Below are 144179 nucleotides of genomic sequence, written 5' to 3'. Positions count from 1 at the left end.
TCATTCTATCTTGTCTGAAAATGTTGTAGTTAGGGATGGAGATTTCAGAGTTTTGGCTTCCTAAGCCAGGATTCAGACACGGCTAGGACATCCGGGTGTACTAAAGCAGTGAATACAACAACCTTAGGGAGGAGGCTTCTAATGTTAACAGTCATGAAACCAAGTCTATAACGGTTACAGAAGTGATCAAAAGAGAGCGCCTGGGAAATAGAAGTGGAGCTCTACATCACCAGAGGAAGAGAGGAGGAGTAGGATAAGGGTACAGCTAAAAGCTATGAGAATTGGTTGTCTAGAATGTCTGGAACAGAGAGTAAAAGGAGCAAGTTTCTGGGGGCGATAAAATATCTTCAAGGTAAAATGTACAGACAATGGTATGGTAGGATGTGAATACAGTGCAGGTAAACCTAGGCATTGAGAGAGAGATTGTCTCTAGAAACATCATTGAAACCAGGTGATGTCATTGCATATGTGAGTGGTGGAACTGAAAGGTTGGATAAGGTATAATGAGCAGGGCTAGAGGCTCTACAGTGAAATAAGCCAATACACACTAACCAGAACAGCAATGGACAAGGCATATTGACATTAAGGAGAGACATGCTTAGCCGAGTGATCATAAGGGTCCAGTGAGTAGTGAGGTTGGTTGCGGTCACGACGATTCAGACAGTTGGGCATGGCTGCATGGCACACCCCCAATATCAAGCTGCACAAGGGCCTATTTATATAATGAATTTGGAGGGCAGAATTGATTAAATATTAAAGCATTCGAGTTAAGAATTGTGTATGTTCAGTTATTTGTGACATTGTGGCACTTAATTAAAGCATATTAAAGTCAGAAGCAATAGGATTTTAAGCAGTAGCCTACCCACATGTGGTCACCTATTTCAGCACTGTTTCACACTGCTCTGAGACAAGCATTGGGGAATATCTAATCTCCTTTTGGGTATTAGTTAGACTACAATTAGGGTGTGGATATATTATGCTCTTAGTATTGTAGCCTGCTCCCGACTGGTTACGTTGTACAGCGACATATTTTCCTAACGGAAACATTGAGGGTTTCGTTTTTCTTGAAATTAAAACAACATTATATTAATCAAATGAATTTAGCTTAATTTCTTTAAATCAATCCCATATACTTTGTTTTTACAAAAAAAGGTTTTCAATCCTCTAGTACAGCCAAAGTTGAAGACTGTCAAATGCTTCTCAAAGATGCTCTCTGGTGGTCAAACTAGCACTAACCAGCATTAATTGCAACAATGGCTGACAATTAAATAACGTACCATAGAATTCTGCGGCAGCCCGTGAGGTGATCTGCAGTATGACACAACTGTTACAGGAAGAACCACTGTAACTCATTTGGCTGAGAGGAAGGAAACTACTCAGGGATTTCACCATTAGGCCAATGGTGACTTTAAAACAGTAACAGCGTTTATGGCTCTGATAGGAGAAAACTGAGGATGGAACAACATTGCAGTTACTCCACGGTACTAACGTAATTGATAGAGTGAAAAGAAGGAAGCTTGTACAGAATAAAACATATTCCAAAACATTCATCCTGTTAGTAATTAGGCACTGCTAAAAATGTGGCAAAGAAATGTACTTTATGTCCTGAATACAAAATGTTATGTCCGTGGCAAATCCAGCACAACACATCACCGATTACCACTCTTCATATTTTCAAGCATGGTGGTGGCTGCATCATGTTATGGGTATGCTTGTCATCGGGAAGGACTAATGAGTTTTTATGATAAAAAGAAATGGAATAGAGCAAAGCAAAGTCAAAATACTAGAGCAAACCTGTTTGTCTGCTTTCCAACAAACACTGGGAGACAAATTAGGGGCTCTATAAAATACTAAGCTTTCTTGAATTTGTTCTGGACTTGGGGACTGTGAAAAGACCCCTAGTGGCATGTCTGGTGGGGTAAGTGTGTGTATCACAGCTTTGTGTAAGTTGACTATACAAACATTTAGGGATTTCCAGCACATTCATTTCTAATAAAAACGTGATGCAGTCAGTCTCTCCTCAACTCTTAGCCAAGAGAGACTGGCATGCATAGTATTTAAATCAGCCCTCTGATTACAATGAAGAGCAAGACGTGCCGCTCTGTTTTGGACCAGGTCCAGAACAAAGAAGGATTGACAGATTTTGGATGCTGTTCCCTTTTAACCCTTTGTGACCCAGGAGCGCCCAAGGCCATAGTTCACTGCCACAGTGCCCATGACCCTGCGGAAACCATGTGACGGGTACAGAGGAGCCTTATTTCTAAAAGTGACGCCGCTTCAACTACACCCTGACCGGCGGCATGGTCGTCATGATCATGGTAAGGATGGTAATCCTGGCCCTGGGGTCCCACAAGTGTGCACATTTTGTTCTAGTCTAGCACTATCACATATGACTAACAACTAATTAGCAAGCACTTAGATAGTCTAATAAGGTGTGCTGGGCTTAAACAAAAGTCTGCATACACCCTGGCCCTCCAGGATTGGAATTTTCCATCCCTGCTGTAAGAGATGACATGTGAGATAGGAAGTCATCTTATAATGACATTAATTAATGACTAATGAATTACATTATTAATCAAGAATCTCCTAAAATTCCTAACTTAATCATTGATGCATTTTTGTCTTTCACAGGTATCCGTAGTGCTGATGTTTGCGGTGGCAATCATCCTTTCCCGGGTGATTCTGAGCATCATAATCTACAAATCTCACAATGCCTTCTTGATATTTTCTGTGATTCCCCTTCTAGACCCACTATTAGAAACTATTTTTCTACCATTAACAGGACAATGATTAATACATTATGTTTGCTTGCTGTAATTACATGTAGTAACAAAGTTCTGAAGACGATTGCGCTCTCAGACAACATACTGGAGAAAAAAAAATATTTGATGCAACATTGCATTTGGCCTTTTTATTAGCCCATAGAAACACATTTATTAATAGATTCATACATAGAAACAGATAGTCCAAAAAATAAATCAAAAGGAAGTATGTTTTGTGTCTGTCACATATCTGAGAGATACAGTATACTGTAAGAAAATTAAAAGAAAAAATAAATGTCACTGTGGAATTATCTGTAACACTTTTGACATGAAAATGCTCCTTTCACTTTCATTCATTTTTCGGTCCAGTACTGGTGTTGTGTCTTGGACTATCATTAACGTGGAGACTGTTACATTATCAAATCAATTCTCGATGTGTAATTATTACGTGATTCAACTAATCATGTAAACATTAATTAACTAGGAAGTCGGGACACTGCGGGAAAATGTTGTTTAAAGAGTTACTATTTCCCAAATTTAACTCTCTTCAGATATTTTCATATCTTAAAACTTCTTGTGACTCTCAAACCCGGATCCGGGAGCGTAATCATCGCCTGACACGAATTAGCATAACGCAACAGACATAAATCTTTCTAGAAAATATTCCTATTCATGAAAATCACAAGTGAAATATATTGGAACACAGCTTAGCCTTTTGTTAATCACCCTGTCATCTCAAAATATGCTTTACAGCCAAAGCTAGACAAGCATTTGTGTACGTTTATCGATAGCCTAGCATAGAATTTTGTCCAGCTAGCAGCAGGTAACTTGGTCACGGAAATCAGAAAAGCAAACAAATTAAATCGTTTACCTTTGATGAGCTTTGGTTGTTTTCACTCACGAGACTCCCAGTTAGATAGCAAATGTTCCTTTTTTCCAAAAATATAATTTTTGTAGGCGAAATAGCTCCGTTTGTTCTTCACGTTTGGCTGAGAAATCGCCTGGAAATTGCAGTCACGAAAACCCCGAAAGATATTCCAAATTAGCTCCATAATATCGACAGAAACATGGCAAACGTTGTTTATAATCAATCCTCAAGGTGTTTTTCAAATATCTATTCGATAATATATCCACCGGGACAATTGGTTTTTCAGTAGGACCGATTGGAATAATGGCTACCTCTGTATTTTAGGCGAGAATCACTCTGGGAGCCATCAGCCATCATTCTTCCACATAAATGCGTAAAACTACGTCACAATGCTGTAGACACCTTGGGACATACGGAGAAAAAGTAATCTGGTTGATAGCCCATTCACTGCTCAATAGGGACGCATTGGAACGCAGAGCTTTCAAAAGATGAGTCACTTCCGCGAGAAATCTTTTGAAAGCTCTGCGTTCCAATGCGTCCCTATTGAGCAGTGAATGGGCTATCAACCAGATCAGTGTGTCAAATCGGAGACCCTGGTGTCCGGACCTCTGGCAATCTCTATTGGGGTACCACAGGGTTCAATTCTCGGGCAGACTATTTTCTCTGCATTCATGAATGATGTTGCTCTTGCTGCTTGTGATTCTCTCATCCACCTCTACATAGACGACACCATTCTGTATACTTCTGCCCTTGTTTGGACACTGTGTTGATAAACCTTCAGATGAGCATCTATATGGTCTCTTTCCGTGGCCTCCAACTACTCATAAATGCAAGTAAAACTAAAGGCATGCTCTTCAACCGATCGCTGCCCCCTCCCGCCCGTCTAGTATCATTACTCTGGACAGTTCTGACTTAGAATATGTGAACAACTACAAATACCTAGGTGTCTGGTTAGACTGTAAACTCTCCTTCCAGACTCACATTAAAACCTTTTAAGGATCGAATACTTTTTTTTCAATCTTTGATAAAATTACATAGCCACATCTAAATGCCTAAATCTGATTACATTCTGTTACTTTTAGATTCATTTCCCCTTAAGAGGCATTAGAAGAAGGCAGGAATGTATGTTACCAATTGAACAACATCTATTGCAGGATAAATCCATTTTAAAGTTTACATGGCATGTTACATTTTACTTTGTTGGTTATGCAGGCCTTTTCTAACCCGTCGCTTTCTACTACATATTAAATTATATCTTTACATATAAAACCAAAGTCTATCAGAATTCCAGTCATTCCAATACATGCTTGATCTTCAAGAATAGGACTTGGAAATATGGAAGTATAGATTAGCCAAATTGCTTTGAACCCAAATATAAGGATTTATTAGCCAGCCCTACTCTGTTGTTTATGATTTTGTTGTCTTGGAGGACTGATTGTGCTCATTGATTCGAGGTGAAAAATAAATGCTGTGCTCCTGGAATGGCATGCTTTGAGCACTACAGAAAAGTGCTACTTACATGTGAAAAATGAATGCCATGTGCTGCATTTGTTAGAGGATTATTGTTTACCTTTTTGTTGGTGACACTGATATCTTGATAATATGCAGCTGTTTAAAAGGACAAATCCACAGATGAAACAATAACAAAACGGCTACCCCACCTCTGTTTTGGTAAAAGGGATGGGCCTGGAGAAATGTAACCACTCTCAGATTAATAGACAGAGCTATGGATGCAAGGACTGACTTTCCATAATATCAAATGTATTATTTTAACCATATTTTGAGGCTGTACAGTGTTTACATTAACAATATTTACTATCAGGTATGAAGGTAAGACCCAGACGTAGACAACGTCGAATTAACAATGGTTTAATAATCCAACAGGGGCAGGCAATAGACAGGTCAAGGCAGGCAGGGGTCAGTAAACCATAGGTGGGGCAACGGTACCGGAAGGCAGGTAGGCTCAGGGTAGGCAGAGGTCAATAATCCAAGACGAACAAACAGAGAACACAGGTATAAATACACAGGGGATAATGGGGAAGATGGGCGACACCTGGAGGGGGGTGGAGACAATCACAAAGACAGGTGAAACAGATCAGGGTGTGACGGTACCCCCCCCATCTAGGTGCACCACCTGGTGTCCTACCTTGGCGCATACCTGGTTGACCAGGGTGCCGGCAGTGGAAGTCGGTGATGAGGGCTGGGTCCAGGATGTCTCCAGCGGGGACCCAGCACCTCTCCTCTGGGCCATAACCTTCCCAGTCAACCAGGTACTGGAAGCCCCTGCCCCATGGTCGAACACTCAGGAGGTGTCTCACCGTGTACTCCGGATGGCCATCGATGACATGGGGAGGAGGTGTGGGCTTGGATGCAGAAGACAAAGTGCTGTGAGACATCCTAGACACATGCAAGATCTCACCTCGTGGGGCATCAATGATCATGAGGAAGGTGAGGGATCATCCCAGAACTACACGGCAGGACCTGGTCAATGACCTGAAGAGAGCTGGGACCACAGTCTCAAAGAAACCATTAGTAACACACTACGCCGTCATGGATTAAAATCCTGCAGCGCAGTCCCCCTGTTCAAGCCAGCGCATGTCCAGGCCTGTCTGAAGTTTGTCAATGACCATCTGGATGATCCAGAGGAGGAATGGGAGAAGGTCATGTGGTCTGACGAGACAAAAATAGTGCATTTTGGTCTAAACTCCACTCACCGTGTTTGGAGGAAGAAGAAGAATGAGTACAACTCCAAACACACCATCCCAACCGTGAATCATGGAGATGGAAACATCATTCTTTGGGGACGCTTTTCTGCAAAGGGGACAGGACGACTGCACCGTATTGAGGGGAGGATGGATGGGACCATGTATCGCGGGATCTTGTCAACAACCTCCTTCCCTCAGTAAGGGCATTGAAGATGCTGGGTCTTCCAGCATGACAACGACCCGAAACACACAGCCAGGGCAACTAAGGAGTGGCTCCGTAAGAAGCATCTCAAGGTCCTGGAGTGGCTTAGCCAGTCTCCAGACCTGAACCCAATAGAAAACCTTTGGAGGGAGCTGAAAGTCCGTATTGCCCAGCGACAGCCCCGAAACCTGAAGGATATGGAGATGGTCTGTATGGAGGAGTGGACCAAAATCCCTGCTGCAGTGTGTGCAAACCTGGTCAAGAACTACAGGAAACGTATGACCTCTGTAATTGCAAACAAAGGTTTCTGTACCAAATATTAAGTTCTGATTTTCTGATGTACCAAATACTTATGTCATGCAATAAAATGCATATTAATTACTTAAAAATCATACAATGTGATTTTCTGGATTTTCGTTTTAGATTCCGTCTCTCACAGTTGAAGTGTACCTATGATAAAAAATGACAGACCTCTATATGCTTTGTAAGTAGGAAACACTGCCGATTTAGCAGGTTATCAAATACTTGTTCTCCCCACTGTATATATATGTGTGTGTGTGTGTGTGTGTGTGTGTGTGTGTGTGTGTGTGTGTGTGTATACACTGCTCAAAAAAATAAAGGGAACACTTAAACAAAACAATGTAACTCCAAGTCAATCACACTTCTTTGAAATCAAACTGTCCACTTATGAAGCAAAACTGATTGACAATCAATTTCACATGCTGTTTTGCAAATGGAATAGACAACAGGTGGAAATTATAGGCAATTAGCAAGACACCCCCAATAAAGGAGTGGTTCTGCCAGTGATAACCACAGACCACTTCTCAGTTCCTATGCTTTCTGGCTGATGTTTTGGTCACTTTTGAATGCTGGCGGTACTTTCACTCTAGTGGTAGCATGAGACGGAGTCTTCAACCCACACAAGTGGCTCAGGTAGTGCAGCTCATCCAGGATGGCACATCAATGCGAGCTGTGGCAAGAAGGTTTGCTGTGTCTGTCAGCGTAGTGTCCAGAGCATGGAGGCGCTACTAGGAGACAGGCCAGTACATCAGGAGACGTGGAGGAGGCCGTAGGAGGGCAACAACCCAGCAGCAGGACCGCTTCCTCCGCCTTTGTGCAAGGAGGAGCACGAGGAGCACTGCCAGAGCCCTGCAAAATGACCTCCAGAAGGCCACACTGCTCAAACGGTCAGAAACAGAATCGATGAGGGTGGTATGAGGGCCCGACGTCCACAGGTGGGGGTTGTGCTTACAGCCCAACACCGTGCAGGACGTTTGGCATTTGCCAGAGAACACCAAGATTGGCAAATTCGCCACTGGCACCCTGTGGTCTTCACAGATGAAAGCAGGTTCACACTGAGCATGTGACAGACGTGACAACATTATATTAATCAAATGAATTTAGCTTAATTTCTTTAAATCAATCCCATATACTTTGTTTTTACAAAAAAAGGTTTTCAATCCTCTAGTACAGCCAAAGTTGAAGACTGTCAAATGCTTCTCAAAGATGCTCTCTGGTGGTCAAACTAGCACTAACCAGCATTAATTGCAACAATGGCTGACAATTAAATAACGTACCATAGAATTCTGCGGCAGCCCGTGAGGTGATCTGCAGTATGACACAACTGTTACAGGAAGAACCACTGTAACTCATTTGGCTGAGAGGAAGGAAACTACTCAGGGATTTCACCATTAGGCCAATGGTGACTTTAAAACAGTAACAGCGTTTATGGCTCTGATAGGAGAAAACTGAGGATGGAACAACATTGCAGTTACTCCACGGTACTAACGTAATTGATAGAGTGAAAAGAAGGAAGCTTGTACAGAATAAAACATATTCCAAAACATTCATCCTGTTAGTAATTAGGCACTGCTAAAAATGTGGCAAAGAAATGTACTTTATGTCCTGAATACAAAATGTTATGTCCGTGGCAAATCCAGCACAACACATCACCGATTACCACTCTTCATATTTTCAAGCATGGTGGTGGCTGCATCATGTTATGGGTATGCTTGTCATCGGGAAGGACTAATGAGTTTTTATGATAAAAAGAAATGGAATAGAGCAAAGCAAAGTCAAAATACTAGAGCAAACCTGTTTGTCTGCTTTCCAACAAACACTGGGAGACAAATTAGGGGCTCTATAAAATACTAAGCTTTCTTGAATTTGTTCTGGACTTGGGGACTGTGAAAAGACCCCTAGTGGCATGTCTGGTGGGGTAAGTGTGTGTATCACAGCTTTGTGTAAGTTGACTATACAAACATTTTGGGATTTCCAGCACATTCATTTCTAATAAAAACGTGATGCAGTCAGTCTCTCCTCAACTCTTAGCCAAGAGAGACTGGCATGCATAGTATTTAAATCAGCCCTCTGATTACAATGAAGAGCAAGACGTGCCGCTCTGTTTTGGACCAGGTCCAGAACAAAGAAGGATTGACAGATTTTGGATGCTGTTCCCTTTTAACCCTTTGTGACCCAGGAGCGCCCAAGGCCATAGTTCACTGCCACAGTGCCCATGACCCTGCGGAAACCATGTGACGGGTACAGAGGAGCCTTATTTCTAAAAGTGACGCCGCTTCAACTACACCCTGACCGGCGGCATGGTCGTCATGATCATGGTAAGGATGGTAATCCTGGCCCTGGGGTCCCACAAGTGTGCACATTTTGTTCTAGTCTAGCACTATCACATATGACTAACAACTAATTAGCAAGCACTTAGTTAGTCTAATAAGGTGTGCTGGGCTTAAACAAAAGTCTGCATACACCCTGGCCCTCCAGGATTGGAATTTTCCATCCCTGCTGTAAGAGATGACATGTGAGATAGGAAGTCATCTTATAATGACATTAATTAATGACTAATGAATTACATTATTAATCAAGAATCTCCTAAAATTCCTAACTTTATCATTGATGCATTTTTGTCTTTCACAGGTATCCGTAGTGCTGATGTTTGCGGTGGCAATCATCCTTTCCCGGGTGATTCTGAGCATCATAATCTACAAATCTCACAATGCCTTCTTGATATTTTCTGTGATTCCCCTTCTAGACCCACTATTAGAAACTATTTTTCTACCATTAACAGGACAATGATTAATACATTATGTTTGCTTGCTGTAATTACATGTAGTAACAAAGTTCTGAAGACGATTGCGCTCTCAGACAACATACTGGAGAAAAAAAAATATTTGATGCAACATTGCATTTGGCCTTTTTATTAGCCCATAGAAACACATTTATTAATAGATTCATACATAGAAACAGATAGTCCAAAAAATAAATCAAAAGGAAGTATGTTTTGTGTCTGTCACATATCTGAGAGATACAGTATACTGTAAGAAAATTAAAAGAAAAAATAAATGTCACTGTGGAATTATCTGTAACACTTTTGACATGAAAATGCTCCTTTCACTTTCATTCATTTTTCGGTCCAGTACCGGTGTTGTGTCTTGGACTATCATTAACGTGGAGACTGTTACATTATCAAATCAATTCTCGATGTGTAATTATTACGTGATTCAACTAATCATGTAAACATTAATTAACTAGGAAGTCGGGACACTGCGGGAAAATGTTGTTTAAAGAGTTACTATTTCCCAAATTTAACTCTCTTCAGATATTTTCATATCTTAAAACTTCTTGTGACTCTCAAACCCGGATCCGGGAGCGTAATCATCGCCTGACACGAATTAGCATAACGCAACAGACATAAATCTTTCTAGAAAATATTCCTATTCATAAAAATCACAAGTGAAATATATTGGAACACAGCTTAGCCTTTTGTTAATCACCCTGTCATCTCAAAATATGCTTTACAGCCAAAGCTAGACAAGCATTTGTGTACGTTTATCGATAGCCTAGCATAGAATTTTGTCCAGCTAGTAGCAGGTAACTTGGTCACGGAAATCAGAAAAGCAAACAAATTAAATCGTTTACCTTTGATGAGCTTTGGTTGTTTTCACTCACGAGACTCCCAGTTAGATAGCAAATGTTCCTTTTTTCCAAAAATATAATTTTTGTAGGCGAAATAGCTCCGTTTGTTCTTCACGTTTGGCTGAGAAATCGCCTGGAAATTGCAGTCACGAAAACCCCGAAAGATATTCCAAATTAGCTCCATAATATCGACAGAAACATGGCAAACGTTGTTTATAATCAATCCTCAAGGTGTTTTTCAAATATCTATTCGATAATATATCCACCGGGACAATTGGTTTTTCAGTAGGACCGATTGGAATAATGGCTACCTCTGTATTTTAGGCGAGAATCACTCTGGGAGCCATCAGCCATCATTCTTCCACATAAATGCGTAAAACTACGTCACAATGCTGTAGACACCTTGGGACATACGGAGAAAAAGTAATCTGGTTGATAGCCCATTCACTGCTCAATAGGGACGCATTGGAACGCAGAGCTTTCAAAAGATGAGTCACTTCCGCGAGAAATCTTTTGAAAGCTCTGCGTTCCAATGCGTCCCTATTGAGCAGTGAATGGGCTATCAACCAGATCAGTGTGTCAAATCGGAGACCCTGGTGTCCGGACCTCTGGCAATCTCTATTGGGGTACCACAGGGTTCAATTCTCGGGCAGACTATTTTCTCTGCATTCATGAATGATGTTGCTCTTGCTGCTTGTGATTCTCTCATCCACCTCTACATAGACGACACCATTCTGTATACTTCTGCCCTTGTTTGGACACTGTGTTGATAAACCTTCAGATGAGCATCTATATGGTCTCTTTCCGTGGCCTCCAACTACTCATAAATGCAAGTAAAACTAAAGGCATGCTCTTCAACCGATCGCTGCCCCCTCCCGCCCGTCTAGTATCATTACTCTGGACAGTTCTGACTTAGAATATGTGAACAACTACAAATACCTAGGTGTCTGGTTAGACTGTAAACTCTCCTTCCAGACTCACATTAAAACCTTTTAAGGATCGAATACTTTTTTTTCAATCTTTGATAAAATTACATAGCCACATCTAAATGCCTAAATCTGATTACATTCTGTTACTTTTAGATTCATTTCCCCTTAAGAGGCATTAGAAGAAGGCAGGAATGTATGTTACCAATTGAACAACATCTATTGCAGGATAAATCCATTTTAAAGTTTACATGGCATGTTACATTTTACTTTGTTGGTTATGCAGGCCTTTTCTAACCCGTCGCTTTCTACTACATATTAAATTATATCTTTACATATAAAACCAAAGTCTATCAGAATTCCAGTCATTCCAATACATGCTTGATCTTCAAGAATAGGACTTGGAAATATGGAAGTATAGATTAGCCAAATTGCTTTGAACCCAAATATAAGGATTTATTAGCCAGCCTTACTCTGTTGTTTATGATTTTGTTGTCTTGGAGGACTGATTGAGCTCATTGATTCGAGGTGAAAAATAAATGCTGTGCTCCTGGAATGGCATGCTTTGAGCACTACAGAAAAGTGCTACTTACATGTGAAAAATGAATGCCATGTGCTGCATTTGTTAGAGGATTATTGTTTACCTTTTTGTTGGTGACACTGATATCTTGATAATATGCAGCTGTTTAAAAGGACAAATCCACAGATGAAACAATAACAAAACGGCTACCCCACCTCTGTTTTGGTAAAAGGGATGGGCCTGGAGAAATGTAACCACTCTCAGATTAATAGACAGAGCTATGGATGCAAGGACTGACTTTCCATAATATCAAATGTATTATTTTAACCATATTTTGAGGCTGTACAGTGTTTACATTAACAATATTTACTATCAGGTATGAAGGTAAGACCCAGACGTAGACAACGTCGAATTAACAATGGTTTAATAATCCAACAGGGGCAGGCAATAGACAGGTCAAGGCAGGCAGGGGTCAGTAAACCATAGGTGGGGCAACGGTACCGGAAGGCAGGTAGGCTCAGGGTAGGCAGAGGTCAATAATCCAAGACGAACAAACAGAGAACACAGGTATAAATACACAGGGGATAATGGGGAAGATGGGCGACACCTGGAGGGGGGTGGAGACAATCACAAAGACAGGTGAAACAGATCAGGGTGTGACGGTACCCCCCCCATCTAGGTGCACCACCTGGTGTCCTACCTTGGCGCATACCTGGTTGACCAGGGTGCCGGCAGTGGAAGTCGGTGATGAGGGCTGGGTCCAGGATGTCTCCAGCGGGGACCCAGCACCTCTCCTCTGGGCCATAACCTTCCCAGTCAACCAGGTACTGGAAGCCCCTGCCCCATGGTCGAACACTCAGGAGGTGTCTCACCGTGTACTCCGGATGGCCATCGATGACATGGGGAGGAGGTGTGGGCTTGGATGCAGAAGACAAAGTGCTGTGAGACATCCTAGACACATGCAAGATCTCACCTCGTGGGGCATCAATGATCATGAGGAAGGTGAGGGATCATCCCAGAACTACACGGCAGGACCTGGTCAATGACCTGAAGAGAGCTGGGACCACAGTCTCAAAGAAACCATTAGTAACACACTACGCCGTCATGGATTAAAATCCTGCAGCGCAGTCCCCCTGTTCAAGCCAGCGCATGTCCAGGCCTGTCTGAAGTTTGTCAATGACCATCTGGATGATCCAGAGGAGGAATGGGAGAAGGTCATGTGGTCTGACGAGACAAAAATAGTGCATTTTGGTCTAAACTCCACTCACCGTGTTTGGAGGAAGAAGAAGGATGAGTACAACTCCAAACACACCATCCCAACCGTGAATCATGGAGATGGAAACATCATTCTTTGGGGACGCTTTTCTGCAAAGGGGACAGGACGACTGCACCGTATTGAGGGGAGGATGGATGGGACCATGTATCGCGGGATCTTGTCAACAACCTCCTTCCCTCAGTAAGGGCATTGAAGATGCTGGGTCTTCCAGCATGACAACGACCCGAAACACACAGCCAGGGCAACTAAGGAGTGGCTCCGTAAGAAGCATCTCAAGGTCCTGGAGTGGCTTAGCCAGTCTCCAGACCTGAACCCAATAGAAAACCTTTGGAGGGAGCTGAAAGTCCGTATTGCCCAGCGACAGCCCCGAAACCTGAAGGATATGGAGATGGTCTGTATGGAGGAGTGGACCAAAATCCCTGCTGCAGTGTGTGCAAACCTGGTCAAGAACTACAGGAAACGTATGACCTCTGTAATTGCAAACAAAGGTTTCTGTACCAAATATTAAGTTCTGATTTTCTGATGTACCAAATACTTATGTCATGCAATAAAATGCATATTAATTACTTAAAAATCATACAATGTGATTTTCTGGATTTTCGTTTTAGATTCCGTCTCTCACAGTTGAAGTGTACCTATGATAAAAAATGACAGACCTCTATATGCTTTGTAAGTAGGAAACACTGCAGATTTAGCAGGTTATCAAATACTTGTTCTCCCCACTGTATATATATGTGTGTGTGTGTGTGTGTGTGTGTGTGTGTGTGTGTGTATACACTGCTCAAAAAAATAAAGGGAACACTTAAACAAAACAATGTAACTCCAAGTCAATCACACTTCTTTGAAATCAAACTGTCCACTTATGAAGCAAAACTGATTGACAATCAATTTCACATGCTGTTTTGCAAATGGAATAGACAACAGGTGGAAATTATAGGCAATTAGCAAGACACCCCCAATAAAGGAGTGGTTCTGCCAGTGATAACCACAGACCACTTCTCAGTTCCTATGCTTTCTGGCTGATGTTTTGGTCACTTTTGAATGCTGGCGGTACTTTCACTCTAGTGGTAGCATGAGACGGAGTCTTCAACCCACACAAGTGGCTCAGGTAGTGCAGCTCATCCAGGATGGCACATCAATGCGAGCTGTGGCAAGAAGGTTTGCTGTGTCTGTCAGCGTAGTGTCCAGAGCATGGAGGCGCTACTAGGAGACAGGCCAGTACATCAGGAGACGTGGAGGAGGCCGTAGGAGGGCAACAACCCAGCAGCAGGACCGCTTCCTCCGCCTTTGTGCAAGGAGGAGCACGAGGAGCACTGCCAGAGCCCTGCAAAATGACCTCCAGAAGGCCACACTGCTCAAACGGTCAGAAACAGAATCGATGAGGGTGGTATGAGGGCCCGACGTCCACAGGTGGGGGTTGTGCTTACAGCCCAACACCGTGCAGGACGTTTGGCATTTGCCAGAGAACACCAAGATTGGCAAATTCGCCACTGGCACCCTGTGGTCTTCACAGATGAAAGCAGGTTCACACTGAGCATGTGACAGACGTGACAGTCTGAGAGACGCCGTGGAGAACGTTCTGCTGCCTGCAACATCCTCCAGCATGACTGGTTTGGCGGTGGGTCAGTCATGGTGTGGGGTGGCATTTCTTTGGGGGGCCGCACAGCCCTCCATGTGCTCGCCAGAGGTAGCCTGACTGCCATTAGGTACCGAGATGAGATCCTCAGACCCCTTGTGAGACCATATGCTGGTGCGGTTGGCCCTGGGTTCCTCCTAATGCAAGACAATGCTAGACCTCATGTGGCTGGAGTGTGTCAGCAGTTCGTGCAAGAGGAAAGCATTGATGCTATGGACTGGCCCGTCTGTTCCCCAGACCTGAATCCAATTGAGCACATCTGGGACATCATGTCTTGCTCGCTTTAGTCCAGGTCTGGGAGGAGATCCCTCAGGAGACCATCCGCCACCTCATCAGGAGCATGTCCAGGCGTTGTAGGGAGGTCATACAGGCACGTGGAGGCCACACACACTACTGAGCCTCATTTTGACTTGTTTTAAGGACATTACATAAACGTTGGATCAGCCTGTAGTGTGGTTTTCCAATTTAATTTTGAGTGTGACTCCAAATCCAGACCTCCATGGGTTGATAAATTTGATTTCCATTGATAATTTGTTGTGATTTTGTAGTCAGCACATTCAACTATGTAAAGAAAAAAGTATTTAATAAGAATATTTAATTCATTCAGATCTAGGATGTGTTATTTTAGTGTTCCCTTTATTTTTTTGTCCACAAATGTCTTGTTAACAAACTATAGTTTTGGCAAGTCGGCTAGGAAATCTACTTTGTACATGAAACAAGTAATTTTTCCAACAATTGTTTTTCAGAAATATTATTTCACTTATAATTCACTATCACAATTCCAGTGTGTCAGAAGTTTACATACACTAAGTTCACTGTGCCTTTAAACAGCTTGGAAAATTATGTCATGGCTTTAGAAGCTTCTGGTAGTCTAATTTACATTGTTTGAGTCAGTTGGAGGTGTACCAAATGCCTGAAGGTAACATGTTCATCTGTATCAACAATAGTATGCAAGTTTAAACACAATGGGACCAAGCAGCCGTCATACCACTCAGGAACGAGACGCATTCTGTCTCCTAGAGTTAAATATATTTTGGTGCGACAAGTGCAAATCAATCCCAGAACAACAGCAAACGACCTTGTGAAGATGCTGGAGGAAACCGGTAGAAAAGTATCTATATTCACATTAAAATGAGTCCTATATCAACATAACCTGAATAAGCCACAGCAAGGAATAAGCCACTGCTCCAAAACTGCCATAGAAAAGCCAGACTACGGTTTGCGACTACACATGGGGACAAAGATCATATTTTTTTTTTCAAAAAAGGACCTCTGATGAATTAAAAATTTAACCATAATGACCATTGTTTTATTTGGAGGAAAAAATGGGAGGCTTGCAAACTGAAGAATACCATCCCAACCGTGAACCACGGGGTGGCAGAATCATGTTGTGGGGGGGTGCTTTGCTGCAGGAGGCACTGGTGCACTTCATAAAATAGATGGCATCATGAGACAGATAAATTATGTGGATATATTGAAGCAACATCTCAAGACATCTGTCAGGAAGTTAAAGCTTGGTCGCAAATGGGTCTTCCAAATGGACAATGACCCCAAGCAAACTTACAAAGTTGTGGCAAAATGGCTTAACTTCTTGAGTGCATGGGGCAGGATTTTTGTTTTTGGCAAAAAAAACATACCCATTTGAAACGGCCTATTTCTCAGGCCCAGAAACTAGAATATGCATATAATTCAGTCAGTAGGATAGAAAACACTCTAATGTTTCCAAAACTGTCTAAATATTGTCTGTGAGTAAAACAGAACTGATATTGCAGGCGAAAACCTGAGGGAAATCAAACCAGGAAGTGGCTTCTATTTGAAAGCTCCATGTTCTATAGCCTGCCTTCACTCCATTTTAACGGATATCAACCAGATTCCTTTTCCTATCGCTTCCTCAAGGTGTCAGCAGTTTTTAGACATAGTTTCAGGCTTTTATTTTGAAAAATGAGCGAGAAAGATAACATCGCGTCAGTGGATAGCTGGGTGTTCACATGAGTTTTGCTTGCGCAACAGAGTGGGGCAGCCATTGTCTCTCCCTTTCCTATCGAAAAAGCGACAGTCCCAGTTGATATATTATCGATTATATATTTTATATTTGATATATTTGTAATTTTCGTCTGCGATGTCGTGACCGCTCGAGCCTGTGGATATCTGAACATAACGCGCCAGACAAATGGAGGTATTTTGGATATCAACAAAAGGAACATTTATTGTGTAACTGGGAGTCTCGTGAGTGAAAACATCAGAAGATCATCAAAGGTAAGCGATTTAATCTATTGCTTTTCTGACTTTCGTGGCCAATCTACTTGGCTGCTAGGTGTTTGTAATATTTTGTCTACTGAGAGAGATGTTCTTACATAAACGCTTGTTATGCTTTCGCTGAAAAGCTGTATTAAAATCTGACACGCCAGGTGGATTAACAACAAGCTAAACTGTGTTTTGCTATATTGCACTTGTGATTTCATGAAAATTAAATATGTTTAGTAATTGAATTGGAATTTGGCGCACTGCAATTTAGCGGGTGTTGATGAAAATGATCCCGCTAAAGGGATAGGTGCGTCAAGATGAACCTCTCTGGGATATGTGGGGAGATAGCGCCTCACCTGGCCAGAGAAAATGCAGAGCGCCAAATTCAAATAAATTACTATAAAAATCTAACTTTCATGAAATCACACATGCAAGATAGCAAATTAAAGGTACACTTGTTGTGAATCCAGCCAACATGTCAGATTTCAAAAAGTATTTTCAAAGAAAGCAAACGATGCTATTATCTGAGCACCATAGTAAACAAAGAGAGAAAAGCATAATACCTTGCGAAAGTATTCGGCCCCCTTGAACTTTGCGACCTTTTGCCACATTTCAGGCTTCAAGCATAAAGATATAAAACTGTATTTTTTTGTGAAGAATCAACAACAAGTGGGACACAATCATGAAGTGGAACGACATTTATTGGATATTTCAAACTTTTTTAACAAATCAAAAACTGAAAAATTGGGCGTGCAAAATTATTCAGCCCCCTTAAGTTAATACTTTGTAGCGCCACCTTTTGCTGCGATTACAGCTGTAAGTCGCTTGGGGTATGTCTCTATCAGTTTTGCACATCGAGAGACTCAAATTTTTTCCCATTCCTCCTTGCAAAACAGCTCGAGCTCAGTGAGGTTGGATGAAGAGCATTTGTGAACAGCAGTTTTCAGTTCTTTCCACAGATTCTCGATTGGATTCAGGTCTGGACTTTGACTTGGCCATTCTAACACCTGGATATGTTTATTTTTGAACCATTCCATTGTAGATTTTGCTTTATGTTTTGGATCATTGTCTTGTTGGAAGACAAATCTCCGTCCCAGTCTCAGGTCTTTTGCAGACTCCATCAGGTTTTCTTCCAGAATGGTCCTGTATTTGGCTCCATCCATCTTCCCATCAATTTTAACCATCTTCCCTGTCCCTGCTGAAGAAAAGCAGGCCCAAACCATGATGCTGCCACCACCATGTTTGACAGTGGTTATGGTGTGTTCAGCTGTGTTGCTTTTACGCCAAAGATAACATTTTGCATTGTTGCCAAAAAGTTCAATTTTGGTTTCATCTGATCAGAGCACCTTCTTCCACATGTTTGGTGTGTCTCCCAGGTGGCTTGTGGCAAACTTTAAACGACACTTTTTATGGATATCTTTAAGAAATGGCTTTCTTCTTACCACTCTTCCATAAAGGCCAGATTTGTGCAATATACGACTGATTGTTGTCCTATGGACAGAGTCTCCCACCTCAGCTGTAGATCTCTGCAGTTCATCCAGAGTGATCATGGGCCTCTTGGCTGCATCTCTGATCAGTCTTCTCCTTGTATGAGCTGAAAGTTTAGAGGGACGGCCAGGTCTTGGTAGATTTGCAGTGGTCTGATACTCCTTCCATTTCAATATTATCGCTTGCACAGTGCTCCTTGGGATGTTTAAAGCTTGGGAAATCTTTTTGTATCCAAATCCGGCTTTAAACTTCTTCACAACAGTATCTCGGACCTGCCTGGTGTGTTCCTTGTTCTTCATGATGCTCTCTGCGCTTTTAACGGACCTCTGAGACTATCACAGTGCAGGTGCATTTATACGGAGAATAGATTACACACAGGTGGATTGTATTTATCATCATTAGTCATTTAGGTCAACATTGGATCATTCAGAGATCCTCACTAAACTTCTGGAGAGAGTTTGCTGCACTGAAAGTAAAGGGGCTGAATAATTTTGCACGCCCAATTTTTCAGTTTTTGATTTGTTAAAAAAGTTTGAAATATCCAATAAATGTCGTTCCACTTCATTATTGTGTCCCACTTGTTGTTGATTCTTCACAAAAAAATACAGTTTTATATCTTTATGTTTGAAGCCTGAAATGTGGCAAAAGGTCGCAAAGTTCAAGGGGGCCGAATACTTTCGCAAGGCATTGTACATATCTTTCCATAATTTACAGAAGAATGTAAACAAGCTTTGCTTGAATTACAATCTGATACGTCAGTTCTTACCCGCCCTGCTGATAAGGGTGGGTAGGATGTACTCATGGATAGGACAGTTTATGTAAATGAGTGTCATAGACAACTGTTTGACAACACCTTTTACAAGAAACTCAGAAATGACCCCTCCCCAATTTCAGAACACAATCTGTACTGTCCTAGATGGGTATATAAGTTCTGGTCAGATAGCCAAAAAATAATACAACCTTTTGGCTATTCAAAACTCTAAATTTGCCACTTTTTATACTTTGCCGAAATTACACAAGAATGTTTACAAACCTCCAGGACGCCCTATTGTAGTGGGCATTGATGCAGTCACGGGCCCTCTATCGACTTTTGTTCTTTTTTTATTGGACCACTTGCAGAACAGCTCCCCTCCTTTGTAAAGGACACCACCAGTATGATCTCTATTATTGAATATCTTGATCCCCTCCCTGAGGATACTTTGTTAGTTACTTTTGATGTTGAGTCATTATACACAAATATTCCACACGGGGAACATTTTCTTCTGCAATGTGACCCTAATGAACTACCTTCCAGTGCATGTATTATAACATTGGCTGAAATAGTACTCACACACAACTACTTCATGTTTCTAAATTATTTCTTTATTCAGAAGATGGGTACTGCTATGGGATCACCCATGGCTCATAACTATTCTAATTTGTATGTGGGTTACATGGAGAAACAGTCTATTTTCAATCCTCTCAAAAATGTTTTCTTGCCTAACATCATTATTTGGAAACAGTTTATTTATGATATTTTTGTTCTATGGAGGGGTGATACAGAACAGCTTCAGGCGTTCCATGCTTTTCTTAACTCCTGTTCTGAGCATCTGAGATTTATTATGCAATCTGATACACGTCAAATCAGTTTTCTTGATCTTCTGATATTGTGTGAAGATAATGTTCTATACACTGATCTTTACAGGAAACCTACTGACCATAACAGTTTGTTGAGGGCTGATAGATGTTCCCCACTTCCCTTGAAAAACAGTTTGCCCTATAGCCAATTCTGTTGAATCAAAAGAATTTGTAAAAAACGTTCAGATTTCGACAGAAATATGTCTGAGCCGCAAAGATAATTCAAGGAGAGGGGGTACAAACATGGTCAGATTAATACTGCCATTGAGAAAATTCTAAACAAAGCATGACCTTTTTCAAGGTCAGTCTCACAAAAATAAGCATTCTTGCATTCTAACTACCCGCTATTCAAAGTGCTCTGAACAAATGAAGGGAATCGTTCACAAACATTGGCACATTCTAAGATTTGATGATGAGTATCGGTCGGTAATGTGTTTTCGGACCATCCCTTGGTCGTAATCTCACGGGGCAGAAACCTCAGAGATCAATAGGTAAACTCTGATTTTCCACCCCAGGATATTCCTGCACAATGTGTATTTGCACCCCTACTGGATGGAAACTACAAATTAATGGCCATGCTCAATGCAATGGTACTTATAAATGTAGATCCTTCGAACACCCCCAAACAAGGAAACAGATCCCAATCAAAAGGTGTTATCACGTGCTCCACTAAGGCAGTAATTTATCTTATAATGTGTCCTTGTGGTAAAAATGATGTGGGTAAAACAAAGTGCGAATTAAAAGTACGTATTTTTTTAACCTTTATTTAACTAGGCAAGTCAGTTGAGAACCAATTCTTATTTTCAATGACGGCTTAGGAACAGTGGGTTAACTGCCTGTTCAGGGGCAGAACGACAGATTTGTACCTTGTCAGCTCAGGGGTTTGAACTTGCAACCTTCCGGTTACTAGTCCAACACTCTAACCACTAGGCTACCCTGCCGTATCTCGGAGCATCGTACAAAATGTACAATTGCGGCCCATTTTTTGAAGGAAAACCACTCGATTTCATCTCTACGTTATAATGGCATCGAACATGTTCCTCTCCCTAGGAGAAGGGGTGACCACGACAATTTATTTTTAAAACGAGAGGCTGCCTGGATCTTTAATTTAAAGACCCTTGCTCCCTTTGGTCTCAATGTAGACTTTGATCTGAAGCCAATCTTGTGATTATCATGATTTTTCTATTGTAAATGTTTGTAGGCTTATGTAGCCAAATTGTATCTATGATCATACGCTATCATTTGTTTTTTGTATGCTATTTTAATACATCACGCGGCCATGATTACAGACACCTGTGTGTGTCTTTTGACACTATATAAACGAGTCTCACAGTGTTTGTCATTATACCCTGATAAAGACAGCTTGTCTGTCAAAATGTTGGACATACATTTTTTTTGCATCTGAGCTCCTAGAGTGTGCGGCTCGCCTTTATTTTTTTTAGTGTTCCACTCCGCTAGCCAGCACCTCGCCTAAATAGGTTTGCGTTTCTTTCGCCTCTAAGTTAGCTGGCCAGCCAGTCCAAATAATGACCATATCATGTAGCTGACAGTGTCTTTACTTTAGCTCATTTGGCTTCATTATTGTGGAGGCAGGTAGCCTAGTGGTTAGAGTGCTGGACTAGTAACCGAAAGGTTGCAAGATTGAAAATAAGAATTTTTGTTAACTGACTTGACTAGTTAAATTAAGGTAAAAAAAAAAAAACACAAATATTATAGGAAAATAAACTCAAGATCATTATTTACAAGTGAATGCCGAGCCAATTACAGAAAATAGCTGACGGTTGTGAGCGTGATTAAATAAAAACGGGGCATTCTACCAGAGAATTTTAGAACTTGGACAATGTCTCATTGGCCTAACGTTATATCCTAATTTCACTTTGGTAAAGGTCATGCTCGTCACATTACCGTCACTGGTAAACACATTCTATATCAAATAAAATCTAAGTTAATTTGTCACATGCACAGGATCCAGAAGTTGTAGTGAAATGGTTAGTATAGTGGAGTATTTTGTGTTGACTATTAGCTAGCTAGCTAGACAATGTGTCACTTTGCGAGTGCCAAACACTGGCCATGCATTCTGCAAGTTTGATTGTCTATTCAAACTATTTGAAAGTAAATGCTACAGCACACTTCTATGGAAAATACGACACTGTAGCCTGCTCTACCCATACTGTCAAATAATTTAAATAGGCTACTGATCTATTTACTTTCTAGCATGTGTGACTATTAAATGAGTGATGGCGAAATAGTAGCCTAATGTTTGTTGCGTGGTGGGAATGTCATAAAAGGAGAGACATGTCCTGCAATATGATAATGATTTCGGCCTATATAATAAAAGTTAAAGAAACATATTAGGCTACATGCTGCTATGCAATCTCCTTACCAACGACAAATGCATCTGTTTTTACATTAGGCCTACGTTTTAATGTTTTCATTAGCCTACCGTTATTATAATTCCAATATAATTGATCAAACACGAGAAGTTGGGCATAAGCATGGTCTGAGATGTGCATGGAGATACGCACACTTTCCAGTCAAGTTCCAAATTGATAAATACTAACATTTGTTTGAAAACTAATTATCTGGAGAGAGAGATGAAACAGAGCATAAGGATGTGTGGAAGAGATACCGCATTGTGGGGGTAGAGCGAAGGAGAACAGGTAGTTGCGAGCCAGTGAGGAGCAGGGGAGGAGATTGAAGTAGAAGGGATGGGAAGTGTAGATTAGCACACTTGTTCTTCATCTGTGTTGTGGTTTACCACTCGGAATCAGGGATTAATTCACAGCCGCTCTGCCACTCTGCTTGTCAGGCTGCCTGTGAGGCTACTACTGTATCATCATGTGAGGCAGCTGGAATGTGATAGAGAGCCAGACTGCCAAGGAGGTGACACCATCACCAGGGAGTGAGAGTTGCCCTGGACCATTTCTGCTTCTGATCGCTGCCTCCTGCACCTAGCCTTCTCAGTTTGTTTTGCTGTGTTGTGTGTATGTGAGAGAACAGTGTGTGTCTGTGTGGATATGTGTGTGTGACACAGAGAGAAACACAGCCGCAGCGGAGGAAGGAGGAGCCAAGCAACTAGGGAGGGAGCTGGATGCTCGCGGGTTGCCGTGACAGCACCACAGCCTGCTGTTTCTAGTGACGACTGATGCAAGAATGTGTGTCTGAACTGTTCTAGGGAGGGGGAACCAGCGGTTGTCTGTGTCCAGCCCAGCTTGCAGTGTCCTGGGTGCCCCTTCTGTGCCTGTCTATCTGTCCGTCACTGAGGTTGGAGGTGGCCCTTGCTTTTTTACAACGCGGTACTCAGTCACTGGAAGATGGTCAACCTCCTCCTCCTCTTCCTCCTCATGCGTCCCTGTGATCTCCAACAGAAGCAGCAGCACTACCAGGCTCTCTCCTCTGTCATGATCTGTACCACTGGGGGCTCTATGGTGCTAAGCTCCGGGTGATCCTGCTTACCTGCAGCTCAGCCCTCTCTCCTCCCTCCTAGCCTGTGTGGTGGACAGGACTGAACACCCACTAGTGTGGTCAACCTCTAGGTTACCTTGGTCTGACCCCAGCACTACCCAGCCACTGTAAGTATCATTCCCCTTTGCCTGCTACACTATTCTGCTTTTATTCTGTTTTCTGGTTCCGCTTCAGCGTCTGCCTATGGATCTGTTTCAATGCTCTACTGTCAACATTGATTGTAGAATGTAGTCTCCCTACTATGAGCTATATGTTGTTGGTTGCATACAGTATATGTTAATAGGGAAAGACAGTCCTCAAAAAAACCCTTGGAGTATACAGTAAGTCCATTATATTGTACATACTGTCTATCCATATTGTTATTTGTATTCACACTATTTGTTATTGTCAGTTGTATACAGAATCTATGTCCATTGTAGCTATATTGGTGGTGCACTGCTCACCACAAACCACTGCAGATATAAAATTTCACGCTTCCCGTCTCTGAGGCGGAACAAATGTGTCTCAAACGATGAATTAGGAACTCCCTTTTCTGCATTATGTCACCCTCCACCGTGAGATGCTGTTGCCTGGCAACAGCCGGGCTCGCTCTCCATTCCATTTTTAGAATGCAGCTGTGACTCCATCAGGAAAGCAAGGAGTGGGGGGTGGAATAGGAGAATTGGGCCAAGGATTAGAGGAGAAATTTAGAATAGGAAAAAGAGGGACAAGCAGAGAGAAAGAGAGAGCAGGTAAGTGAGAGTGCAGGGAATGACAAAGGAGAAAAGAGATCGATTAACTCCTTTTACATTCTGGACCTTGATTTATTCACACCCATGTGCACGGACACACACACACATACCTTCCCCCTCACCACATACAAGAAAACTCATCCTCCAATCCCTATAAATACAAACAAAAATACACACTCCCACCCCATCAGCTATGTATCGGTGTGTGCATTTGTGTGGGGGGGGGGGGGCAAGTCTGGGCTAGCAGCAGATCAGCCTGTTAGCCTGCTAGCCATGTAGAGTCTTGCAATGGGCTACACACTGCTTGCATATCACCAGCTGGCTGAGGTCCGTACCACTCCCCCATTGTCTGTGTTCGAGAGCATCAAAACCATGATGTATCATTGATAAATTGTCACTGACTGACAAATAAATAAAATAAAAATGAGTAGTTTTTTATGAGGCGATTTGTAGATCAGTCAGTCTCGACTCAACTTCAATATCGGCTGCAATGTTAAACGTGCCCAGTATCTCTGGCATGATGCAACTGTTTCTCTGAGCGAGAGGTTTCTCATCCAATCAGATCTCTCTGTGGTCTCTGGTGTGGCTAATAGGATCTCAACAACATGCCCAAATTCACCCAAAATGCACTGCAACATAGGCTCACAAAAAATCTCTTTGTGATTTATATACAGTGCCTTGCGAAAGTATTCGGCCCCCTTGAACTTTGCGACCTTTTGCCACATTTCAGGCTTCAAACATAAAGATATAAAACTGTATTTTTTGTGAAGAATCAACAACAAGTGGGACACAATCATGAAGTGGAATGACATTTATTGGATATTTCAAACTTTTTTAACAAATCAAAAACTGAAAAATTGGGCGTGCAAAATTATTCAGCCCCCTTAAGTTAATACTTTGTAGCGCCACCTTTTGCTGAGATTACAGCTGTAAGTCGCTTGGGGTATGTCTCTATCAGTTTTGCACATCGAGAGACTGAAATTTTTTCCCATTCCTCCTTGCAAAACAGCTCGAGCTCAGTGACGTTGGATGGAGAGCATTTGTGAACAGCAGTTTTCAGTTCTTTCCACAGATTCTCGATTGGATTCAGGTCTGGACTTTGACTTGGCCATTCTAACACCTGGATATGTTTATTATTGAACCATTCCATTGTAGATTTTGCTTTATGTTTTGGATCATTGTCTTGTTGGAAGACAAATCTCCGTCCCAGTCTCAGGTCTTTTGCAGGCTCCATCAGGTTTTCTTCCAGAATGGTCCTGTATTTGGCTCCATCCATCTTCCCATACATTTTAACCATCTTCCCTGTCCCTGCTGAAGAAAAGCAGGCACAAACCACGATGCTGCCACCACCATGTTTGACAGTGGGGATGGTGTGTTCAGCTGTGTTGCTTTTACGCCAAACATAACGCTTTGCATTGTTGCCACAAAGTTAAATTTTGGTTTCATCTGACCAGAGCACCTTCTTCCACATGTTTGGTGTGTCTCCCAGACACTTTTTATGGATATCTTTAAGAAATGGCTTTCTTCTTGCCACTCTTCCATAAAGGCCAGATTTGTGCAATATACGACTGATTGTTGTCCTATGGACAGAGTCTCCCACCTCAGCTGTAGATCTCTGCAGTTCATCCAGAGTGATCATGGGCCTCTTGGCTGCATCTCTGATTAGTCTTCTCCTTGTATGAGCTGAAAGTTTAGAGGGACGGCCAGGTCTTGGTAGATTTGCAGTCGTCTGATACTCCTTCCATTTCAATATTATCGCTTGCACAGTGCTCCTTGGGATGTTTAAAGCTTGGGAAATCTTTTTGTATCCAAATCCGGCTTTAAACTTCTTCACAACAGTATCTCGGACCTGCCTGGTGTTTTCCTTGTTCTTCATGATGCTCTCTGCGCTTTTAACGGACCTCTGAGACTATCACAGTGCAGGTGCATTTATACAGAGACTTGATTACACACAGGTGGATTGTATTTATCATCATTAGTCATTTAGGTCAACATTGGATCATTCAGAGATCCTCACTGAACTTCTGGAGAGAGTTTGCTGCACTGAAAGTAAAGGGGCTGAATAATTTTGCACGCCCAATTTTTCAGTTTTTTATTTGTTAAAAATGTTTGAAATATCCAATAAATGTCGTTCCACTTCAAGATTGTGTCCCACTTGTTGTTGATTCTTCACAAAAAAATACAGTTTTATATCTTTATGTTTGAAGCCTGAAATGTGGCAAAAGGTCGCAAAGTTCAAGGGGGCCGAATACTTTCGCAAGGCACTGTATATATAAACCTTATTTTGACAGGGAAGTCATACTGAGACTAGGGTCTCTTTCGCAGATGAGCCCTGCATAAATACATCAAACACACACAGACACATTTATCAACATTTATCTGACCATTACTCTGAACTGACCAAGGGGGACCAGAAAATCTAATTTCAAAGAGCTCTGTAAGGCGTTCCACATAAAGGGTGCAAAACAACTAGAAGCAGCTTTACCCAACTCTGTGGAGACTGAAGGGGCATCCAGTGTTATCCAAGCCTGGTCATTTGTAAGTCTAAATTGTATTAATGATTATAGACGCATAGGAAGTTTCTGCATGAGTGCTTTGTAGATAAACACAATATAATTCTGCTCACTCCTTACATACGAAGATACAAAACACAATGGTGAGTTCTACAACCATCACCAGTAATAAACCTGAGGGTACAATGGAAAACAGCATCTAGTGGTTTAAGTGTAGATGCTGCTGCATGCATGTAGACAATATCCGCATAATCTAAAATAAACATAAAAGTGGCCTCTGCGATTTCCTTCCTAATTACAAAAGTCAGACATGATTAATTTCTGTAAAAGAAACCAACCTTGATCTTCAACTTCTTCACCAGCTCAGTGCCATGTTTTTTAAATGGTCGTTTGTCAACAAGCCAGATACCAAGATATTTGAAGGAAGGCACTCGTTAAATTTGTGTACCGTTCAAACTAGTCATTACAAATGTATTTAAATATGGGTAATGGGACCTAGAAAAAAAGCATTGGTTTTGTTTGCATTTAGCACAAATTTTAGATTTGCTCTCAAACAACCACACACACAATCCAACAATGATAGGCAGGATAATTTCAAATATGCTCACAAAATCATACACAACACTGTTAGTGCTCAAACACACACACAGTTTTGTTGACATTTTATATTAATTAATTAATCTTAATATTAAACATTCATGAGCATGCAAGTGTCTTATATAATTTAAAAGCTTAACTTCTTGTTTAATGCAACTGCATTGTCAGATCTCAGAAAGGCTTTATGGTGAAAGCATACCATGCGATTATCTCAGGACAGTGCCCCATGTCAAAATACTTTTTCAACCAGCACAGGCTTCACAAAACCACAAATAGCGATTAAATAAATCACTTACCTTTGAAGATCTTCCTCTGTTTTCAATGCCAAGGGTCCCAGCTACAAATTAATGTTTGTTTTTTCGATAAAGTCCTTATTTATGCCCAAAAAAGTCTGTTTAGTTTGCGCCATTGATTTCAGTAATCGATTCCTTCAATATGCATACAAAGGAATCCAGAAAGTTCCGGTAAACTTTGTCCAAACAAGTCAAACAATGTTTGTAATCAAACCTCAGGTACCCTAATATGTAAATAAATGATACTATTTCAGATTGAAAGAACGGTGTACAATAGGAAAGGAAAATAACGAAGAGCGCGCACTCATTCACTTTGGAAAAACTACTAGTTTTTCAAGAAACAAACCTGAAACCCTGTATAAAGACTTGACATCTAGTGGAATGATTAGGTTCTGCAACCTGAGAGCTATTTTTATATATAGACCCATAGACTTGCATTGGAAAGGCCTGTGACCTCCTGCCATATCAATTCTGTTATACTCACAGACATTATTTTAACAGTTTTAGACACTTCAAAGTGTTTTCTATCAAATTCTACCTATTATATGCATATCCTAGCTTCTGGGCCTGAGTAACAGGCAGTTTACTTTGGGCACGTCAGTCAGGCGGAAATTCAGTATACTGCCCCCTAGCCTTAAATAAAATACAAATGTATTTGTCCCTTGCGCTGAATATAACAGGTGTAGACCTTACCGTGAAATGCTTACTTACAAGTCAGTAACCAACAATGCAGTACAACAAAGAGTTAATTGCTAAATAATTGTGTAATAATTGCAAAATAAACTAAAGTAAAAAACAAAATATAAAGTAACACAATAAGATGTGCGGATGTACAGGTTAGTCGAGGTAATTTGCACATGTAGGTAGGGGTAAAGTGACTATGCATACATAATAAACAGTGAGTAGCAGCAATGTAAAACAAAAGTGTGTGTGTGGGGGGGGTCAATGTAAATTGTCCGGGTGCCATTTGAATAATTGTTCAGCAGTCTTATGGCTTGGGGGTAGAAGCTTCTAAGCTTCCCAGTGATGTTTTGCGCCTTACGCGCTACACTCTGTTGCGCCTTACGGCTGGATGCTCTCGACGATGCAGCTGTCGAACTTTTTGAAGATCTGGGGACCCATGCCAAATCTTTTTAGTCTCCTGAGGTGGAAAAGGTGTCGTGCCCACTTCACGACTGTCTTGGTGTGTTTGGACCATGATAGTTTGTTGGTGATGTGGACACCAAGGTACTTGAACCTCTCAACCCGCACCACTACAGCCTCATCAGTGTTAATGGGGGCGTTGCCCCTGAAAGTGGATATAATGCTGACGATCTGATGTTGTTTCAATGGTTCAAATTCAACATATTACTTACAAGATTTAACTGTTGAAAATTGGTAACAGTGATGACATAATCCTATGGTTGTAATGTCACCCACAAAACAACAGTTTACATTGATGACTTTATTCAAATCCAATGTATTTTCCACATAGACTCCACGTCACAATACGTTGACAAATATTTGTGCCCAGTGGGACATTGCATGTCATTTCCCTGCTCCACGTCGTTATACACCAGACATCATTACTATTGACTTGACCTCCTTATCGTGTAACTCAGCCCTGTCTGTGTTTCTACCCTATCCCTCTACTTGCAGTGCTTTCTGCTCCACTGCCAGTGAAAAACAATGACTTCTCAAGAGGAGGAAGCATCGTTCAGCAGGTTCTTCCAGTATGTGGAGGACAGTGGACTCAGGGCCTATGACGGACTGGTCATCCAGAATGCCTCTGACATTGCCCGTGAGAGCGACCGCGTCCGCAAAGAGACCAACTGGGCCTACCTTCAGGAGAAACACGATAAGAAGAGAAGACAGGAAGAAGCCATAAAGAGGTAAGACAAAGAGCTCATGCGCATGCACACAAATACGAACTAAGACACGTCATATGTATAAAAACCTGTGTGAAATCAATGACAGACTGTGGGACTGTGGGAATGTGTTAATTTTAACTTCACAGGACAATAACTTCACACACACATATACAGAGAAACACACACCAATGCAGTAGAGGAGAACTGGGACGAAAGTCACACTTTTTGTTTCATTCTAATTGCTCAGAGACTGATAGAACTAGAGACACCATATTTTATTACAAACAGACACGTGTCCTCCACCATTAGTAATTTAATTTCTAGGGTAAAAGAGCTGAAATTAAATAGACCGAGAAGAGAATTAGCCTAACGTTACTTTTGTACCTGCCGGTGGGGACTGAAGGAACACTGTCTCGGGACGGAAGTAAGTGCACAATATATGTCTTATCTCCATGTTTCTGGTTTGTAGTATGTTACTTTAAACAAATGTGACCGACCAGCTCAATTCAGTCATATGTAGCAAAATGTGAAATTGTACAGACTCAGAGCTACAAAATGGTATATCATACACTGCAGTTGAGGAACAATGGGAAAGTGATTCTGCTTTGAAAGTTGATAAACCCAAACCACTTTTGAGAAAATGGCACTTGAATGTTTTGGTACACCTATTGTAGAGCTCTTCTTTGTCTACACCTATTCAGCATTGTTCATATCCTCTTAAGTCTTAGCCCAACCCATCTCTTTAAGGATTCACATGCGAGGCCATGTGCTAAACAGAGTAATTAAGGTAGTGTAGTAAACAACCAAAGATTTCAAGACTAAAAGTGGTGAAAGTAGTAACCTACAGTAAAGAAAATATTGACTGTCAAATAAAAGTTTATTTTTCACATGCCCAGGATACAGAAGGTGTAAACAGTGCAGTGAAATGATTACTTTGCAAATTTGCATAGTAGTAATATCAAAATTAGAAAGTGTCCAGATGAAAATATTTTATAAATATTTTACACAAAAAGATAAATGCAACATACAACAATTTCAAAGATTTTACTGAGATACAGTGGTTTTTCCTTTAAAAGTTATGAGCTTATGCCGCGACTGTTAGTGGGAGATGGCGGCATTTTGTCATTGTACCACACTGTCACAGGAGGGAGTTAGAACGCTGATCTATCGGTAGTCTAAACTGTGGCAATTAATGAAGGTGTTTTCAGTCTGAGTCTTTCCTCTGGCACTGGAGTCCTGCATCAGGCAACAAAAAAACTGTCAGCGATCCTGGAGTTAAGAGAGAACTTGGGTAAATGCAATGAGGGAAATTCACTTGACGTGTGGACTGACGATTTTTGAAAAATAGGCAAGGTGAGATTTTGGTTTCTCTCAATCCAAAACCAGAAATAAAATATTCATAATAACAAACTGGCTTAATTTACAAATTAGTATGAATGTCTCACCCCATATTCACGAATGGCATTTCCCTTTATTCAGATTACAAATGCTCACTTCCAGTTATTTGAAATGAAATCTCCAAAATGTTGTTATTTTTTACAAAGTTAATCTGCTCCTGTTGTGAGTGTTCAATTTGTGACATTTGTCACGCCAGCCTTTGCTTTGGCTCCCCTTCCTGTTCAGCTCAGGCATTCGGCATCGCCGGCCTTCTAGCACCCCCACAACATGATGCTGCCACCCCCGTGCTTCACTATTGCTAAGGTCTTCTACGGCTTGAAAGCCTCCCCCTTTTTCCTCCAAACATAATGATGGTCATTATGGCCAAACAGTTTTGTCCCAATGTGCAGTTGCAAACCATAGTCTGGCTTTCTTATGGCGGTTTTGGAGCAGTGGCTTCTTCCTTGCTGAGAGGCCTTTCAGGTTATGTCAATATAGGACTCGTTTCACTATGGATATATATACTTTTGTACCTGTTTCCTCCAGCATCTTCACAAGGTCCTTTGCTGTTGTTCTGGGAATTATTTACACTTGTTGCACCAAAGTACGTTCATCTCTAGGAGAAATAACGTGTCTCCTTCCTGAGCGGTATGACGGCTGCATGATCCCATGGTGTTTATGCTGTACTTTATACTGTGGTTTGTACAGATGAACTTGGTACCTTCAGGCGTTTGGAAATTGCTCCCAAGGATGAACTAGACCTGTAGAGGTCTACACATTTTTTTCTGAGGTCTTGGCTGATTTCTTTTGATATTTCCATGATGTCAAGCAAAGAGGCACTGAGTTTGAAGGTAGGCCTTGAAATACATTCACAGGTACATCTCCAATTGACTTTGGCCATAATGACCATCGTTATGTTTGGAGGAAAAGGGGGAGGCTTGCAAGCCGAAGAACACCATCCCAACCTTGAAGCACGGGGGTGGCAGCATCACGTTGTGGGGTGCTTCGCTGCAGAATGGACTGTTGCACCACACAAAATAGATGGCATCATGAGGCAAGAAAATTATGTGGATATATTGAAGCAACATCTCAAGACATCCGTCAGGAAGTTAAAGTTGGTTGCAAATGGGTCTTCCAAGTGGACAATGACCCCAAGCATACTTCCAAAGTTGTGGCAAAATAGCTTAAGGACAACAAAGTCAAGGAAATTGGTGTGGCCATCACAAAGCCCTTACCTCAATCCCATAGAAAATGTGTGGGCCGAACTGAAAAAGCGTGCATGAGCAAGGAGGCCTACAAACCTCCCTCAGTTACACCAGCGCTGTCAGGAGGAATGGGCAAAAAATTCACCCAATTTATTGTGGTAAGCTTGTGGAAGGCTACCCGAAACGTTTGACACAAGTTAAATCAATTTAAAGGCAATGCTACCAAATACTGATTGAGTGTATGTAAACTTCTGACCTACTGGGAATGTGATGAAAGAAATAAAAGCTGAAATAAATAATTCTCTCTAATATTATTCGGCCATTTCACATTCTTAAAATAATCTTTTGATCCTAACTGAACTAATACAGGGCATTGGATTAAATGTTAGGAATTGTGAAAAACTGAGTTTAAATGTATTTCGCTAAGGTGTATGTAAACTTCCGACTTCAACTGTGTGTATATATATATATATATATATATATATATATATATATATATAATGTCTTACAGAGCCTTTTCATAAGTCCACTCAAGTTTCTTCAACTATCTTGATTAGAGTACTGTGATTAGAGTGATGTTGTACCGTGATGCCAGCAGATTCCAGATTTCCTTTGCCGATCGTTCATCATCTTCAACCATCAGTGAGTCGAAGGCTTGAATGGTCTTGCTGGAAATGGAATACAATGTAAAAATGTTCAACATACAGTAAAGTCCAGCAGTCGATTTAAGCATTATTTTTGATCATTACTAGGCCTACATTACAGTATTGTAGCCTACTATACCTGTTAATTTTCCTGGGCTTCGCGATCGGCGTAACACAGGCAAATAGCACTGTCTGTGACCATAGTCCCCAAGTCTAACTGTATTTTACCGACATGTTTAATTAGTCAAGGTTCCTTGCTCTTCCGCACTTGATTGTTTATCAGCAGGACAATAGACTCCTACCGAGCTCTCCAAATGCATTGTTTTCTAACCACATCTGGATGGATCCAAAACTACTATGGGAATAAAAAATACTGAATGACAGAAATATTGGAATAAAATAGGCTAATGAAGGCATCAAATTCTTGCTTACTGGAACACCCAAAGTCATCCAATTGTTATTATAGGATTTGAAGCAATAGCCTACCTGTGTGTGGTCAACTATTTCAGCAACCATTCGTGCTGCTCTGAGACAAGCATGGGGACTGGTCTTGATAAATCAATGAGATTTTAGTTTTCACTGAATCTTTGTTTTGAGTTTTGGTTAGCCTACAATTTGGGTGTGGAAATGTACAGATTATTTTGCTTTTCACACAGTCACCGGTCACATTGTACAGCGCCATATTGTCCGTAAAGCCTGAGGGTTTAGTTTATTGTTTTTCTTGGAATAGAAACACCATAATATCAATCAAAAATAATTAAACTAAAATTCTTTAAATCAGTCCCATATACTGTGTTCATAAATTCTCTAGAACAGCCAATATTTAAAACAGTCAAATGCTTCTCAAAGATGCCCTCTGGTGGTCAAACTAGCACTAACTTGCATTAATGGCAACAATGGCTGACACTTACATAATGTGCCATAGAATTCTGCGGCAGCCTGCAAGCTGTGCTGCAGTACGATGCAACTTTTAAAGGAAGAACCACTCGCTTGAGAGTTCAAATAAGAAAATCAGGCAATTGAAATAAATATATTAGGCTCTAATCTATGGATTTCAGGACTGTGAATAAAGATATTCATCTGTTGGTCACATACTTTTTTTTAAAGTTAAGGGTGTGGATCACAAAACCAGTCAGTATCTGGTGGAACCACCATTTGCCCCATGCAGCACGACACATCTCATTTGCATAGAGTTGATTAGGCTGATGATTGTGGCCTGTGGAATGTTGTCCCAACTCCTCTTCAATGGCTGTGCAAAATTGCTGGATATCAGTGGGAACTGGAACACGTTGTCATACACGTCAATCAAGAGCATCCCAAACATGCTCAATGAGTGACATGTCTGGTGAGTATGCAGGCCATGGAAGAACTGGGACATTTTCAGCTTCCAGGAATTGTGTACAGATTCTTGCAACATGGGGCTGTGCATTGTCATGCTGAAACATGAGGTGATGGCGGTGGATGAATGCACGACAATGGGCCTCGGGATCTCGTCATGGTATCTCTGTGTATTGAAATTGGCATCGATAAAATGCAATCGTGGTCGTTGTCCATAGCTTATTCCTGCCCATATCATAATCCCACCGCCACCATGGCACACTTTGTTCACAACGTTGACATCAGCAAAACCAGTCACCCACATGACACCATACACGCTGTCTGCCATGTGCACATGTGTAGACATATAGACTATAGGAACCCATCCACTTAACTAGATGTGGCTAGATGTCACATGACCCATCAATTTAGACAGGTGTGTGAAGTGGTGTCTTTTGTTAAGACATGATGCTAGCTAGCTAGTTAGCTGGACAATGATCTAAAACCCCAACCCGTACTATTAGCAATACAAAGTGATTGTCATAGCTAGCCACATGAAATGCTGTAGTATGAATCTGCAAGTAGCTAAAACAAACCATCTAGGTTCAATGTTAGATAGCTAGCTAACAGGCTATACATATCAATGCAAATGGCTTTCTGGGATACAAATAAAATTGCTACATAGATTATACACGTAAAGTTAGCTAGCGAGCCAGCAAGATAATGTTTGCTAGCTAGCTAACAGTACGCTTTAACTTGCAATGAAAACAATTTCCTGAAAAAATGTAAAACCAATACAAATGTAGCTAGCTAGACTTTAACCCGTATACATGGAAGAACGCTTGGTGGCGGCATATCTTGTCCGTTTGGTTTGTAACTAGCTACAGCTTGTTTGGTCCGTTGCTGTGTTAAGTCACTCCGGATCACACTAACTGTGTGCAGAGAGTAGTCCCTCACAACTTTTTCCCACTGAGCTTTGTCGATAGTGCCTGCTAAACTTTGCTCAGCGATGTTGTTGACAGCAGAAAAAACACTTTTGCAGTTTTCCTTGGCTAACGTTATATCTTTCAAAAAAGCCGCGGTAGCAAGGCTTATCTACAAATACTTAGCAGCTCATGTTATAGACAGAAGCGTGCTACTCTCGGCATGTCCAGCCCATTGATTATCTCAGCCAATCATGGCTAGCAGTTTTTTTCCCGTGGCTAAACCAAGTAGACTCGTAATATAACATTTTTATTCATTTTTACAGATGGCATACAAGTTTGTCATTATAAATGTTCCAGAAGACATTTCTACAAAAAACACACTTTGATAATATATATATATATTTTTAAACATTCAAATGCATCTCCTGTGAAGTAGTGATGTACACCTAGCTTCTTGAAATGGGTCACAAATGTACTATACTGTACGTTTTAAATAAATATTGCTTTTGGTTCGACATTTATGAAAATGAACCACGTGTCAACATCACAAGGTTGTGTAACCATAATATTTTGTCTTACAATATTAATCGAATTAAAATAGATCAACTAATAGCTATTTTAACAATAATTTTCTCATCTCACTTTAACCTTTCTAGGGCAGGCGTTTTGCTAACAGAACCCCTCAACAACAATCCTTTGAAAAGGCAGAGAGCGAAATTCAAAAATATTTTTTAGAAATATGTAACTTTCACACACTAAAAAGTCCAATACAGCAAATTAAAGAAACTTCTTGTTAATCTACCCATCGTGTCCAATTTCACAAATGCTTTACAGCGAAAGCACAACATATGATTATGTTAGATCACCGCCAAGTCAAAAAAACACAGCCATTTTTACAGCCAAAGATAGGAGTCACAAAAAGCTGAAATATAGATAAAATAAATCACTAATCTTTGATGATCTTCATGCGATGACACTCATAGGACATCATGTTACACAATACATTTGTTTTGTTCGATAATGTGCATATTTATATCCAAAAATCTCAGTTACATTGGCACGTTACATGCAGTAATGTTTTGATTCCAAAACATCCAGTGATTTTGCAGAAATACTCATAATAAACATTGATAAAGGATACAAGTGTTATTCACAGAATTAAAGATAGACGTCTCCGCTAGACTGCAACCGCTGTGTCAGATTTTTTTTAAACTTCACGGAAAAAGCATAATCTGAGAACGGCGCTCAGAGCCCAATCCAGCCAGAGGAATATCCGCCATGTTGGAGTCAACATAATTTAGAAATAACACTATAAATATTCACTTACCTTTGATGATCTTCATAAGAAGGCACTCCCAGGAATCCCAGTTCGACAATAAATGACTGATTTGTTCCATAAAGTCCATCATTTATGTCCAAATAGTCACTTGTTGTTAGTGTAGCCCAGTAACCATCTTCATGAGGCACAAGCACTTCGTCCAGACAAAAACTCAAAATGTTCCATTACAGGTCGTAGAAACAAGTCAAACGATGTATGGAATCAATCTTTAGTATGTTTTTAACATAAATCATCAATAAGGTTCCAACCGGAGAATTCCTATGTCTGAAGAAAAGCACTGGAACGAGAGCTAACTCTCTCGTGACCGCGCGTCATGAGACCAAGGCACTATGCCAGACCACTGACTCAAGCAGGTCTCATGAGCCCCTCTTTAGAGACGGTTGACATTTAGTGGAAGCCATAGGAAGTGCAACTTGACTCCATAGACACTGTGTATTTGGTAGGCCAAGCTTTGAAAAACTACAAACCTCAGATTTACCACTTCCTGGTTGGATTTTTCTCAGGTTTTTGCCTGCCATATGAGTTATGTTATACACGGACATCATTCAAACAGTTTTAGAACTTCAGAGTGTTTTCTAACCAATACTAATAATAATATGCATGTATTAGCATCTGGAACAGAGTAGGAGGCTGTTCACTCTGGGCACGCTGTTCATTCAAAAGTGAAAATGCTGCCCCCTATCCAAAAAAGGTTTTAATGGGAATTGTAGTAGGATATCTTTCGAACCATTTGCAAAGGCTATTCATTATCCCTACAAATCATGCGCTTTCGTCTGGTCTTGATAGAATACATGTCTTTATTCTCTTCACAAACAGCACTCATCATGATTATCACATTTCCATTGACCCCCAAAAGCATAAAGATATACATTTTTAACCGCTAACCTGTTGATAAAAGCTTATGTGGAAAGCAGATCCATCAAGTCAATTGATTAAGGCATAATTCTAATAATGTTATATTTCGGTTTAAAACATTCTGTCACTTGTTGATACTTTGCTAACATTATAAAAGCAATATGAAAGTCATCAGTTTACATTGTGTTTACTTTCATGTCACCTGTCGCTCGTGTAACTTCTCCCAGGCTAACACCCAAGACTAGCTAGCATGATACTTGAAACCTATTGCAACGTAGACGCAGGGAGTCAGTGAGTTTAATGATAACGAACATGGAATGATACAAAACAAGAGAAGGGTCTGACATGGGAACACAAACAATACTACCCGATGACTGACAAAACTAGTGCTAGATAAAGGGTAAGTAATGAAGGTATTAATGAAGTCCAGTTGTGACTGATAGGGCCCAGGTGTGTGTAATGATGGTTGCCAGGTGTGCGTAAAGATGGGTTGCCAGGACTGGTGGCTAATAGACCGTTGACGTCGAGCGTCGGTGCGGGAGTAGACGTAACACCTATGTTGTAGTTTAGTCACAAGATGGGTTAAGAAAATGACATATGTTTGAAACCATAAACAATTAAACACTTTCAGTTCTGTTTTTTTACTTGCATTGCTCAAAACAGTTTTTTTGTCCTCTATAGTAGGAACATGCTGATTTCACCTAATCATTCTAGCTTCTGTGTTATCTGAGAAAATGGGCCTGTTACTATCGCCCCGTGTTACTTTGGTCCCAGCTCTCTCCTAGTACACACACAAACATATGTAGACTGAGGCAGCAAAGATGTACAGAATGAAATCCCTGGTTTTTCTTATACCATCTCACTCTCAAATGAAATCAATGTTTATGGTCACATGCTTCGTAAACAACAGGTGTATTGTAACAGAGAAATGCTTAATTACGGGCCCTTCCCAACAATGCAGAGAGAAAGAAAATAGAGAAATAATAGAAAAGTAATAACATGTAATAATAAAAGTAATGATAAATACAACATGAGTAATGACAACTTGACTACATACACACACGGGGTACCAGTACCGAGTCGATGTGCAGGGTTAATAAACAGTAGCAGCAGCGTATGTGATGAGCCAAAAAAGTTAGTGCAATAAGGGTCAATGTAGATAGTCCGGGTAGCAATTTGGTTAACTATTTAACAAACTTTTTAGCAGTCTTATGGTTTGGGGGTAGAAGCTGTTCAGGGTCCTGTTGGTTTCAGACTTAATGCATAGGTACGGCTTGCCGTGCCGTAGCAGAGAGAACAGTCTATGACTTGGATGGCTCGAGTATTATTTTTTACACCGCCTGGTGTTAAGGTCCTGTATGGCAAGGAGCTTGGCCCCAGTGATGTACTGGGACGTACTCACTACCCTCTGTTGCGCCTTGTAGTCAGATGCCAAGCAGTCAACGTAGCAAATGGTGATGCTGCCAGTGAAGATGCTCTCAATTGTGCAACTTTTTGAGGATCTGAGGGCTCATGCCAAATCTTTTCAGCCTCTTGAGGGGGAAAATGCATTGCAGTGCCAACTGTGTTGGTGTGTGAGCACCATGATAGATCCTTAGTTATGTGGACACCAAGGAACTTGAAGCTCTCAACCCCATTTCACTACAGCCTACAGCCCTGTGAATGTGAATGAGGGCGTGCTCGGCCATCCATTTCCTGTAGTCCACGAACAGCTCCTTTGTCCAGGATCCAGATGAGCTTGGAGGGCACAAGGGTGTTGAATGCTGAGCTGTAGTTAATAAACAGCATTTTCACATAGGTGTTGTCCAGGTGGGAAAGTGCAGTGTCGAGTGCAATATAAATTGTGTAATCTGTGGGTCCTTTGGGGTGGAATGTAAATTTTGGGGTGGGTCAAGGGTCTCTGGATGATGGTATTGAACGTGAGCTATGACAAGCCTTTAAAAATATGTCATGGCTACAGATTTGAGTGCTACGGGGCGATACTAATTTATACAGATGACCTTGGCATTCTTGGGCACATGGACAATGGTGGTCTGCTTGAAGCATTTAGGTATTACAGCTCGGGTCAGAGAGATATTGAAAATGTTGGTGAAGACACCTGGTCAGCGCATGTTCTTTGTTTCTCTGTGACCACAGTCGGTCTTATAGCTGAAAGTGACTTTGGCTGAGTCTCTACCCCCATCCCTCCTCCCCCCACCTCTTTTAAGAGCACTTGAGAGAATTATCATAATAAGATCTGGGTCTGTCAAATGTTTGCATGATATAGTAGGGTATGACACCTGTACACTGTGAATGGAGCTGGAAGTCCCCTGACCACATGGTACTAATGGGGATGTTTGGATTAGAGTCAGATTTCAGCTAGTGTCTGTATCAGGGAAAGTGTGTTTATGAGTGTGTGTGTGTTCAATCAGTTGTTGGGAGTCTAAAACTCGAGTTTTGGAATTACGAGCAAGATTTACTCCAATATTTCTACATGATGAATTGAGCTAGCTATCCTATCATGTTATAAAATTGTTACTGAACAGATTTGTAACTGTACTTTGGCTGTATCTACAGTATGTGAAGAAAGTGTATTCATTCAGTTGAATGGTGCATAAAAAGTCAAGACCATGACCTTCAACGTGTATAAAGTAAAGACCATTCAAAATTGTTAAAAGGGAGACCACCATGACAAGCTAAAAAAAAACATGTGATAGAGAAATGGATAGATGGATTTCCACTCCAGAATTCTTACTGATGGACAGAACAACATAATGTAACTCCAAGTCAATCACACTTCTGTGAAATCAAACTGTCCACTTAAGAAGCAACACTGATTGACTATAAATTTCACATGCTGCTGTGCAAATGGAATAGACAACAGGTGGAAATTATAGGCAATTAGCAAGACACCCCCAATAAAGGAGTGGTTCTGCAGGTGGTGACCACAGACCACTTCTCAGTTCCTATGCTACCTGGCTGATGTTTTGGTCACTTTTGAATGCTGGCGGTGCTTTCACTCTAGTGGTAGCATGAGACGGAGTCTACAACCCACACAAGTGGCTCAGGTAGTGCAGCTCATCCAGGATGGCACATCAATGCGAGCTGTGGCAAGACGGTTTGCTGTCTCTGTCAGCGTAGTGTCCAGAGCATGGAGGCGCTACCAGGAGACAGGCCAGTACATCAGGAGACGTGGAGGAGGCCGTAGGAGGGCAACAACCCAGCAGCAGGACCGCTACCTCCGCCTTTGTGCAAGAGGAGCAAGAGGAGCACTGCCAGAGCCCTACAAAATTACCTCCAGCAGGCCACAAATGTGCTTGTGTCTGCTCAAACTGTCAGAAACAGACTCCATGAGGGTGGTATGAGGGCCCGACGTCCACAGGTGGGGGTTGTGCTTACAGCCCAACACTGTGCAGGACGTTTTTCATTTGCCAGAGAACACCAAGATTGGCAAATTCGCCACTGGCGCCCTGTGCTCTTCACAGATGAAAGCAGGTTCACACTGAGCACATGTGACAGACGTGACAGAGTCTGGAGACGCCGTGGAGAAAGTTCTGCTGCCTGCAACATCCTCCAGCATGACCGGTTTGGCGGTGGGTCAGTCATGGTGTGGGGTGGCATTTCTTTGGGGGGGCCGCACAGCCCTCCATGTGCTCGCCAGAGGTATCCTGATAGCCATTAGGTACCGAGATGAGATCCTCAGACCCCTTGTGAGACCATATGCTGGTGCGGTTGGCCCTGGGTTCCTCCTAATGCAAGACAATGCTAGACCTCATGTGGCTGGAGTGTGTCAGCAGTTCCTGCAAGAGGAAGGCATTGATGCTATGGACTGGCCCGCCCGTTCCCCAGACCTGAATCCAATTGAGCACATCTGGGACATCATGTCTCGCTCCATCCGCTCCATTTCACCACAGGCTGTCCAGGAGTTGGCGGATGCTTTAGTCCAGGTCTGGGAGGAGATCCCTCAGGAGACCATCCGCCACTTCATCAGGAGCATGCCCAGGCGTTGTAGGGAGGTCATACAGGCACGTGGAGGTGCTACTGAGCCTTTTGACTTGTTTTAAGGATATTACATAAACGTTGGATCAGCCTGTAGTGTGGTTTTCCACTTTAATTTTGAGTGTGACTCCAAATCCAGACCTCCATGGGTTGATAAATTTGATTTCCATTGATAATGTTTTTGTGATTTTGTAGTCAGCACATTCAACTATGTAAAGAAAAAAGTATTTAATAAGAATATTTCATTCATTCAGATCTAGGATGTGTTATTTTAGTGTTCCCTTAATTTTTTTGAGCAGTGTATTTTTAACACTTTTTTGGTTACTACATGATTCCATATGTGTTATTTCATAGTGTTGATGTCTTCACTATTATTCTACAATGTAGTAAATTCTAAAAATAAAGAAACACCCTGGAATGAGTAGGTGTGTCCAAACTATATATATAGTAAACATATACACAGCAACAACACAGACATTTTTTATGTAACCCTAATTTTACCAGGTAAGTTGACTGAGAACACATTGTCATGTACAGCAATAACCCGGAGAACAGTTACAGAGGAGAGATTTATGAGCCAATTGTAACCTGGGGATGATTAGGTGGCCATGATGGTATGAAGGCCAGCTTGGGAATTTTGCCAGGACACCAGGGTCAACATCCCTACTTTTACAATAAGTGCCATGAGATTTTTAGTGACCATAGAGAGTCAGGACATCTGTTTAACATCCCATCTGAAAGATGGCAACCTACACAGGGTAATGTTCCCCCCAATCACTGCCCTGGGGCATTGGGATATTTTTTTAGACTGGACGAAAGTGTGCCTCCTACAGGCCCTCAACACCAGTTCCAGCATAATTTGGTCTACCATCCAGAGACTGACCAGGACCAACCCTGTTTAGCTTCAGAAGCAAGCCAGCAGTGGGATGCAGGGTGGTATTCTGCATGAAATATATGAATGCCTTCAAGGTATATACAAGATAAGTATCACACAAATCCATTTTCATTGAAAAGCAATACTGATTCTGGTACAATAGTGTTAGTAGCTGTCATGTCTGGACTATCATTGAATGTGAAGACTTATTTATATAAAATCAGTTCTCTAAGTTTAATTATTACGTGATTAAACGAATCATGTCAACATTAATTAGCTAGGAAGTCGGGGCACCACGGAAAATGTTGAGATTTACAGAGTTGTAATTTTCTGAATATAACTTTTCAGACATTTTAATATCTGATCAATTAGTCATTCTCATTAATGTATTATTATTACCTCATCAGTTCTCATTACTGAACACCACAAACCCTTGGATATCTGCACGAACACTAGCATACATCATGAATCAGCGATATACAAATGTACTTAGTAAATAAATAATTAACTAAACAATCACACAGAATTAAGAATTACATAACAAACAAACAATAGATATTTGGGTTACTACATGATACAAAGAAAGTCCCTAGCGGACAAAGCCGATATGACGGCTTGGTAGACCAAGGAAATTGGTGGGGACTGAGAGAGCGGGAAAGACTAAATGGATTCACCACACACAGTGGATAATTGTACTCATGGACATGCATATACTTTGCACATGAACGGCTGCTCATTCTGAAAGAAATTGCAATGTACATGTTTATGAATGGATGTCGTTGTTGTCTCTCCGTTGAAAACATCAAATCGTCCTGTAGAGTTCCTCAGAGTCTCTGGTTAACTTTCCCAAAAGTCACAATGTCTTTCGTGGTTGTAGGTGGTTAGAACGCATACTTCAGAGTACCATTCAGAAATGTTCTCATAGAATAGATTGCTTCGGCGGTTGGCGGTATTCTCGATCTAGGTTTACGTCATTTCTAGCTGCAGGCTAGTAATTCATGTCGTCTAGAATTTTCTCTTATTCTGTAGTGATCTATAGTCTCAGAGTTGAACCATTTCCAGCCATGTAGCCAAAACTACAGCTGTATGGTCTCTGTGGCCTATAGAATTGTAGCAATTCCAACGTGGGGACTCCTTCCCGGCGTTCTCTGACTTAATGCACATTTTGTAGTAAGTGGGTTTTATACTCTGTGGAAAAAGGGGCGGTTCTATGACGCCTAATGTGGGCTCACGGGGGGTGTGGCCACTGACTAGTTAATCTTTATATGAAACTCTATAGGGCACATGGACCGCTATACTCTCATTTAGAAGGTTAACATCACATTATATATTTTCACAATATTTAGATGTAACCCTGACAGCTGCGAAATGTACACTTTAGGAGATACAGTTATGTGTGCTCTCTATCCTTCATGAGATTACCAAATGAAACACACTCGTCATAACTGTCCCTTAAGTGTGCACGGACCATTCCCACATTCTCAAAAGTAGAAATATTGTTTTATTCTCCCGTTTTGGGGATTAGGAGTTTGGCCAAGTCTCTCACTGTGTCCCACAGTTACACTTTCCAATCTCAATAATACAGACCCAGAAGCAAATATTTACGACTGTCATAAACTGTGGAGAAAGAAAGAGAGAGGGGGGGGGCTATGATTCTCCCCCCAGGGCACGTCATGACATAGCTCTCTTGGTTTTAAGACCTGAGTCTGAACACTGATATACTGCTTATTGGCTGTGCAGTGGATGTGTAAGATCCAAAATTATTTATTCACCCCTCTTACATGTGAGCTCTTTGTAAATGTCTCTGAGATTCTCTTGCTTTCTTCCTACAATCTTACCACAGACCATCATTCATCAGGTGTATGATAATGACAAGTAGAAGTAATCAGCATTTTAAAATGAATTGATTTAGTAGACTGTTTAATTATTCTGACTGTTCATGTCTATTAGATAGAAAAGTATATTGGCAGTGTAAAAAAATGTTGCTGTTGTAAAGTAAATTTTCTCCAATTCTCAATTTATTTTAATTGAGCTGAGGAAAATGTTGCATTTTTGAAGCTAATTTCCAGGAATTCTATGCATTTTGCAATGGATAGTACTGTGTTTCTCTTCTCAAACATAACAAAATCAATGGGCATGTGCCCTGATTGCCTGGGTCTGGGATTTTTTATTTATTTGATTGTTAGTTCTTTATGATGGTATTATTGAAACATACTTATAGTTATTTTTCTGCATGATTTCTATCTGGTTTTGGTCATTAAAGTTGACACTGAAACAGTTTTCCATCCCAAAAATGACCACTTCAGATGGTAATGAGTTAGCATGCTAACTGTTCTTGTAGACTTCTAGTCATTGCGCTAATTCTAGTTAGCATTTGCTCGTGAAACTACCTCTAACTTCCTTCATACTGGCGACAGAGACATAAAAATGGTATCCATAATGGTATTCTGTTGCCGCTAACAATATTTATAAAACAATTATTTTTCACATGCAAAAATCCCCCAAAATATTTTTTTTTGTGGACTCCCTGCAGTACCCCAGTGTGAAAACCACTGCTCTATAGAATAGAGAGCAATAGTAATGGCTTATTTTTGTGAACACTAACTCCACCATGTCTCGTTGGCCAAAGCTTACTATGGTTGCTCAACTTAAGTTGAGTTTTGTGATTTTGCTGCTGTACTTAGAGGTAATTTGTGGTTTAGTAGGTACTACTTCATTGCTCCAGACCAGCGCAAGGGGAAGTTAGAGCACTGATTATGCTTTTGGGTTCCAAAGCGCTACTGTGTCTCTAACTGACAATGAATGGGCGACATGCACCAAATAGAAACTGATAATTGTGCACAACTTCAGTATTACTTACTAAAACTCTTGTTACACTAAGGTTTTTATTCTAAGAGAAACTTAGACTACAATCAGGGTGTGGAAATGTTAGGATTATTTTGCTCTTGCTGTAGTACTGTAGCCTACTCCCGACTAGTCAAATTGTACAGTGCTGAGTGACATACCGGTCTAAGATACTGCATTGCCGTGCAAAATACATTGCTACAGATGCTGGTTCAAAGGCTGTGACTGGGAGAGGCTTTTGTAGGCTTTTGGTTTATCTCCCTCTAAAAAAAGAAATTAATAATTAAAAATAACAAAATGGCTTTATTTACAAATTAGTAACAATGTCTCAACCCATGTTCAAGATTGTCCCTTTTCTCGCTCACTTTACGTTATATGAAAACAAAATAATCTCCAAAATATTGTTATTTTTTAAACAAAGTGATTATATTTATTATTCATTATTTTAGAATTATATAAAAGCCCATTAGATATACTCACAGATATATTATATATATACTGTTTTTCACATGCGTAGCAGGCAGTGAATTCTGCAAACAACATTTCTAGAATGGGCTATTAGCAGGTCAATATATATTGGTCGTATTGGTCATGGCTCCCGAGTGGTGCACAATGGGATTGCCTTGTAGTTCTCCAGTTTTATCCACTGAGATAGCGGTGGGCGCACAAGGCTCAAGGCACGAGGGCGTGGGACGCACCGCAGAGCAGTGCACAGAAGACGGACCTAGCCCATGGGGGAGGGAGGAGGAGGAATGGGGGGTGACCCCAACCCCGCCACAGAGAGACACTTTAAGGGGCATTGCATTAATAATGGCGCTGACTAAGGAAACGGTCCCGCTGTTCTTAGTGCATGTCTGCAGCTTTTAACTAAAATAATGTAACTAATAATGGTGCAAAAAATACAAGTTAGATATGATTTCAGAGGGAAAAAATTATGACATTTTAAAGTGTTAGACCTCTCGCTAAATGAGTCAATCAAAAGGTAGACTAAAATGATTTACAGAAATATTGGAATAAAATTCTCTCATGAAGGCAAACAATTTAGAATCCTCCAAAACAATTATGCTGTAGCATACTCCCGATTTTCCATTCCATCCTAGCAGAAACCCTGAGGGTTTAGTTTTTCTTTTTACTCGGAATAGAAATCCCATAGTTTTAATCAAATGTATTGAGACAAATTTCTTAAAATCAATCCCATGTACTATGTTATTACAAAAAAGTGTAAAAATTCTCTATTAATGCCAATATGGGAGACGATCAAATGCTTCTCAATGAAGCCCTCTGGTGATAAAACTAGCACCAACTTGCATTAACGTAAAAAATGGCTGACAATAAATAATGCGCCATAGAACGTGTTATTTGTTTACATTGGATAAAAGTAGAAACTCAGCTGCAAAAATGGTATATCATACATTGCATTTAAGGAACAATGGGGAGGTATGTCAAGCCCTGGCCATAGAGAGGCTTTTATTCTCTATTTTGGTTAGGCCAGGGTGTGACTAGGGTGGGCATTCTATGTTCAGTTTCTATGTTTTGTGTTTCTGTTACAGGAATTATATTCCTCTATGTTTTAATACCCAATTAAAACTAAACACTCTGTCAATTCATAAGAATTTGTAAGACTCTTATTTGTATAAAATGGACAGAGACCAGTCTTAAAAGTCAACCAGCAGTGTTTATTCTCAAGAGTACTGCCCATTATACATTTTACCACAGGTTATAAACTGAAAATGACGTCATTAGTTTTAGTACTAGCCCGTCTCATCTCCGCTCCAGTACAATGGCTGTATGATTCTCAAGCTTTCTCACATCGTCTCTCCCTATTAAGATCATTTATGAACAGAGCCAAGGTCTGCCTGTGTAGATAATCATTCTAGCCAGTCTGGCTATAAGTTCATTAATTTCTACCAAGGAAGACATTGTTGTAATTCTTGATTATATTTAGACACATTATATTCAGTACTAGGATTATAAAGAAAAGTCATACATATACAGTAATATAATAGTATTCTGATTAGTCAGTCCTGATTGAAATGTATACATAATTAGTCATTATTGATAAGGGAATTTTTAACATATCCACCCTATGATTAAATATTATACATAAAATCACACATGTAGTTATATTGAAATATTAAGAAGCATACTTCTATTTTTATTAGAAACATTTCTTGTTATCAAAATATCACTTAACATAAACCATTACTTGCATTCGCACTGACTGTTTTTAGGCCTACATCAGAATCATAACTCTTCTAATCAGGATTTTCGTTACAATCTTCATAAAAAGTCTAATATTGAAACAAGATACAACCTAACCTCCCTAAATATCAAAAATGGTCTCATCAAACATAAGTTCCCCACAAATGAAGGATCCAGATTCGTCTACTTGTTCTGTAGACATGCATTCAGCACTCCACGGGTCAGAACCTGGAATCGGCCCGTACCTCAACATCTGTTGTCATCGATTTCTCCAGAGTCCTGGAAATAAGGCCTCGTTCACAGGGAATTAGACAACAGCCCCATAAAACTAAAACAGTCACACAGGTGAATGTAGCCCATAACACAGTGATCATAATATTTTTCCATTTTCCAAACGTACTATCAAACCAATTAGTCAGATAAGTATCCACCCCAGAGTTTTCTGCCAAACAGTGAGCCAGGGTGGTCAAACCAGCTGAGGCTTCAGTAACTGATCCGTCCGGAGCTGTGTCATTTGGGATGAAAATACAACACATGGTCTCGGAGATCACACATACTCCTCCCTTTTCAGCCAATTTCAGCCAATTGTCCCAAAGCCACTCCTTTGTTGTCTTGGCCGTGTACTTAGAGTTGTTGTCCTGTTGGAACGTGAACCTTCGCCCCCCTCTGAGGTCCTGAGCGCTCTGGTGACCCTGACTAGTCTCCCAGTCCCTGCCACTGAAAAAACATCCCCACAGCATGATGCTGCTACCAGCTATGGTAGCTGTAGCTATGGTGCCAGCTTTCCTCCAGACGTGACGCTTGGCATTGAGGCCAAAGGGTTCAATCTTGTTTTCATCAGACCAGAGAATCTTGTTTCTCAAGGTTTGAGAGTCTTTAGGTTCCTCTAAGCTGGCTGTCATGTGCTTTTTACTGAGGAGTGGCTTCCGTCTGGCCAATCTACAATAAAAGCCTAATTCATAGACTGCTGAAGAGATGGTTGTCCTGGAAGGTTCTCCCATCTCCACAGAAGAACTCTGGAGCTCTGTCAGTGACCATCGGGTCACCTCACTGACCAAGGCCCTTCTTCCCATGACTGCTCAGTTTGTCCGGGCGTCTGTCGCAAGTTCTGCTGTTTTCTTGCTTATGGAATAGATGGGGTTTATAGAAGATATGATATGCATATAACTGGTAGATTTGGATAGAAAACACTCTAAAGTTTCCAAAACTGTTAACTTCTTGATGCACCCATCCCGTTAGCAGGATCATGTACGTCAACATTCGCTGAATTGCAGTGAGCCAAATTCAAATTAAATACTAAAATATTTAAAATATTTAGTATTAAATACTAAAAATATTTAATTTAAAAGAAATTTCAAGTGCAATATAGAAAAACACAGTTTAGCTTGTTAATCCACCTGGCATGTCAGATTTCAATAAAGCTTTTTGGCGAAAGCATACCAAGTGTTTATGTAAGATCATCTCTCTCACTAGACAAAATATTACAAACAGCTAGCCAATTAGATTGGTCACGAAAGTCAGAAAAACAATAAATTAAATCGCTTACCTTTGATGATCTTTGGATGTTTGCACTCATGAGACTCCCAGTTACACAATAAATGTTCCTTTTGTCCATAAATATTATTTTTATATCCAAAATACCTTTTGTTTGGCGCATTATGTTCAGAAATCCACAGGCACGAGCAGTCACGACGTCGCAGACGAAAATTCCAAATAGTATACGTAATGTTCACAGAAACATGTCAAACGTTTTTTATAATCAATTCTCAGGTTGTTTTTTAAATATATAATCGATAATATATCAACCGGCACTATCTCTTTTTCAGTAAGAGAGGGAGAGTCAATGACTGCCCCACTATGTTACTCAAGCAAAACTCATGGAACACCCAGCTATCCACCGACGCGATATCTTTCTCACTCATTTTTCAAAATGAAAGCTTGAAACTATGTCTAAAGACTGTTGACACCTTGAGGAAGCGATAGGAAAAGGAATTTGGTTGATATCCCTTTAAATGGAGCGAAGGCAGGCTATGGAACATGGAGCTTTCAAAATAGAGGCCACTTCCTTGTTCAATTTTCCTCAGGTTTCGCCTGCAATATCAGTTCTGTTATACTCACAGACAATATTTTGACAGTTTTGGAAACATCAGGGTGTTTTCTATCCCAATCTGTCAATTATATGCATGTTCCAGCATATGGGCCTGAGAAATAGGCCGTTTACATTGGGAACATTATTTTTTGAAACCTCTCTGTTCTCATGCAGCCCTAATGCCCATTTAAAGGGATATCAATCAGATTCCTTTTTCTATGGCTTCCCTAAGGTGTCAACAGCCTTTAGACATAGTTTCAGGCTTTTATTTGAAGAATGAGCGTGAACGACCACATTGTGTAAGTGGATAGGTGGGGGCTGAGTTGTGTGCAAAAGAGAAAGGCGGCCATTGTTACTTCCGGTCCTAGTGAAAGGCCAACTGTCCCGGTTGATATATTATCGATTAGATATTTGAAAAACACCCTGAGGATTGATTCTAAAAAAAAAATGGCATGTTTCTGTGGACATTATGGATATAATTTGGAATTTTTGTCTGCGTTGTCGTGACCGCTCTTTCCTGTGGATTCCTGGGCATAACGCACCAAACTAACGGAGGTATTTGGAAATAAAAAATATCTTAATGGAACAAAAGTAACATTTGTTATCTAACTGGGAGTCTCGTGAGTGAAAACATCCGAAGATCATCAAAGGTAAACGATTAATTTGATTGCTTTTCTGATTTTCGTGACCAAGTTCCCTGATGCTAAGTGTACTTATTGTTTTGTCGAGCGATCGATAAACTTACACAAACGCTTGTATTGCTTTTGCTGTAAAGCATAATTTCAAAATCTGAGACGAGAGGTGGATTAACAAAAGGCTAAGCTGTGTTTTGCAATATTGCACTTGTGATTTCATGAATATGAATATTTTCTAGTAATATTATTTGATTGTGGCACTATGCTATTCAGCGTTGCTGATGACAATTATCCCGGATCCGGGATGGGTGGTTCAGAAAAGTTAAGGATGCTGCCCTTATCATCACCAAGCCTATCTCTGACCTTTTTAACTGGTCTCTCCTCTCTGGGGAGGTACCCATTGCTTGGAAGGCAGCCATGGTGCATCCTTTATTTAAAAGGGGAGATAAAGCTGACCTCAACTGTTATAGGCCAATTTCTATTTTGCCCTGTTTATTATAAGTGATGGAAAAATGTATCAATAATCAACTGACTGGTTTTCTTGATGTCTATAGTACTCTCTCTGGAATGCAATCTGGTCTCCGCTCAGGTTATGGATGTGTCACTGCAACCTTAAAGGTCCTCAAATGTCACCATCGCCCTTGATTCTAATGTTGTGCTGCTATTTTTATTGACTGGGCCAAAGCTTTTGATACGGTAGACCATTCCATTCTTGTGGGCCAGCTAAGGAGTATTGATGTCTCTTAGGGGTATTTGGCCTGGTTTGCTAACTACCTCAAAGAGTGCAGTGTATAAAGTTAGAACATCTGCTCTCTCAGCCACTGCTTGTCACCAAGGGAGAACCCCACGGCTCGATCCTAGGCCCCACGTTCATATCAATTTACATGCGCAGTAGGAAGCTCTCTCATCCGTTTTTATGCAGCTGTTCCCTCCCCTGACCTTGTGTTAAACGCTCCACAACAAAGCTTTCTTAGTGTCCAGCAAGCTTTCTCTGCCCTTAACCTTGTTCTGAACACATCCAAAACAAAGGTAATTTGGTTTGGTAAGAAGAATGCCCCTCTCCCCACAGGTGTGATTACTACCGCTGAGTGTTTAGAGCTTGAGGTAGTCACCTCATACAAGTACTTGGGAGTATTGCTAGATGGTACACTGTCCTTCTCTCAGCACAAATCAAAGCTGCAGGCAAAGGTTAATTCTATACTTGGTTTCCTCTATTGTAATAACGCCTCTTTCACCCCAGCTGCCAAACTAACCCTGATTCACATGATCATCCTAGATTATGGAGACTTAATTTATAGACCGGCAGGTAAGGGTGCTCTCAAGTGTCTAGTTGTTCTTTAACCTCTTGAAGCTAGGGGGCACTATTTTTATGTTTGGAAAAATAACGTTCCCAAAGTAAACGGCCTATTTCTCAGGACCAGATGCTAGAATCTGCATATAATTGACAGATTAGGATAGAAAACTGTAAAGTTTCCAAAACTGTCAAAATATTGTCTGTGAGTATAACAGAACTGATATTGCAGGCGAAATCCTGAGAAAAATCAAACCAGGAAGTGGCTTCTATTTTGAAAACTCCATGTTCCATAGCCTCCTACTGCTCCATTTAAAGGGATATCAACCAGTTTCCTTTTCCTATCGCTTGCTCAAGGTTTCAACAGTCTAGAAACAGGCAAGGGTCAAACCCGGGAGGACTAGAAAAAGGAGAATGCAAAAAGCAGGAGAATGGAAAAAACGCTGGTTTACTTGGAAACGCACAAGACGAACTGGCACAGAGAGACAGGAAACACAAGGATAAAAGCACTGCGGAAAACTAGCGACACCTGGAGGGGGGGGAGAAACCAAGGACAGGTGAAACTGATCAGGGTGACATTAGAATTAAAAATGGGAGAAAGATTGTTCAAACAATACTTCTTCCTGCATTGGATTTTGGTGATATTGTTCACATGCATGTGGCAACCTCTGTTTTAAAAAACCCTGGTCGCAGTCTACCATCCCGCAATACGTTTTATCAAAGGGGACAATTTTAGGACTCATTATTGTATTCTGTAAAAAAAAAAATCTCTGTAAGAAGAGAGCTGCATTCTCTTTTTTATATACAAAGCAATCTTACAGAAACTCCCTCTATATGTAACATCATTAATTAAGATAAGCATCATACGTTACCAAAACCATTCACAGGAATGGATAACACTAGGGATCCCTCCAGTCTCCACAAATTTGGGAAAATCTATGTTTAGTTTATTTGGCCCTAATTTGCTAGTGACACTCAGTCAGTTTAAATTATTGATTGAGGACGTTTATGTAGTTAAATGTTAAATGTGTGTAAGGGGTGCGTAACTGGTGGCAGGGGACGTAGGAGAGCAGAACTAGGTAATAGCCGGAGCAGTTTAATTTCAAAACCAACGGCATAAAGAAATATCCAACATGGGTGCAAAACCCGATGACATCAGTAAAACATGTGCACAAGCACTTACAACAAACATTTCGGCACAAAGACATGGGGGGGAACAGAGGGTTGCGAACACTGGGGCCTCACTGCGTTGAAGGTCTGCGCTGGCTTTCTGGCGCAGCACGGCGCGCTGAAGGTGAACATGAGCGGCGTCCCATGTCTCCTCCACGCACCGGAACCTGTTGTCCACCGCAGGAGCCTCGGTCTGACTCTGATGCCAAGGAGCCAGAACGGCTGATACCCCAGTACGCACTGGAAGGGGGAGAGGTTAGTGGAGGAGTGGCGGAGTGAGTTCTGGGCCATCTCTGCCCAGGGCACGAACGCCGCCCACTCCCCCGGCCGGTCCGGGCACTAAGACCTCAGAAACCTACCCACATCCTGGTTAAATCTCTCCAACTGCCCGTTACTCTCGGGGTGAAAACCCGAGATAAGGCTGATCGAGAACCCCAGATGTTCCATGAACGCCATCCAGACTCTCGAAAGTGAACTGGTGACCCCGATCAGACACTATGTCCTCAGGCACACCAGAGTGCCGGAAGACATGTGTAAACAAGGCCTCCACAGTCTGTAGGGAGACTGGGCAGAGGGAGGAGACGGCAGGACTTAGAAATATGGTCCACAACGACCAGGATCGTGGTGTTACCCTGTGACGGAGGAAGATCGGTAAGGAAATCCACTGAAACGGCCGTTGTGGAACGGGTAAGAGCTTACCTTTGGGCAGGTGCCTAGGAGCCTTACACTGAGCACACACCGAGCAGGAGATACATAAACCCTCAAGTCCTTAGCCAAAGTGGGCAACCTGTACATCCCACTCAGACAGCGCACCGTCCGACCGATGCCTGGATGACCAGAGGAGGGTGACGTGTGGGCCCAATAGATCAGCCGGTCACGAGACAGCAGACGGAACGTACAGATGCCCAGCGGGACACTGGAGGGGAGTGGGTTCTGCATGTAGCGCCTGCTCAATGTCCGCATCCAGCTCCCACACTACCGGCGCCACCAGGCAGGTGGCCGGGAGTATGGGGGTGGGATCCATGGGCCTCTCCTCTGTGTCATACAGCCGGGACAGTGTGTCTGCCTTAGCATTCCGGGAACCTGGTCTGTACGAAAGGGTGAAAACAAAATGGGTGAAAAACATGGCCCACCTTGCCTGGCAAGGGTTCAGCCGCCCGGATGTACTCCAAATTGCGGTGGTCAGTCCAGATGAGAAAAGGGTGTTTTGCCCCCTCAAGCCAATGTCTCCACGCCTTCAAAGCCTTGATGACAGTCAACAGCTCCCGGTCCCCCACGTCATAGTTTCGCTCCGCCGGGCTGAGCTTCATTGAGAAGAAGACACCTTCTTGCGGGTAAAATTCAGGAAAAGTGACATACAAAAAAATGTGTTTAACAGAGTGCTCTGGGTGAGAATGGTGCCGGCTCACCTGGGGTGACAGCCCTGCTAGCTGCCTCGATCCCCAGAGGAACCGACCGGCAGTGTGACCTCTGCGGCCACAGATGGTGCACGAGACGGAACCTCCTCCGGTCTCCCTGCGCACTGCACCTCCCAACTCCGTGGGCATCGGAGTGGTGGTGCTGGGGGATGGAACCGACAGACCCTGCTCTGGACGTCCCCGGGTAGCCAGCAGGTTATCCAACCAATTGGACAGGTCCACCAGCTGGTCGAAGGTGAAGGTGGTGTCACCCGACAGGCCAACACCCGCAGGCCAACACCCGACGGACGTCCTCGCGCAAACTGCAGCAATATTGGTCGATCAGTGCCCTGTCGCTCCATCCCACGCCGGCGGCCAGGGTCCGAAAGGCCATTGCGAACTCCTGAATTCTCCTCGTCTCCAAAGGTCCATGTGCTTGTCTTTGTTTGTTGGAAAAATTGTGTCCTTTTTGGAATAGTGAGATGGAGTCTGGAGCCTCAGATGGTAGAGACGTTCACCCACCGCTCTACCCTCGGGCGGGTGATCGAAGATGGGTGAAATCCTCGAAATGGTCCAGCAACGCGTCTCCTTCTCCACACACGGCGTTGGCCCACTGCAGGACTTTCCCTTAGAGGCACAAGACGAGGACGGACACCCACTCACGGCCCAAAGGAGCTGGGTGAACGGTTGCCAGGTAGAGATCTAGCTGCAAGAGGAAACCCTGGCAGAGTGCAGCCGTCCCGTTGTACTCCTGGGGAAGGGCGAGACGAATCACACTGGTACAGGGTGAAGAGGAGGCGAGTAGTGAAGGCCCTGGTTGGGCTGGTGGAGGCGCTGTAGGAACTCCCTGTCTCTCCCAGCAGTCCATGGTTTGGACGATGCAGTCCGTGGCAGCGCCGAGATGGTGGAACATCGCCGCTTGCTCCTGGACGTGCTCCTCGACTCCTATACCAGGGGCACCTGCTCCTGTTCGGTGCGTAATTCTGTAAGGGGTGCGTAACTGGTGGCAGGGAAGTCAGACGCAGGAGAGCAGAACTAGGTAATAGCTGCAGCAGTTTAATTTCAAAACCAACGGCATAAAGAAATAACCAACATGGGAACAAAACCCGACACGCACCAGTAAACATGTGCACAAGCACTTACAACAAACAATTCCGCACAAAGACATGGGGGGAACAGAGGGTTAAATACACAACAATTAATGAGGGAAATGAAAACCAGGTGTGTAGGAAAACAAGGCAAAACAAATGGAAAATGAAAGGTGGATCAAGGATGGCTAGAAGACCGGTGACACCGACCGCCGTACACCGCCCGTACATGGAGAGGAACCGACTTCAGTGGAAGTCATGACAATATGTTTATTTTTGTTTATTGTGCTGAATTATATTCTGTTAATATTCTGTTTGTATTGTAATGTGTACAGGGATCTCTTGTAAAATTGATTTTTAATCTCAATGTGACTCCCTGTTTAAATTAAGGTTAAAACCATCAAGCGGCATGATGAAACTGGCTCTCATGAGGACCGCCATAGGAAAGGAAGAACTCACTGCTGCATTTAAGTTCATTAGAGTTACCAGCCTCAGAAATTTCAGCCCATTAAATGCTTCAATGAGTTCAAGTAAAAGACACATCTCAACATCAACAACTCAGAGAAGTCTGTGTGAGTCAAGCCTTCATGCAGTGGTGGGCCGTCAGGGCCAGCAAGGCCTTCTCTGCTGGCCTAAACATCATCAGAATATAATTTAAAAATATATATATTTTCCCACAAATATGTATAAAATTATTCCCCAGAGTAAGAGTACTCTTCATTTCATAGCTTTCCTCTTGGTTGCACTGCTTCCAGCCCCAGGTTGAGATTTGGAGGGCTGGTATTTATGTTAGATATTTTATCCAATCATATTCAGCCATCATGAGTTGCCAGGGGTCTAAAATCTGCCCTCAGGCCTTCAGAATCAACAGTGCGGGCGCTTGTAGCTTGAAGTGAATGGACATGAAAATTTAGTATCAACCAATCAGCTTTAGAGTTGGCTATTGTACGCCTGCTGGCTGGCTCCAGTGTTACACAGGAGCCAGCTAGCAGGCGTAGTGCGTGCACGTATTTTGATTGGATTACCAATATTGAGAGGCAGGTCCTATGGGCAGGTCTATGGGCAGGTCAGAACTAGGAAACTGAATTTGATAAACAAATTAATTTGTGTACTACTAAGCTGTTTTTTCAACCCACAATGGCGGAAGGAGGAGAAGATATCGATTTGGTCTAGGATATAATTTAACGTCATTCTCAAGACGAACTTTTCATGAAAAGTTAGACATTGTAAGGAGAGGTCGCCCGACGCCGACGCTACAAAGCCTGTCACAGGTGGGAAAGGGGTTCGTTCGCCACTTTCAAAGTTCCAACTACGAGCGCTATCAATGGCTCACAGGCTCCGAGAAGCACTGTAAATTGTACTGCTGGGAATGCCTATTATTTGCAAGTGATGGATTTGATGTTTGGAGCCACACTGGCTTTGCAAACTTGAGTTGTCTAACCAAGGCAGTAACGAGACACCAAAGTACGGCTGGGCACTTACAAGCAATGGTGCTGTTGAAAACTTTTGGGGACACCCGAGTGGATCTACAGCTCAACGAACAAGCGCTCAGGGCAACGGAGCCGCACAATGAAAAGGTGAAGAAAAATAGGGAAATATTTAAAAGACTGATTGTGTCATGTTTTTGGGTGACGCCTGGTTATACTGCGTTTCTGTCTAAATGTATAGTGTCTAGAGCCATGGCATCATAATGATGGTAATAAGAGGTGGATTAATTTGGGTGGGACTGTGTAGGACCTCACTGAAGGCCCAGGCCTCAGGCCCACGGCACGCCACTGCCTTCATGGTTGATTTGCTGCGAAAAAAAACACGACTAAAGGACACCAATAAGTGAAGAGACTTTCTTTGGTACCAGTGGAAAACTGTCCTTTTGTCTTATGAGTCCAAATTTGAGATTTTTGGTTCCAACCTCCATGTCTTTCTGATACGCAGTGCAGTGTAGGTTCCCACCGTGAGGCATGGAAAAGGAGATGTGATGGTGTGGGGGTGCTTTGCTGGTGATTTATTTAGAATTCAAGGCACACTTAACCAGCATTGCCACCACAGCATTCTGCAGCGATACGCCATCCCATCTGGTTTGCTCTTGATGGGACTATCATTTGTTTTTCAACAGAACAGTGACCCAAAACACACCTCCAGGCTGTGTAAGTGCTATTTGACCAAGAAGGAGAGTGATGGAGTGCTGTATCAGATGAGCTGGCCTCCACAATCACCCAAACTCAACCCAATTGAGATGGTTTGGGAAGAGTTGGACTGCAGAGTGAAGGAAAAGCAGCCAACAAGTGCTCAGCATATGTTTGAACACCTTCAAAAATGTTGGAAAAGCATTCCAGGTGAAGCTGGTTGAGGGAATGCCAAGAGTGTGCAAAGCTGTCATCAAAGGGAGGCTACTTTGAAGAATCTAAAATCAAAAATCTATTTTGAATTGTTGAGCACTTTTTTGGTTACTGTCTGATTCCATGTGTTATTTCATGATCTTCACTATTAATTAAAATTGTGTGTGTGTGTGTGTGTGTGTGTGTGTGTGTGTGTGTGTGTGTGTGTGTGTGTGTGTGTGCATGCCTGAGGCTGTGTGTATGCGTGCACGTGTGTGCATCAGCTGTCATAGTCATAGGCAACTTAGTAATATGGAGGAGAAGGTGCTTTTTGGGTCTAGGATTGTGTCCTTGCATCTATGACATTTGTCTGAATCATTTTGCATATGTAATGTGATTTGTGGATGAAACAAAATTATTTAAAAGATGTTTCCTGGCAGGATCGGTGAGGATGTGGCGAGGGTGACGGAGGGAAGCTACGCAGGGAAACACTTCCGCATGGGCTTCATGACCATGCCGGCGCCCCAGGACCGCCTTCCCTCCTCCTGTGGCCAGGGCTTCACTGTGCGTTCCCAGTCTCTACACTCTGTCGGCGGGGGTGATGAGGATGGGAGCCCCAACTCCCGTAAGCTACCGCCGCCCAAACCCAAGAGAGACCCCAACACCAAGCTCAGCATCTCCTCTGAGGGTGTGAACTCTGGATCTGCCTCCAGCAATTGCAACAGAGACAGCCTGGTCAAGTTTGACCGTGAGTGGCCTGGGCTGTGTGTGTATGTGTGTGTCCATGTCAACTTCAAATTAGATTAATGTTCTTATGAGGAAACCTTTTAGGTAGCCTGGTCCTATGTATTGTATATGGCATGACAACAAAAGAGAAGTTGGCTACAGTACATACAATATGGGAATTGGCATCATTTTTCGGTACATACAACAACACAAAACAGTCAACATGAAGCCGCATTTTGTTGTCCTAGCACAAGAACAGGGTTAGACAATTTTCTGTTTACAGTCCCGCACAGCACTGCCATAGGCTGCTGTCCTTATTTACATAAAGTATACCAAGTTGCATTACTTGAATTTTAGCATTCCAGAAGTTATATCCCTAAATTTGCCATAGTGCTATTAACTGGCCTGGAATGTCCATCTTTTTTGTAAAGATAGCAACACCAAACTTGATATGTACCATCCGGATGGTGTCATTGACCGACATGACACGTTTCAAGTTAATGGAGCAAATTGACATGCAGTTATCATGCGTTTAATTAAAAGGGGAAACAGTTTGACATTTTTTGATTGGCCAATTTTCATGCCATCTTGGGAGATATCAAACTCGTTAAAGACAAGTGCCCTGAGCATACATACCATGTTTCAAATCAATAGGACTAACAGTTCATGAGAATATGATTTTTTAAGGGTTTGACAAAATTAGGCCTATACACTGTATAGCATTTGCAAACAGCTATTGTTTCAATTCAACCCAGAATGTATCTAAAAATAGACCGTTCAATAGGCCAAGGGATTCCTAGGATTTCAGATGTAATGATAAGTGTCCAACATATACGAATTAAAGCCAGAGGTTCAGATGGAACTATCCAAGCAGTAGATACATCTCTTTTAAATGTTGATATTTGTGACATGTTTCAGGAAACTAGACGTATGTCACGGGTCACTACATTTGAACATCTTTTTTAAAATCAAAATCAAATCAAATTTCTTTAAAAAGCCCTTCTTACATCAGCTGATATCTCAAAGTGCTGTACAGAAACCCAGCCTAAAACCCCAAACAGAAAGCAATGCAGGTGTAGAAGCACGGTGGCTAGGAAAAACCCCATAGAAAGGCCAGAACCTAGGAAGAAACCTAGAGAGGAACCAGGCTATGAGGGGTGGCCAGTCCTCTTCTGGCTGTGCAGGGTGGAGATTATAACAGAACATGGCCAAGATGTTCAAATGTTCATAGATGACTGGCAGGGGTAAATAATAACAATCACAGTGGTTATCGAGGGTGCAACAGGTCAGCACCTCAGGAGTAAATGTCAGTTGGCATTTCATAGCCGATCATTCAGAGTATCTCTACCGCTCATGCTGTCTCTAGAGAATTGAAAACAGCAGGTCTGGGACAGGTAGCACTACAAAATGCGTTCTTTTGGCAGAAATGCCTTCTGGAACATGTGAACTTTCATGTGCCTTAATTAAAAATGTGTATGCCATCTGTAAATACAAATAAAATAGTTAAATTATGAGACTAGTTGGTTTAGCCACAGAGAAAGTAAGTAACCTTCCTGCTAGCCATGATTGGCTGAGATAATGAGTGGGCTGGACATGCCGAGAGATGAGTTTGGATTGGTCTGCCATATAGCGCACTTCTGTCTATTTGAGCTGGCTAGTATGTGTAGGTAATCATGTCTAACGCGGCTTAGTAGAACTGCATAAGTGTTGCTCTCCACTTTCTGGAGGACCGAGTTTTGAAATCAGTGGATTTAGAATATGACAGCTAAGGAAATGGAGAAAACATCTGTCTCCGGATTACATCTTCAAACTAAGGGCAACCATGGCATCCGTGACAGGGAGAAGCATCTGACCATAATGTATACGGACGGGTAAGATAGTCTAGCCAGCTACTATTTTCCGAAATGACATGTATCTAATTTGGACATAAAGTCTTTTAATTTCAAGTTAGTGTACTGTAAGCTAGCTAGCTAACATTAGCTGGCTGTCTCGCTAGCTAATGTTACATGTATGATCTTGTTATTCATATCTCAGAGCCATTTGCTTGGCTAGTTATAGCCTAATTATAGCTAGCTAACATTGAACCTGGTTGGTTAGCTACCTGCAGATTCATGCAGGGTAGTAATGTAATGAGTTGGGATTATGGTTCATTGTTTACCTAGCTAGCTAGCTAGCTACTTGTCTTAACAAAATCCTCCACTATGCAGGGAACCTCTACTCTGATTTCAGAGCACTCTCGCCTGAGTGTGCCAGAGTGCAGAATAACTGATGAATTTACAAATGCTCAACACCCATTTGAGTATGGCCTGTGTCAATACATCTCGGCAAAAAATAGTAATTAAATTGTGGCCAGCTGCAGTTATAGCTGCACAGCTCTGGAAAACATGAAAATAGCCTAGCCAGCTCTGCTAGGGCAAGTAAAATGGTCAGAGGGGGGTGTTCTCTCATGTGTGTCTGGAAGTAGCTAGCAAGTTAGCCACTGTTAGCCAGTTAGCTTGGGTGTTTGACTGCCGTTGTGAGGTCAGAACATTCGGATCAACCCTACTCATCGGCCAGAGCGTCCAGTGTGCATCCTGAATGCTCCAAGAGCGAAACCCTCTAACTTTACAAACAGACAATCTGACAGCACAGTTGCAGTCACCAACGCTCTGGATAACATAACAGCATAACCAGCTCCGCCACAGCAACTAATGTTGAATGAGCTGTTCTCTCATTTGTGTCTGGAAGCATCTAGCAAGTTAGCCTGGGTGCTTGCCTGCTGTTGTTAGTACAGAATGTTCAGATCAAACTTTAAAGACATGGTTGGGACTAAAGCCTAAGAGGGTGTGAACGATGCTGAATCGATGTAGACAAAGAAGGGCTCTCCAGTAGCAGTACCAAAACATTCAAAGGACATTTTCTCAAAAGTGAGTTTACAAGTTGATCCACTTTCAAAGCAGAATTATGTTCCCATTGTTCCTCAACTGTAGTGTATTATATACAATTTTCAAGCTCTGTATCTCTACTTTTATCCAATGTAAAAACACAATTTAAAATGTTGCTATATAAGACCGATTTGAACCAGTCTGTCACATTTGGTTTGCTTTGTAAACCAAAAACATTTCAATATTACTTTTGTAATACAATAAGTAGCCTAACGTTAACTTACAAACTAATGTTATACTCAACCTTAAAAGGAGTAACACATTAATGCCCACATTTTGGGGCATTAATATATAAAGCAACGGTGTGTATGTTCAAGATAACATGAATACATGAATAGGTCCTTGCAGGTCTGTGGAGAGCTTCACTATTGCTGTAGAGAACTCGGCATTGACCACTTGCACCATGTACTTTTAATGTAATCTCAACTGCAATCCAGGTCTTTTGGTTCTGCTATTAGATGAAGCACAGTGATGTTGTAGACCTATAAATAAACAGAATATCTGACATTGTATTCCCGTTGCAACTTTGCTGTGCTTTTAAATATTTGAAAGCACATGTAGTGATAGACATTTGGGTGACAACTAAACAAAACATTGGGTATTGTTTTTCCATTGGAATTGGTTGTGCTTTTAGATGGTTGAAAGCATAGTGATAACACAAAAGGAAATTCATCAAACCTTTGGCTGTCTTTTTGAGTGGGTGAATATAGGTTGCAATCTCATTGATCAACATCTCAAATAAATATTACCCAATTATTCACTTTCCTTCACCTACAGTACATGCACATATTACCTCAATTACCCTGACAACCTGTACCCACGCACATTGACTTTTGCCTATTTAGCAAATCTTTTCTTAACTCTTATTTTTCTTTAAACTGCATTGTTGGTTAAGGGCTTGTAAGTAAATATTTCACCTGTTGTATTAGGCGCATGTGACTAATAAAATGTGATTTTGTATTATATTCACATTGAAATGACGTGGTGTTCCCATGTGGGATGGGGCTGAAGACATCTAAACACTCATTATTACCTTAACTAGGCAAGTCAGTTAAGAACAAATTCTTATTTTCAATGACTGCCTCGGAACAGTGGGTTAACTGCCTGTTCAGGGGCAGAACAACAGATTTGTACCTTGTCAGCTCGGGGATTTGAACTTGCAACCTTCCGATTAGTGTACTTCCGGCGCCGACAGAGATGGCCGCCTCGCTTCGCGTTCCTAGGAAACTATGCAGTGTTTTGTTTTTTTACGTGTTATTTCTTACATTAGTACCCCAGGTCATCTTAGGTTTCATTACATACAGTCGAGAAGAACTACTGAATATAAGATCAGCGTCAACTCACCATCAGTACGACCAAGAATATGTTTTTCGCGACGCGGATCCTGTGTTCTGCCTTTCACCCAGGACAACGGAATGGATCCCATGCAGCGACCCAAAAAACCGACTCAGAAAAAGAGGGAAACGAGGCGGTGTTCTGGTCAGACTCCGGAGACGGGCACATCGTGCACCACTCCCTAGCATTCTTCTCGCCAATGTCCAGTCTCTTGACAACAAGGTTGATGAAATCCGAGCAAGGGTAGCATTCCAGAGGGACATCAGAGACTGTAACGTTCTTTGCTTCACGGAAACATGGCTCACCGGAGAGACGCTATCGGAATCGGTGCAGCCAGCTGGTTTCTCCACGCATCGCGCCGACAGAAACAAACATCTTTCTGGTAAGAAGAGGGGCGGGGGCGTATGCCTTATGGCTAACGAGACATGGTGTGATGAAAGAAACATACAGGAACTCAAATTCTTCTGTTCACCTGATTTAGAATTCCTCACAATCACATGTAGACCGCATTATCTACCAAGAGAATTCTCTTCGATTATAATCACAGCCGTATATATCCCCCCCCAAGCAGACACATCGATGGCTCTGAACGAACTTTATTTGACTCTTTGCAAACTGGAATCCATTTATCCAGAGGCTGCATTAATTGTAGCTGGGGATTTTAACAAAGCTAATCTGAAAACAAGACTCCCTAAATTTTATCAGCATATCGATTGCGCAACCAGGGGTGGAAAAACCTTGGATCATTGTTACTCTAACTTCCGCGACGCATATAAGGCCCTGCCCCGCCCTCCTTTCGGAAAAGCTGACCACGACTCCATTTTGTTGATCCCTACGTACAGACAGAAACTAAAACAAGAGGCTCCCACGCTGAGGTCTGTCCAACGCTGGTCCGACCAAGCTGACTCCACACTCCAAGATTGCTTCCATCACGTGGACTGGGACATGTTTCGTATTGCGTCAGATAACAATATTGACGAATACGCTGATTCGGTGTGCGAGTTCATTAGAACGTGCGTTGAAGATGTCGTTCCCATAGCAACGATTAAAACATTCCCTAACCAGAAACCGTGGATTGATGGCAGCATTCGCGTGAAACTGAAAGCGCGAACCACTGCTTTTAATCAGGGCAAGGTGACTGGTAACATGACCGAATACAAACAGTGCAGCTATTCCCTCCGCAAGGCTATCAAACAAGCTAAGTGTCAGTATAGAGACAAAGTAGAATCTCAATTCAACAGCTCAGACACAAGAGGCATGTGGCAGGGTCTACAGTCAATCACGGACTACAATAAGAAATCTAGCCCAGTCACGGACCAGGATGTCCTTCTCCCAGGCAGACTAAATAACTTTTTTGCCCGATTTGAGGACAATACAGTGCCACTGACACGGCCTGCAACGAAAACATGCGGACTCTCCTTCACTGCAGCCGAGGTGAGTAAGACATTTAAACGTGTTAACCCTCGCAAGGCTGCAGGCCCAGACGGCATCCCCAGCCGCGCCCTCAGAGCATGCGCAGACCAGCTGGCCGGTGTGTTTACGGACATATTCAATCAATCCCTATACCAGTCTGCTGTTCCCACATGCTTCAAGAGGGCCACCATTGTTCCTGTTCCCAAGAAAGCTAAGGTAACTGAGCTAAATTACTATCGCCCCGTAGCACTCACTTCCGTCATCATGAAGTGCTTTGAGAGACTAGTCAAGGACCATATCACCTCCACCCTACCCGACACCCTAGACCGACTCCAATTTGCTTACCGCCCAAATAGGTCCACAGACGATGCAATCTCAACCACACTGCACACTGCCCTAACCCATCTGGACAAGAGGAATACCTATGTGAGAATGCTGTTCATCGACTACAGTTCGGCATTCAACACCATAGTACCCTCCAAGCTCGTCATCAAGCTCGAGACCCTGGGTCTCGACCCCGCCCTGTGCAACTGGGTACTGGACTTCCTGACGGGCCGCCCCCAGGTGGTGAGGGTAGGCAACAGCATCTCCACCCCGCTTATCCTCAACACTGGGGCCCCACAAGGGTGCGTTCTGAGCCCTCTCCTGTACTCCCTGTTCACCCACGACTGCGTGGCCACGCACGCCTCCAACTCAATCATTAAGTTTGCGGACGACACAACAGTGGTAGGCTTGATTACCAACAACGACGAGACAGCCTACAGGGAGGAGGTGAGGGCCCTCGGAGTGTGGTGTCAGGAAAATAACCTCACACTCAACATCAACAAAACTAAGGAGATGATTGTGGACTTCAGGAAACAGCAGAGGGAACACCCCCCTATCCACATCGATGGAACAGTAGTGGAGAGGGTAGCAAGTTTTAAGTTCCTCGGCATACACATCACAGACAAACTGAATTGGTCCACTCACACAGACAGCATCGTGAAGAAGGCGCAGCAGCGCCTCTTCAACCTCAGGAGGCTGAAGAAATTTGGTTTGTCACCAAAAGCACTCACAAACTTCTACATATGCACAATCGAGAGCATCCTGGCGGGCTGTATCACCGCCTGGTACGACAACTGCTCCGCCCACAATCGTAAGGCTCTCCAGAGGGTAGTGAGGTCTGCACAACGCATCACCGGGGGCAAACTACCTGCCCTCCAGGACACCTACACCACCCGATGTTACAGGAAGGCCATAAAGATCATCAAGGACATCAACCACCCGAGCCACTGCCTGTTCACCCCGCTATCATCCAGAAGGCGAGGTCAGTACAGGTGCATCAAAGCTGGGACCGAGAGACTGAAAAACAGCTTCTATCTCAAGGCCATCAGACTGTTAAACAGCCACCACTAACATTGAGTGGCTGCTGCCAACACACTGACACTGACACTGACTCAACTCCAGCCACTTTAATAATGGGAATTGATGGGAAATGATGTAAATATATCACAAGCCACTTTAAACAATGCTACCTTATATAATGTTACTTACCCTACATTATTCATCTCATATGCATACGTATATACTGTACTCTATATCATCGACTGCATCCTTATGTAATACAGTGCCTTGCGAAAGTATTCGGCCCCCTTGAACTTTGCGACCTTTTGCTACATTTCAGGCTTCAAACATAAAGATGCAGAAGAATAATTAAGAATAATTTTACACGCCCAATTTTTCAGTTTTTGATTTGTTAAAAAAGTTTGAAATATCCAATAAATGTCGTTCCACTTCATGATTGTGTCCCACTTGTTGTTGATTCTTCACAAAAAAATACAGTTTTATATCTTTATGTTTGAAGCCTGAAATGTGGCAAAAGGTCGCAAAGTTCAAGGGGGCCGAATACTTTCGCAAGGCACTGTACATGTATCACTAGCCACTTTAACTATGCCACTTTGTTTACATACTCACCTCATGTATATACTGTACTCGATACCATCTACTGTATCCTGCCTATGCTGCTCTGTACCATCACTCATTCATATATCCTTATATATTCTTTATCCCCTTACACTGTGTATAAGACAGTAGTTTTGGAATTGTTAGTTAGATTACTTGTTGGTTATTACTGCATTGTCGGAACTAGAAGCACAAGCATTTCGCTACACTCGCATTAACATCTGCTAACCATGTGTATGTGACAAATAAAATTTGATTTGATTTGATTTACTAGTCCAACGCTCTAACCACTAGGCTACCCTGCCACACCAAATGTATGGATAGAGCTATGTATGGAAGGACTGACCATTCATAATAACAAAATCATAGTTTAAACCTTGTTTTGTGGCAATACAGTGTTTGTTTACAATTCCTTTGTTTTACAAGCAAAGGAGTAAAAACAGTTTATATTTTGGGTTCTGATGGGGTACATCAGTTGAACTAAGCTCCTGAAACATTGAAGTTATATTCTTCAAGAATTCATTAGTATAAATCATTAATTAAAAGTAAAAAATTAATGTAGCAACTGCAGATTGCCCCTTTGAGGCAAATGTGTTCCTCATGAGGAGAGAGGCCTCTATACCCAACTTAGTGATTTTGTCAAACTGGGGTGTATCTTTGTGTGTGTCAAATAAAATAAAATTGTATTTGTCAAATACGCCGAATACAACAGGTGAAGACTTTACTGTAAAATTCTTACTTACAAGCCCTGTCCCAACAAAGTATAAAAGACACCTGTCCACAACCTCAAACAGTCACACTCCAAACTCCACTATGGCCAAGACCAAAGATCTGTCAAAGGACACAAAAAACAAAATTGTAGACCTGCACCAGGCTGGGAAGACTGAATCTGCAATAGGTAAGCAGCTTGGTTTGAAGAAATCGACTGTGGGAGCAATTATTAGGAAATGGAAGACATACAAGACCACTGATAATCTCCCTCGATCTGAGGCTCCACGCAAGATCTCACCCCGTGGGGTCAAAATGATCACAAGCAAAAATCCCAGAACCACAGGGGGGGACCTTGTGAATGACCTGCAGAGAGCTGGGACCAAAGTAACAAAGCCTACCATCAGTAACACACTACGCCGCCAGGGACTCAAATCCTGCAGTGCCAGACGTGTCCCCCTGCTTAAGCCAGTACATGTCCAGGCCCGTCTGAAGATTGCTAGAGAGCATTTGGATGATCCAGAAGAAGATTGGGAGAATGTCATATGGTCAGATGAAACCAAATTATAATTTTTTGGTAAAAACTCAACTCGTCGTGTTTGGAGGACAAAGAATGCTGAGTTGCATCCAAAGAACACCATACCCACTGTGAAGCATGGGGGTGGAAACATCATGCTTTGGGGCTGTTTTTCTGCAAAGGGACCAGGACGACTGATCCGTGTAAAGGAAAGAATGAATGGGGCCATGTATCGTGAGATTTTGAGTGAAAACCTCCTTCCATCAGCAAGGGCATTGAAGATGAAACGTGGCTGGGTCTTTCAGCATGACAATGATCCCAAACACACCCCCCGGGCAACGAAGGAGTGGCTTCGTAAGAAGCATTTCAAGGTCCTGGGGTGGCCTAGCCAGTCTCCAGATCTCAAGCCCATAGAAAATCTTTGGAGGGAGTTGAAAGTCTGTGTTGCCCAGCAACAATGTGTGAAAACCTTGTGAAGACTTACAGAAAACGTTTGACCTCTGTCATTGCCAACAAAGTATTGAGATAAACTTTTGTTATTGACCAAATACTTATTTTCCACCATAATTTGCAAATAAATTCATAAAAAATCATACAATGTGATTTTCTGGATTTTTTTTCTAATTTTGTCTGTCATAGTTGAAGTGTATCTATGATGAAAATTACAGGCCTCTCTCATCTTTTTAAGTGGGAGAACTTGCACAATTGGTGGCTGACTAAATACTTTTTTGCCCCACTGTATATTTATGTGTATATATATATATATATATATATATATATATATATGTATATATATAAAAACATAAACATACTGTTTACATGTACAGTGGTTGCTCAACCAAAAGTTTTGCGATTATGCTGCTGTACTTAGATGTCATTTGTGGTTTAGTACGGTACCCTGCATCACAACTTCATTGCCGCAGACCAGCGCAAGGGGGAGTTAGAGCACTGATTATGCTTTTGGGTCCTACTGTGTCTCTAACTGACAATGAATGGGTGACATAAACCTAAATAGAAACTGATAATTGTGCACGACTTCAGTATTACTTACTAAAACTGTTGTTACACTAAGGTTTTAATTATGTTACTAGGATTATTTTGCTCTTACTGTACTGTAGCCCACTCCCAACCAGTCACGTTGTAGTGGAGCAAAGGTCTGAAACACTGCATAACAGTTCAAGCTACGTTGCTACAGATGCTGGTTCAATACCCATGCCGGCCTTGACAGGGAGACCCATGTGATTAATGTAGGTTTTTGGTTTCTCTCCCTCTAAAAACAGAAATAATTTATTGATAACAAACTGGCTATATTTACAAATGAGTAACAATTTGTAATCACCCCATGTTCAAGAATGGCTTTTTTCTCACTAATTTTACTTTATTTACAAACAAAATGATCTCCAAAATATTATTATTTTTTAAAATCTTGCAGCGCACCCAAGGTCCCCCTGGTCAAGCCCGCGCATGTCCAGGCCCGCCTGAAGTTTGCCAATGACCATCTGGATGATTCAGAGGAGGAATGGGAGAAGATCATGTGGTCTGATGGGACAAAAATATAGCTTTTTGGTCTAAACTCCACTCGCCGTGTTTGGAGGAAGAAGAAGGATGAGTACAACCCCAAGAACACCATCCCAACCGTGAAGCATGGAGGTGGAAACATCATTCTTTGGGGATGCTTTTCTGCAAAGGGGACAGGACGACTGCACCGTATTGAGGGGAGGATGGATGGGACCATGTATCATGAGATCTTGGCCAACAACCTCCTTCCCCCAGTAAGAGCATTGAAGATGGGTCATGCTGGGTCTTCCAGCATGACAACGACCCGAAACACACAGCCAGGGTTCCTAAGGAGTAGCTCCGTAAGAAGCATCTCAAGGTCCTGGAGTGGCCTAGCCAGTCTCCAGTCCTGAACCCAATAGAAAAGCTTTGGAGGGAGCTGAAAGTCCGTATTGCCCAGCGACAGCCCCAAAACCTGAAGGATCTGGAGAAGGTCTGTATGGAGGAGTGGGCTAAAATCCCTGCTGCAGTGTGTGCAAACCTGGTCAAGAACTACAGGAAATGTATGATCTCTGTTATTGCAAACAAAGGTTTCTGTACCAAATATTAAGTTCTGCTTTTCTGATGTATCAAATACTTATGTCATGCAATAAAATGCAAATTAATTACTTAAAATTCATACAATGTGATTTTCTGGATTTTTACAGTTGTTTTTATTTCTTTACTTAACTATTGTTCACCTAATACCTTTTTTGCACTATTGGTTAGAGCCTGTAAGTAAGCATTTCACTGTAAGGTGTTGTTGTATTCGGTGCACGTGACAAATAAACTTTGATTTGATATATTACTCTTTCTCTTGCTTCATTCCTTCCTCGCTTTCAACAGTTAACTGAAATCCGGTTTGTTGTCCTTATCATCAGCATTGTAATGACATGCTTGAATAATATTGGACTAGAATAAGATGCAGACAGCCTTCACTTCTCTTCATGAAGACTGAATGGTTATGGGTCTGAATAAATAACTGCTCCTTTTTTAATGGACTCCAGGAGCTAAGAAGCATTTGCATGAGGCCATGCATAACCCATTATTCATTAGCTAAATATAAGGCTAACACTGCATAGAATGTATTACCTGAAAGAGTTAGGGTAGGACATTATCATCATTATGTGGACACCTGCTTGTCAAACATCTCATTTCAAATTCATAGGCATTAATATGGTGTTGGTCCCCCCTTTGCTGCTATAACAGCCTCCAGTCTTCTCTGAAGACTTTCCACTAGATGTTGGGACATTGCTGCGAGGACTTGCTTCCATTCAGCCACAAGAGCATTAGTGAGGTCGGGCACTGATGTTGGGCGATTAGGCATGGCTCACAGTCGGCGTTCCAATTAATCCTAAAGGTGTTTGATGGGGTTGTGAGGTCAGGGCTCTGTCTCGTCCAGTCAAGTTCTTCCACACCGATCTCGACAAACCATTATTTTATGGACCTCACTTTTGTGCACGGCGGCATTGTCATGCTGAAACAGAAAAGGGCCTTCCCCAAACTGTTGCCACAAAGTTGGAAGAACAGAATCATCTGTATGCCATAATGTATGCCATTATGCGGTAAGGTTAAGATTTCCCTTCACTGAAACTAAGGAGCCTAGCTTGAACCATGAAAAACAGCCCCAGATCATTATTCCCCCTGCACCAGACTGTAGAGTTGGCACTATGTATTGAAGCAGGTAGCGTTCTCCTGGCATCTGCCATACCCAGATTCGTCCGTCGGACTGCCAGATGGTGAACCGTTATTCATCACTCCAGAAAACGCATTTCCACTGCTACAGAGTCCAATGGTGGTGAGCTTTACACCACTCCAGCCGACGCTTGGCATTACGACATGATAATATTAGGCTTGTGTGCGTGCGGCTGGTAGGCCATGGAAACCCATTTCATGAAGCTCCCGATAAACAGTTCTTATGCTGACGTTGCTTCCAGAGGCAGTTTGGAACTTGGTAGTGAGTGTTGCAACAAAGGACAGACCACTTTTTATGCTAGATTGCACTTCAGCCCTCGGCGGTCCCGTCTGTGAGCTTGTCAATGTAAATAGTCCGGGTGGCCATTTTATTAATTGTTCAGTAGTCTTATGGCTTGGGGGTAGAAGCTGTTAAGGATCCTTTTGAACTTAGACTTGGCACTCTGATACCACTTGCCATGTGGTAGCAGAGAGAACAGTCTATGACTTGGGTGACTGCAGTGTTTGACCATTTTTTGGCCTTCCTCTGAAACCGCCTAGTATATTGGTCCTGGTGATGTTCTGGGCCATACGCATTACCCTCTGTGGCACCTTACGGTCGGATGCTGAACAGTTGCCATACAGTGGTTCCTCCTTTAAAAGTTGCAGTGTACTGCGGCGCAGTTTGAATGGTGCTGCAGAATTCTATGGTACGTTATTAAGTGTGAACCCCTGGTACCATTAATGCTAGTTAGTGCTAGTTTGACCACCAGAGGGCATCTTTGAGAAGCATTTGAAAGCCTGGGCGGAAGGAGTAGGCTGTCCTTGTAAATAAGAATTTGTTCTTCACTGATTCCATATGTGTTCTTGCAAAGTTGTGATGTCTTCACTATTTTTCTACAATGTGGAAAATAGTACAAAGAAAAAACCTGGAATGAGTAGGTGTGTCCAAACCTTTGACTGGTACTTGCTTAAGTTAATTAAATTCCACCGACAAGGAAGAAGGAGTAGGCTGTCCTTGTAAATAAGAATGTGTTCTTAACTGAAGGTTACACTAAGAGAGTAACATTTCTACACCATAATTGTAGTCTAACCAATTACCCCAAAAGAGATTCTGGTAAAATAAAAATCTCGTGCGTGGCTCTGCGGCCCATCCTGTGCCCCCTGCCCTCATGCCTTGATCCTTGCACGCTTTCAGTGGATACAGCTGGAGAACTGCAAGGCAAGCCCATAGTGCGCCACTCGGGAGCCATGACCAATATATATTGTGTTGCTTATAACAGGGTTAATAATATATCTGTGAGAATATCCAACAGGCTTTTATATAATTCTAAATTAATAATAACAATATTTGAGATTTTGTTTTCAAATAACGTAAAATGAGCAAGAAAAAGGCCATTCTTGAACAGGGGTTGAGACATTGTTGCTAATTTGTAAATCAAGCCAGTTTGTTATTTATTTATTTCTGTTTTTAGAGGGAGAGGAACCAGAAACCCACAGTCGTCTTATGGGTCTCCCAGTCAAGGCCAGCACAGTATTGAACCAGCATCTCTAGCAACGGAGCTTGCACCATTAGACCTTTGTGCCCCTCAGGTGCAGAACAACATGCCTGGTCAGGAGTGTCCTACAGCACTACAGTCAGAGCAAAGTAACAACAACTTTAAATCAAATCACATTTTATTTGTCACATACACATGGTTGGCAGATGTTAATGCGAGTGTAGCGAAATGCTTGTGCTTCTAGTTCCGACCATGCAGTAATATCTAACAAGTAATCTAACCTAACAATTTCACAACAACTACCTTATACACACAAGTGTAAAGGAATTAATACTAATATGTACATAAAAAAATATGAATGAGTGATGGCTGAACGGAATAGGCAAGATGCAGTAGATGGTATAGACCACAGTATATACATATGAGATGAGTAATGTAGGGTATGAAAACATTATGTAAAGTGGCGTTGTTTAATGTAGCTAGTGATACATTTAATTACATCAAGATGGCAAGATACAGTAGATGGTATAGTGAACAGTATATACATATGAGATGAGTAATGTAGGGTATGTTAACATTATATAAAGTGGCATTGTTTAAAGTGGCTAGTGATACATTTATTACATCAATTGTTCCATTATTAAAGTGGCTATAGTTGAGTCCGTATGTTGGCAGCAGCCACTCATGTTAGTGATGGCTGTTTAACAGTTTGATGGCCTTGAGATAGAAGCTGTTTTTCAGTCCCCGCTTTGATGCACCCGTACTGACCTCGCCTTCTGGATGATAGCGGGGTGAAGAGACAGTGGCTTGGGTGATTGTTGTCCTTGATGATGTTTATGGCCTTCCTGTGACATCAGGAGGTGTAGGTGTCCTGGAGGGCAGGCAGTTTGCACCCGGTGATGCGTTGTGCAGACCTCACTACCCTCTGGAGAGCCTTACGGTTTTGGACAGAGCAACTGCTGTACCAGGCTGTGATACAGCCTGAGAGGATGCTCTCGATTGTGCATCTGTAAAAGTTTGTGAGTGTTTTTGGTGACAAGCCAATTTTCTTCAGCCTCCTGAGGTTGAAGAGGCGCTGCTGCACGCTGTCTGTGTGGGTGGACCATTTCAGTTTGTCCGTGATGTGTATGCAAATGCTAGTGTATAGCAGAGAGTCAATCAACTCTTTAAAATCCAGTTTCAACTGTTCAGAGCTGCCCTTCATAATGTCATTAAAACCCACATGGACTAAAATAGAATCGATTTCTATCTACTAACGTTGTACATTCGGAAGCAGCTTATTTATGTCATTGACTTGAGACAGTTTATGCACCAGGAGCAGTCACATTTCTTACCATGGAGCTGCCCAAAATCACGGCTGGCGAGAAGGATGAGGAAATTCGCCCACTCCCATGCTTCACGGGATTCGGAGGACCCTTTAAGGATGTGCGAGTGGCAGGATAGCCTGAGTCCGTAGCTCCTAGGGCATGGTGCTGGCCTCCAACCGATGGAGAAGCCTCACTCGATCCAGAGTGGGGCTCAAGTTAGGGGAAGGAGTAGGCACAGTGGCCGCAGACACAGGCACCCCCAGTGACAAATGTGCAGGAAGATCAGGGTCCAGGGTGGTGAAACTATTCATTGTTTCAATCCGTTCTGGGCCTCTCGTTGGGAGTGTAGACTGCTTTGCGGGAGGCCGCTGTGTTTCGCTTCTACAACTTGTGACATGCGACCATTGTTGATTGTTATGCTCCTCTTGCTGTGCTCCTTCGACTCCGCTATCAGATGGGGGATGAGAGGCAGGAGATGGCTTCCCTGCGAATGAACTCTGGGCAACACCGGTCTAGAAAAGGTAAACATTCCACTCTGTGCTTTCCAAAGTTTCTTACCTACACTGACGACCTGCGTGCTCAAGGAAGCAACCTCAAGCCCACACACCTGTATATATAAGGTTGAAAGTAAATGTCACAGACATGAATTGACAGTGCATGTCACAGAAAAAAACAAGTCATGAGGTCCAAGGAATTGCCCGTAGTAGAGCTCCTAGACTGGATTGTGTCGAGGCACAAGCGACACATCTGGAGGAAACCTAGCACCATCTCTACGTTAAGGCATGGTGGTGGCAGCATCATGTTGTGTGAATATTTTTAGCGACAGGGACTGGGAGACTAGACAGGATCGAGAGAAAGATGAACAGAGCAAAGTACAGAGAGATCCTTGATGAAAACTTGCTCCAGAGCACTCAGGATCTCAGACTGGGGCGAAGGTTCACCTTTCATCAGGACAATGACCCCAAGCACACAGCTAAGACAATGCAGGAGTGGCTTCTGGACAAGTCTCTGGGTGTCATTGAGTGGCCCAGCCAGAACTTGAGATGATCTGTAGAGAAGAATAGGACAGACTCCCCAAACACAGGTGTGCCAAGCTTGTAGCGTCATTCCCAATAAGACTCGAGGCTGTAATTGCTGCCAAAGGTGCTTCAACAAAGTACTGAGTAGTGTCTGAATACTTATGTAAATGTATTATTTAATTTAATTTTTATTTTGCAAAAATGTCTAAAACTTGTTTTTGCTTTGTCATTATGGAGTATTATTGTGTGTAGCTTGATGAGGGGAAAAAAACATTTCAACATATTTTAGAATAAGGCTGTAACGTGACAAAATGTCGAAAAAGTCAAGAGATCTGAATACTACTGCACTGTAGTTCTGTATTTCAAAATGTTCAGTGGTGATAAATACAAATGATTTAACTGTTCTTTAGATCCAAAAGCATGTGGTATTTTCTTTCCAAAATGTGTCATTGTTCCAAAGAGAATCTCTGCTGCTATTACATTCAATGGAGAATATGGTTGTTGGTAACTTCCTGTTGGTGTGGGCTTTTCAGATTCTTCTTTGGGGTTTAAGAGGTGCCACCACCTACTGTACGTAGTGTGCATTTCTCTAGTATTGACAGTGTTGTAGTGAGAGTATGAATCATAGACTGTAGCATATATCAAAACACTTAATAATGCAAAAAAAAAATGTATTGTCTTTCAAATGAACCCATTGCGAGATTGCTTGATGAGGTTTTACAGTGGTCCTCTGAGTGGGGGCTAGCTACCTGCCAGAGATGCAAATAACATCTAAAAATGGCAAACTCTGCTCTCCCTCTAGTGGTAGGAATTTAAAGCCTTGGGCATAGGGAAATGGCAAACATCAAGTCAGAGGCCTTCTTTTGCGTACTGGGTAGTGAAGTATTTCAAGATGATAGGTTTGTTTACTATTGAGATTGTGCATAGTAGGAACAGTGTGTGCACAGGAAAAAGCCTATAGGAAATAGGAGGCCATCAATGGTCTATTGTGTGGGTGCTATCATTTCCTACAATTGACAAGAACTTTTGAACATCATCTTGGCAATTACTTACCCCAATTCTGGCTCCAACTTTGACTCATCTGCCCTGGGCTCTCTGTAATTCCAACCCAATCTTTGGGCTACCCAAGAGGAAACTCTGGCGTTACAGAGGCAAGAGGGTGGATGGAGGCAAATGGTTAACCGGCCACCTCTTCCCTCCATTCTACTGGCCAGTCACTTGATAATAATCTGGATTACTTCCTATCGTGGATATACCACCAACGGGACTCTCGAAACAGCAATGTTCTTTGCTTTTCTGAAACATCGCTCTCCAACTTGATGGATTCTCCATTCACCGGGCGGACAGGACAGTGGAGTCTGGGAAATCTTCATCAAAACCAACTGGTGTGCTAACTCCTGCGCGGTGGAAGTGTTCACCTGTCTTGGAATACCTGATGGTCAAACGCTGACCCTTCTACCCCCGAGGGAGTTTACATCTGTTATCATGACTGCTGTATACATTCCACGTCAGGACTAAACAAATAACAAGCAAACTGTACAAGGCTATAAACAAGCAAGAAAACCTGTATCCAGAGGCTGCTTTTCTGGTTGCCACTGATTTTAATTCTGCGTCACTAAGACACGTGATGCCCAACTTCCATCAACACATCTCCAACGGCACTAGGGGCAATAAAGTCCTAGACCACTTCTATTCTACCTACAAGCAAGACTACAAGGCCCTCCCTCGTCCACTTTTCGGAACATCCGATTATGACTCCACCTTCCTGTTTACAGACAGAAATTCAAACAGGGAGTACGCGTGACTCGCTCCGTTGAGAAATGGCCACCGGAATTAGAGATTATGCTACAGGACTGCTTTGCACTGCTTTGCTAGCACTGATTGGAATATGTTTAGAGACTTCACCGATAGCATTGATGAGCTAACCACCTCTGTCCCCAGCTTCATTAGAAAGTGCATTGACTGCATTTTCCCCATGGTGATGGTTCCCTGTTTCCCCAATCAAAAGCCCTGGAATAACACAGAGGTTGAGAACAGGGCTACCACACACAGAACTATCGTAGACAACCCTGAGGCTACCCCGACAGGAATAAGTACAAGTCCCACAATGACCAGTTGGCAGGCATATTCACAATAATTTTCAACCTATCCTAGTACCAGTCTGTAATCCCCACACGTTTTAAGATGATCACGCTCATTCCTGTTCCCAAGAACTCTAATGCTTCATGCCACAATGACTACCGCCCTGTAGCACCCACTTCTGTAATCATAAAGTGCTTTGAGAGGCTATTTATGGCACACATTAACTCCACCATCCCAGATACACTCAACCCACTCCAATTTGCATACAGCCCCAACAGATCCATAAATGACGCAATCTCAACATGCCACTGGCTTTGAGTAAGGCCAATGTGTCTATGTATGCGGGTGACTCAACACTATGCACATCAGCTACTACAGCGACTGAAATGACTGCAACACTTAATTTCGGAATGGGTAGCAAGGAATAAGTTAGTCCTAAATATTTCCAAAACCTAAAGCATTGTATTTGGGACAAATCATTCACTAAACCCTAAACCTCAACTACATCTCGTAATGAATAATGTGGAATTTGCTCAAATTGAGGTGGCTAAACTGCTTGGAGTAACCCTGGATTGTAAACTGTCAAGGTGAAACCATATTGATACAACAGTAGCCAAGATGGGGAGAAGTCTGTCCATAAAAATGTGCTGCTCTGCCTTCTTAAAAACACTATCAAAAAGGCAGAATCTACAGGCCCTGGTTTTGTCACACCTGGACTACTGTTCAGTCGTGTGGTAAGGTGCCACAAAGAGGGACTTAGGAAAATTGCAGTTGGCTCAGAACAGGGCAGCACAGCTGGCCCTTAAAAGTACACGGAGAGCTAACATTAATGAGATGCATGTCAATCTCTCATGATTCAAAGTGAAAGAGTGATTGACTGCCTCATTACTTGTTTTTGTAAGAGGTGTGGACAAGCTGAAGGTACTGAGCTGTCTGTTTAAAATACTAGCACATAGCTCAGACGGTCATGCATACCCCACAAGACATTCCACCAGAGGTTTCTTCACAGTCCCCAAGTCCAGAACAGACTATGAGAGGCGCACACTACTATATAGAGCCATGACTACATGGAACTAACTATATTCCACATCAGGTAACTGATGCAAGCAGTAGAATCAGATTTAAAATGCACGTAAAAATGCACCTTATGGAACAGCGGCGACTGTGAAGTAACACAAACATAGGCACAGACACATGTATGCACATACATGATAACACACGCACTGTAGACACACGTACACATGGATTTTGCTTTGTAAATATGTGGTAGTGGAGTATGGGCCTGAGGACACACACTTAGTGTGATGTGAATTCTGTAATAAATGTAATGTAAAAATTTTTTTAATGTATAACTGCCTTAATTTTACCGGACCCCAGGAAGATTAGCTGCTGCCTTGGCAACTGCTAATAGGGATCCAATAATAAATGCAAATACAAATTTCTCTTCACACTGCCTTCACCCAAATAGATAAGAGGAAAACTTGTGAGAATGTTGTTCATTGACTACAGTTTATCTTTCAACACCATTGTCCCCTCCAAGCTCGTCACCAAGCATAGGACTCTCGGTGTGAACAACGGGTCGACCCCAGTTGCTGAGGGTAGGCCAAATCATCTCTGCCACGCTGACCCTCAACACAGGGGGTCTACAGGGGTGTGTTCTTAGTCCTCTACTCCCTGTTCACCCACGATTGTGTGGCCAAGCGCGACTCCAACATCATCATCAAGTTTGCTGACGACACTACGGTGGTAGGCCTGATCACCAGCGACGATGAGTCAGCCTACAGGGAGGAGGTCAGTGTCCTGGCGGTATGGTGCTAGAGCAACATCCGTAAGACAAAGGAGCTGATCGTGGACTACAGGAAACGGGGCGGGGGGGCGCGCGAGTACAACAAACCTGGGGCTGCAGTGGAGCAGGTCGAGAGTTTCAAGTTCTTCTCTGTCCAAATCAGTAAAAACGTAAAATGGTCCAAACACACAGTCATAGTTTTGAAGAAGATGCGACAGTGGCTCTTCAAGAGGTTGAAAAAGTTTGGCATGGGCCCTCAAATCCTGAAAAAGTTCTACATCTGTATTATTGAGAGCATCTGGACTGGAGGAATCACTGCCTTGTATGGCAATAGCACCGCCCTCAATCACATGGCACTACAGAGGGAGGTGCGGAGAGCCCAGTACAGAACTGAGTACAGAACATTGCATTCGGAAAGTATTCAGACCCCTTGCCTTTTCATACATTTTGTTATGTTATAGCCTTATTCTAGAATGCATTAAATAATTGTATCCCCTCATCAATCTACACACAATAGCCCATAATGACAAAGCAAAAAACATTTTTTATACATTTTTGGAAATGTATTAAAAATAAAAAACTGAAATATCACATTTACATAAGTATTCAGACCCTTTACTCAGTACTTGGTTGAAGCACCTTTGGCAGCGATTACAGCTTCAAGATTTCTTGGGTATGACGCTACAAGCTTGGCACACCTGTATTTGTGGAGTTTCTCCCATTCTTCTCTGCAGATCCTCTCAAGCTCTGTCAAGTTGTATGGGGAGCGTTGCTGCACAGCTATTTTCAGGTCTCTCCAGAGATTTCGATCAGGTTCAAGTCTGAGCTCTGGCTGGGCCACTCAAGGACATTCCGAGACTTGTCCTGAGGCCTTTCCTGCGTTGTCTTGGTTGTGTGCTTAGGGTCGTTGTACTGTTGGAAGGTTAACCTTCACCCCAGTCTGAGGGCCTGAGGGCTCTGGAGCAGGTTTTCATCAAGGATCTCTCTGCACTTTACTCCGTTCATCTTTCCCTCGATATTCTACAGACAGACAATTCCTTCGACCTCATGGCTTGTTTTTTTGCTCTGGACCTTATACAGAGAGGTGTTTGGCTTTCCAAGTCATGTCCAATCAATTGCATTTACCACAGGTGGACTCCAATCAAGTTGTAGAAACATCTCAGGGATGATCAATGGAAACCGGTTGCACCTGAGCTCAATTTTGTGTCTCATAGCAAAGGGTCTGAATAGTTATGTAAATAAGGCTTTATCATTATGGGGTACTGTGTGTAGATTGATGAGGAAAAACATGATTTAATCCATTTTAGAATAAGGTTGCAACAGAAAATGTGGAAATAGTCAAGGGGTCTGAATACTTTCCGAATGCACTGTATATCAGGTGGTATGTAAGGAAGGCCCGAAAAAATTGTTAGACTCCAACCTCCCAAACTATAAACTATTCTCTCAGCTTCCGCATGGTAAGCGGTACTGGTGCATCAAGTCTGACACCAACAGGCTCTTGAACAGCTTCTATCTCCAAGCAATGAGGCTGATAAATAGCTGACAAAATAGCTACACAGACTGTATCTTTATTGACCTTTTATTGACCGCTCAAAGGGCCCATACACTCACACACACATTAACATTTGTTTATCTTTTATCCTGTTGCCTAGTCACCTTACCCCTATATGTACAGTATCTACCTCCATCACTCCAGTATCCCTGCAAATTGTAATTATGGTATTGACCCTGTATATTATTTGCTTACTTATTGCGTTCATCATATTTCTTCTTTCTTGTGTTTTTTTTTAGTATTACATTGTTATTGATTATTGCATTATTAGTTTGAGTTTGTAAGAAAGGCATTTCACTGTACTTGCATGTGAAATAAAAAAACTTGACACTTGAAACAAATTTTTGTACGAGCATATGTCCTGAGATGTGAAAATAGTCCAGCAGGGAGATTGTTTTGGATTTGGTCAGTACTAAAGTCCATGGTGAATTTCAGGTTTGTGTTCCATTGCTCCAGGATAACAAATAATTCAAGGAGCTCTTCTTCACTGCCTGTCCACAGCGTCAGTATGTCGTTAACGTATCTGTACCAATCCATGATGTTGGGTAGAAAAGAGGGTAACACTTCATTAAGATAGTCTCAAGTAGATGGTTTGTAGATGTTCATATGGAAGCCCTGAAGCACAAGGCAAAAAAAAAATATATATATATAGACTCTTGGAATTATCTTGTTTTAACGACTTAGTAAAAAGGTTGTCAGAATGTGTAATGGTTGCTGTAGCCATTCATTCACTAATTCCATCCATTAATATTATTATTCATGTACAGTTCTTTGATAGCCTAAATCACGGCTGCTTTTGAATGCTAGAACAGTGGGTGAGTGTGGATCAAGGAGCAGAGCGCAATCGAGCAGATAAAAAAAAAAAATGTCAGCCGTCTCTCCCTCTTCACAAGCTCTGGACATGCTCTGCCAAGCATTTTCATTTCCTTTATCACTATTCTTTTAATTAGGCCTATGTGGTGGTAATATTTTAGCCTACCTCACCAGCAGTAGCCTATATCTAGTTTATATTGTAAGCGGTGCGTAACTGGTGGCAGGGAAGTCAGATGCAGGAGAGCAGAACTAGGTAATAGCCGGAGCAGTTTAATTGCAAAACCAACAGCAACAAAGAAATAACCAACATGGGTACAAAACCCGACACGCACCAGTAAACATGTGCACAAGCACTTACAACAAACAATTCCACACAAAGACATGGGTTAAATACACAACAATTAATGAGGGGAATGAAAACCAGGTGTGTAGGAAAACAATACAAAACAAATGGAAAAGTGAATTGATGATGGCTAGAAGACCGGTGACACCGAACGCTGCCTGAACAAGGAGAGGAACCGACTTCGGTGGAAGTTGTGACATATATTCTACCTTCTAACATTAGGATATGTAGTTAGTTAGGCAGTACACAGGCTAATGTAAAATGTATTTTTGTTTTTCTTGGAATAGAACCACCATATAAATCAAATTAATTCAGTTAAAATATCAAAAATAAATTAGAAATAATAAAAGGCCAGGGTCAGCTTATTTTCATTAATAAAAGCAAATAAATGTCAAACTGCAGCGGACAAATGATTTGAGCACAAAAGCAAGCAACAACAAGTTTCACGTGCATTGAGCATGGGAAATGTGCTCTACAAATGTATTATTTTTGTAAAGACAGGTAAAAATACACACGTAAAAATGTAATTACATAAAGGAATGTTAGTGGGAATCTTACAGTAGACTATGTATTAACTACATATCCTAATGTAGAATATAAACTAGATATAGGCTACTGTGGGTGAGGTAGGCTAAAATATTACAACCGCATAGGCCTAATTAAAATAGTGATGAAAGAAACAAATGCTAGGCTGAGCATGCCCAGAGCAAAATTGGAGCGGGAGAGATGGCCGACACCATTTTTTTATCTGCTAAATTTACGCTCTTCTCCTCGCTCCACACTCGCTCACTTACATGTTATGGCATTCAAAAGCAACCCTGCTTTAGGCTATCAAAGAACTGTCAATGAATAATCATATCAACGGATGGAATCAGTGAATGAAAGGCTGCAGCAACTATTACCCAGTCTGACAAAATATTTTTTTATTGAACACACACACAAGAATGGTGCATGAGTACTTTGTAGAAAAGACAAGTTGACAAACTATTTTTACTAAGTCATTCAAACAAGATAGTAAATTGTTCAAATGAGATCATTCAAGAGTCTACATATGTTATTTATTTTTGGCCTTGGGCTTCAGTATGAAACCATCTACGTGGGACTATACAAATAAAGTGTTATCCCCTTTCCTACCCAACGGCATGGGTTGGTACAGATACATTGACGACATACTGATACCGTGGACAGGTAGTGAACAAGAGCTCCCTGACTTTGCTCTCCTCAACACATGGAACAAAAACTTGACATTTACCATGGATTTTAGTACTGACCAAATCCAAGACAATCTCCCTGTTGAAAAGTTTTCACATCTCAGGAGATGTGCTTGGACTGAAATGAGTTAATTAAAAGTTTTTAGAAAATGTCATGTCAAAATGTATGCCTTTCTTGCAAACTCAAAACCCAACAATGCAATAATCAACAACAATGTAATACTAGAAAAAAAAACACACGAGAAACATGAACACAATAAGTAAGTAAGAAAATAGCTGCAACCATATAGGCCTAATTAAAAGAATAGTGATAAAGGAAACCAAGCGTGCCCAGAGCTTGTGGCTGAGGAGTACCAGAGCAAAATTGGAGCAAGAGAAAAGGCTGACACCATCTTGTCACGAAACGGTAGAAACGGACCAAGGCAAAGCAAATGTTGAGTTCCACATAATTGAATAATAGTGAAAACTTAACAATAAACGAACAACGAACCGTGACTACAAGAGGTGCTACATACCAGTACACTTACTCAAAATACAATACCCACAACCACTACTTAAATATGATCCCCAATTAGAGACAACAATTACCAGCTGCCTCTAATTGGGAATCATACAAATCACCAACATAGAAACATGAAAACTAGAACACCCACATAGAAATAATAAACTAGACTAACCCGCCAGTCACGCCCTGACCTATTCCACCCTAGAAAATAAGGACTCTCTATGGTCAGGACGTGACACATCTTCGTACTTACATGCTCTGGCATTCAAAAGCAGCCCTTTCTTAGGCTATCAAAGAACTGTCAATTTATAATCATATCAATGGATGGAATCAGTGAATGAATGGCTTCAACAACCATTACACAGTCTGACAAGCTGCATAACAAATGGGGCCTAATTAAACTAAATAACAAGTAAGTTGTTCAAACAAGATAAGTAGTTCAAAGACTTAGTATCTCGTTTGAACGACCTAGTATCTTTTTTGAACGGCTTAGTTAAAAACAAAAAATAGATACTAAGTCATTTAAACAATATATAAAGTATTATTATTTTGTTTTGCCTTGGGCTTCAGGGCTTCTGTATTTTCAGTAGATGTTCAATAACTGTCAACAACATTTCAACCAACCCTAACCTTAACCCTCATCCTATCCCTAAACTTAACCCTAACCCTAGCTCTAGCCCTAGTCCCAACCTTAACCCTTACCCTAACCGTAACCTTAGCAAACATTTGCTTATCAACATAGAGTTTGTTCATACTATAACCATTTGTAGATCATCTATATGGGACTATCTAAATAAAGTGTGACTGGAAAGGGTTTACTTGGGGCATCTCTTTTTCTCCCCATGGATTAAACCAATAACTAGAAATAAGCTGTTTCCTCTATTAAGCTCTGCTTTTCCTTGTTTTTTTTCCTTTTTTGTGTTGGGTTTTGGTACTCCCTATTATGTGCGTCATCACATAGAATGTTTTTTACTCACCAGTGAATAAGCTGTCTTTTACGCATTTTACTCAGACGAACATTCCTTTTCTATATTCTCATTGTTTATTTAATCGTGTTGCCATTATACACTGACGTGATAACATTGTACATATTTTGTTTACAGTTTATTTTCCTATCATTGATGTTTACATTGACTCCACCTCTATTTCTAGAGAGACGTCAACTTCTGTCCTCAACGCTGCCTGAAGACGACTATTGCAGTTGTATTACGCTACAGTTGTTCATCCCAATTTTATGTAAACTATAGCCTGATCTGCTCCTACGTATGTATTCTTTGTAAATATTATCTGTAAATTGTCAACTAAAATGTTATTTACTGTATGACAAATTATTTCTACAATCAATATTCTTTATACAGATTTCTAATGCAATTGATTTATACTCCCCAATCATCTCTCACTGCAAAGTTACAGAATCAAGGAGTTAGATGGCCAATCCTTAAGGAGTCAATCCTACCATACAGCAGACCCAATCTGATGAGATTTGTATCGAAACAAAGTCAAAAGCAAGAACAACCAAACAAAAACAGCAATACACATATATCAACAAAAACAATACACATACAGTTGAAGTCGGAAGTTTACATACACTTAGATTGGAGCCATTAAAACTCATTTTTCAACCACTCCACAAATTTATTGTTTAACAAACTATATTTCTGGCAATTCGGTTAGGACATGTACTTTGTCCATGACACAAGTCATTTTTCCAACAATTGTTTAATGACAGATTATTTCACTCTTTTCACTTCTATCACAATTCCAGTGGGTCAGAAGTTTGCATGTACTAGGTTAACTGTGCCTTTAAACAGCTTGGAAAATTCCAGAAAAGTATATAATGGCTTTAGATGCTTCTGATAGGCTAATTGACATCATTTGAGTCAATTGGAGGTGTACCTGTGGATATATTTCAAGGCCTACCTTCAAACTCAGTGCCTCTTTGCTTGACATCCCGGGAAAATCAGAATAAATCAGCAAAGACCTCAGAAAAGAATTGTAGACCTCCACAAGTCTGGTTCATCCTTGGGAGTAATTTCCAAATGACGGAAGGTACCACGTTCATCTGTACAAATAATAGTATGCAAGTATAAACACCATCGGACCATGCAGCCATCATACCGCTCAGGAAGGAGACACGTTCTGTCTCCTAAAGATGAACGTACTTTGGTGCGATAAGTGAAAATCAATCCCAGAACAACAGCAAAGGACCTTGTGAAGATGCTGTAGAAAACAGGTACAAAAGTATATATATCCACAGTAAAACGAGTCCTATATCAACATAACCTGAAAGGCCGCTCAGCAAGGAAGAAGCCACTGCTCAAAAACCGCCATAAAAAAAGCCAGACTACAGTTTGCAACTGCACACAGGGACAAAGATCATACTTTTTGGAGAAAGGTCCTCTAGTCTGATGAAACAAAAATAGAACTGTCTGGCCATATTGACCATCATTATGTTTGGAGGAAAAAGGGGGATGCTTGCAAGCCGAAGAACACCATCCCAACCGTGTTCTGCAGGAGGGACTGGTGCACTTCACAAAATAGATGTCATCATGAGGAGGAAAATGATGTGGCTGTATTGAAGCAACATCTCAAGACATCAGTCAGGAAGACGGATGGTCACAAATGGGTATTCAAAGTGGACCATGACCCCAAGCACACTTCCAAAGTTGTGGCAAAATGGCTTAAGGACAACAAAGTCAAGGTATTGGAGTGGCCATTTATAAAATACATTTATAAAACTGCGGAATTTCACTAACTGCTCTCCCAACAGCCTCGGGAAACATTTCAAAGGGAGAGGAAATAAACATTTTGTTAGTTTTCACTTTGCGAAATCTTAATCAGTCCAAACAATTCAAATTTGAAATTCTTACTTTCCAATTAACTTCGCATTTCCTTTGTTACTTTCATTAGTCTACATCACTGTTTCCTTTAACTCAGAAGACCTCTCAATCACCACCACCCAGTACATATACCTTCTGCTGCAACACTTGTTTCCCTCTACAATCTATACTATACTCTACCTCTGTCTTTCCGTCTAACGTTTACTTTACCAGGTGAACAAAAGGTTTTAAATTACAGTGGAAACAAACATAATTACCTGTGACCCCTCCTCCGTTTCGTCAATTCAATAAATCTATTTAAGAATAAGACGGAATAATGTATCTCACGAGATTAAAGCCCCTAGGGTTTTCCTGAGTCTACTTGGAGTGTTTGGTTGTGACAAAGAACGCATTTTGTTATACATTTATTTGAAGAAGAAGAAAAGAAGAGAAGAAAAGACTTGCTTGGGCCAAGAAACATGAGCAATGGACATTAGACCAGTGGAAATCTGTCCTTTGGTCTGATGAGTCCAAATGTACGATTTTTGGTTACAACCGCCATGTCTTCGTGAGACGCATAGTAGGTGAAGCATGGAGGAGGAGTGTGATGGTGTGGGAGTGCTTTGCTGGTGACATTGTCAGTGATTTATTTAGAATTCAAGGCACTCTTAAACATTATGGCTACCAGAGCATTCTGCAGAGATGTGCCATCCCATCTGGTTTGCGCTTAGTGGGACTACCATTTGTTTTTCAACACGACAATGACCCAAAGTACATCTCCAGGCTGTGTAAGGGCTATTTGACCAATAAGGAGTGTGATGGAGTGCCACATCAGATGACCTGACCTCCACAATCACCCGACCTCAACCCAATTGTGATGGTTTGGGATGAGATGGACTGCAGAGTGAAGGAAAAGCATTCAACAAGTGCTCAGCATATGTGGGAACTCCTTCAAGACTGTTGGAGAAAATGCCAAGAGTGTGCAAAGCTGTCATCAAGGCATTGAAGAATCTATAGTGTTAAAAATATATTTTGATTTATAACATTTATAACACTTTTTTTGGTTACTACATGATTTCATAAGTGCTATTTTATAGTTTTGATGTCTTCACTATTATTCTATAATATAGAAAGTAGCAAAAATAAAGACGAAACATTGAATGAGATGGTGTGTCCAAACTTTTGACGTACTATACATGTTGTTGCTATTATTAGGCTAACAGAAGAACACATCTCTTTGGACAGATCCAGGGAGTCTCGGGGATTGCTGGTGGTCATAGGGACAAAGAAAGTCACTCCCTGCCGCTAATTAACTAATGGATAGTTAATTAATAATTTAATAGGCAACTTATTGGAAATGTCAGAATAATTGGCATACCAATAGCTACTGGAGGCCATATGCATTTAATTTTAATTTCAAAGTTCCAATTAGTTGTTTACTCACATAAATACTGCATATTATTGTTAAGAAAAAGGATCACTTCCACGGTGGAGGGTTCAGGCATGGTTCTCCTTTTGTCTATGGTCCAGCTTGCCGAGTCGGATACTATTTCGCTGCTGCTGCTGTTGGCCGGGACGCAAATCACACTTCTCGCCAACTTGGCTAGCCGTGGATATACTGTGCTCTTTTGGACTTCCACCAGCCCAACAGATCTCTTTTGTCTGCCATCACAGGCCTCTGTTGTATATCTTGTCATGTCATCATCATCTTCTTCATCAGCATTCTCTGTGACTTTTTTCCACTCTGAAAAGTCCAACTCTCTACTCTTGGCGGGTTGTGGCACAGACGCTTAGTATTCTGTAGGCTCCTCTGATGGTGGCACAGCCATGGATTGTAAAAGTTTGCGCACATGGTCATAGACATCTTGCCTGTCTTGGGCGGGCAGCATCCTCAACTGGTTGAACTTGGGCCAGATGAATGTTGCCACCTTGTGTAGGTCTTCGATGTTCACCTTCCTCTCCAATCAACCGCTGTGATGTTCCCGCACAGCAGCCTGCTGTTGCTAGTCAAGTGTGTGGGGCTGACAGTGATGCCTTAGTCTCTCTGACCCGAGACAAACCAGGTTAATTAAGAGTAAGATACTTTTCCAGTTCCTTCTGTGTGTCAAAAAAAAATGGCTTTAGGAACTCCAGCGGATACTGCAGGTAATTCTTTTGACTCTCTCTGTGGGGCTCTTTCTGCGGACCTACAGCTTCTCGTGCACTTCATTGTACATGACCTGAACAGAGTTCAGGGTCAGGTACACCGTATTAAACCTTAAACCATCTGCAGCTGGCTCTTTGAGAGTTGCACAGCCAGCCCAGACTGCTTGACATAGCTGTAGAGAGTATAATAAGCACATCATAAACTTTCAAACCCGTTTCATGGCAAATACGATGCCCATGGAAAGCTACAGTGCCTTGCGAAAGTATTCGGCCCCCTTGAACTTTGCGACATTTTGCCACATTTCAGGCTTCAAACATAAAGATATAAAACGGTATTTTTTTGTGAAGAATCAACAACAAGTGGGACACAATCATGAAGTGGAACGACATTTATTGGATATTTCAAACTTTTTTAACAAATCAAAAACTGAAAGATTGGGCGTGCAAAATTATTCAGCCCCCTTAAGTTAATACTTTGTAGCGCCACCTTTTGCTGCGATTACAGCTGTAAGTCGCTTGGGGTATGTCTCTATCCGTTTTGCACATCGAGAGACTGAATTTTTTTCCCATTCCTCCTTGCAAAACAGCTCGAGCTCAGTGAGGTTGGATGGAGAGCATTTGTGAACAGCAGTTTTCAGTTCTTTCCACAGATTCTCGATTGGATTCAGGTCTGGACTTTGACTTTGGTCTGGATATGTTTATTTTTGAACCATTCCATTGTAGATTTTGCTTTATGTTTTGGATCATTGTCTTGTTGGAAGACAAATCTCCGTCCCAGTCTCAGGTCTTTTGCAGACTCCATCAGGTTTTCTTCCAGAATGGTCCTGTATTTGGCTCCATCCATCTTCCCATCAATTTTAACCATCTTCCCTGTCCCTGCTGAAGAAAAGCAGGCCCAAACCATGATGCTGCCACCACCATGTTTGACAGTGGGGATGGAGTGTTCAGGGTGATGAGCTGTGTTGCTTTTACGCCAAACATAACGTCTTGCATTGTTGCCAAAAAGTTCAATTTTGGTTTCATCTGACCAGAGCACCTTCTTCCACATGTTTGGTGTGTCTCCCAGGTGGCTTGTGGCAAACTTTAAACAACACTTTTTATGGATATCTTTAAGAAATGGCTTTCTTCTTGCCACTCTTCCATAAAGGCCAGATTTGTGCAATATACGACTGATTGTTGTCCTATGGACAGAGTCTCCCACCTCAGCTGTAGATCTCTGCAGTTCATCCAAAGTGATCATGGGCCTCTTGGCTGCATCTCTGATCAGTCTTCTCCTTGTATGAGCTGAAAGTTTAGAGGGACGGCCAGGTCTTGGTAGATTTGCAGTGGTCTGATACTCCTTCCATTTCAATATTATCGCTTGCACAGTGCTCCTTGGGATGTTTAAAGCTTGGGAAATCTTTTTGTATCCAAATCCGGCTTTAAACTTCTTCACAACAGTATCTCGGACCTGCCTGGTGTGTTCCTTGTTCTTCATGATGCTCTCTGCGCTTTTAACGGACCTCTGAGACTATCACAGTGCAGGTGCATTTATACGGAGACTTGATTACACACAGGTGGATAGTATTTATCATCATTAGTCATTTAGGTCAACATTGGATCATTCAGAGATCCTCACTGAACTTCTGGAGAGAGTTTGCTGCACTGAAACTAAAAGGGCTGAATAATTTTGCACGCCCAATTTTTCAGTTTTTGATTTGTTAAAAAAGTTTGAAATATCCAATAAATGTCGTTCCACTTCATGATTGTGTCCCACTTCTGGTTGATTCTTCACAAAAAAATACAGTTTTATATCTTTATGTTTGAAGCCTGAAATGTGGCAAAATGTTGCAAAGTTCAAGGGGGCCGAATACTTTCGCAAGGCACTGTATATGAATGAAGTAGGTCTAAATTATTATTATTATTATTATATTGGCTATATTCATTATATTCCTAAATGCACTGTTGCTAAAGGTATTACATGTTTATACAAAGCAAAATAATTTGGATAACATACTGCATTGTATTTATTTTGCTTATATCATCTTATCATAAGTAACCTACCTGACAAGGTACTTTCCTGCTGTGAGCGTTTCAGCAATGTCAGGTGCATCGATTGCCAGTGCTGCTCCCTCAAGGCCATGTCACAGCACCGTGTATAGAACTTGGTTCTGGCAGTCCAGTCTCTGATATGGCCGAAGGGCTAGAATGATGTTGGAGCCCTGGTCAGTTTCCCAAACAATTTTGCTTAATGACGTAGAGTTGAGGCCAAATTTGGTCACTAGCAGCTTCACTTTTTCTCCTGGTTTTGGCATCTTCTGCTGGAAACTGTGCTGTGGTCAGGTTGGAAATCTGCAGTAATATAATGGCATGTTATCATCAGATAACTAAGCTGCCGATAGTCCGTATGTCCGTATGTCAGGATGTTTTAACTTCTCTGTCAGGTTTTCTCTCTTTTCGTCTGCCAGGCTCAGACAACTGGCGGAGACAGTCTGGTGGAGGGGCAGAACAGAGGTAGCATGCACCTTCCCGTAAGTAGCCAGCACATCAATAAGCTTTTGGGCAAGCTCGTCAAAGCCTGCCCCTTCTACAGTATTGAAGGGCCAAACATCCTTGCAGCAAAAAACTGACGGATTTGTCATGTACCGACTACTTTCCTTTAACTTCTTGACGCAACCAATCCCTGTAGCGGGATAATTTTCGTCTGCAACCTCTGAATAGCATAGCGCAACAGTCAAATAATATTACTAGAAAATATTCATATTCATGAAATCACAAGTGCAATATTTTGAAACACAGCTTAGCCTTTTGCTAATCACCCTGTCGTCTCAGATTTTGAAATTATGCTTTACAGCGAAAGCAAACCAAGCGTTTGTGTAAGTTTATCGATAGCCTAGCATAGCATTATGTGCACTTAGCATCAGGAAGCTTGGTCACGAAAATCAGAAAAGCAATCAAATTAACCGTTTACCTTTGATGATCTTCGGATGTTTTCACTCACGAGACTCCCAGTTACACAGCAAATGTTCCTTTTGTTCCATAAAGATTATGTTTATACCCAAATTACCGATGATTGTTTGTCACGTTATGTTCAGAAATCCACAGGAAAGAGCGGTCACGACAACGCAGATGGAAATTCCAAATAGTCTTCATAATGTCCACAGAACCATGTCACGTTTTTTATAATCATTCCTTAGGTAGTTTTTAAAATATATATTCGATAATATGTCAACCGAGTGTGTAGATTTTTCCATAACAGCGGGAGGAACATTGGCCGCTTCACTCAATTGAGCACCATCTCACTCTGAGAGCCCCCACCTCTCCACTTATGCAATGTGATCCTTCACGCTCATTTTTGAAAATAAAAGCGTGAAACTATGTCTAAAGACTGTTGACACCTTAGGGAAGCCACAGAAAAAGGAATCTGGTTGATATCCCTTTAAATGGAGGACAGGCACGCCTAGGAACACAGAGGTTTCAAAATAAGAGGCACTTCCTGATTGGATTATCCTCAGGCATTTGCCTGCAATGTCAGTTCTGTTATACTCACAGACAATATTTTTACAGTATTGGAAACTTTAGAGTGTTTTCTATCCTAATCTGTCAATTATATGCATATTCTAGCATCTGGTCATGGGAAATAGGTTGTTTACTTTGGGAACGTTATTTTTCCAAACATAAAAATAGTGCCCCCTAGCTTCAAGAGGTAAAGTGGCACAGTTACGTTTTTGTTAACAAATGCAGACATAGACGTTTGGCCTGGGGAAGAGGCCGTCGCACCAGGCAGTCGCACCAACATGGCACTACAGAGAAGACGTACCAGTTGTCTTGATGTCATACTTTAAAAATGCCCCGTACCCTTTGCATTTTTTCATTGCCAGAGGATTTGCCAGTGGTTTAACAACCAGGTCAAATGTTTTCCAGAGATCAGACTTTCCCTTTCCCTCCTGAGCAACCAATATACATTTGACTGTGGCTAAACCCTTCTTCGCATCCATTTTGCTGTGTTATAACACTTTTCTGAGGTTATACCCAATTTATTAATGCAATTATGATTGGCTCTCCTATGGTCCGGTCCTACATTATCGGTCATGCCCTACATGCATGGTACATGCACTACATGCAAATGCCACGTGAATAGAGCATGGTAATGGTTGAAGGGAATAGGGAATGTTTTTGCTGTCAAAACAAATGAGGGATTTCATTAACAGAACTTTTCAGTAAGAGAAACAACAAGTAAAACAATGAATTAAAATGACTGTACATGGACAACGGGATACACACTGTTGATGGCTGCACTGCCTGTCCTGCTCGTTGACAGAGAGGAGGAGAGAGACAAGGTGCTGCATTCTTTAAAAAAAATGTATGTACACAGCCAGACAAGCCCGAGCTGGAATTTGAGCCCGGCTTGGAATGACAACTCTACCCCCAACCTTGAGCCTAACGCTAACCCTAACTCTGATGAAACAAATATCCATGTACTTGCAAGTGGGGGAAAAAAGTCCAGCGTGGCAGTCTCCTGCACCTCTCCATGTATATGTATTTATCTGTGTCTTTCAAAAGGGTTAAAAAGCGCAAGTAAAATTTTGGCGTGACCAATAAAGTGATCTTAATCTTAAACAATTCTGCCTCTATTGTCCTTTGTATCATGGTTATCTGCTGATGACCTGTTTTAACGCTACTGTCTGTGTGTCCCCCGTGCAGGGTCCAAGTCGCGACCGTTCAGTGAGGAGTACAAGCGGATCCCTCCTCCCAAGCCAAAGAGGAACCCTAACACGCAGCTGAGTACTTCCTTTGATGAGTCCTACATCCAGAATCATGGCAACAGGAAGGAAGGAAGGAGGGAAAAGTCCTCATCGCAGAGCCAGAGCCCAGCCCCAGATACGGAGGACGAGGACGAGCCTGTCTACATCGAGATGGTGGGTAACATTCAGAGGGAACTGAAGCAACGCCTCCTGGAGGACGAGGACCAGAGTGAGTCGGTCTACGAGGAAATGAAATACCCCATGTTCGACGACATGCTCCAGGACGCTAAGTGGGAACAGGATATGGAGCAGGGTCGTTCCTCCTCCTCCCACACCACCCCCCGGGGGTCCCTCTGTGACATCCCTGCCCCCTTCCCCAACCTGCTCACCCATCGGCCGCCCTTGCTGGTCTTTCCGCCAGCCCCTGCCCAGTGCTCGCCTAACTCGGATGAGTCACCCCTCACCCCGCTGGACGTCACAAAGCTGCCCATGCTGGAGAATGTTGCCACTGGGTACACCAACAAGCCCGGGGGAGGTGCCTCACCCACGACCTCTGAAGCTCCGCCCCCCTCCTCCTCCCCCCACCACCGCAAGGGGGATAGAGAGAGAGACAGGAAACGAGAACGGGAGAAGGATAGAGAGCGGGATCTCCAATTCACCCACACTATCACTGCGTCTGGTCGCTCCTCTGCCCCTCCCCTGCCCTCCACTCTCTACAAGGCATCGGCGTCGGCTCATGGGTATCCCAGAAGCCATTCCGCGTGTCCCTCACCTGTAAGCATGGGCCGCTCGATCACACCGCTCAGCCTCAAGCGCCCACCACCTTATGACGCCCTGAAGATAGGTGGCAGCATGCCCCGATCCACCTCCTCCGTTGCGCATGCCGCCAAGAGCTCAGTTGGTCAGGAAGGGGGAGGCAAACTGAGTAACTCTTCTTCGGCCCACAGCTCCATGCAGAATGTGTCGCGTTCCCGCACCCCTACAAGCCCTCTGGATGAACTCACCAACCTGTTTACTGGTGGCCGGAATATGCTAAAGAAGGGATCGGGAGGGAGGAAGGTCAAGGAGTCCGCTGAATGTGAGTGCCTATGATTAGGTATTGTCAGATACAGTATTTTGTTCATGAGGGTTAAATTGTCTCAAATGATCTATGTAAATTCAGAGGGTGACTGCTAAAAAGTTGCTAAAAGGTATTGATTATACCTGTCAATCTGTCTCCTAACCAGAGACCATGAGCAATACCTAGACAGACACAGGCCATGTCAGTGAGAAAAAAAGAGTGAGAGGCAGTGTCAGAGGGAGAAATATAGAGAAACAGTGTTGGGAATAGAGGAAAAAACACAAAGAGAGAGGGAGGCAGTGTCAGAGGTGTTTTCAAGACGTTCAAACATTCATAGATGACCAGCAGGGTCAAATTGTAGAGGGTACAACAATTCAGCACCTCGGGAGTAAATGTCAGTTGGCTTTTCATAGCCAGGCATTGAGAGGTTGAGACAGCAGGTGTGGTAGAGATAGAGAGAGTGAGGGAGAGAGGGTCGAGAACAGCGCATCTGGGACAAGGTAGCATGTCTAGTGAACAGGTCAGGGTTCCATAGCCACAGGCAAAACAGCAGAAACTGGATCAGCAGCATGGCCAGGTGGACTGGGGACAGCCAGGAGACATCAGGCCAGGTAGTCCTGAGGCATTCCTGAGACATGGTCCTGTAGAGATGAGTCAGAACAAGCCAGGACTGTGCGATATAATAGGGAGTTGTGGTTTCCAATAGACCAATATTCTACACAGTTTAGTGCAGAACATGTGACAATAAACTACAATGACCATAATGCATTGCTCACCCACTTTGGGGCGTCAGGTAGCCTAGTGGTTAGCACATTGGGCCAGTAACCAAAAGGTTGCTGGATTGAATCCCAGAGCTGACAAGGTAAAAATCTGTCATTCTGCACCTGAGCAAGGCAGTTAACCCACTTGGATGTTGATTATGGCAGCCCCCCGCACCTCTCTGATTCAGAAGGGTTGGGTTAAATGCGGAAGACATTTCAGTTGAAGGCAATCAGTTGTACAACTGACTAGGTATTCCCCTTTCCTTTCCTTACTTGTCAGGGAGAGATGATAGAATGCACAAGAGGGAAAGAAAGCAGTTGCTTTGCGAGGTACAGTATCTCTACCTGAAAATACATGATCTTAGTCAGTGCTAATATATATTTTTAAAACATGTTTTAAAAAACATAAGCCTATGCAACATTAACTTCTATTTAAAAAAGTATAAGCCGTTATTTAATACATTTTCTTTTGCCTTTACTACTGTAGCCCATAGAAACGCATTGAAAAACACAGTCATAAATGGCAAAAAAGTAACATATAAAATCAGGAATAAGCTTTTGAAGGGTCTGTCCTGTATCTAGGAGATATAAGAAAGCTCAGGAAATACAGTTGAAGTCGGAAGTTTACATACACCTTAGCCAAATACATTTAAGCTCAGTTATTCACAATTCCTGACATTTAATCCTAGTAAAAAAATCCCTGTTTTAGGGTCACCACTTTTTTTTAAGAATGTGAAATGATAATAGTCGAGAGAATGATTTATTTCAGCTTTTATTTATTTCATCACATTCCCAGTGGGACAGAAGTTTACATACACTCAATTAGTATTTGGTAGCATTGCCTTTAAATTGATTAACTTGGGTCAAACGTTTCGGGTAGCCACAAGCTTCCCACAAAAAGTTGGGTGAATTTTGGCCCATTCCTCCCGACAGCTCTGGTGCAACTGAGTCAGGTTTGTAGGCCTCCTTCTATGGGATTGAGGTCAGGGCTTTGTGATGTCCACTCCAATACCTTGACTTTGTTGTCCTTAAGCCATTTTGCCACATCTTTGGAAGTGTGCTTGTGGTCATTGTCCATTTGGAAGGCCCATTTACGTCCAAGCTTTAACTTCCTGACTGATGTTGGTTTAATATAGCCACAGCATTTTCCTTATTCATGATGCCATCTGTTTTGTGAAGTGCACCAGTCCCTCCTGCAGCAAAGCATCCCAACAACATGATGCTGCCACCCCCGTTCTTCACGGTTGGGATGGTGTTCTTCGGCTTGCAAGCCTCCCCCTTTTTCCTGCAAACATAACGATGGTCATTATGGCCAAACAGTTCTATTTTTGTTTCATCAGACCAGAGGACACTTCTCCAAAAAGTACGATCTTTGTCCCCATGTGTAGTTGCAAACTGTAGTCTGTCTTTTTTTATGGTGGTTTAGGAGCAGTGTCTTCTTCCTTGCTGAGCATCCTTTCAGGTGATGTCAATATAGGACTCGTTTCACTGTGGATATTTATACTTTTCTACCTGTTTCCTCCAGTAACTTCACAAGGTCCTTTGCTGTTGTTCTGGGATTGATTTGCACTTTTCACAACAAAGTACGTTCATCTCTAGGAGACAGAACACATCTTCTTCCTGAGCGGTATGATGGCTGCGTGGTCCCATGTAACTTATACTTGCATACTATTGCTTGTACAGATGAACGTGGTACCTTCAGGTGTTTGGAAATTGCTCCCAAGGCTGAACCAGACTTGTGGAGGTCTACAATTTTTTTCTGAGGTCTTGGCTGATTTCTTTTGATTTTCCTAATATGTCAAGCAAATAGGCACAGCGTTTGAAGGTAGGTGATTGAAATATATCCACAGGTACACCTCCAATTGACTCAAATTATGTCAATTAGCCTATCAGAAGCATCTAAAGCTATGACACAATTTTCTGGAATTTTCCAAACTGTTTAAAGGCAGTTATTTTATTGTATGTATACTTCTGACCCACTGGAATTGTGATACAGTGGATTATAAGTGAAATAATCTGTCTGTAAACAATTGTTGGAAAAATGACTTGTGTCATGTACAAAGTAGATGTCCTAACCGACTTGCCAAAACTATAGTTTGTTAACAATAGATTTTTGGAGTGGTTGAAAAACGAGATTTAATGACTCCAACCTAAGTGTATGTAAACTTCCGACTTCAACTGTATTGTGTATGGCTTACCTTCAGACGAGTCCCGTGACACTTGTGAGAAAAAAAAGAGATTACCATTGTGTATGTGAGAGTCTCCCCTTTCCACATAGTGGTCATACTAGTTTGAAGGCCAAACCGTTCGTACGCTACTGTTTTCACAAGAAGGCCAATTTTTGGGATATCTCATGCTCTGACAAACATAGCTGTATATCGGCCGACATTGGCAGATGTGGTGGATTGAAATGCAGTCCATGCAAAAAAACTGATATCTCTAGCTTAAATTGACAGAATCTGACGGGGATTTTTTAAATTATGTTACTTGAAGGGTGTGTCAATAGACTCTTAAGGATTCAAAACTGTTCTGTAAGCAATGTTTGTACAGTAGGCTATAGGCCAATGTTGGCTTTGGTTGAATAGCCCTGCCAGTGGTGTTCTTCTCAGACCATTTAGAAATTATACATATTTTTAAATGTATGTGATCACAATGGTAATAGATTATTTGTTGTATTCGTTGTGAGACACAGCAGAGTGAGCCTAACAATTTGCCTTCTTTATTTTACTGGACTGATGGCCTGCATCTGATGGTCTGAGGGGAGGGAGGAAAGGAGGCTGACTCACCTGTCTCACCGTTCCTCTGCGCTCCCTCCTTGCCCTGAGAAAAGGGGACACAGTCTTCCAGCTGATGCACCAATTCATGTCGTTTCACCTATGACCAGAGAAAGTTAAATATTCCTCGATACTAAAAAAGACTCATTCTACTAATAATAACAATGCAAGCTTATTGAAACACTTCGTTATACTCATTGATTGCATCTCCAGTGCTGGTTATAGCATGAGTGCAAGTAGGGAGAACATGCATTTTATGACTTAAAGTGGCTTCGGAAAGTATTCAGACACCTTGACTTTTTCCACATTTTGTTACATTACAACCTTATTCTAAAATGGATTAAAAAAAATAAAAAAAATCATAAATCTACACACAATACCACATAGCAACAAAGCAAAAACTGTTTTTTTATACATTTTAGCAAATTTATACATGAATTGTTTTTAATCACATTTCCATAACTAGTCAGACTATTTAGTCAGTAGTTTGTTGAAGGACCTTTAAAAGTGATTACAGCATTGAGTCTCTTGGGTATGATGCTACAAGCTTGGCACACCTGTGTTTGGGGAGTTTCTCCCTGTTCTCTACAGATTCTCTCAAGCTCTGTCAGGTTGGAAGCACTATGGACAATTCCTTGAACCTCATGGCTTGGTTTTGCTCGGACATACACTGTTAACTGTGAGACCTCATATAGTCAGGCGTGTGCCTTTCCAAATCATGCCCAATCAATTACATTTAACACAGGTAGAATCCAATCAAGTTGTAGAAACATCTCAAGGATGATCAGTGGAAACAGGATGCACCTGAGCTCAATTTTGAGTCTCAAAGAAAAGACTTACGTGAATAAGATATTCTTATTGTTAAAAAATGTGCACAAATTTCAAAAAAACTGTTTTTGCTTTATCATTATGGTGTATTGTGTGTAGATTGAGATTTTTTTTCATCCATTTCAGAATTAGGCTGTAAATTATCAAAATGTGGAAAAAGTCAAGAGGTCTGAATACTTTCCGAAGGCACTCTATAAAAGTGTTGAAGATAGTATTGACAGTGCTGAATAACAATTTAAGCAGGAACTTGTAAAAACATCAGCTCTTTCTTGTATTAAATGAGTCTCTCTCTAGTCAGGGTTTTAAAAGTTTTGAAATCTCACTGTATCAACTTTGCTGTCCGCTCGAGGCTTGTTTTTACAGTCTTTGGCTCGATGAAACTGTGCAAACACAGTAATCTGAGCTATCTGATTGGTCGGCAGTAGGCCTATAGCTGCATTTAATTTTCTCTCTGGGCCTGCCGGGTATGCAGAGTTCTACCTTCAAACACATTAAATGGTTAAAAATGGGAAGTCATTAAATAAAACAAATATTTTATTAAAGTAAATTAACGTCAATAAATGATGGTTAATAAGTGAGAAGCAGTAATGGGCAGTCACTACCATCATGTGACTTTTATTTAAAAAATATATTCTGTGTCGTTTACAGCATTCAACCCGCATAATGCATATTGCATCTACTGTACTGTGTAAAAATTGAAATAAAAAACTGTGATCATTTTTTCAACATCGAACCGTAACCAAACCGACCTCAAAAAATACTAATCGCTCAGCACTAGTGTGTGTGCCCGGATGTATCAGAGAGCCAGCGAGATGTGGAGAGAGACAGCAGACAGTGTGTGCTGTGGGATTGAGGGAGCATGGAGGAGGCCAAATCAGCGGGTGGTGTCTGTGTTTTTTTTTTTTTACTACATGATTTCATATGTGTTTTTTCATAGTTTGATGTCTACTATTATTCTACAAATTAGAAACTAGTAAAAATAAAATAAAAACCCTGGAATGTGTAGGTGTGTCTGAACTCTTGACTGGTACTGTAGATGTTTACTCAAATATGGAAATTATTTTTTTAATGACAGATGGCTGCTATATTTATTTTTATTTTGGTTGAGAAAGGTTGGTTTGAGAATGTTTTACTAAGAGGGACTGAACCAGATTTTCTTGGAGCCCCACCTCAAGTGTAGCTTCTTAAAGTAATACTTCAATGAATGTTAATCTTCAGTTCTGTTACAAATGTCTCAAAATATCTAGGTAAATTCAGTGACTGCTAAAAAGTTGCAAAAAAGTATTGAATATATCCACCCACGGATTATACCTGTCTTCTACCCAGATACACTGAGAGATAAATAAAGAGAGACAAAGAAGAATGCTTGGGGTCATTGTCCATTTGGAAGGCCCAATTGCGACCAAGCTTTAACTTCCTGACGGATGTCTTGAGATGTTGCTTCAATATATCCACATAATTTTCCTACCGCATCTCGCCATTTATTTTGTGAAGTGCACCAGTCCTTCCTGCAGCAAAACACCCCCACAAAATGATGCTGCCACCCCCGTGCTTCACGGTTGGGATGATGTTCTTCGGCTTGCAAGCCTCCCCCTTTTTCCTCCAAACATAACGATGGTCATTATGGCCAAACAGTTATATTTTTGTTTCATCAGGCCAGAGGACATTTCTCTAAAAGTATGATCTTTGTCTCAATGTGCAGCTGCAAACCGTAACCAACTTTTTTATGGCAGTTTTGGAGCAGTGGCTTCTTCCTTGCCGAGCGGTCTTTCAGGGAATGTCGATACAGGACTTGTTTTAGTGTGGATATATATACTTTTGTACCTGTTTCCTCCAGCATCTTCACAAGGTCCTTTGCTGTTGTTCTGGGATTGAATGGCATTTTTCGCATCAAAGTACTCTCTAGGAGAGAAAGTGCATCAAAGTACATCTCTAGGAGACAGAACGCGTCTCCTTCCTGAGCGGTATGGCGGCTGCATGGTCCCATGGTGTTTATACTTGCGTACGATTGTTTATACAGATGAACGTGGTACCTTCAGGTGTTTGGAAATTGCTCCCAGGGATGAACCATACTTGTGGAGGTCTACATTTTTTTTCTGAGGCTGATTTCTTTTGATTTTCCCAGGATGTCAAGTAAAGAGGCACTGAGTTTGAAGGTAGGCCTTGAAATACTTCCACATGTACACCTCCAATGAACTCAAATGATGTCAATTAGCCTATCAGAAGCTTCTAAAGCCATGACATCATTCTCTGGGATTTTCCATGCTGTTTAAAGGCACAGTCAACTTAGTGTATGCAAACTTCTGACCCACTTTGTGATACAGTGAATTATAAGTGAAATAATCTGTCTGTAAACAATTGTTGGAAAAATTACTTGTGTCATGCACAAAGTAGATGTCCTAACCGACTTGCCAAAACTATAGTTTGTTAACAATAAATTTGTGGAGTGGTTGAAAAGCTAGTTTTAATGACTCCAAGTGTATGTAAACTTCCGACTTCAACTGTATGAAGTGTGTGCCCTCAGGCCACTACTATACTATCACATATCTACAACACAAAATCCATGTGTATGTGTTTATAGTGTGTATGTTATCTGCTGTGGAATTGAGGGAGCATGGAGGAGGCAATACTAACGGGTGGTGTGTGTGCACAGACGCTGTCAGTCAGTGTGTGTCCAGCAAGGAGAATTAGCATGAGCCCAGGACTTAAATATATTTCTTTACCCCGTTTTGTACCCAATTTCGTTGTATCCAATTGGTAGTTAGTCTTGTCTCATCGCTGCAACTCCCGTATGGACTCGGGAGAGGCGAAGGTCGAGGGCCGTGCGTCCTCCAAAACACAACCCAGCCAAGCCGCACTGCTTCTTGACACAATGCCTGCTTAACCCGGAAGCCAGCCGCACCAATGTTTCGGAGCAAACGCCGTACACCTGCACCCGGCCTGCCACAGGAGTAGCTAGGGTGCGATGGGACAAGAACATTCCTGCCGGACAAACCCTCCCCTAACCCGGACGACGCTCGGCCAATTGTCTGCCACCCCATGGGTCTCCCGGTCGCGACCAGCTGCGAGATAGCCTTGTCTCCAGTGACACATCTAGCACTGCGATGCAGTACCTTAGACGACTGCGATGCAGTAGCTTAGACCACTCGGGAGCCCAGAACTCCTATGAAACACTGCTTCTCCCATAGGCCTATCATGATGCAGATCACACACACACGCTCCTGACCAATTGTGCTATTTTGTGTTTTTCAACCTATCCTTGACCAAGTCTGTAATACCTACATGTTTCAAGCAGACCACCATAGTCCCTGTGTCCAAGAATGCCAAGGTGCTCAATGAACAGCATTCTCATGTAGGTGTGTCTTTTGTCCAGTTGGGACAGGGCAGTGTGGAGTGCAATAGAGATTACATCATCTGTGGCTCTGGTGGAGCAGTATGCGATTTGGAGTAGGTCCAGGGTGTGATGATGGTGTTGATGTGAGCTGTGACCTGCATTTCAAAGCATTTCTTGACTAGAGATGTGAGTGCTACAGGGCGACATAGTAACACGAAAACACACTCTCTCTCTCTCTCTCTCTCTCTCTCTCTCTCTCTCTCTCTCTCTCTCTCTCTCTCTCTCTCTCTCTCTATCCTCTGCTCTGGCTGGCAAATGGACCGTGCTCAAGAAGGTTATTACGGCTCATACACTTGCCAGTGAATATAATTGAAAAAAGCTTTCATCTGCTAGCAAAGCAATTTCCTTAATGCCTTTAGCGCACATGAAGGACGTGATGAATGTGGTGGCAAATGGACAGGCTGTGAGCGCAGGTTGCAGGGTTTAAAAAGACAGCCCAGCCGCCCAGCAGAGGACAGGAAAAGAGGCATGAGGACGTGTGGGAGGGCGGAGAAAGCATGAGTAGAATAAGCATGCATAAATGGACAGTGTAGAAGAGAAGGGATGACCAGAACACAACACCATGATCTCGCTGGTGTAGGGTGCTAGACCATTCAACCTGAGGGGTTGTACAAAGATAATAGGCCATCTGGCATTGCTATAGCTTCCTCTTGGCACAATGTACACAACCTTAGACATCTGCAACATTTTGGGAATATGGCCTCCTCCTTTCTAGCAACACACCTCTGCACCCAACAATATTCAGCTCTATAGTGACACCCCGTGGTCATATCATACTGCAGTATCTTAACATCCCAAAAGACCCAAGGACTCCTTAGGGACCTGTGCAGTGTTGATCTGAGAGGATTGGAGTGGTGCCCTGATTGAAGATCTGATCCTTTCTTATCTACATACATTTTTATTCATATTTATTTGGGGTGATTTTACATTTATTTAGTCAGGGATTGTCACGTTCATCATAACGAGGAGACCAAGGCACAACGTGAGATGAATACATTCCTATTTATTTAAACAAAGAACACTGAAGAACACTGAAGAACACTGAAGAACACTGAAGAACACTGAAGAACACTGAAGAACACTGAAGAACACTGAAGAACACTGAAGAACACTGAAGAACACTGAAGAACACTGAAGAACACTGAAGAACACTGAAGAACACCGAAGAACACCGAAGAACACCGAAGAACACCGAAGAACACTAAACAAACGTGTCGCTATTAACACGAGTGCTGACATGCAACTACACATAGACAATAACCCACAAAACCAAAATGGATAATGGCAACCTAAATAGGATCCCCAATCAGAGACAATGATAAACAGTTGCCTCTGATTGGGAACCAATTCAGGCCACCATAGACCTACATTTAGCTAGACAAACCAAAACCCCATAGATATACAAAAAACCCTAGACAAGATGAAAACACACATACCACCCTCGTCACACCCTGATCTAACCAAAATAATATAGAAAACAAAGATAACTAAGGTCAGGGCGTGACAGGGATGTCATGTTGAAACTCATGTTTTTTTTGTGACATCAATACAAAATAAATACACTCTGGAAGTAAATATGAACCTTTGCTTAGACAGGGAAGTCACATCAAATGTAATGTATACACCAGGGAAGCAAATACAAAATACACATAATCAATCAACCAATCATGCCATTAAAACAACCATAGGGGAATAGGTTTGTCCAATTTTTCCTGGAGTTCATTCCATGTCTGGGTAGCATATAATCGAATGCAGTTTTCCCTAATCATGATGAGGTACATCAAGAACAAGCCAGTTCTGTGAGCAAGTCAATGGCTGTGTTTGCACAGGAAGCTCAAATCAGATCTTATGCTAATTATTTCCATATCTGATACCTATCTGATCTTTTCACTAATGGGTGAACAGCTGAAATGGGTGAACAGGCAAAATAAATATGGAATCTAATCTTTTGACTTCCAATTTATACCACTTCCAAATGCGGATCTCAGTGGAGGCTCTTCAGAGGAGGAATGGGAGAACCATCCTCCTCAGTGAAGTTCATAAAAATCTCAATTGTAAAACATTTTAAAAGTAAAACCTTTTAGATAATACTATATTAAACATAATCATGTCGCCAAATAACTGATTAAAACACACTATTTTGCAAAGGTCTACAGTAGCCTCAACAGCACTTTGTAGGATAGCACCATGGTGTAGCCAGAGGACAACTAGCTTCCGTCCTCCTCTGGGTACATTGAATTCAATACAAAACCTAGGAGGCTCATGGTGTTCACCCCCTCCCATAGACTTACACATTATGACAACTTCAGGAGGTTGTTCTCCAGCCTATCAGAGCTCTTGAATGATGAACTGAGATGTTGTCCACCCAATCAAAGGATCAGATAATTAATCTAGCACTGACAGCATAAGCTACAGATAGCTAGCACTGCGGTAAATAAAAGGTGGTGAGTAGTTGACTCGAAGAGAGAGGGAGACAATCGTTGAACAGTTTTGAGTAAATTAATTTCTTCCAAAAAGAAGGAGAAGCAAGAGAGAAATAGAGAGAGAGAGATTTTGTCATTTTTTTCACTCTCAGTTTCAGCAAATGCAGCTAGCTAGCGTAGCCTACTAGCCTACTGAAACACCCTGCTCAAACAGAGGGATGCTATGTTAGCTGGCTATGACTTTCCAACTGGAATTTTCACTGGAATTCTTCCAAGTCAAGGTAAGCTTTTGATTTGTTGTGCATTAAAGTCCACAAACAAATACAATGTGGCTGTCATGAGAGTGAACTCTGTTTACGTGTGATCAAAGGTGTATTCATTCCGTTGATTCTGTTGAAAAAATGTTTCTTAAAAGTAAAAAAAAACTGCAACTATTGGACTAATGATTACACCCTATAGCAGCTAGATGCAGGCAAGAGTGTGCAAGGCGGTATTGAATGTCACTGTCTATCACCTCAAATGTGTCTCTCGACCCGTGTGCACCTACGTTGTAAACTTTCATTCATAGGCTAGGTTGTAGCAACCTCATGAGTATAGGGAAAATGAAAGTACCATGTGAACTGGGTGAATTGCATATGAATAAGAGTCATCCAGTATGCAGTAATAGAAATAAGGCCTTGCTCATAAAACATTTTTTGGCTTAAACGGCACTGACCACCACTGGTAGATCTCAATCCTGATACAATTCTCATGTTCCATATGTGACCTCAGTCTGGACCCTCAGATCAGATTTTTTTGCTGTGAATTGGCTTTTTTGCATATGACCTGCCGCTACTATGACAAGCACCCAAAATGTAAAGGGACAGTGACAGAAAATGAGCATTCCATCTGTATGCTACTTCATTGGCTACATCAGTGTAAATGCGCAAATCTGATATGGGTCACGTGTAAATCTGAGTGTGGACAGTCATAAATAAAAATTGGATATGAAAAACAAATCTGAATTAGGTTCTTAGTTTGGTAGTATAAACACAGGTGGTATGCCTCCAATTAAAAAGAGATGAAAGATCGGTATGCTGCGCTTAAACAGGCAGACAACTTCTGGTATTATTTCCATGTATTGGTCTTTTGACAGCTCTTTCTACAATATTTGGGGAAAAGATCAGAATTGGGCTGTATGTGTAAATGCAGCTGTAGGGAGTTTCTGTCAAACTGCATTATACAGCAATGGAAACCAGGCCACCCTAGATGGTGGCCTGGTTTCAGTAATAACAGGAAGGGGACTATGGTACACTGAGTCCAGAGGTTTTATTGTAGTGGTGGCGTGCATATAGATTGTGTATAAGCATTTACTAAATGTAATAGCCTTTTCAAAACAACCCTCTCCCTCCCAGGTGAAGCCAAGACCAGGAGCCACAGTACAGAACCTCTATCTAGGCACGAGAGCAAAGTTCACCACGGAGGCAGCCAGGAGTCTCCCAAATCCCAGGAGTGGGATGGGCCCTCCGGACATTCATCCAACCCCACTGCCATGCCCAGCCGCCTGGGACGCTCTTCTGTCAGCCCCACCATGATGCTGGGGAGTGGGGTCACAGGTGAGGGCCTCTGCCTGGAGTTAATTACAGAAATGAATGTAAAAGAGAATGTTTCCAAAATTGATTGGTTTTGAATGAATGTGTTTTAGATGGAAATAGTTAAACAATTATTTGACTTCCAATGTTGGAGCCCATAGTGTTCGATTGGTAAGAGCTAATAATTTGGAAGACACATGAAAAGTTTCTACAAAATGTATTTGCATGACATCTGAGAATTATAAGTAGGCTATATGAGTATTGTATAACAGAAAAAATGCATTATGTCATGGAAGGCTAAATAATTCAGATATGGTGAAATAAATTAATGTTTACATCATCAAATTTTAATGTGTACAAAATGTGGCTCAGAATCCTTGATACAGTGCATTTGGGAAAGGATTCAGACCAGTTGACAATTTGTGACGTTGCAGATTTACTCTAAAATGTTTTATTTTTATTTTTATTCCCTCATCAATATACACACAATACCCAATAATGACAAAACAAAAACAGGTTTTTAGATTTTTTTTAATGAAATATCACAATTACATAGCTATTCAGACCCTTTACTCAGTACTTTATTGAAGCACCTTTGAGTCTTCTTGGGTATGATGCTACAATCTTGGCACACCTGTATTTGTGGAGTTTCTCCCATTCTTCTCCGCAGATCCTCTCAAGCTCTCTCAGGTTGGATGGGGAGCGTTGATGCACAGCAATTTTCAGGTCTCTCCAGAGACGTTTGATCAGGTTCAAGTCTGTGCTCTGGCTGGGCCACTCAAGGACATTCATAGACTTGTCGCGAAGTCACTCCTGCGTTGTCTTGGCAGTTTGCTTGGGGTGATTGTCCTGTTAGAAGGTGAACCTTCTGAGCCAGTCTGAGGTCCTGAGCGCTCTGGAGCAGGTTTTCATCAAGGATCTCTGTGTACTTGGCTCCGTTCATCTTTTCCTCGATCCTGACAAGTCTCCCAGTGCCTGCTGCTGATGAGGGGAAAAAAACATTTAATTAATTTTAGAATAAGCCTGTGACTTAACAACATTTGGAAAAAGTCTAGGGTTCTTAATACTTTTCGAATGCACTGTAAATTAAGATTGTACTCTTCTTGAATTTACTGTTGAGTTGGTTGAAGTCATATGCAACTGAAATGCAACTTGTGTGACCACTATGCATTTCTGACATTCAATGCAACTGAGATGAAGTTAATAAAACGCAGGTGCTGAGGAAAGAGCAGTCAAGGTTAGCTAACCGAAATAATTATGTTTCATTATTTGGGTTTTAACTCCTTTTGAAGGCTAAAGCACAGCTAAATGAAGGACAGGGCAAAATGTGCCTATATGTCCTGACAACACTATCGGCCCTTACAACACAGGTCCTCAAAACATCCCTAGCAGCAATGTGCTGTACATCCTAACCGACTGAGCATGTCTCCCTACAGAATCCAAAGCGGTGTGTAAGCTGGGCCGGTCAGCCTCTACATCAGGGGTTCCTTCCCCGTGCGGGACTCCCCAGCACCAGCCCTCAGAGCCCCAGCCAGGCTATAGTCAGGTACCGCCGCATGCCACCACAGAATAAGAGAGCAAGCTAGAAAGAAAGTGCTTGTGACCTCATGTGGGGCCCTTGTCCCTGTCTCTCTGTGTTCACCTGTGTGTCGGCTGTCTGACCCCATCCCCAAATCGTATTTTCCTCAACCCGTAGCCCCGTCCCCCTGTCACCTGTCCCACCACTATGTAGCTGTTTTGTCTCGTCTGTATTGCATTTATCCAGGGTCACTCTGCTTATTTGTGTTTTGTTTTTGTGGAGACATCTTCATCCTGTGGTATTTCAAGTTGATTGGTATACTCATATATACAGACATCAAACCTCAGTGATATAATAATCTGTTTCCATCTCAGGACAAGGAGCCAGGGCAAACTTTCTTCCTCCCTCCTCCTTTTACTTTTACCACTATACCTACCTGGCCCTCCTTAATTTAGCTGGCCCTTACTTACTTCAGCTAAGCCCTTCCCTTTGTACACTGACTGAAAATTCCAATTTACTGGAACCGTACCACTGCACTTTGACCTTACCTCTCCACCTGTGCCTTTAGCTGGCCCTTAACCTGGACTTCGATCTGGTCCATAACTAGCACCTTCCATCTTCCCTTTTCTTTTACCTCTATGACCATCTATGCTATAACCTGACCCTTTAATCTATACATTGACCAGGACTTTGACCTATGCCTGGCATTTTAACTGTTCTGTCTTTTACACAGCATTTTACCTGCTTTTCTCCCTGGCAGCACCTTCAGTTCCCAAACCCCTAGCAGATGTGCAGCTTCTACTTCTAAAAATGACCAAACGTGACTAATTTCATGTTTGATGTATGTATATACAGGGCCATGAAAAAGCATTTGCCCCTTTCTGATTTTCTCTACTTTTGCATACTTTTGATACTGAATGCTATCAGATCTTCAACCAAAACCTAATATTAGATAAAGGGAACCTAAGTTTACAAATAACAAAAAATCTATCTATTATTTGTATTTATTTAATTAACAAAGTTATGCAACACCCAGTTCCCCTGTGTGAAAAAGTAATTGCCCCCTTACACTCAATAACTGTTTGTGCCACCTTAACTGCAATGACTGCAAAGAAAGCTTCCTGTAATTGTTGATCAGTTGCATAACTTTGTTTATGAAATAAATTAAATAATGTTGTAATTGTTGTGTTATTTGTTCACTCAGGTTCCCTTTATCTAATATTAGGTTTTGGTTGATTACAAAATCTAATAACAAATATGCAAACATTTTGAAAATCTGAAAGAGGGCAAATGCTTTTCCGCAGCACTGTATGTATACACAACATACAGTGCCAGTTAAAAGTTTGGACACACCTACTCATTCAAGGGGTTTTTCTTTATTTTTACTATGTTCTACATTGTAGAATCACAGTGAAGACGTCAGTGAAGACAAATTATGAAAAAACACATATGGAGTCATATAGTAACCAAAAAAGTGTTAAACAATTCAACATATATATTTTAGATCCTTCAAAGTAGCCACCCTTTACCTTGATGACAGCTTTGCACACTCTTGACATTCTCTCAACCAACCTCATGAGGTAGTCACCTGGAATGCATTTGCTGCAGAGTATAACTTTCATTAGAGTTACCAGCCTCTGAAATTGAAGCCCAAATAAATGCTTCACAGAGTTCAAGTAACAGACACATCTCAACATCAACTGTTCAGAGGAGACTCTGTGAATCAGGCCTTCATGGTTGGATTGTTGTGAATAAACCACTACTAAAGGACACCAATAAGAAGAAGAGACTTGCTTGGGCCAAGAAGCGCGAGCAATGGACATTAGACCGGTGTAAATCTGTCCTTTGGTCTGATGAGTCCAAATTTGAGATTTTTGGTTCCAACCGCCGTGTCTTTGTGAGACGCAGAGTTAGTTAACGGATGATCTCTGCATGTGTGGTTCCCACCGTGAAGCATTGAGGAGGAGGTGTGATGGTGCTTTGCTGTCTGTCTGTGATTCATTTAGAGTTCAAGGCACCCTTAACCAGCATGGCTACCACAGCATTCTGCAGCGATACGCCATCCCATCTGATTTGGGCTTAGTGGGACTATCATTGGATTTTCAACAGGACAATGACCCAAAACACACCTCCAGGCTGTGTAAGCCAAGCTATTTGACCAAGAACGAGAGTGATGGAGTGCTGCATCAGATGACTTGAACTCCACAATCACATGACCTCAACCCAATTGAGATGGTTTGGATGAGTTGGACTGCAGAGTGAAAGAAAAGCAGCCAACAAGTGCTCAGCATATTTGAGAACTCCTTCAAGACTGTTGGAAAAGCATTCCAAGTGACTACCTCATGAAGCTGGTTGAGATAATGCCAAGATTGTGCAAAGCTATCATCAAGTCAAAAGGTGGCTGCTTTCAAGAATCTAAAATGTACTTTTTTGTTTACTACATGATTCCATATGTGTTATTTTATAGCGTTGATGTCTCCACTATTATTCTAAAAAGTAGACAATAGTAAAAATTAAGAAAAACCGTTGAATGTGTAGGTGTGTCCAAAGTTTTGACTGGTACTGTTTGTGGAATGTTTATTGAGAGCACTATGTGTTTGTGTATGCTGTTGGTTATGGAACAAGTTTTTACTTTTCTTATATCTCTTTGAGTGATCAACCATTCTTGAACATGTCTCATTGATGTATACATATGTATCTCTCTTCTGGGGAGGCAGCATATGATGCTTCAGAATTGACATGCTACACACACAATAAACAAACAACATGCACACACACACACTCACACACAAACACACACACACACACACACACACACACACACACACACACACACACACACACACACACACACACACACACACACACACACACACACACACACACACACACACTATGACAGGTCATTCAACCATTTGCACGAATCAGAACTAAGCTACCCAGCCTTCTTCATTCTCACTCCCTAGCTCTTAGAAAAAGTTGTCTAACTAAAAACAGAAGGCCTATCCTACTGAAAGATCCAATCAAAACAGAGGCCAAGAAAATAAAACCTTGTCAAATCGTTCTGTCATTCCTCCCTTTCTGTGTCCTTTTTGTGTCTGTGTCCTTGTCTATATATTGTGAGAATGCTGAAAAAGCATTTGTTGTTATATGTGTTTTCAAATGAATGTCTTACTGTGTGCATGTTTGTGTATTTGTGTGTTTGTGTGTATGAACATGCAGTGGGCCATGTTTCACAATTACATAAATACTGCTTAAACTTCCTATCTGAATAATTGAATATTTGATGACCGTAATGTCTACACTTGAATTTACTGTTATATAAGCCTTGGTCAATGATGACACTGTGTTTTACTGTTCATGGAAAGGTGGACAGTCTTATATACATCAATACACCATATAGTGTTATACACATGGAGACTACGTAGGTGGTAGTAAATACATACCTGATCTATTTAGACAAAATCAACACACACTTCACAACCAACACATCTGCCAAGACAATACACACATTAACATAGACTTGCGGTCTCATTCAACAAACACTACTGTCTGTACCTTTCCTTAACATTAGGAAAGTAGTAGCACTCACTACCAGCTATTTTCTACATCTGTCTATAACATAAACCTAGACCATTGGTTCCCAACCTTTTCTTAACCGTGGCACACCTTGATGGGATAAAACATTCTGTGGCACACCTAAACTTTTCCTAATCATTTATTTTGTGGTAATCTGATCCATACTGCAAATAATCCATTTTCTGTAACATTTTTTTTCTTTCATAGAATACATAGGGTTTATTTAAACTATTTTCATAGTTCCTTACTCATGTTTAATTTGTGTGGACCCATTTAAAGCGTCCTGCAAATCTCCAATATAAAGAAAAACTCTTGTAGCTCCAGTAAAATAGGTCTATAGGTTAATAGGTTAATTTTGAATGGAAGAATCTAGAGATGAGAGGTTTTCGGCATTGTAAAGGTGCAACCACAAACACAAAGCAATGCTCCGTTTGATTCTTTGGCAGAGGCTGTGGTACTGCTAAGCCTCGTCAGACTTGCCTGTGCAAAGGGTTCTCACGAGAAGTAAAATTATACGAATGACCATGCTCGTTGTGCACCCCTCAAATGATACAAATGTAACAACAGCTCCAGCGCATTGGACTTGAAACAACGATACCGATGCAACCATGTGTGCCATTCAATATATTATCTACAGTCATGGCCAAAAGTTTTGAGAATGACACCAATATACATTTTCACAAAGTCTGCTGCCTCAGTTTGTATGATGGCAATTTGCATATACTCCAGAATGTTATGAAGAGTGATCAGATGAATTGCAATTAATGGCAAAGTCCCTCTTTGCCATGCAAATTAACTGAATCCCCAAAAAACATGTCCAACGCATTTCAGCACTGCAACAAAAGGACCAGCTGACATCATGTCAGTGATTCTCTCGTTGACACAGGTGTGAGTGTTGGCGAGGACAAGGCTGGAGATCCCTCTGTCATGCTGATTGAGTTCGAATAACAGACTGGAAGCTTCAAAAGGAGGGTGGGACTTGGAATCATTGTTCTTCCTCTGTCAACCATGGTTACCTGCAAGGAAACACATGCCGTCATCATTGCTTTGCACAAAAAGGGCTTCACAGGCAATGATATTGCTGCCAGTAAGATTGCACGGAAATCAACCATTTATCAGATCATCAAGAACTTCAAGGAGAGCTCTGATAAATCCCCTTTCCGATTGTTTGGGGCATCGGGGAAAAAGCTTGTCTGGAGAAGATAAGGTGAGCGCTACCATCATTCCTGTGTCATGCCAACAGTAAAGCATCCTGAGACCATTCATGTGTGGGGTTGCTTCTCAGACAAGGGAGTGGGCACACTCAGAATTTTCCTAACACAGCCATGAATCAAGAATGGTACCAACACATCCTCAGAGAGCAACTTCTCCTAACCATCCAGGAAAAGTTTGGTGACAAACATTGCCTTTTACTGCATTATGGATTACCTTGCCATTAGGCAAAAGTGATAACTAAGTGGCTCGGTGAACAAAACATCGATATTTTGGGTCCATGGCCAGAAAACTCCCCAGACCTTAATCCCATTGAGAACTTGTGGTCAATCCTCAAGAGGCAGGTGGACAAACAAAAACCCACAAATTCTGACAAACTCCCAGCATTGATTATGCAAGAATGGGCTGCCATCAGTCAGGATGTGACCCAGAAGTTAATTGACAGTATGCCAGGGTGGATTGAAGAGGTCTTGAAAAAGAAGGGTCAACACTGCAAATATTGACTGTTTGCATCAACTTCATGTAATTGTCCATAAAATCCTTTGACACTATGAAATGCTTGTAATTATACTTCAGTATTCCATAGTAACACCTGACAAAAATATCTAGACACTGAAGCAACAACATTTGTGGAAATTAATATTTGTGTCATTCTCAAAACTTTTGGCCACGACTGTAAGTGGCACTGGTGCGCCCAAATCAAAATCCCATGTTCATTCCACAGGTCATGTTTATAAGTGTTAGAAGAGTGTTCCAAAAAAGGTAAACTGAGAGTTCCTCAAGTCACACCAGTGTGCCGCGGTAAACCGGTTAAAAACCACTGACCTAGACTACTCACAATTTGTACTCTTTCCAGACACCAACAACACACACTTCAGGACACATACATCTATCATACAAATACAGTGTCTAGTGAAAGTCTACACACCCCTGTCACAATTGTCACATTTTGCTGCCTTAAAATTGGATCTAAAAGGGGATTCAATTAGATTTTTCCCATGTGAAACTTCTGATCCCTTATTGATTTCACTAGTTAAATCTACCTCAGTGTAGATTAATTGGGAGGAGATAGGTTAAATAAGGATTTTTAAGCCTCGAGACAACTGAGACATGGATTCTGTATGTGTGGCATTCAGAGGGTGAAAGGGCAAAACACAAGATTTAAGTGCCCTTGAACAGGGTATAGTAGTAGGTGCCAGGCGCACTGGTTTGTGTGTGTCAAGAACTTCAACGCTTATTGGGTTTTTCATGCTCAACAGTTTGCCGTGTGCATCAAGAATGGTCCAACATCCAAAGGACATCCAGCCAACTTAACACAACTTTTTTTAAATTTGATTTATTTTACCTTTATTTAACTAGGTAAAAGAACAGGTTAAGAACAAATTATTATTTTCAATGACGGCCTAGGAACAGTGGGTTAACTGCCTGTTCAGGGGCAGAACGACAGATTTGTACTTTGTCAGCTTGCAACCTTCCGGTTACTAGTCCAACACTCTAACCACTAGGCTACCCTGCCACCCTGTGGGAAGCATTGGAGTTGACATGGGCCATAATCCCTGTGGAAAGCTTTCAAAACCTTGTAGAGCCCATCCCCAATGAATTAAAGCTGTTCATCGTGGCAAAAAGGGTGCAACTCAATATTAGTTAGGTGTACCTAATGTTTTGTAGACTCAGTGTATATCCATTGTTTTTTGTAAAAAAAAATGCTGAAGCTCGGTAGATTTGGTTGAGAATCATTATTGGCGGCAATCTTCAAACCTTTTCAAGCTGTTTTAATGTCAGGACTGAGAATGGACCCCTCAGGAACACTCAACAACTCTTGGACAGCCATTCTGTTATCTTTGGCAAAAACATTTGTTTAATTGTCCCACTGAAAAATACAACTATATTCCAGGGTTCAGAACATATATTCAGAAGACTGAGGCACATTTTCCTCTACCTTTTTACCTGGGCTTTGCTCCTTTCATATTATTTTGATCCTTTTATAACTCTACAGCCCCTGCCAGTGACAAGCATATTCATAACATAATACTGCCACCACCATAGGGATCAACAATATGACATTCACTCCACATTGCTGGCCAGTATGACAACATGAAAAGAAGGAAGCCTTTATTAAAACAAATCTATTTTAAATAATCTATTATGTTTGCAAAAAGGTCCTTAGGTAACACTGCAAGACAACATGGCAAATAAATACACTTTTTGCCTTCAAGTTTGGGACAAATCCAATAAAACACATCACAGAGTGAACCCCTCTGTATTTTGAAGAAATGTGGTGGCAGCATTATATTATGCTTATGCTTGTTACCGGCAGGGAAAGATGAGTTTGTCAGGATCAAAATAAATATATATACAGTACCAGTCAAAAGACACACCTTTTCATTCAAGGTTTGTCTTTATTTTTACAATTTTCTACATAGTATAATAATAATGAAGACATCAAAATTATGAAATAAAACATATGGAATCATGTAGTAAAAAATGATTCCATATGTTTTATTTCATAGTGTTAAAACAAATCAAAAACAAATGTTTTATATTTGAGATTCTTCAAATGTAGCCACCCTTTGTCTTGGTGACACCTTTGCACACTCTTGGCATTCTCTCAACCAGCTTCATGAGGTAGTCATTTGCAATGCATTTCAATTAACAGATGTGCCTGGTTGAAAGTGGAATTTCTTTCCTTCTTAATTAATGCGTTTGAGCCAATCAGTTTTTATTTTTTATTTTTTATTTTATTTAACCAGGTAAGCTAGTTGAGAACAAGTTCTCATTTACAACTGCGACCTGGTCAAGATAAAGCAAAGCAGTGCGACAGAAACAACAACACAGAGTTACACAAAAAATAAACAAGCGTACAGTCAATAACACAATAGAAAAAAAAAAAAGTCTATATACAGTGTGTGCAAATGGCATTAGGCAATAAATAGGCCATAGTAGCAAAGTAATTCCAATTTACCAGATTAACACTGGAGTGATAGATGAGCAGATGATGGTGTGTAAGTAGTGATACTGGTGTGCAAAAAAAGCAGCAAAGTAAAAATTAATAAAATATGAGGATGAGGTAGGTAGATTAGGTGGGCTATTTACAGATGGACTATGTACAGCTGCAGCGATCGGTTAGCTGCTCAGATAGCTGATGTTTGAAGTTCGTGAGGGAAATGTAAGTTTCCAGCTGCAGCGATTTTTGCAATTCGTTCCAGTCACTGGTGGCAGAGAACTGGAAGGAAAGGCGGCCAAAGGAGGTGTTGGCTTTTGGGATGACCAGTGAAAGACACCTGCTGGAGCGCGTGCTACGGGTGGGTGTTGTTATCGTGACCAGTGAGCTGAGATAAGGTGGAGCTTTATCTAGCATATATGTATAGATGACCTGGAGCAAGTGGGTCTGGCGATGAATATGTAGCGAGGGCCAGCCGACTAGAGCATACAGGTCACAGTGGTGGGTGGTATAAGGTTGGCAGGTTAGCCTAGTGGTTAGAGCGTTGGACTAGTAACTGAAAGGTTGCAAGTTTGAATCCCCGAGCTGACAAGGTACAAATCTGTCATTCTGCCCATGAACAAGGCAGTTAACCCACTGTTCATAGGCGGTCATTGAAAATAAGAATGTGTTCTTAACTGACTTGCATTGTAAAATAAAAAATAAATAAGGTGCTTCGGTGACAAAACGGATGGCACTGTGATAGATTACATCCAATTTGCTGAGTAGAGCTATTTTGTAGATGACATTGCCGAAGTCGAGGATCATAGTCAGTTTTACAAGGGTAAGTTTGGCGGCGTGAGTGAAGGAGGCATTGTTGCGAAATAGAAAGTCAATTCTAGATTTGATTTGGATTGAGGATGTTTGATATGAGTCTGGAAGGAGAGTTTACAGTCTAGCCAGACACCTAGGTATTTGTAGTTGTCCACGTATTCTAGGTCAGAACCATCCAGAGTAGTGATGCTAGTCGTGTGGGTGGGTGCGGGCAGCAAACGATTGAAAATCATCCATTTGTTTTTGCTAGCGTTTAAGAGGCCACGGAAGGAGTGTTGTATGGCATTGAAGCTTGTTTGGAGGTTTGTTAACACAGTATCCAAAGAAGGGCCAGATGTATACAGAAGGGTGCCATCTGCATAGAGGTGGATCAGGGAATCACCCGCAGCAAGAGCGGCATCGTTGATATATACAGAGAAAAGAGTCGGCCCGAGAATTGAACCCTGTGGTACCCCCATAGAGGCTGCCAGAGGTCCGGACACCAGGCCCTCCAATTTGACACACTGAACTCTGTCTGTGAAGTTGTTTTTTGAACCAGTCGAGGCAGTCATTTGAGAATCCAAGGCTATTGAGTCTGCCGATAAGAATACGGTGATTGACAGAGTCGAAAGCCTTGGCCAGGTCGATGAAGACGGCTGGACAGTACTGTCTTTAATTGATGGCGGTTATGATATCGTTTAGTACCTTGTGCATAGCTGAGGTGCACCCATTCCAAGCTCGGAAACCTGATTACACAGCAGAGAAGGTACGGAGGGATTCGAAATGGTCAGTGATGTGTTTGTTAACTTGGCTTTCAAAGACTTTAGAAAGGCAGGGCAGTATGGATATAGGTCTATAACAGTTTGGGTCTAGAGTGTCACCCCCTTTGAAGAGGGGGATGACCGCGGCAGCTTTCCAATCTTTAGGGATCTCGGACGATACTAAAGAGATGTTGAACAGACTGGTAATAGGGGTTGCAACAGTGGTGGTGGATCATTTATAAAAAGAGGGTCCAGATTGTCTAGCCCAGCTGATTTGTATGGTTCCAGGTTTTGCAGCTCTTTCAGAACGTCTGCGATCTGGATTTGGGTGAAGGAGAAGCTGGGGAGGCTCGGGCAAGTAGCTGTGGGGGGTGCAGAGCTGTTGGCTGAGGTTGGGGTAACCAGGAGGACAGCATGGCCAGCTGTAGAGAAATGCTTATTGAATTTTTTGATAATCATGGATTTATCGGTGGTGACCGTGTTGCCTAGCCTTTATCAGTGGTGACCGTGTTGCCTAGCCAGCTGGGAGGAGGTGCTTTTGTTCTCCATGGACTTTAGTGTCCCAAAATGTTTTGGAGTTAGAGCTACATGATGCAAATTTCTGTTTGAAAAAGCTGGCCTTTGCTTTCCTGACTGACTGCGTGTATTGGTTCCTGACTTCCCTGAACAGTTGCATATCGCGGGGACTATTCGATGCTATTGCAGTCCACCACAGGATGTTCTTGTGCTGGTCAAGGGCAGTCAGGTCTGGAGTGAACCAGGGGCTATATTTGTTCTTAGTTCTACATTTTTTGAAAGGGGCATGCTTATTTAAGATGGTGAGGAAATGTATTTTAAAGAAAGACCAAGCATCCTCTACTGACGGGATGAGGTCAATATCCTTCCAGGATTCCTGGGCCAGGTTGATTAGAAAGGCCTGCTCACATAAGTGTTTTGGGGAGCTTTTGACAGTGATGAGGGGTGGTCGTTTGACCGCGGACCCATAGTGGATGCAGGCAATGAGGCAGTGATCGCTGAGATCCTGATTGAAATCAGCAGAGGTGTATTTGGAATGCAAGTTGGTCAGGATAATATCTATGAGGGTGCCCATGTTTACAGAGATTGAGGGCATCTAGCTTAGATTGTAGGACTGCCGGGGTGTTAAGCATATCCCAGTTTAGGTCACCTAACAGAACAAACTCGGAAGATAGGGGGGCAATCAATTCACATATGGTGTCCAGGGCACACCTGGGAGCTGAGGGGGGTCTATAACAGGCGGCAACAGTTAGATACTTATTTCTGGAGAGATTCCTTTTTAAAATTAGAAGCTCAAACTGTTTGTGCATAGAACAGGAATGTATGACAGAACTTTGCAAGCTATCTCTGCAGTAGATTGCAACTCCTCCCACTTGGCAGTTCTATCTTGATGGAAAATATTGGAGTTGTGTATGGAAATCTCAGAATTTTTGGTGGCCTTCCTAAACCAGGATTCAGACACGGCAAGGACATCAGGGTTGGCGGAGTGTGCTAAAACAGTGAGTAAAACAAACTTAGGGAGGAGGTTTTTAATGTTAACATGAATGAAACCAAGGCTTTTTCGATTACAGAAGTTAACAAATGACACAGGGCCTGCTTTAGCCTCCACATCACCCGAGGAACAGAGGAGGAGTAAGATGAGGGTACGGCTAAAGGCTAGCAAAACTGGTTGTCTAGTGCGTTGGGGACAGGGAATAAAATGAGCAGATATCTTTGCGTGGTAGAATTGTTTCAGGGCATAATGTGCAGACAGGGGTATGGTGGGGTGCGGGTACAGTGGAGGTAGCCCAGGCACTGAGTGATGATAAGAGAGGTTGCATCTCTGGACACGCTGGTTATACTGGGCGAGGTCACCTCATGTGTGGGAGGTGGGACAAAGGTATGTGCAGTGGGACTAGGAACTCTGCAGTTAACTAGAACAATGATAATTATCCTAAACAACATTATACAATGCATATTGACATTTGAGAGAGGCATAAAGTGATGCATAAAACAATCACAGGTGTTGATTGGGAGAGCTAGCTAAGATGACAACGGGTAAGACAACAACAACAGGTAAAATTGCGATGAATGGGCAGAGAAGGTCGGTTAACTACACACAGGGCCTGAGTTCGGGGCGAGGGCCGACAGAAAACAAAGGTAAACAAAGTGGAGTACTGTGATAAATGAACAGTCAAGCAGGCATCAGTTATGTAGCCAAGTGATCATAGGGTCCAGTGTACAGCAATAGATGGAACAGGGAAGCCTCGGGGTGGTCATTGCTACGCTAGCACGCGGGAGACACAGCGTTTAAAGTTAGCAGTCTGGGGTAAGGAGAAGCGTCTGCTCCGACATCCGGCAAAGGCCGGATGAAGGCACAGCTGATGGAATTATGTCTGCGGACCAGTCGTGGTGGTACGGCGTGGCGCCGAATCGACGAAGGGACCGGGCCAGATGGCGAAAGAGGTATTGTAGTTGTGGTAAATACATTTGCTAGCCGGGAGATGCACCTGGCTCAGATCTAGCTTCGGGGCTGGGTCACTCAGTGGCAGCGAGCTAGCTGTGATGATCAATGGTCCAGGGTTTATGGCAGGAATCCGACGTTGAAGTGGAGATAAACAGTCCGAGGCTGGCAGGTATTATCCAGGCAAAAAAACAGGCTGGTGCCTGAGCAGAGGGTGACGGTTGCTAGCAGTGGCTAACAATGACTAACGAGCTAGTAGCTAAGTAGCTGCCTAGCTTCTGATGCAAGTTTTGGCTATAAGATCTAAAAAAAAAATTGCGGTTCGGTGTCACATTGAGTGAGGCGGATTACCGGAAGGTATATTTAATTTTAAAATGGGGAAAAAGATATTGAAAAATAAATTGGAATATATACAAAAAAGACGATAAAATACGAAAAGTAAACGAGAGGACGACAAACCATGTCTGCGCTGCTACATAATCTTGGTTCACAGTTGTGTTGTGACAAGGTGGGGTTGGTATGCAGAAGATAGCCCTATTTGTTAAAATACCAATTCCATTTTATTGCAAGAACAGCGCAAATGAGCAAAGAGAAATGACAGTCTAGCATTACTTTAAAACAGGACTGTCAGTCAATCCAGAACATTTCGAGAACATTTCGAGAAAGTTTCTTCAAGTGTAGTCGCAAAAAACATCAAGTGCTGTGATATACAGTTGAAGTTGGAAGTTTACATACACTTAGGTTGGAGTCATTACACGTTTTTCAACAACTCCACAAATGTATTGTTGACAAACTATAGTTTTGGCAAGTCGGTTAGGACATCTACTTTGTGCATGACACAAGTCATTTTTCCAATAATTGTTTACAGACAGATTATTTCATTTATAATTCACTGTATCACAATTCCACTGGGTCAGAACTTTACATACACTAAGTTGACTGTGCCTTTAAACAGCTTGGAAAATTCCAGAAAATTATGTCATGCTTTAGAGGCATCTGATAGGCTAATTGACATAATTTGAGTCAAATGGAGGTGTACCTGTGGATGTATTTCAAGGCCTTCCATCAAACTCAGTGCCTCTTTGCTTGACATCATGGGAAAATCAAAAGAAATCAGCCAAGACCTCAGCAAAATATTGTAGACCTCCATAAGTCTGGTTCATCCTTGGGAGCAATTTCCAAACACCTGAAGGTACCACGTTCATCTGTACAAACAATAGTACGCAAGTATAAACACCATAGGACCACGCAGCCGCCATACCGCTCAGGTATGAGACGTGTTCTGTCTCCTAGCGATGAACGTACTTTGGTGCGAAAAGTGCCATTCCTTGTGAAGATGCTGGAGGAAACAGGTACAAAATTATTCGAAACCAGGCCAGAACTTGTCCGTGTAGACCAATTTGGGTTTCCAATCTCTCCAAAAGAATGTGGTGATCGATGGTATCAAAAGCAGCACTAAGGTCTAGGAGCACGAGGACAGATGCAGAGCCTCGGTCTGATGCCATTAAAAGGTCATTTACCACATTCACAAGTACAGTCTCAGTGCTATGATGGGGTCTAAAACCAGACTGAAACATTTCGTATACATTGTTTGTCTTCAGGAAGGCAGTGAGTTGCTGCGCAACAGCCTTTTCTAAACATTTTGAGTGGAATAGAAGATTCGATATAGGCCGATAGTTTTTTATATTTTCTGGGTCAAGGTTTGGCTTTTTCAAGAGAGGCTTTATTACTACCACTTTTAGTGAGTTTGGTACACATCCGGTGGATAGAGAGCCGTTTATTATGTTCAACATAGGAGGGCCAAGCACAGGAAGCAGCTCCTTCAGTAGGTTAGTTGGAATAGGGTCCAGTATGCAGCTTGAAGGTTTAGAGGCCATGATTATTTTCATCATTGTATCAAGAGATATAGTACTAAAACACTTGAGTGTCTCTCTTGATCCTAGGTCCTGGCAGAGTTGTGCAGACTCAGGACAACTGAGCTTTGAAGGAATACGCTAATTTAAAGAGGAGTCCGTAATTTGCTTTCTAATAATCTTGATCTTTTCCTCAAAGAAGTTCATGAATTTATTACTGCTGAAGTGAAAGCCATCCTCTCTTGGGGAATGCTGCTTTTTAGTTAGCTTTGCGACAGTATCAAAAAAGGAATTTCGGATTGTTCTTATTTTCCTCAAGTTGGAAAAATAGGATGATCGAGCAGCAGTAAGGGCTCTTCGATACTGCACGGTACTGTCTTTCCAAGCTAGTCGGAAGACTTCCAGTTTGGTGTGGCGCCATTTCCGTTCCAATTTTCTGGAAGCTTGCTTCAGAGCTCGGGTATTTTCTGTATACCGGGGAGCTAGTTTCTTATGAGAAATGTTTTTAGGGGTGCAACTGCATCTAGGGTATTGCGCAAGGTTAAATTGAGTTCCTCAGTTAGGTAGTTAACTGATTTTTGTCCTCTGGCATCCTTGGGTAGACAGAGGGAGTCTGGAAGGACATCAAGGAATCTTTGTGTTGTCTGTAACAATGTTATTGATCCATCCTCAGTTTTCTCCTATCACTACCATTAAATTCAAACTGTTTTAGTCACCATTGGCCTCGTGGTGAAATCCCTGAGTGGTTTCCTTCCTCTCCGGCATCTTAGTTAGGAAGGACGTCTGTAACTTTGTAGTGACTGGGTGTATTGATAACCATCCAGTGTAATTAATAACTCTCCCATGCTCAAAGGGATATTCAATGTCTGTTGTTTTTCCCCACCTACCAATAGCTGCCTTTCTTTGCGAGGCTATGTAAAACCTCCCTGGTTGAATCTGTGTTTGAAATTCATTGCTCGACTGAGGGTCCTTACAGATAATTGTATTTGTAGGGTACAAAGATGAGATAATTAAAGAATCATGTTAAACACTATTATTGCACGCAGTGAGTTGGAATGCCAAGGTTGTGGGTTCAATTCCCATGGGGGACCAGTAAAAAAACATTTGAACTCATTACTGTAAATTGCTCTGGATAAGGGCATCTGCTAAATTATTAAAAATAAGCTTAATGTCCTCTATGGGATCGGTGTCCCTCCAAGTATGGTTGAGCTAAGGTGATTAGCATGACGTTGTAAGTAACAAGACCATTTCCTGGGACACAGACATGTCTTATATGGTCAGAAAGCTTAAATTCCTGTTCATCTAACTGAACTGTCCAATATACAGTAGCTATTACAGTGAACAAATACCATGCTGTTGTTTGAGGAGAGTGCACAACAACATAAACATTTCATCATGGCAACTGGTTTGATACATTCACCTCTGAAGGTAAATAATGTACTTATATTCAGTAATCTTGCTCTGATTTGTCATCCTGAGGGTTCCAGAGATAAAATGTAGCATTGTTTTGTTTAATGAAATCTATTTTATATTCAAATGTAGGAACTGGGTTCATGTTTTCTCAACTTTTTCTTTCACATTGAACATGTGGATCAGTTGTGTAGATATGTAGGAAAACCATCTAATGTAAATCCCTTTTTTTATAAAATTTTAAGGCAGCAAAAATGTGATAGCTTTGCAAGGGGTGTGTAGACTTCACTAGGCACTGCACATATTATTGACTGATTTTATTACACTCAACTTACTTTGCCAGTAAGATTGCACATGTCTGTTGATAGAGACGAATTACACTCATAGTCTCTCTCTTCGAATGCTGTCTGTCTATGGCAACACCAACATTCTGGGCAACCCCCTCATACCCTCTGTCCCCCACCCCTCCTCACCCCAGATGATCCCTCCCATGCTGTGGGCTTGCGGAGACAACACCATGATGGAGATGATTGAGAAGAAGCGCTGCCTGTGTCGGGAGATCAAGGCCCGCCGGGGGCCAGCAGACAACAACCTGTGTAAGCAGGACAGCATGCCCATCTTGCACAGCTGGAGGAAGAGCAGCAATGGGACCAAGAAGTATGGCGGCCCTCCTCCTTACTCCACACAGACCACCGTCTTCTGGGACACAGCTATCTGACAGGAGTGATCCACCCTGTCCTGGGCCTTGTCACGGGCCTTGTTCAAATGGAAGAACCAGGACTTGACCAGTATGTCCAGGACTACCTGGACTTGACTAGTAAGAAACACATTTTGTTTTCAGTTGCAAAGCATTTTAAAACGTTTCTGTTGCGTGCCCTAATGAACACAACCCTGTCCTCAGACTCCTCCCCCTTCCTTTCACAAGCCAGAGATGGGCATTGAGCTGGTGACCAATCAGAGCACAGGGAGGAGTTCCCCCCCACATCTCTGTTGTAGCAATTCAAATATCTGGTATATCTCCCTGGTTTCGTATTGCTAATTTATATTTAAAAAAATTGTACCTCAGTAATTGTCTTAATATTGAATATGCTTAGTACAATTATATATTTTCTAAAGATTAAAAAATATAAAACAATTTGGAAATTTTAGTCTACAGTTGTTAAATGGTTTTTCAAACCTTGTCTTGGATATTTATGTTGCAAGGACACTTGTCTGTGCGTTGGAGAAAATAATATGTTGCCAATACGTTGAGCCAATTCAGTAAGAACACCATGGTTTTTTATACAAAAAAATCTAAAGGATAAATGTTCTTATAACGATGAAAAAAGCACTAATTTTAAATGGAATATATTTTGGCATCTTGAATTTAGATGTTGTTGTATTGGAATGCTGTTGTGAACCATTTGAATGATCCACAATGTAGGTTTGGCTTGCTCCACTGCCCTAACAATCACTATGACCATGTCCCAATACTTAGGGCAAATCTGCCATATCATATAGGGCCAGGACCAAAAGTAATATGGTAGCACCTCGGGGCAAATCCTATCAAATCAGTGGTCGGACAAAGAGACAAGGGTAACAATTTACTTGACACCCAGCGCCATAACACGTTATGGCACGATCTTAACATGTCATATGTCATAACAACTGACGTAACCTGTCATAATTTAGTCAGAACACTATCATGACACATATTTTTTGTTGTGACATTTATTGCATTATTTTATGGCTGGTTATGACACCAACATAAGTGTAAAACCCACAAAACCCACCACACAAGGCAAAACATTCCGTTACACCATAGCCTACTTGTCAACAGTATATTTATGTTATATAAAATTTTCTGACATTGAACATATTCAATTATTATTGTAATTGCGCAAAAATTAATGTCAGACATGCACCTACCCCAATGCTCTGTTGCTGATGACTGGGATAAAAGCAGGAGAAGATTTCAGGAGCAGGACAAGACAACTTCTTTCTGACTGATTACTGACATAAGGGCATATATGGCTTATATGATTATGATGGTCATAATACCTCTTGACAGTGTCATAAAGTATATTTTCTTAATCCAAGTAAAGTGACACAGGAAGGTCATAATGCTTCATTACAGTGTCATAAAGTGTATTTTCTGCAAGTGATTTAAAATATGATGAAAAACAACATGACTGTAAATAATGAATTACGACAACAACAAAGCACTTAAGAAACAATCTTTCAAATGAAAGGAACCTTCTTGGTAGGGATTTTTGTTTTTAAATAAATGTGGGTTTTGACAGTCTTATGTATGTCATAAAATAATGCAATATATGTCATGTTTGTACATATATGGGTAATGACAGTGTTATGACCATATTATGGCAGGTTATGACAAGTTATATCAGCTATTATGGCATTTTATGACATGGTCATGACTGTGTCATAAAGTGTTATGAAGCTGCGTGTCAAGTAAAGTGTTACCGAGACAAGAATATAGGAGACAAGGAGATAGGAGGGAAGGATGACATTTATTAAGAGTGTTGGGACAAGATGGTTTGTACAGTACCCTACATAATCTTTTCACACGACTGAGCCCAGCCAAACTTCACTGCCCTGGTTACACATCAACCATAGTTGCTGGAACCGAGCTGGAAAGAACAATGTGAAAACAAAATGTTGACACTAGCAACTACGGTTCGGGTCTACACAAAAGTGTTTAAAAAGTATAAGAGATTATAAGAGAATCAGTGACCCACATCACCGTGCCAGAATAGTGACTGACCGGGCAGTGGAAGACTCGGCCATAGGGATGGAGATACTGTCATGGTGTATTTAATAAAGGCAGTTAAGATTATCCACCTATTCAGACAGGAATTAAGCTTGAATTAAAATTATGTTCTCTTATCTGAGTCTGGGGGTATTTCTCTTGCCTCCAAATGAAAACAATTATAGTGAGTTTGAACTTTCCCACTGATTAACTGAAGTTCTACACATGTTAAATATTTCCAAATCGAGTCATATCAAAATAATGTGAGGAGACATGATTATTGTTTACAAATGACCACACATCATACCATAACATATACACACACCAGGAGCCTATTCAGGAGGATGTAGCCTCTGGAGCTAAGGCATCTCACATTCTGTTTGAAAGCCTGGGGAAGTTCTCATCAGAAAAGATGATCAAAAGTGGTGGATCAAGGCAGTCTAGTGACACATTTCCACTTCTCAAACAAATGAAGTATTTTACATGGTTGGAGCTCCAAAAGAGCTGGTGTTTCTGAAAAATGTTCTGACTTGCAACAAGCAAGCTAACATAAAAACAACAGTCATTAGCTAGTTGTGTCATCTAATTATTTGTGATTGGCTGGCTGTGTTATACTGTCATCAGTGATTGGATGGCTGTGACATTTGATTAGTCATGTTTTGCCGGCTTCCTTGATGAGGTTTGTAACAGTAGTCTACATAGAGACCATGTCAGTTGTAGATCATTCCGCTAATAAGGACAGGATCTACAGTGGCCCAAAATTGTGTCATCACTGTCAATCAGTCTATCAGTGAGCTGTCTGACATCAGCCCCTGGTAGAAGTTGCCCTTGAACACAGATCTAACCATTTAAGGGGGAAAAGACACAACTGCCCTCAGGTCAGTGTCTAGTGACAACTTCACCCTTCTCCCTGACACAGCCAAACTGGCCTGTGAAGTTCTAACACTACACATCTGCTCGGTGAGAAATGTACACTTGGAGCACACATGAGAAATTGTAGAATGCTCAGGGGAGCTATGGCTGTGGAGGGACCAGCATGGAACAGCACTCTTGCCATCTCCTTACTCCTCGTCACTATTTTCTTTAATCTTTCTTAACCTGCTATTTTCTCCACTGCATTTATCCTCAATTGCCCTTGTCACCTCATTCTGCTTCATCCTCTCTTCATCCTGTTTTGATCCTTTTCCCTTAGAATTCTGTGTGAGGCACACACACAGTATTGACAATGATGTACGCCATTGTGGAAATCCTTGCTATAAACATTGATTTGGAGACCAGGGTTCACTGTGACTCAGAGAGATGGTCACTAAAGCTCACAGAAATAGATATATGACCTAAACATTTATGATTACAGACCAGTGACAAAGTTTTACTTCAGAGAACGGATCTATCTAACCACACAGTAGGCAGGGTTGACCCACGTTTGTTTGACAAAAGCAATGTCACAACATGTGTAATGGAAAAGGTAGAAATACACTGCTCAAAAAAATAAAGGGAACACTTAAACAACACAATGTAATTCCAAGTCAATCACACTTCTGTGAAATCAAACTGTCCACTTAGGAAGCAACACTGATTGACAATACATTTCACATGCTGTTGTGCAAATGGAATAGACAACAGGCGGAAATTATAGGCAATTAGCAAGACACCCCCAATAAAGGAGTGGTTCTGCAGGTGGTGACCACAGACCACTTCTCAGTTCCTATGCTTCCTGGCTGATGTTTTGGTCACTTTTGAATGCTGGCGGTGCTTTCACTCTAGTGGTAGCATGAGATGGAGTCGACACCCCACATAAGTGGCTCAGGTAGTGCAGCTCATCCAGGATAGCACATCAATGTGAGCTGTGGCAAGAAGGTTTGCTGTGTCTGTCAGCGTAGTGTCCAGAGCATGGAGGCGCTACCAGGAGACAGGCCAGTACATCAGGAGACGTGGAGGAGGCTGTAGGAGGGCAACAACCCAGCAGCAGGACCGCTACCTCCACCTTTGTGCAAGGAGGAGCAGGAGGAGCACTGCCAGAGCCCTGCAAAATGACCTCCAGCAGGCCACAAATGTGCATGTGTCTGCTCAAACGGTCAGAAACAGACTCCATGAGGGTGGTATGAGGGCCCGACGTCCACAGGTGGGGGTTGTGCTTACAGCCCAACACCGTGCAGGACGTTTGGCATTGGCTGAATTGCTTTGCCTTGCTTTTCTGGTTGGCTGGATGCAAGTTTCACCATCCAATTACTTCACCATGGCATAGACTGTGGAGAAAAGTTGGCACGATTCTTGCATTCTATCCATGCTGGCTTCTGCGGGTTACCAGAGACATGAAACAGATAGGTGGGAGGGCATACAGACTGTCACCAATTTATGAATATCCAATTTGCCTAAATAGGTAAAGTACAGTGCCTTGCGAAAGTATTCGGCCCCCTTGAACTTTGCGACCTTTTGCCACATTTCAGGCTTCAAACATAAAGATATAAAACTGTATTTTTTTGTGAAGAATCAACAACAAGTGGGACACAATCATGAAGTGGAACGACATTTATTGGATGTTTCAAAATGTTTTAACAAATCAAAAACTGAAAAATTGGGCATGCAAAATTATTCAGCCCCCTTAAGTTAATACTTTGTAGCGCCACCTTTTGCTGCGATTACAGCTGTAAGTCGCTTGGGGTATGTCTCTATCAGTTTTGCACATCGAGAGACTGAAATGTTTTCCCATTCCTCCTTGCAAAACAGCTCGAGCTCAGTGAGGTTGGATGGAGAGCATTTGTGAACAGCAATTTTCAGTTCTTTCCACAGATTCTGGATTGGATTCAGGTCTGGACTTTGACTTGGCCATTCTAATACCTGGGTATGTTTATTTTTGAACCATTCCATTGTAGATTTTGCTTTATGTTTTGGATCATTGTCTTGTTGGAAGACAAATCTCCGTCCCAGTCTCAGGTCTTTTGCAGACTCCATCAGGTTTTCTTCCAGAATAGTCCTGTATTTGGCTCCATCCATCTTCCCATCAATTTTAACCATCTTCCCTGTCCCTGCTGAAGAAAAGCAGGCCCAAACCATGATGCTGCCACCACCATGTTTGACAGTGGGGATGGTGTGTTCAGCTGTGTAGCTTTTACGCCAAACATAACGTTTTGCATTGTTGCCAAAAAGTTCAATTTTGGTTTCATCTGACCAGAGCACCTTCTTCCACATGTTTGGTGTGTCTCCCAGGTGGCTTGTGGCAAACTTTAAACAACACTTTTTATGGATATCTTTAAGAAATGGCTTTCTTCTTGCCACTCTTCCATAAAGGCCAGATTTGTGCAATATACGACTGATTGTTGTCCTATGGACAGAGTCTCCCACCTCAGCTGTAGATCTCTGCAGTTCATCCAGAGTGATCATGGGCCTCTTGGCTGCATCTCTGATCAGTCTTCTCCTTGTATGAGCTGAAAGTTTAGAGGGACGGCCAGGTCTTGGTAGATTTGCAGTGGTCTGATACTCCTTCCATTTCAATATTATCGCTTGCACAGTGCTCCTTGGGATGTTTAAAGCTTGGGAAATCTTTTTGTATCCAAATCCGGCTTTAAACTTCTTCACAACAGTATCTCGGACCTGCCTGGTGTGTTCCTTGTTCTTCATGATGCTCTCTGCGCTTTTGACGGACCTCTGAGACTATCACAGTGCAGGTGCATTTATACGGAGACTTGATTACACACAGGTGGATTGTATTTATCATCATTAGTCATTTAGGTCAACATTGGATCATTCAGAGATCCTCACTGAACTTCTGGAGAGAGTTTGCTGCACTGAAAGTAAAGGGGCTGAATAATTTTGCACGCCCAATTTTTCAGTTTTTGATTTGTTAAAAAAGTTTGAAATATCTAATAAATGTCGTTCCACTTCATGATTGTGTCCCACTTGTTGTTGATTCTTCACAAAAAAAGACAGTTTTATATCTTTATGTTTGAAGCCTGAAATGTGGCAAAAGGTCGCAAAGTTCAAGGAGGCCGAATACTTTCGCAAGGCACTGTAAATATCCCTAGAAAATATTCCTATTCATGAAAATCACAAATGAAATATATTGAGACACAGCTTAGCCTTTTGTTAATCACCCTGTCATCTCAGATTTTCAAAATATGCTTTACAGCCAACGCTAGACAAGCATTTCTTTAAGTTTATAATAGCCTAGCATAGCATTATGCCTTGCTAATAGCAGGCAACCTTGTCAAGGAAATCAGAAAAGCAATCAAATTAAATCGTTTACCTTTGATGAACTTTGGATGTTTTCACTTACGAGACTCCCAGGTAGATCGCCAAAGTAAAATTTTTTCCCAAAATATTATTTTTGTAGGCGAAACAGCTGAGTTTGTTCTTCAAGTTTGGCTGAGAAATCGCCCGGAAATTGCGGTCACCACAACGCCAAAATGAGCTCCATAATATTGACAGAAACATGGCAAACGTTGTTTAGAATCCATCCTCAAGGTGTTTTTCTAATATCTATTCGATAATATATCCGTCGGGACAATTCGTTTTTCTCTAGGACCGATTGGAGTAATGGCTACCTCTGTACTTTACGCGAGAATCTCTCTCGGAGCCACCATGTGACCACTTACGCAATGTGCCCCCATACGGCTATTCTTCAACAGAAATGTGTAAAACTACGTCACAATGCTGTAGACACCTTGGGGAATACGTAGAAAGCATAAGCTCATTGATGGTACATTCTCAGCAATATAGGGAGTCATTGGAACGCAGTGCTTTCAAAACCTGGGGCACTTCCGGATTGGATTTTTCTCAGGCTTTCGCTTGCAACATCAGTTCTGTTATACTCACAGACAATATCTTTACAGTTTTGGAAACGTTAGAGTGTTTTCTATCGAAAGCTGTCAATTATATGCATATTCTAGCATCTTTTCCTGACAAAATATCCCGTTTAAAACGGGAATGTTTTTTTTCCAAAAATGACAATACTGCCCCTAGATTAATCCACCTGTACTGACCTCGCCTTCTGGATGGTAGCGGGGTGAACAGGCAGTCGCTCGGATGGTTGTTGTCCTTGATTATCTTTTTGGAATTCCTGTGACATCGGGTGCTGTAGGTATCCTCGAGGGCAGGTAGTTTGTCCCCGGACATGCATGATACGCACCGCACCACCTTCTTGAGAGCCTTAAGGTTGAGAGTGGTGCAGTTGCCATACCAGGCGGTGATACAGCCCGACAGGATGCTCAATTGTGCATCTGTAAACGTTTGTGAGGGTTTTAGGTGACAAGCCACATTTCTTCAAACTCCTGAGGTTGAAGAGACACTGTTGCGCCTTCACCACACTGTCTGTGTGGGAGGACCATTTCAGTTTGTCTGTGATGTGTACACCGAGGAACTTAAAACTTTCTACCTTCTCCACTGCTGTCTCATTGATGTGGATGGGGGGTGCTCCCTCTGCTGTTTCCTGAAGTCCACGATCATCTCCTTTGTTTTGTTGACATTGAGTGAGAGGTTATTTTCCTGACACCTCAGCACCTCCATGTAGGCTCGTCATTGTTGGTAGTCAAGCCCACTACTGTTGTGTTGTCTGTAAACTTGATGATTAAGTTGGAGACGTGCATGGCCACGCATTAATGGGTGAACAGGGAGTACAGCAGGGGGATGAGCATGCACCCTTCTGGGGCCCCAGTGTTGAGGATCAGTGAAGTGAAGATTTTTCCTACCTTCACCACCTGGGGGCCGCCCTTCAGAAAGTTCAGGACCAAATTGCACAGAGCATCGTTGAGACCCAAGGCCTCAAGCTTAATGATGAGCTTGAAGGGTACTATGGTGCTGTAATCAATGAACAGCATTCTTATATAGGTATACATAGGTATTCCAGATGGGATAGGGCAGTGTGCAGTGTGATGGCGATTGCATCATCTGTGGACCTGTTGGGGTGGTATGCAAACTGTGTGGTTCTAGGGTGGCATGTAAGGTGGAAGTGATATGATCCTTGACTAGTCTCTATTCCCAGTCATCTTTCCATGGTTAAATGCAGTTGTTGGCACTTCCAGTTTTGCGTGAATGCCGCCATCTATCCACAGTTTCTGGTTAGGGTAGGTTTTAATAGTCACAGTGGGTACAACATCTCCAATGCACTTCCTTATAAACTCACTCACCGAATCAGCATATAAATCAATGTTATTCTCTGAGGCTGCCCGGAATATTTCCCAGTCTGCGCGATCAAAACAATCTTGAAGAGTGGATTCCGATTGGTCAGACCAGCGTCGAATGGTTCTTGTCATAGGTACATCCTGTTTGAGTTGCTGCATAGAGGACGGTAGGAGCAAAATGGCGGGGGAGGCTCTTGTATGTGTAGCGAAAGTTAGAGTAGCAGTGATCCAGCGTATTGCTACACTCAATATGCTGATAGAATTTATGTAGCCTTGTTCTCAAATTTGCTTCGTTAAAATCCCAAGCTACAATAAATGCAGCCTCAGGATATATGGTTTCCAGTTTATATAGAGTCCAGTGAAGTTCCTTGAGGGCCAACGTGGTAGCAGATTAAGGGGGGATATACACGACTGTGACCATAACCGACGAGAACTCTCTTGGGAGATAATATGGTCGCCATTATATTGTAAGTAATTCTAGGTCAGATGAACAAAAGGACTTGAGTTCCTGTATGTTTTTACGATTACACCATGATTCTTTAATCATGAAGCATACACCCCACCATTCTTCTTCCCAGAAAGATGTTTATTTCTGTCGGCGAGGCGCATGAAGAAACCCGGTGGCTGTACTGACTCCGACAACATTCAGAGAGAGCCATGTTTCCGCGAAACAGAGCATGTTACATGCTCTGTTGTCTCTCTGGAAGGCAACCCTTGCCCTAATTTCATCTACCTTGTTGTGTAGAGACTGGGCATTTTCGAGTAATATACTTGGAAGCGGTGGGTGGTGTGCACGCCTTCGAAGTCTGACCAGGAGGTCTCTCTGTCTACCTCTTCTGCAGCGACGTTGTTTTGGGTCACCTCTGGGATTAGATCCAATGTCCTGGCTGGTGGTCAGAACAAAGGATCCACTTGGGGAAAGTCATATTCCTGGTTGTAATGTTGGTAAGTTAACGTTGCTCTTATATCCAATAGTTCTTCCCGGCTGTATGTAATAACACTTTAGATTTTCTGCGCTAACAATGTAAGAAATAATACATAAAAAATAAAATACTGCATAGTTTCCTAAGGACTCTAAGCGAGGTGACCATCTCTGTCGGCGCCATCTTGCTAGGTAAGCAGGTAATAGTTGTGGTAAGTGGTAAGCAAGTTTGGTCCAACTGAGATTTTCACAAAATCAAATACATTTCTTGTGTTATAGGTTTCATTATTGCTTGTTCTAAACCAAAATAGATAATTGTAAGATTGTTTTATATATCAGTTGGGGTCTCTATAAGCTAAATTGTGATATTCTAAACCTAGCATGAATGTGCATCCTTGTAGCTATGTGGGCTAATATAGTGAAAATATTTGTCATGGGGTAACTTGAGGTAATGGCCACTATACCCCATACAAATTATGATAGCATTTTGTTTGTTTTATGCATAATAGTCCCGATTCAGAAGTGCTTACATTTTGATTTAAGCACTTCTCAGTATTTGGTATTCAGACCTGATGCGCTTTGAACCTTTGATATGCTAAAAGGTTGCGGTATACAGCCACCCCTTTATCCCCTTCCAACCTCCCTACATTCATTTCTGTCTTAAATGACCATACAATTATTATCATCTCATGAGTCCAGTCTGATAATATGAATCAAAACATAGGAAAAACGGAATTTTGACTTCACTGTGCCCTTTCAATAAGTAATCTTAATGGGCTGGCGAATCGGGCTGCTATATTATTTTATGTGCCTTCTGATATTCTTAAAGTTGAAGAATTGCAATATTTGTAAAATAGGCTATATCAAATAGGCAAATACATAATGACAAAGATACAAAACATATAGGCAATATCAGTGCTTTAATGGTGAATAAAGAAGGAAAATTGTTCATTAGGAAGTGATGATCAAGTTTAATAATAGGCCTACTGCTTCAGAATTCCATCTTACAAGAGCTCAATACGTAGCCACATTAAAGAGGAAGTCTGCATTCTTAAATATAACAAAGGAACACCCCATCAATGTTCTGGTAAAAAGCTGAGGTATGGGGACAAATGTAACCTCTCTCAAATGCATAGACAGAGCTTTGGCTGCACGGACTGACCATCCATGATATCCAAATGATAGTTTATTTACTTTTTTCCCCCAATGACTTTGTTTAAAAACAATGGTGTAAACCTATTTTAGGTTCTTCTGGGGTATAACAGTTTATTTATTTATTTTTACCTTTATTTTGACAGGTCAATGCTGAGACAAAGGTATCTTTTCCAGATGAGCCCTGTATAGCACAATACACATAAAAATACAATAAACATATTCAACATCAAAATACACGTTACTATACAAAAAAATACATGTCAAGCAAAAAACAATCAGACACATTCTTTGGTTAAAAGGTCATGGAAGTTTATGCAAAAGGTTTTATAGACAAAAAGAGCTCAATGCATCGATCCACGAGATTTCAAGGAGGGCCAGTCCATATTATGATACAAAATGCAATGATGTATACTTTCATAAATTGCTATAAAGTGCATCCAATAGCTTCAATAAGCTGCATTCTACATTCATATACAGATGTAGGATCTTAATTTGAGCCAGTTTGCTAGAGCAGGAAAATAAACCTGCAGCAACAAGAAATGTGATTTGATTATAATGAATGGACCTTTTTTGTAGGGGTTGATATATTTTTCATTAGGGCATGGAAAGACAGGACATGTTCCTATAGAAGGAGCCTATTGAATATTGAACTAGGCCTTTATAAGTTATATTTTTCAAGAATCAATGGGTATATACAGTCGTGGCCAAAAGTTTCAAGAATGACACAAATATTAATTTTCACAAAGTCTGCTGCCTCCGATTGTATGATGTCAATTTGCATATACTCCAGAATGTTATGAAGAGTGATCAGATGAATTGCAATTAATGGCAAAGTCCCTCTTTGCCATGCAAATTAACTGAATCCCCAAAAAAACATTTCCACTGCATTTCAGCCCTGCAACAAAAGGACCAGCTGACATCATGTCATTGATTCTCTCATTAACACAGGTGTGAATGTTGACGAGGACAAGGCTGGAGATCACTCTGTCATGCTGATTGAGTTTGAATAACAGACTGGAAGCTTCAAAAGGAGAGTGGTGCTTGGAATCATTGTTCTTCCTCTGTCAACCATGGTTACCTGTAAGGAAACACATGCCGTCATCATTGCTTTGCACAAAAAGGGCTTCACAGGCAAGGATATTGCTGCCAGTAAGATTGCACCTAAATCAACCATTTATGGGATCATCAAGAACTTCAAGGAGAGTGGTTCGATTGTTGTGAAGAATGCTTAATGGCGGCCAAGATAGTCCAGAAAGAGCCAGGACTGTCTCCTAAAGTTGATTCAGCTGCGGGATTGGAGCACCACCAGTACAGAGCTTGCTCAGGAATGGCAGCATTCAGGTGTGAGTGCATCTGCATGCACAGTGAGGCGAAGGCTTTTGGAGGATGGCCTGATGTCAAGAAGGGCAGCAAAGAAGCCACTTCTCTCCAGGAAAAACATCAGGGACAGACTGATATTCTGCAAAAAGTACAGGGATTGGACTGTTGAGGACTGGGGTAAAGTAATTTTTTCTAATGAATCCCCTTTCCGATTGTTTGGGTCATCGGGGAAAAGCTTGTCCGGAGAAGATAAGGTGAGCGCTACCATCATTCCTGTGTCATGCCAACAGTAAAGCATCCTGAGACCATTAATGTGTGGGGTTGCTTCTCAGATAAGGGAGTGGAGTTTTGCCTAAGAACACAGCCATGAATATAGAATGGTACTGTACCAACACATCCTCAGAGGGCAACTTTTCCCAACCATCCAGGAACAGTTTGGTGACGAACAATACCTTTTACAGCATTATGGATTACCTTGCCATAAGGCAAAAGTGATAACTAAGTGGCTTGGTGAACAAAACATCAATATTTTGGGTCCATGGCCAGGAAACTCCCCAGACTTTAATCCCATTAAGAACTTGTGGTCAATCCTCAAAACAAAAACCCACAAATTCTGACAAACTTCAAGCATTGCTTTTGCAAGACTGGGCTGCCATCAGTCAGGATGTAACCCAGAAGTTAATTGACAGCATGCCAGGGCGGTTTGCAGAGGTCTTAAAAAAGAAGGGTCAACACTGCAAATATTGACTCTTTGCATCAACTTCATGTAATTGTCAATAAAAGCCTTTGACACTTATTAAATACTTGTAATTATACTTCAGTATTCCATAGTAACATCTGACAAAAATGTCTAAAGACACTGAAGCAGCATACTTTGTGGAAATTAATATTTGTGCCATTTTCAAAACCTTTGGCCACGACTGTACAGTATTATTGGTTTAAAAGTAAAAAAATTGAAGTAGCAATCACAGATTGCTCCTTTAAATGAGACACAGATAGGCCTACTTAAAACCCAGAATATTAATGGCAAATATAAAGAGTAGCAACAACATCAAAACTTTAAAGCGTATGATATTGCAGATAATTTTTCACCGACTATTTTTGTCCTAGTTTTTATAAAATGTCTTGATATATTCATAAACATGATGTGGAAAGGCTAATAAACATACTACTGCACACATTCCTGTGACACTCCCATTACCTGCTCCACCTACATACAGTAGGTGCAAAGTGTTACAGTATCTGTGTAATCCAAATTTGCAGATGCTAACTTTTTTGTTGTTGTAGCTTTTGTTTTAAAGAGAAGAAAATGTCGCCCTGAATCTCACACAACTCTGTTGCAATGTTAGAAGACAATCACACTTGCAAACTTACTGCTGCAAGGTGCTCGCACAGTCGAACTGTGCTGCACGGAGAGAAAAAAATCTAATTTTCAAGCAGTGAATCTGCTTGTTTGCATAGAAATAGGATGGATGGAAAGGACAAAGTCCTATTTCACAAAAGCCCCTTCACGATAGATTGTGTCAGGAGCATTGAGTGCATTAACCATTTGATGTTCAATCACTGAGTACATAAGCAGTTATGTCCATTCTATTCAATCCATCTCTATATGTGTTCCAACTCTTATGAATACATTACAGTTCTTTTTTGATTGTCTAGCTTCCACATATTTGTCCTGTGGGGAGAAGATCTTGAATCTAAGGGTACGTATATATATTATATTTTGTGTATACTTTTGCACTGTGGGGCTAAGACAGAAGCACTGTGATGTCACACTTTTGTCTTTCTTGCAATGAGAGTGTTTGAGTGTTTTTTTATGACTATGTCCGAGGACAAAAAAAAGAGTATGCTTATTGTAATATTAATAAATATTTATTGAGTATGAGATAAATAAATATGTTTTTGCATTTCGCTGTGTGGAGTGGTTGTTTTGCCAAGACAAAGTTAGTTCTCTACAATTAGATCAGGCTCACAAGGATCTACTCAACAGTATGACTTTATTTCCACAGTGCTTGGTAGGCTACATTCCCTTGTAGTGAGGGCAGATCACGATGGCTTATGAAGGCTTCTGCCTGTAGGCCATTTGATATCATTAACAACACCCATTTGGAGATATTGTACTGGAAATAGCCAGAAACCCCACAGATGACTTGCTGGCTGCTTCAGACCCACTAGACACAGACGTCAATTCAATGTCTATGTTGGTTCAATGTAATTTAATTGAAATTGGGTGGAAAAAAAATTTTTCTAATAAAAAAATCTAATTTTGTAAACAACAGATGTAGACTAACAACGAAACGCTTACATATGGGCCCTTCCCACCAATGCAGAGAGAAAGAAAATAGAGAAATAATAATAAATACACAATTTGTATTGATAACTTGGCTATATACATAGGGTATCCAGTACCAAGTCGATCTGCTTGGGTACGAGGTCATTGAGGTAAATACTGTATGTACATACTGTATAAATAGGAATAAAGTGACAGATTGTAAACAGCAGCAGCAATGTTTGTGATGTGTCAAAAAAGTTTGTTGAAAAAGGATAGATGCAGATAGTCTGGGAAGCTATTCGGTTACCTATTTTGCAGTCCTATGGCTTGGGAGTAAAAGCTATTCAGGGTCCTGTTGGTTCCAGACTGTGCATCGGTACCGCTTGCCGTGCGGTCGCAGAAAAAACAGTCTATGACTTAGGTGGCTATGACCATTTTTAGGGCCTTCCTCTGACACCACCTGGTATAGAGGTCCTGGATGGCAGGGAGCTCGGTCCTGGTGATGTACTGGTCCATACACACTAAGTGATGATGCAGCCAGTCAAGATCATCTCAATGGTGCAGCTGCAGAACTTTTTGAGGGCACATGCCAAATCTTTTCAGCCTCCTGAGGGGGAAGAAGTGGTGACAAGCCCTCTTCACGACTGTGTTGGTGTGTGTGGACCATGATCTTTAGTGATGTAGATACAGAGAAATGTAAAGCTTTCGAGAGCCCCTCTCCAATACAGCCCTTTTGATGTGAATGGGTGCGAGCTCGGCCCTTTGTTTCCTGTAGTCCACGATCAGCTTCCTTGTATTGCTGACGTTGAGGAAGAGGTTGTTGTCCTGGCACCACACTGCCAGGTCTGTGACCTCTCTATAGGCTGTCTCATCATCATCGGTGATCAGGCCTACCACCAGGATGCGTAGTGTAGTGATGAGCTTTGAGGGCACTATGGTGTTCAACGCTGAGCTGTAGTCAATGAACAGCTTCTCACATAGGTGTTATTCTTGTCCAGGTTGAAAAGGGCAATGTGGAATGCAATAGAGATTGCGTCATCTGTGGATCTGTTGGGGGCGGTATGTGAATTGGAGTGGGTCCAGGGTATTTGAGATGATGGTGTTGATGTGAGCCATGAACAGCCTTTCAAAGCATTTCATAGCTACATATTTGAGTGCTACGGGGCGATACTTATTTAGACAGGTTACCTTGGCGTCCTTGGGCACAGGGACAATGGTGGCCTGCTTGAAACATGTATGTATTACAGACAGGGTCAGGGAGAGGTTGAAAATGTCAGTGAAGATGCTGGTCAATGCATGCTCTGAGTACACATCCTGGTAATCTATCTAGCCTTGCAGCCTTGTGAATATATACCTGTTTAAAGGTCTTACTCACATCGGCTGGTGATCACACAGTATTGCGGAACAGCTAGTGCTCTAATGAATGGTTCAGTGTTCCTTGCCTCAAACCGAGCATAGAAAACATTTAGCTCATTTGGTAGGCTCACGTCACTGGGCAACTCGCGGCTGGGGTTTCCCTTTGTAATCCATGATAGTTTACAAGCCCTGCTTCATCTGACAAGCGTAAAAGCTGGTATAGTAGGATTTGATCTTAGTCCTGTATTGACGCTTTGCCTTTTTGATGGTTCGTTGGAGGGCGTGGCAAGATTTATTTTAAGTGTCCATTTTAGTTTCCCGTTCCTTGAAAGCATCAGCTCTAGCCTTTAACTCAGTGTGGATGTGCCTGTAATCCATGGCTTCTGTTTGGGATATGTACACTGTGGGGATGACGTCATTGATACACTTATTTATAAAGCTGGTGACTGATGTGGTAAACACCTCAATGGAACACAATGGAACAGTCCTGTAGCTTAGCATCTGCTTCATCGGACCACTTCCTTGTTGATTGCCCCACTGGTACTACCCGTTTGATTTTTTGCTTGTAAGTAGGAATAAGGAGAATAGAGTTGTGAGGGTGATGGAGTGCTTTGTATGCATTTCTTTTTGTGGAGTAAAGGTTATCTAGAGTTTTTTGTCTCTAGTTGCACAGGTGACGTGCTGGAAGAACTTAGCTGAGCAGGATTTCAGTTTTCCTTCATAAAAATCACTGGCCAGTAGGAGCACCGCCTTCAGATGAGCATTTTCTTGTTTGCTTATGGCCCTGTACAGCTCCTTGAGTGCGGTCTTAGCGCCAGCGTCAGTTTGTGTCAGTCACAACACCTCAACACTGGGATGCGGGGTTCGATCCCAGGCTGTATCACAATTGGCCCAGCATAAACTCAGGTTTTCCGGGTCTCTATGTTTTTGGTTGGACAGGTTTCTCAATTTCTTTGTTAGAAGCACAGCAGCTTGGCGGGTCATGCTTCGGAGGAAACATAACTCGACCTTCGCCTCTCCGGAGCCCGTTGAGGAGTTGCAGTGCTGACACAAGATTGGATCTCAATTGGTTATCAAGAAATTGGGGAGGGGGAAAAATAATAATACAAATACTGTAAATGAATAAGAATGGTCCATCACCTAAAGGACATCCAGCCAACTTGACACAACTGTGGGAAGCATTGGAGTCAACATGGCCAGCATCCCTGTTGAACGCTTTCGACACCACACTCTTAGAAAAAAGGGTTTCAAAAGGGTTCTTTGGCTGTCCCCAGGTAGAACTATTTTGGGTTCTATGTAGAACTCTCTGTGTAAAGGGTTCTACATGGAACTCAAAAGGGTTTGTCAAAGGGTTCTTCAATGGGAACAGCCAGAGAAGGTTCCAGATAGCATATTTTCTTCTAACACTGTCAATGCCCCGATGAATTGAGGCTGTTCTGAGGGCAAAATGGGGTGGCTAAGGCAATATTAGGATGGTATTCTCAATGTTTTGTACACTTAGTATAAATTAGAGGTTCACACAGGAGTGAAAATTCATACCTGTCCTGTCAATTATTTTTCTGAACTGTTCTGATCCTGCACAGTCCTATAACTCTGGAACTTTCCTGTCCTTTCCCGATAAATTTCACTCCCATCCCGTGCTCATTTTTGCATGCAGAAATAAGTTGGTTATTGTGTTTGTTTAAGAAGTATTGAAAATTATTTCAGTAATGCAATTTGTGACTGTGATATATCTTAGTTAAATGTACTGACTGCCAAGTGCCAAGTGGCTCTGAATAAGAGCGTATTCTAAATTACCTATAGGCAGATTAAGCTGGAGGATGAGGATTGAGACCCCAGCAGGATGGTCTGCTCAGCAAAATAGTCAGAATATTCACCTCAGATGGCATTGGTTTAGTTAAAAACGCAAACAATTGAGCTTGAGGGTAAAGTTGTTGGGAGTAAAGCAGCTTTGCCCCCTCAGTCCTCTTGTCCCGCTCTCCAGTTGGTAGCCTATTTTATTAAACCACAGGATTTTTTTATAAACTGTGTACTCTGTTCCTTCATTGTCAAAGAAAACTCCATAAAATGTTGCTAAAACATCGTTCTTTCCTAACATCACTCTAATGTTAATGTTAGTGATGGGTCCTTGGCTGCAACAAGACTGCATTTCCTTTATTGAAGGCTTCAAAATTTATCCTACCGATGTAGATTGGCATCTGAGGTAGCCTATAGTGACTAACTAAATTTGGAGCGAGGCATGAGAGTGAGCGGGGGAATTACATTTACTTTGTATCTAACTATTCCTGTACTGCCCTTTCCTGTGGACTGTTGATCCTGTCCCATCCTGTCCAGAACTTGATTCAAGAACTTCACTCCCATTCCTGCCAGAATCCCAAGGGACCCGCAACACCTGCTTCCATGTAAACCTCTAGTCAGTCCCTCCAGGATTCTGCAATTCTGCGATTGCATAATTAAATGCAAAATCAACCAATCTGTGCATATTATGAGAGAGCTTGCAATTTTGACCCATCCCCACATAAAAATGTCCAATCAAAAGCGTGTTTGTAATTTTGACCAATTACTGCACTGTTACTGTGGAAAATGGCCCAATCCAACCAGACGTCAACAAAGTTCTTTCCCGCTGGCCTGTCACCATATTCACGTGAGAAGATGATGGCTGATTGTTGATGGCTGACAGGCAGTACAATGAACAGAAATGTAATTTGCCAACAAAAATAACAGCTAAAGAATGTGCGAAACAATTTCCAAATGTTTTACATCGCGAAATCTTGGAGGGACTGTCTAGTGCATATCATCCATGTCCTTGTTCAGCCACAACTTCGAGAAATATATGTTACCAGAAATCTTCAGGTCCCGTTGATTGGATAGTCTCGAATGGAGCTCGTCCAGTTTGTTCTCCAATGATTGTACGTTTGCCATATAGAATGGAGGATGGAGGCAGTTTATGTACTCGCCGACATAGTTTCGTCAAGGTGCTCGCACGCAGTCTTTTTCTTTTCCAAGTTAGGGACTGGTCCGGGGTGAGCAGTATGTCCTGCGCCTCCAACTCATTGAAGTAAAAATCTTCATTCAAATTGAGGTTAGTGATCGCTGTTCTGATGTCCAGAAGCTCTTTTCAGTTATAGGAAACGATGGTGGAAACCTTATGTACAAAATAGTAGAATTGGTGAGGAACCCTTAAAACGTCTGCTATCTACTGCACCGCGATTCTTTCATTCTTCTTATTCAACCAGTTTGTGTACAGTGGGATGTACAGATGCACTCTAAACAGCCTATAGACATTAGTGGATCAGGTACAATTTGGGGTCCCAACGTACTATTGAGAGTATGAATATGTGCAATTTCGAAATTTGCTTGTGCATCTGCATTTCTTCTCTTGTTATGTCAGTCACTGAGTCACTCAATTAGCATTTTTTTTATTTCTAGTTAGTCTAGCCATCTATCTAGTTATCATGGACGAATACCGACCGAGCATACAGGGCATGTGCCCAGGGGCCCTGATCTCCAGGATTCTCACTCAGATATTATATTAATGTGGCACAAGTGTCACATCCTGATCTATTTCACCTGTCTTGTGTGTCACGCCCTGATCTGCGTCACCTGTCCTTGAGATTGTATCAGGACCTCCTGGAGGTTTTCAGCAAGGCCCAGGCTACCTCCCTTCCTACACATCGTCCCTACGATTGTGCTATTGACCGGCTATATTCCCTATCCGGACCTGAGACCATGGCCATGGAGGAGTAAATCGAGGACTCACTGGCTGTTAGGAGCATTTTCCCTTCTGCCTCTCCTGCTGGCGCAAGACCCTGCGTCCATGTATTGATTACCGGGGTCTCAATGATACTACGATTAAAAATCGGTACCCTCTACCACTCCTGTCCTCAGACGAGTGGAAGACAGCTTTCAATACTGCCAGTGGACATTATGAGTACCTGGTTATGCCGTTTGGTACCCTCGGTAAATGGTTACCCTCTACAACTCCTATCCTCAGCTTTCAAACCTCTCCAGTGGGTACTATCTTCACCAAACTGAACCTTTGGAATGCCTACCATCTTGTGCAGATACGCGAAGGATACGAGTGGAAGACAGCTTTCAACACTGCCAGTGGGCATTATAAGTACCTGGTTATGCTGTTTGGATTCACCAACGCGCCTGCCGTTTTCCAGGCTCTGATCAACGATGTGCTACGGACATGTTGAATCGTTTTGTTTTTGTCTACTTCGACTACAACCTGGTTTTCTCTCATTCTGCCCAGGAAGACATTTTTCATGTTCGACAGGTTCTTCAGCGCCTCTTGGATAATCAGTTGTTTGTAAAGGCTGAGAAATGTGAATTCCACCGCTCCACTATCTCCTTTCTAGGATACATTATTGCTGAGGGGAATGTACAGATGGATCCGGAGAAGGTGAGAGCGGTGCAGGGTTGGCCCCAGCCCAAGTCCATGGTGCAGCTCCAACGGTTTCTGGGTTTTGCCCATTTCTACCACCGTTTAATTCGGGGTTACAGCAACCTGGTGGCTCCGCTCTCTGCACTCACCTCTCCCAAGGTATCGTTCACATGGTCTCCAGCAGCTGGACAAGGCTTTTTGAGATCTTAAGCAGCGATTCATTACTGCTCCTATCCTCATCCATCCAGACCCAACTCGTCAGTTTGTGGTGGAGGTTGATGCTTCCGACATGGGAGTAGGGGCTGTTCTTTCCCAGCGATCCGTCCAGACCAAAAACTTCATCCCTGTGCCTTCATGTCCCATCATCTCAACTCTGCATAGAGGAACTATGATGTTGGGAACTGGGAACTCCTAGCTGTGAAGATAACTCTGGAGGAGTGGAGACACTGGCTGGAAGAGGCGGAACATCCATTCCTGGTATGGATGAACCATAAACATTTTGAATACCTCTGTACTGCCAAGCGTCTTAACCCAAGGCAAGCTCGTTGGGCTCTGTTATTTACCAGGTTAAATTTCACCATCTCCTACCGACCAGGGTGAAAGAACATGAAGCCAGACGCTCTATCCCATCTGTACAGTTCCACTGCCACTCCCTCTGAGTCTGAGACCATCCTCCCTGCCCCTTGTTTGTCGGCTTCTGTCATTTTGGGAATTGAGGCTCTGGTTCGCAAGGCACAACGTTCCCAGTCGGACCCTGAGGGTGGTCCGGCTAACCGGCTGTTTGTTCCGGATTCGGTCCTGTCTCAGGTTCTGGAATGGGCTCATTCCTCTAGGCTTATCTGTCATCCTGGTACTCGTCGAACACTGGCTTTCCTCCGTCAACGCTTCTTGTGGCCCACCATGGTCCCTGATGTCTCGGCCTTCGTCACCCCATGGATGGTGTGCACACAAAGCAAGACTATGCGGCAAGCTCCGTCTCGCCTCCTACAGCCACTCTCTGTCCTTCATCGCCCCTGGTCCCATATTTCCCTGGATTTTGTCACTGGGCTTCCTCTGTCATACGGCAACACCACCATCCTGACAGTAGTTGTCAGATTCTCCAAGGCCGCCCATTTCATCCCTCTTCCAAAGTCACCTTCAGCCAAGAAGACAGCCCAGCTTATGGTGCAGCATGTCTTCTGAATCCATGGACCGTCAATTTACATTGTCTCGGACCAGGGTCCTCAGTTCTCGTCCCAATTCTGGAAGACGTTTCATCCCCAATCTAATGGCCAGTCGGAGTGAGCCAATCAAGATATGGAGACGGCACTCCGGTGTCTTGTTGCCAGTAACCCCACCAACTGAGGTCAGCAACTGGTCTGGGTGAATATGCCAGGAACACTCTCGCCTGCTTGGCTACTGGACTATCCCCCTTCAAATGCTCCATGGGGTATTAACCCCCACTCTTCCCAGAGCAGGAAGTGGAGGTCAACATATCTTCAGCTCAGATGTTTGTCAGCCGCTCTCAGCGTACCTGGAGAAGAGCTCGGGCGGTTTTTCTCAATACAATCTCCAGGTATCGTCGACAAGCGGATCGCCACCGGACTCTGGCTCCTCGCTGTCAGGTCGGGCAGATAGTATGGTTGTCCACTCAGAAGCCGACAAACAAGGGGCAGGGATCCAGTAAACTTTCCCCCCGTTTCATTGGTCCTTTCCCCATTTCTAGAGCCATTAGTCCCACTGCTGTCCATCTGTTGTTGCCCCATACCATCCGTGTTCACCCCACTTTTCATGTGTCCAGGATTAAGTTCTTGTCTCACAGTCCTATTTCTTCTGTTTCTAGGCCCATCCCTCCCCCCGGATCATCGATGGCCAGCCAGGATATACGGTGAGACGCCTCCTGCGGGTTCAACCACAGGGCAGGGGTTTCCAGTACCTGGTTGACTGGGAGGGTTATGGCCCGGAGGAGAGGTGCTGTGTTTCTGCTAAAGGCGTCCTGGACCTGGCCCTAATCGCCGATTTTCACCGCCGACAACCCAGTCAGCCAGGTATGTGCCCAGGTAGGACGCCAGGTGGCGCCCCTAGGGAGGGGGGGGGGGGGGTACTGTCACACCCTAATCTGTTTCACCTGTCCTTGTGATTGTCTCCACCCCCTCCAGGTGTCGCTTTTTTTCCCCAGTGTATTCATCCCTGTGTTTCCTGCCTCTCTGTGCCAGTTCGTCTTGTGTGTTTCAAGTCAATCAGCGTGTTTTTCCCGTGCTCCTGCTTTTGCTATTCTCTCTTTTGCTAGTCCACCCTTGCCTGTTTTTCTGGACTCTGTACCCGCCTGCCTTTCCAGTCTGCCTGCCCTGACCTCAAGCATGTCTGGCACACTGTACCTCGTGGACTGTGATCTGTTTTTTTTAAGTTTGTCTGTTGCCAGTTCGTCTTGTCTCGTTGAGCCTACCAGCATGTTTTTCCGTACTCCTGTTCTCTTTAGTCCCTGTTTTCTAGTTCTTCCGGTTTTGTTCATTCTGCATGCCCTGAGCCCGTCTACCAATCTGTACCTTTTGACACTGTCCTGGATTACCGATTTCTGCCTGCCCTTGACCTGTTGTTAGCCTGCCCCTTGGATTGTAAATAAACTGCTGTGATTTGAACAGTCTGCAACTTATTCTGATAGTACGAACTGGCCATGACTGACCCAGCAGACTCGAACCAGCTCTGCCACGCCATCACTTCTTCACGATGAGTTACTTTGTAGTCTTATGGACGTATTCCAGACCTTGGCAAACACCATGACCGTGCCTTGAATACATTGCTGGAGCAATTTCGCAAATTGTATGTTAGGCAGCCA

General features: G+C 42.1%; 1 protein-coding gene across 4 annotated transcripts; it reads left to right on the top strand.

The window, feature by feature from the left end:
- The first annotated feature begins 22836 nt into the window (after positions 1-22836).
- Positions 22837-143291, top strand: nyap2a (neuronal tyrosine-phosphorylated phosphoinositide-3-kinase adaptor 2a). 4 transcript variants are annotated; one of them, XR_016486685.1, is made up of 8 exons: positions 22848-23746; positions 29412-29644; positions 57610-57917; positions 91708-92826; positions 104383-104583; positions 105996-106105; positions 121563-121901; positions 143187-143291. XR_016486685.1 is itself a non-coding variant. In XM_090200117.1 (7 exons), the coding sequence occupies exons 2-7, from the start codon at positions 29442-29444 to the stop codon at positions 121800-121802; spliced, it is 2058 nt and encodes a 685-aa protein (XP_090056243.1). In that variant the 5' UTR covers positions 22837-23746; positions 29412-29441; the 3' UTR covers positions 121803-123970. The 4 variants fall into 4 exon arrangements, 3 of the variants coding, with proteins under 3 accessions (XP_090056243.1, XP_021418864.2, XP_090056244.1); XM_090200117.1 differs by lacking the exon at positions 143187-143291 and having other exon boundaries at positions 22837-23746; positions 57610-57794; positions 121563-123970; XM_021563189.3 differs by lacking the exon at positions 143187-143291 and having other exon boundaries at positions 121563-123970.
- The last annotated feature ends 888 nt before the right edge of the window (positions 143292-144179 follow it).

The sequence above is a fragment of the Oncorhynchus mykiss genome, chromosome 15 (assembly GCF_057628025.1).
Source record: "Oncorhynchus mykiss isolate SJ-2025 chromosome 15, ASM5762802v1, whole genome shotgun sequence".
Lineage (NCBI taxonomy): Eukaryota > Metazoa > Chordata > Actinopteri > Salmoniformes > Salmonidae > Oncorhynchus > Oncorhynchus mykiss.
The sequence above is the reverse complement of the archived record's forward strand: the minus strand, read 5'-3'. Positions and strand labels throughout refer to the sequence as shown.

Excerpts from the sequence above, each read along its gene's own strand:
- nyap2a (XM_021563189.3), top strand. The coding sequence starts at position 29,442 with ATGACTTCTCAAGAGGAGGAAGCATCGTTCAGCAGGTTCTTCCAGTAT. Across the intron at positions 29,645-57,609 it reads CAGGAAGAAGCCATAAAGAG|GATCGGTGAGGATGTGGCGA; the intron begins GTAAGACAAAGA and ends GTTTCCTGGCAG. Across the intron at positions 57,918-91,707 it reads CAGCCTGGTCAAGTTTGACC|GGTCCAAGTCGCGACCGTTC; the intron begins GTGAGTGGCCTG and ends TCCCCCGTGCAG.